This window comes from Diprion similis, chromosome 10, assembly GCF_021155765.1.
Source record: "Diprion similis isolate iyDipSimi1 chromosome 10, iyDipSimi1.1, whole genome shotgun sequence".
NCBI lineage: Eukaryota > Metazoa > Arthropoda > Insecta > Hymenoptera > Diprionidae > Diprion > Diprion similis.
This window is the reverse complement of record NC_060114.1, coordinates 13,284,876-13,428,639: the sequence shown is the minus strand read 5'-3', so window position 1 is coordinate 13,428,639 and position 143,764 is coordinate 13,284,876. Positions and strand designations below refer to the sequence as shown.

General features: G+C 36.5%; 11 protein-coding genes and 1 non-coding gene across 18 annotated transcripts; 7 read left to right on the top strand and 5 right to left on the bottom strand.

Annotated features, from left to right (window-relative positions):
* Positions 1-2,180: 2,180 nt before the first annotated feature.
* On the top strand, positions 2,181-2,262 carry Trnal-aag. The gene has a single exon. It is a non-coding gene; the product is annotated as a tRNA-Leu (tRNA).
* Positions 2,263-4,883: 2,621 nt separating this feature from the next.
* On the top strand, positions 4,884-7,670 carry LOC124411511 (epoxide hydrolase 4-like). Its single transcript, XM_046890662.1, has 6 exons — positions 4,884-5,438; positions 6,159-6,283; positions 6,367-6,642; positions 6,752-6,909; positions 7,042-7,296; positions 7,392-7,670. The coding sequence occupies exons 1-6, from the start codon at positions 5,229-5,231 to the stop codon at positions 7,568-7,570; spliced, it is 1,203 nt and encodes a 400-aa protein (XP_046746618.1). The 5' UTR covers positions 4,884-5,228; the 3' UTR covers positions 7,571-7,670.
* A 1,830-nt stretch (positions 7,671-9,500) lies between these two features.
* On the bottom strand, positions 9,501-14,482 carry LOC124411506 (organic cation transporter protein-like). Of its 2 annotated transcripts, none has more exons than XM_046890652.1 (9): positions 14,306-14,482; positions 13,746-14,020; positions 12,876-12,979; positions 12,612-12,766; positions 11,720-11,888; positions 10,972-11,297; positions 10,009-10,313; positions 9,713-9,849; positions 9,501-9,606 (listed from the first exon to the last, which is right to left on the bottom strand). In XM_046890652.1, exons 1-9 carry the CDS (start codon positions 14,328-14,330, stop codon positions 9,534-9,536), a joined length of 1,569 nt encoding a protein of 522 aa, XP_046746608.1. In that variant the 5' UTR covers positions 14,331-14,482; the 3' UTR covers positions 9,501-9,533. The 2 variants fall into 2 exon arrangements, with proteins under 2 accessions (XP_046746608.1, XP_046746609.1); XM_046890653.1 differs by having other exon boundaries at positions 9,501-9,595.
* Positions 14,483-69,303: 54,821 nt separating this feature from the next.
* LOC124411516 (cAMP-dependent protein kinase catalytic subunit 1) lies at positions 69,304-70,654 on the bottom strand. The gene has a single exon (XM_046890666.1). The coding sequence runs from the start codon at positions 70,462-70,464 to the stop codon at positions 69,403-69,405; it is 1,062 nt and encodes a 353-aa protein (XP_046746622.1). The 5' UTR covers positions 70,465-70,654; the 3' UTR covers positions 69,304-69,402.
* Positions 70,655-86,663: 16,009 nt separating this feature from the next.
* On the top strand, positions 86,664-94,529 carry LOC124411522. Its single transcript, XM_046890673.1, has 3 exons — positions 86,664-86,859; positions 90,732-90,928; positions 91,259-94,529. The coding sequence occupies exons 1-3, from the start codon at positions 86,831-86,833 to the stop codon at positions 91,420-91,422; spliced, it is 390 nt and encodes a 129-aa protein (XP_046746629.1). The 5' UTR covers positions 86,664-86,830; the 3' UTR covers positions 91,423-94,529.
* An 822-nt stretch (positions 94,530-95,351) lies between these two features.
* LOC124411512 (cathepsin D-like) lies at positions 95,352-98,461 on the top strand. The gene is made up of 9 exons (XM_046890663.1): positions 95,352-95,495; positions 95,610-95,736; positions 96,057-96,180; positions 96,411-96,529; positions 96,686-96,885; positions 97,068-97,196; positions 97,491-97,665; positions 97,810-97,902; positions 98,159-98,461. The coding sequence occupies exons 1-9, from the start codon at positions 95,422-95,424 to the stop codon at positions 98,306-98,308; spliced, it is 1,191 nt and encodes a 396-aa protein (XP_046746619.1). The 5' UTR covers positions 95,352-95,421; the 3' UTR covers positions 98,309-98,461.
* Positions 98,462-99,003: 542 nt separating this feature from the next.
* On the top strand, positions 99,004-103,455 carry LOC124411513 (lysosomal aspartic protease-like). Its single transcript, XM_046890664.1, has 8 exons — positions 99,004-99,230; positions 100,344-100,588; positions 100,947-101,065; positions 101,202-101,401; positions 101,567-101,689; positions 102,334-102,481; positions 102,661-102,753; positions 103,044-103,455. Exons 1-8 carry the CDS (start codon positions 99,169-99,171, stop codon positions 103,203-103,205), a joined length of 1,152 nt encoding a protein of 383 aa, XP_046746620.1. The 5' UTR covers positions 99,004-99,168; the 3' UTR covers positions 103,206-103,455.
* Positions 103,456-104,945: 1,490 nt separating this feature from the next.
* Positions 104,946-131,204, bottom strand: LOC124411499 (serine/arginine repetitive matrix protein 2). 4 transcript variants are annotated; one of them, XM_046890639.1, is made up of 14 exons: positions 130,762-131,204; positions 129,918-130,075; positions 129,696-129,813; positions 129,310-129,519; positions 129,048-129,213; positions 127,850-128,958; positions 127,643-127,676; positions 114,663-114,899; positions 107,879-113,567; positions 106,913-107,357; positions 106,636-106,733; positions 106,324-106,452; positions 106,075-106,214; positions 104,946-105,949 (listed from the first exon to the last, which is right to left on the bottom strand). In XM_046890639.1, exons 1-14 carry the CDS (start codon positions 130,835-130,837, stop codon positions 105,931-105,933), a joined length of 8,628 nt encoding a protein of 2,875 aa, XP_046746595.1. In that variant the 5' UTR covers positions 130,838-131,204; the 3' UTR covers positions 104,946-105,930. The 4 variants fall into 4 exon arrangements, with proteins under 4 accessions (XP_046746595.1, XP_046746596.1, XP_046746597.1 ...); XM_046890640.1 differs by having other exon boundaries at positions 106,648-106,733; XM_046890641.1 differs by lacking the exons at positions 127,643-127,676; positions 127,850-128,958; positions 129,048-129,213; ... (2 more) ...; positions 129,918-130,075; positions 130,762-131,204 and adding exons at positions 117,024-117,626; positions 118,052-118,285; positions 118,517-118,917; ... (2 more) ...; positions 119,479-119,668; positions 120,335-120,470 and having other exon boundaries at positions 114,663-114,910.
* Positions 121,175-123,085, top strand: LOC124411521 (40S ribosomal protein S13). Its single transcript, XM_046890672.1, has 3 exons — positions 121,175-121,289; positions 121,799-121,926; positions 122,770-123,085. Exons 1-3 carry the CDS (start codon positions 121,267-121,269, stop codon positions 123,072-123,074), a joined length of 456 nt encoding a protein of 151 aa, XP_046746628.1. The 5' UTR covers positions 121,175-121,266; the 3' UTR covers positions 123,075-123,085.
* On the bottom strand, positions 124,044-126,957 carry LOC124411515 (RNA-binding protein 42-like). The gene is made up of 6 exons (XM_046890665.1): positions 126,127-126,957; positions 125,839-125,984; positions 125,411-125,659; positions 124,938-125,299; positions 124,440-124,799; positions 124,044-124,327 (listed from the first exon to the last, which is right to left on the bottom strand). The coding sequence occupies exons 2-6, from the start codon at positions 125,891-125,893 to the stop codon at positions 124,235-124,237; spliced, it is 1,119 nt and encodes a 372-aa protein (XP_046746621.1). The 5' UTR covers positions 125,894-125,984; positions 126,127-126,957; the 3' UTR covers positions 124,044-124,234.
* A 1,326-nt stretch (positions 131,205-132,530) lies between the features above and the next one.
* On the top strand, positions 132,531-135,987 carry LOC124411500 (conserved oligomeric Golgi complex subunit 3). Its single transcript, XM_046890643.1, has 2 exons — positions 132,531-133,728; positions 134,071-135,987. The coding sequence occupies exons 1-2, from the start codon at positions 132,737-132,739 to the stop codon at positions 135,605-135,607; spliced, it is 2,529 nt and encodes an 842-aa protein (XP_046746599.1). The 5' UTR covers positions 132,531-132,736; the 3' UTR covers positions 135,608-135,987.
* A 469-nt stretch (positions 135,988-136,456) lies between these two features.
* On the bottom strand, positions 136,457-139,909 carry LOC124411504 (crossover junction endonuclease MUS81). 3 transcript variants are annotated; one of them, XM_046890649.1, is made up of 9 exons: positions 139,861-139,909; positions 138,925-139,461; positions 138,668-138,776; positions 138,336-138,489; positions 137,760-138,206; positions 137,461-137,674; positions 137,175-137,387; positions 136,978-137,091; positions 136,458-136,776 (listed from the first exon to the last, which is right to left on the bottom strand). In XM_046890649.1, exons 2-9 carry the CDS (start codon positions 139,378-139,380, stop codon positions 136,534-136,536), a joined length of 1,950 nt encoding a protein of 649 aa, XP_046746605.1. In that variant the 5' UTR covers positions 139,381-139,461; positions 139,861-139,909; the 3' UTR covers positions 136,458-136,533. The 3 variants fall into 3 exon arrangements, with proteins under 3 accessions (XP_046746606.1, XP_046746605.1, XP_046746604.1); XM_046890648.1 differs by lacking the exon at positions 139,861-139,909 and having other exon boundaries at positions 138,925-139,616; XM_046890650.1 differs by lacking the exons at positions 137,175-137,387; positions 139,861-139,909 and having other exon boundaries at positions 136,457-136,776; positions 138,925-139,618.
* Between the last annotated feature and the right edge of the window lie 3,855 nt (positions 139,910-143,764).

Genomic DNA, 143,764 nt, shown 5'->3' with positions numbered 1-143,764 from the left:
AAATAAATACGAGTTTCGTGAGTTAAATTATTAATAGAGAATCAATAATAGGTGAAAATAAAATACATACCTATTGAAAAAAAATACTTTTGATGCGTGTAAGTGTTTTCAGTTTAACGTACGAAACAAGACTATTTTTACAATAATATTAGTTGACGCGGGAACCTTATTCAGTTTATGACATATACCGAAGAAGTTTTATGCATGACTTTTATCTGCATGATGACGACTAGATCATTTGAAAGGGAGTTAAAACTGGTGATTTCACCCTTGGTAACAATACATATAGTGCCTATATACGGTACCTGTCTACGTACTACACATACATACCACACTACATAGGTATATATATATATGTATGTATATAGACATTTAACGGAACAGCCGAATACGTGACGAGAATCGAAATTCCATGTTTCGATATACACGTGTAATGTGAGGGATTCTCCACAAAACCGGCCACTTTTTTTTCGACCATCTCAGATCTTTTCCATAATTGGGTATATGAAAGTACTACTGAAAGGCACTCTGCGTGATTTTTTTCAGATTTTTAAATTCATTATTTTGGAAAATGCCGTTTTTTTCAAATTAATATATCTCGGAAACTTGAAGTAACTGAAAAAAAATGTCTCAACATAAAAGTTGTATTTTTGTGTAAGCTTTCGAGCAGACGACTTGAAATAATTATCACGTTCCGGTAACGCTGATTTTTTACGAAAAAAATTGGAAATTATTTTTTTATTCAAAAAATTTATATCACGAAAAAATCGCCAGAGTGGCACCGCCAGAGGTTCCGGTATAAAAAAATTAATTTGTGTGGTTTTCGGATCGAGGTTCTAGGGTAAAAAAATGAAACCACACAAATTAATTTTTTTATACAGAAACCTCTGGCGGTGCCACTCTGGCGATTTTTTCGTGATATCGTCAGACATACTGAAAGACCCTGTAATTTTTTTCAGCAAAAAAAAGTGGCCTTTTTTTGAATAAAAAAATAATTTCCAATTTTTTTCGTAAAAAATCAGCGTTACCGGAACGTGAAAATTATTTCAAGTCATCTGCTCGAAAGCTTACACAAAAATACAACTTTTATGTACAGACATTTTTTTTCAGTTACTTCAAGTTTCCGAGATATATTAATTTAAAAAAAAAATGGCATTTTCCAAAATAATGAATTTAAAAATCTGAAAAAAATCACGCAGAGTGACTTTCAGTAGTACTTTCATATACCCAATTATGGGAAAGATCTGAGATGGTCGAAAAAAAAGTGGCCGGTTTCGTGGAGAATCCCTCATATATATGTATAGGTATAAGTATAACGTATAATGTTGCAGTTCATACATACCTGTAGACATGCGCGTAACTTCAGGGCACCATCGGGGAATACGAAATTTTAAGGATCCGCCCGTTTCCTGTAAACATATATAAATATGTATCTATAGGTATATAGGTATTGTTTTATTCCTCGTTCACCGATGCTTATTTACCTATGTACTATACCTATGTATACATGAACATACATCCATTCATCATTATAATCATGTACAATGTATACACACAGATACGTAATAATAAATGCAGATAAATATTTTTTGCAGGTTATGTAACGTTGTTGAGGAAATCGAATATTTTAATATGGAATTGAAAGAGTGGAAATGCCTACTTTTTTTCTTCTTTTTATTAAATAATAAGATGATACTATGATCGTGTGATATGTTGTGTACGGACAGAATAATCTTATGCATTGGAATCTGAATATCTTTTCGTTTCACATCAACGTCTGTTATCGTAGTTATTATCGAGAGAATTTATTTTCTTTAAATCATAAAATTCGAATAACATACGCAGTTTGATACGATACTTGCCAAATCGCAAATTATTATTTTACCTGTAATGGATTGTTCTTCTTGTTTTCTTTTCAGTAAACAAATAAAGATCACTTATCGTTTAAGGGGTAGAAAAAAAAAAAAAAAAAAAAAAAAAAGAAAGATCAAAAAAATCTCGTCTGAAATTGTACTTGAAATTTTTTCTCTCATATCACGTTTTTTCCAATCCGTGTATATGATAATCATTTATAAACGAAAAAACGTGTTTAATTGTGGAAAATACAGCAACCGTTTTCCGATTTTCCACCATTCTATGCCTGAAAAATTATAATGCTCTTTTTTGTTGTTTTAGCATGAGGTAGCGTGGCCGAGCGGTCTAAGGCGCTGGTTTAAGGCACCAGTCTCTTCGGAGGCGTGGGTTCGAATCCCACCGCTGCCATTTTTTTTCCCCTTTTCCGTCTCATTTTAGAAATTCGACGTTCGAGATTCGAATCGAAACGCGCTGTTTTAAACGGTAGAAAAATGATGAACTGAAAAATATTGGATAAACAAATAGAAATCAATATTTACGTTTCCCGATGCACCGTGAACGCGTTGCAAGCTTTCGGTGGCGCTACCTGCTTGACAAACTGCGTCGGTAATGCAACAAATTTTAGTGCCGCATCTCGCCGTCGAGAAAGAAGAAACCATTTTATCCAATTGGCAGTAAATAGTGAAAAAATTTACTACATCATACGCGATAATATATTAATATAATGGTTTAATACTTATTCCAACCATGAATACGATATTCTATTTCAAAGTTAGTATTTTCAATTGTAGAACAAAGTGATTTGCCTCGAAAAACCTGCCAGGTAAAAAAAAATCAGCTTTAAATAAATAATCAAATCATATGTTTTATCACTATTCGTGGTTTATTAATTATAAGGATATGGTTTTAAAGATAGGTGAAAAAAAATTTATCAAATAATTAAGAATGTTGATAAAAGATTCGAGATGATCCAAAAGAAAAAAGTAATGGACGATAAAAACGTGGCTTATATATTTGTCATTCTTTTTGCAGTTTCAAAAAGGCGATAGGCGACTACTTGAGCTGCGACCGGAGACGACGAGAAGAAAAAGAAACGAATAAAATATGCCTGCTACGTTGCAGTATAGAAAACTCACAATATAAGTGTACATATTCGTGTTTCTATATATTTCAAGCGAGTAGAAGACTGAATGATATTTTAGTAGCCCCGGGCAATGGACGCAGGAAATGCGTAAACCAGTTCAAAAGATAAGAAAGTATAAATTGCATACACCGTATTTTTTCCATGCTAATGAGGGAACGAATGCGAAATGAAATTGTAATCACATCACAAACGACGTGTGTATGCGAGTAGACGCTTAACGGCAAAACAAATAACGAAAACCCATTTGTCATTTCTCTCTGAAGTTTTCTCGTTGTAATGTAGAAATGTAGCTGAGTTTCGTGATGTTTTTTTTTTTTTTTTTCTACAGTTAAAATACGCTAATTGAACTGATTTTTTATGTCCAATCTAAGCGCTCACGAAGAACAGAAAACAAATTCTTAAACGATTTTTCTTTTTTTTTTTTTGTTTTTTTTTTAAATCTATTTTATAAGGTTGACAATAACTTCGAAAGAAAAGAGTCCCCGCAATGTAATATATTATGTATTATATCAGATAAATATTATCTGAAACAAAATCGAAACTGACAAAATGGCGGCAGTTTGAAAATAAAAGTATCGATTTTAGCCTATTTTTTGGACAGTTCTTCGTTAAAAAAATATGAAGATTACGAAAAAAAAGGTTCCATAGCAAAATAAAGAATGGCGTAAAAAATGTTTTTCCTTTAAGGGTGTCCACCGTTTTGAAAAACCACGTTTCGAGAAAACCGTTACAAAAAAAAAAAAAGGTTCGGAATTTATATTCTGTTCTTCGTGATCGCTTTGATTTGGCATTAAAAAAATTAGACTGATTAACGTATTTTAACCATCGAAAAAAAAACGCGAAAATCAGTTATTTTTCGACCCGTTACACTAGGATGATCCCTTAAGCACCGACAGTTGCTACCCAATCATTTCTTACAGATTCTGATTTTTTTGTTGTAATGACTTATTCGGTGATCGGGTATTAATAATAATTAATTAAAAGAAGATCAGAGAGACGTTGGATCCTCGTTACTGATCAAAACGTGCAAAACGACTTCTCTCTTAATGCGAACGTCATGGATTGGACAAAAAAGCGAACGACCATGATCCCTCTGATTAATCAAGTGTACAAAGTAAAAAGAATCTATATAAAAGAGAGAGAATCCGTTTCCTCCAATTATTCCACGGAATATCGATTCGTAGATTAATTGATCAACGTGATTGTTTGTACGGTGAAAAAACGGACGGAAGATAACAAAAATCCAACGAACTATGTTTCACGGTTTCAGATAACAGATCTGCGATAAGAAACAGTCACTTGCACACGTGTCTGAGGTATGAATACACGAAATTTGGGCGTGTAATTCAATCGATGTTACACCTGGAATGCGATAGTGTCATTCAGGCCAGCAGAGACGTGGTTAGAGTACGTGAGTGACGTGATTATTGCAAAAAGACTGGAAAAGAGAGAAAGATAAAACCGACAATGAAAAAACAAAGTCATGTTCAAGGAACTATGGATAAAAACTGAAATTACTCAGCAAATGTAGATGTGCAGAATAAAATATTGAAGCAAAACAGCTTAGTTGTTTCTGATTAAATAGCGGGGCACTCTGACCTTTGATCATCGTCATACCACAAGCAATCATGTATGTACATGCATCGCATACCGCAAAATAACTATCGTGTGTTCCCATTCTCAGTTTGCTCGAATCAGTTGAAAGAGTGAATGTTATTCTCTCGGTCGTGTGAAAGTGAAAACAAGACTCGCCATTACGGTGATTAAATCGCGCGCTGATTCAAACAAAAAGTGCCCAATTGAATTACGAACCAGTTTCGAAAATAATCCCTGCAGTGTGTTCACTGGATCACCGTAAAAGCTACCCCAGCTTAGCTCGGTCGGTAAGAACTTACGACTAGACGAAGAGTGTTGATCCTTTCGGTCTAGGACTGTAGGGTTCCTAGAAAGAGAGTGCGTCACCAGACGGTACGTACGAGTTCTGCGTACCATTCCCATTCTCAGATGGAATCTGTTCGTTAAACTGGGTTCGAAGTGTGGATAGAATCGCTAGATGGACTGTTGTCACAATTGGTTAGGTTCGTAAGGATAGGTTAAGTCGCCGATGGAGTTGGCGAAGATTCAAGGATCCAGCAGGTTTTTGGTCTCCTTTTTCTAGAGGAAAGTTTGTTTTACTTAAAATTTTTTATCATCAATTGAAGCGTCATAGTTTGGAAAAAATTCTTCAGCCATGGAGGATCTGAAAATAGTGAACATATCCGTGTGGGAAACAACGAAGCTACATTTTCTGACTTTCGTTTTCGGTGTTTACTTAATAGCAAAGAGGTTCATCAAGTGGGCATGGAACCCAAATCAATTCTTTGTGCTACAAGAACGAGACAATCCGCCGTTATGTTTGGTTGATAACAGCTTGGGTAAACACTCCTACGTTAAGCTTAAGGTTAGTCGAATTTCATGCCTATACGTACATTTTTTATTCGTTTCACGCTGAGGCTGCGATTCCGTACCTGCAATAATCTGCATGTTGCCTGATGTCATGGTGTATCATTAGCATTAACGAGTCGACGTTGAACGATTGTGGTTCAATAATAGCGAGAAAACGGGATCGAATGATAGGTACGAATATTGCCTGACCTTTGATAAGATATCGCAAGAGAATGCAGTGTTGTTATCCGCATATTTATAATGTAAATGAATTTAACAACAACATGCAGAGCCGCTCGTTACGCGGTATCGTACATCGATATTCCAAACATTACCGCGAAACAGTTTTCAGACATCACCACCCCAAATGATTATAATCGTATATCCGTGTAGACTGCACGGTTTCAAATACACGACGAACGACAACACTTTCATTTATTTTCTCTTAAAGGTACTCAATCGCAGCCACATTGCAGCAGACGTCAAGCCGAGTCAAACGAGCCTACGTTGGATCATTTCGGACGTACCGTTTGCGAAATATCGCGGTTTTAAGTCAACGAATAGCGCGAGTCGCCCGAGCAGCGTTGCAGCGAATCGCGGCGATTCGCAAGGAGCGCGGGATTCGAAGGGCGATAACTCGAGAACGGTTCGGCCGAATTTCATGAACGTGGGCTCGTTGTACTCGTGCCGATGAGAGCCGAAATATGAATGAAAAATTAAACCAACTGAATTCCAGGGCATCAAACTACACTACGTCGAAGCTGGTGACCGGGACAAACCGCTTTTGCTTCTTCTTCACGGATTTCCCGACTGCTGGTTGTCCTGGAGAGAACAAATTCCAGCGCTCGCCGAACACCACAGGTAAAGTAACGCGAATTTTCATTTTGCTTTAACATTATACAAGTTAAAAAAAAAAAATAATTGTGATTTTATGTACTCTTTAGAGTCGTGGCTTTGGATCTGAAGGGTTTTGGCGACAGCGATAAACCATCCAACAGAAAAGCCTACAGAATCGAAACCTTACTGGATGAACTAAAGCAACTAATTATAGCCCTAGGAGTAAAAAATTGCAGCATAATTGGCCACGACTTAGGAGGACTTCTAGGATGGTACATGGCAGCTCTCCACGAGGAATTAGTGTACAAATTCGTCGCAATCTCGAGTCCTCATCCAAATTTTTATTGGCAGGGTTTTACCGGCGAGAGTATCTTCAACGATAAGTGAGTGAATTTTTTATTATTCACGAGTACGTAATTCGTGGCAATGACAGAAAAAAAATTTCAGTTACATTACGCGTTTCGTAATTGAAAAATCCTTTCTTTCTTTCAGATGGATTCACTTTAGTCAGCTACCATTTTTACCGGAGATAGACGCTCTGAAAGAGGATCTCTCGATAATAACCGATACTTACAAGCATCTACAGATCAACCAGAAAGACAACGAGAAGAATTACGTCGAGGCGTACAAATATTCGTTTAGCAGGAAAGGTAAGCTTGCGAAGAATGCCGTGAATTTCGTACCATTTGTCAAAATCGAAACCCACATTTCTACCTGGCCAGCTACTGAAAACAGAGAAAGTCGAAAGAAATCATGTATCACGTGACTTGAATGATTTTCAGAGGATTGGACAGGAGCGATAAATTATTATCGCAGCTTGCCGTTCGCTCGTATAAATCCAAATTCCTCGGAACAAATCCTGACCCGAACGCTGCTCATAATAGGAAATCAGGATCCGAAAGTCTCGTTAGAAAACGTAATAAAAAGCTCGGAGCACTGCGAGAAATTTAGCCTGAAAGTGATCTGCGATGCGCAACATTTTCCTCACCAAGAAAAACCGGAGATCGTGAATCAAACGATTCTGAAATTCTTGATAGGTAAACTGCTCACGTCGTAGCCGATGTATTATGAAAATTTATAGCTACTCGAAATTTCAATCGCGTGATTCACCGTATAATTTGTCATTTTTAAGGCACACCGTCCAGCGTGGAGAAAACGCCACCTAAAAACATCGTCTCATCGTGGCTCGGCTCCATTAGCAGCACAGTAAAGTACGGAAACCAGATGATCGATGCTGTTCATAAAAAAACAAACGGTATGGTGAATGGTTTGCCAGGTAAAATACGATACATGGGACAAACGCCGTCTTGATCAAACTCGCCTTCCGCTTGATGATCGACAATCTTCTATACCGGATGGTTCGTATGGTTGTAGTAGCAAAAGGGGACCAGAAAAGTGTCCGTATTTTATACGAATACGAATACGAATAGCAAGGAATAAAATTGGGAATCCAATAAGTCTTAAAAATTTCTGCAACGGTGATGTCGTGCCTACGATAAATGTAGAAATTTCTATTATTCGACTTATCGAGAGTTTCGAAACTTCGGAAAAACAAATTACATTTCATTTTTGAATTTGAATTATTTCGAGAATTTCGAAAACTCTCAATCGATTCAAAAATACTCGATACGTAATGAAACAAGTTTCAGGATTAGATAATATAGAAACGAGATCTAGTCTCTGAACTTTCGAGTTTACTATTAAAAAGTAGAAGAAAAATAGAGAGATCGGAGTGAGTGAACGCTTTGGCAAAAAAGTCCTCAGGATATATCGTCCAATTATATTTAGCTATAGTTATTGTAAATATATAATTGTTATACATTTTTGCAGATCACTTGCAGCTGTGTATACATACATACTCGATATGAGTGTTATTTTTCGTTTCTAAGTGTTGTATATTTTTCTATTTGTTTTTCCAATGTACGTCTAAAAAATGTAGGTCATTCCATTACGTTAAGTGTAAGCTTTACGCTTTCTAAGAAGCCCTCACGATATAGTCCGCGGCTGAAATTCTCAATAGACAAAATATTCTCCTAACCCGTAACCGTGACGTAACAGTGACCCAAAAATCTACTTTTGTCGGTTCGTTTAAACGTTTCTCGTCTTCATTTTCTCACCAATTTCAACAAACTCCCTAATCTTTCGAATTCCTTCAACGCTTTCGCGGTCAAAAGAACTTTTCATACTTTTACCTCTATAGGTTAGGGCTTTGTTAATTCGAGAATTCCAAATTACGATGAAATAACGATTCGAATGACTCGCAGATACTTTACTCGCGTCGAAGTAACCACATTTCGTAATAAAAGACGAATTCCGATGATCTGTTCGTATTTTCTGTTTATTTTTTATCCAAACATTATTGGCTGGTATTTTTTTTTTTTGCTTTTCTTTTTTTTCTACAAAAAATACCCAAATTTACGTTAGATATATTATTATACAATTATCATCAGATTTGTCCCAATAATTGTTATTGTTATGAAACATTTACACGGTCGTAGTTTAGTTTTCATACCTTTAGTACTTTTTTCCTTCCATAGTTGAAACATGTTTAATTATTTATTTAAATAAGTTTGATAAAAATTTGTCCCTTGTAGTGTTGTATGTATACCCTAAAAATTAAACTTTAACGCGTGTCCGCGTTATGTAATCTTATTGTTACATTTCCAACTTGGACTAATTTTAATGTTAAATTTTTTTTTTCCTCCCGCCATATCATCATACTCATTTCTCAACGCGTACGCGTACCAGAGAATCACATGACGCTCAGTAAATATTGCTCAACTTATACGCGTATAAGTATTAGATATATATATATATATATATATATATATACATACATATAACAGATCGAAGTGAGATAAAGAAAAAAAATTGGAAAAAAAAAAAAAATTAATTGTAATTACATAAATGTGATGCAATATATCGGTAACCGTAAATTACGCATAACATACATGGTATATATTATACTGCATGTACATGATTGTATTTATAAAATTTATATTTCAACAATGTTTCTGTATATATTTATACATACATACACATATATATATATATATAACGCATGATGTAAAATGCAAAATACACGAACACACTGATTAAACTATTAAGGATATTCTTTTCAAATAATCTTGTTGTTATTATAACTAACTATACTGTTATTATTAACGAATTTTTATGTATACATATATAGTAATGAATGAAAATCGATTGGTAGAATGAGACAATCGAGAGAAGGGACGGAAAAATGGAAAAACAAGAGAAATTCTTCACTATCTCACGAGGTGTAACTCCGAATCGACTGCTTGCGTATTTCTCGACACAGAGAATCTTTCCTTCCTGAAAAACGTCTTAGAAATATAAAATATCGATTGAAATCACGCGGCAAAGTTTCGATACGGTATTAAAAAAAAAAAAAAAAAAAAAAAAATGCTAGTCGAACACGCCTGTACATACTTGCCAAATTTTTCACCGTCCTCGATAGTTTCCGGCAATTCGCAACCCATAGTTTCCGGCAAAAATAAGCACAATACTGCCGCGATCAACGGCCCTATGCCGAATAACAAGGGAGGCAACCAGGGCTGAACGGTATCCTGTATATTCATGCGAAATAATTATTTGAAAGTAAATTGTGTTTAAAAAGAATAAAAAAATAAAAGAGAATATCGATCTCAAAATTTTTCCATTATTCTTTATTCAAATGAATAAATTTTTTTTTATCATTATTATTACTGTTGGATTATTTGATTTACCATAGTCGCGATGAATGGAGCAACCATGCTGCCTATCCTAGAGGAAACGCTGGCCAAACCGAGTCCCACGTTTCTAACGACAGTCGGAAATACTTCGGTGCTGTAAAGGTAAACGGTGGGAAAGCTAATTGACATCCCGACGAGTCCAATCGTCGCTAGAGTAACCCGAGCCGTTGAGTTTGATATGAAAACGAGAAGGAGCAGACTGAGGCCTGACAAAAGGTTACCACCTATCATCACCTTCAGGCGAGAAACCCTCGAGATGAGAAACAGGACCAAAACCGTTCCCGGCAGCTGCATCGAGGCTGACAAAGTTAAGGGGGAAGAAAAAAATAAGTATACAAAATATAAGATCAAGGTATAAAAATACAGAAACAAAAAACAAAGTCTTCGAACTCGAAATAAAAAAACAAAACTTTGGTTATCGCATTTAAGAGTATGAATAATTTTCTTTCCATGAAACGGACGAAAATTTCATCAATTTAATAGTTACTAGATGAAATATGTTTCTTTCTTGGTGAAAATTTCTCGTTCACAACAGCTGCATCGCGTGTCGAAACGAATCAAATGCAAAGCTGTTATATACAAGTTGAAACTTGAATAAATTATGTAATGAGAGGAGAAAAGAAAAAGAAAAAAGAAAAAACCTACGATAAAAAGCTAAATCACTCGACATACGAATATTAAATGATCTCGCAATAATTAATTAGATAAAGTAATCACTGCCGAAGTTCAAATTCTCACCATTTCTGACCAACTTAAATGACCCGCGTGTCTAACGATGTACATACGCTTGAACTCTGCGTTACATATATAAAAATTGACGGAAGAAAAGCGGAAATTAATGATAAAATAGAGATTTAAAAAGGAAAAACAGATGTTGCTGATTTCTGACGCTGTATATATATATATATATATATACAACACACGATTACGACCGTAAACGATTTGAAAAATCCTCACCAGCAGCGGCAACGTTGACAAATATATCGCCGCTGAGTGTGCCGACGTATTGAGTAAGTCCAAAGAAGCAGATACCGCAGGAAAGCCAATTGGCGCATACGCAAAGTGTTTTAACTCGAAGATTGGGCGTTTTGAATAGATGAAGGATGCTGTACTTCTCCGTGACAGCCTGGGCATCCCTCGAATTCGACTCGCTGTACGACTCGATAGCGATTTTAACATTTTCGAAAGGTATTTTGTTCCTTTTCGCTGCTTTCGTGAGTATTATCTGAGCCTCGTCGACCCTACCGACCGCCAACAACCATCTAGGAGACTCGGGAATAACCCTGAAAATTATAACGAGTTTCAAATATGTCGCCCAGTTCGTCAAATGCTCGTACTCGATTAAAAGAAATCAAAATGAAAGGAAAAAATACGAGAATCGTAGCAATAATATAATTACTTGCGAAATCTGAGACTTGATTTGAAATCTTTACTTGAAATTTAAATCAGATTTCACGTCAGAGAATCAATAACGAAACGAAGTTACAGGAAATAATTTGAAATTAATGAAAAAAACTGCATTTCGAATCGCGTGATAAGAGCTTCAGTCTCAAGTGTATAGACGTATATTAATATTAACTTGTTACACGCGTCGATTTTTATCATTGTCGATAAATTTTCGATTGTCAAACATCAGCGATAACCTATGATGATCCCGTAAATGTACGCCGTGACACTGACTATTCGAGGAATTTAACGCACTCACCAGTAATAGGACAGCAGCAATATAGGGGGTACCGATATTGCGATTTGAAAACCATACCAGGTCCGAGTGGCGTACGATATCAGGACGTTTATCAAGTTTCCAGTGATAAACGGAAGGTGGAACAAAACCGACCACATCGGCCTCCACTCGACGCCGACGATTTCCATGACTGTGGAATAATTTTAGAAAATGAAAAAGGACAGAAACCGAAGCTGATTACATTGTTCCGCAACGAAATCCTCCTTGGAACAAAAATATGATAGAAATGAAGGTATTGAATTACGGAATCTAGATTACCTTTCCATTTTTTTTTTTTTTTTTTTTTTTTGTTCAAGACTTAAAATTTGTCATTTTTAAGAGATTTTTGGTTTTCTTTTTTTTTTTTTAAGAAAATGAAAACGTTTTCAGCAATTCGAGTTTGAGGGTTTTATTATTCATAGTTTCAGAAACATTTTCAAAAATTTTCATTGAAATTGATAACAAAATGGCGGCATAACGCATACAAGTAGGGGAAACGATATACGCCATACCATCATTTTGTTATTAATTTCGATGAAAAAAATTCTAAAATGTTCTTGAAACTATGAACAATAAATCCCTCAACCTAAAATTGCTCGAAGTGTTTTCATTTTCTTGAAAAGAGAAAAAAAAAAAAAAAAATTTTTTGAAACTTTTTTAAGGGCATTACTTGAAAAGTACACGCGGTACATACTTTTTTCTAACTATATTTTGATTCAGGAGCATCAAGTCTATATGACAGTGATACATAATAATAAAAAGGAGAAGGAAATCGTTTTTTTTTTTTCTTCTTTCTTGCATAACAGTGTTATTCTCGGTTCTTTTCCTCAATTTGTTAACAGATTTTGTAATTCAATTTACAGTTGATACTTACTTATTACAAAGCTTATCAGCATCGAACCACCGGTCGCCAGTGCAGCGAGAAATTTCAACACCAAAAACAGTTCGTAATAGGGAGCAAAAGCGCTGGCCAATCCTGTCAGAGACAGAAGCAGCACCGCGATCACCAGCGGAATTTTCCTGCCTATCCTGATGATAATAAAACCCGGTTAAATAGATTCTTACGTAAATTTCTTTATTTTTTCCTCCAACTTGCCTCAATGGAGTGTGCGAAGAATTCGATCAGCTATACCATTACCTGTCAGCTAGCATCCCGAATGCCATGTTTCCAATCAGCACCGCAAACATGGTGACCGTCTGAACAACGTTCGCCAATGGTTGTCTATCGCAAACCAAATCCCACTGTAAAGGGTAAAAAAAAATTGAATTTATGTGTAAAGTTATTTGTTTTCTAATCCCGATTTAATCGTTGTTCCGTATCCAACAGGATGACCGATTTACGAAAAACTCTGATTCAGATATAATTTTTTAAATTATAATAGTATCAAGTTCAGAATTCATTTTAGCAAGCTCAATGACACAGTGCGTAAAATTGAGTTGTTCGAAAGTGCGCATGCGCCATAGAAAGACGTAAAAGTAAGCATTTCAGCTCTGCGCATGCGCCAACGATGTTTCAACGTACTGTACGAAACTGGGGCACGTCACGCACGCTGACAGGCTTCGAAATTCAATCAAGCCGCAAGCAGTGGTTGGAAAAAAGACTTTAACAAAAATTTCCGTACCCACCTGAAGTAATCAGAAGCAATTAATATTATCCGAAATTATCACGAAGTTAAATTTAGAAAAAAAAAACAACAACAACAACAAAAACTATGTTGTATGTACAAGATTGACTATTAGGTGGCCGATTTTCTTTGAAACCCAATAAATCAGATTAAGCACTTCGTCTCTCTCTCTCTCTCCTCTCTGTCTTGGACAAAGGTCAGACACCCATTATTAAATAAGCGACCCTGTGTACACATTTCTCGCCGTGTGAATGACAATGTTAAGATAAAAACCCCGAATAGTTATTTCTGAAAACTAATCAGAACCTTGTTGAAAAGAATTATCTAAACGTCAAATAGCTGCTTATTCTCCATTCTGTTCTTTCTCCAGCTGTGAAATTTACCTGCGTTATGATAGTTTCCTCGAATATGGATTTGTCGTATTTGAACGCAGTACATTTCTCCGTTACGTTATTGGCAACGGTAACTTCGCAACGCATTGTCGTATTATCGAGGCTCTCTGGTGATATGCAGTTGAAAATTGGCGGAGGTGCTAAAAAAACGATGGTGAGCTGATGCCAGGCGACTGGGAATGTAACGAGGGACAGCGAAACAGCTATAATGATGTGCCACGGTCCGTAGTGCCCCATGGCCTCCTGCACCGTGTCGGTCGAAGCATCTGTGCAGAAAGTATTTGAAAAGAAACGCGTGAGTGAATAATTTTCAGACAATATAGGTCGAACCTTTACTCGGAATTTGGAATTGGTGGAATATGTTGTTTCTTTTTTTTAAATAATAATCACAGTATCGAGTATCGCCCGCCGCGTGTCCCATTTGCTGATGCAATTCGAGACGCGAAACCGGGGTTTGAAATATATAAGATCAAGTATATGACAAACGTGTGCACCTTGCGGTAAAACTTAGCAAAAAAAATACGTCCAAGTAAAAGCTTGCAGATATTTACCTTTTCTCTTTATTTTCTCAGCCATTTGATGGTTTAACAATTATCCTTATCTGGTTAATTTTTCACTTAGCTATGATTTGTACGAGGAAGTAAAAAAAATTTAATACTCTCCACGCGTTCAGCTATACTAAAACCACGCGCTGTGTCCCCGCCACACTTCTGCAACTGACTGAGGCCGTGCATTTATTTTAGGAACAGACAGAAATTATTGTCCGTTCCCCGAACTACCGACGTTTTGAATAGGGTGTGAAATGCGTGGAGATTTCTGCAGCATGTCGATTATCGGTAAGAGGAAAAACTGCCGGTAAATGACCGACGGAAGGTAAGAAAGAGTGATTGTAGATCGTTGCTTACAGTCGGTAAAGAGAGTAATTGTAGATCATTGTTTACAGTCGATCATTGTTTACAGTCGATAAGACAGTTGTAAATTTTTACTATCTCTCGCACCTCCGGATGAGGATAACGTTATTAACAATGTTCGATCTTCAACCGGTAACTAAATGATTGAGTAAATATTATAAGAGAGTTTTATAATTGGTGTGAGGGTCGAGACCGCGAGGTGGAGTTCAAAGACCTTGATTCTGATCTATGCTCTTAACGATCGGTGAGAGCTACATTTACTGTTTATTTAACAGTGAAAACTACAAAATGATATATTTTTCACATATTCGGAGGAAAATTGGAGAACTCGTTGCTCGCTCGATAACAATTCACGGAGCGTAAGATATTGGAAAGAAAAAAAAAGGCCAACAGCTGTAATTCGCTCTCGTTGAACGTTTCAAAAATCTTTCACCCAATCTGTACTCTCATCGTTAGTTAAGCAAGACGGTAGCAATGATGAGGCTCTTCTGTATACGAGCCAAGTATAAATTAGTTAAAAATAAATAAACTTCAAGGGTATAAAAAGAATGTAAACCTACAGTTTTTTTTTTTTTTTTTTTCTCTCTCTCCTCGGCGACGAAAAAAGAAAGGGAAAGCAGAGGAACCGCGTGATATTACCAGCGCATCGTACAGATGTGTAAAGTCTATACACAATGGTGTTGCACCTCGTTATCATGATTTTACAAGGGGGAAATTTGGTCAAAGTGTATGGTATAATATTCACTGTGATTAAATCCTGCATCATTTAGTTGCAAGCATAATCCGACCCCACCGAGTCTCCCATTCTTAATTTAACCAAGAGCCAAGTATCTCACGCCTTAAGTAAGTTATATATAAAAAAAAAAAAAAAAAAAAAAAATCGATGGATGAAATCGATCGAGTCATATCTCGACTTGATGTATAATGCGTGAGAATCGTGTAACGTACACGAAACGATCGTCTAAAATAAAACTACACACGCACGTAATATTTCAGACTCTCGAGTACTCTCGACGTCTGATATCGCAGGGCGTTATACAATGTATATTTATATTTCAATAACGAGCCAACACATATTATTGGTAAACATTTACGAACTCGTGAAGGCGAAAGGAAAAATAAACAAAACGAAAAATTTCAGATCGAGCTGTAACTGAAATCGTTAGGTTTAAATTGAATTTTTGTCTTCTTTTTCTTACTGAACTTCGCAGGCCTGATAGATCGATCTTGAAAAGGTCTATAAGCGGGTTAAAACAAAAAAAAAAAAAAAATACATAAATGAAGAGGCGTCTAAAAAAATTCTGACGATAAATCCAGTTTTCTCTTCCATATTTTTCGCTAAAACTAAAGTCGAAACGTTCACCGTTTCGTTAAAAAAATAAATAAAAATAAAAACCGTGCGCAGCGAACGGCTCAATATATTATATTTCAAGATCCCGTTGGAATTTTTTTATTTTAGATCAACCGACTGTCAAAACTCCTGAGCACCGCAAACCCTGTCAGTTATACGAAACATGTTTTTTACGCCGGGACCATCGTAACAAAGCCGCGAGTGGATAAATTTTCTATGAAAAAATTACCGGAATATACTTTAATGTATAAACTTTGGAATAAAAAAAAAAAGTGACAAAAAAAAATCGGATGGAACGGAGTAAACAGTTTTTTTTAGACAAATATTCTCAAAATTCTCAAAAATTTTTGAAAATGTCAAAAATCGTCTAAAAATTAAATTATATTTTCGGTATTTTGTTTGATTTTTAATTCATGTCGTGGTGTATTGTTATCGATTCCTTCTCACTAAATTGAAGAAAAAAAATTTATGAAATTTTAATATGAATATTAAAAGGTCACTCGAAAAGATCTAAAGAAATGCATCAAAAAATTGAAAAAAAATTATGAGCGACCCTTCAAAATTCAAATTTTTAACTGAAACTTTCGGAAACTTATTTTTTTTTTTTTTGTCTATAAAATTATACCGTAACGAAAAAAAAAATTAGAAAAAAAAGATCGATTTTTGATGATTTCTGACGTTTTAAAAAATGTGGAACGACCTTTTAAAAAAAAAATTTTTCAACTGTCCTTCAGTGTCCTTGGCTCTTAAAACATCAAAAACTAACATTTTGTCACACGAGACTCAAAAAAAAAAAAAAAAAATAGTCGGTTTTTTTGCGCCACCCTAATATATATATGTATATATAACATATCCGCGTGACGTTAAATGCGTACCTACACACATTGAAGCAGCCCAAAGCCAGCCTGGCGGTGTTCAACAAATTGGCTCATCACTTCCCTGTGCGTGTGTTGCTTATGCGTCTCTACGTCTCTTTGTTCGCTTGACGATGTGCCGGTTGCCATTCGGTGGCGTACCTGTTAGTATACCTCGGCATACACGCATACATGTATGTATCAGGCGTATAAGTGTGTATAATAGTATTAAAATTTCCTGGCACGTTGAAGATAGTATTATTTATACGTATACGTATATATATGTATATATGTATAATACATACTGAAAAGCCCCCAACCGTTAAAATGGGACGACAAGCAATCGCTGCACGGCTAAATTCGACCTGCTTTGAAAACGATTCGAAGTTCTTCATTTTTTGTTCCATTTTTATTTTGACGATTGTTTGTTTGTTCGTTTGTTTCTTTTTTTTTTTTTTTAATTCTTTTTTCTTAATCTTCAAATATTATTTCGAATTTCTTCTCTTTTTTTTTTTTTACTCTCTCTCGTTTTACTCAACGCTCGAATCGTTACAATGTTAATACATATACCGAGGACCAGGCACGCTGTAATATTCGAGAATGGTGACGTCGTCGACTGGGATATCGGGAAGCGTGCAGTGCCTGTGCTTTTTTTCTTCTTATTATTATTATTTATTTATTTATTTATTTTTTTTTATTTTTTTTTTTTTTGCGAGGAAAAATAAAATCCCGAAGAGTCGAAAAATTGGTGAGTATGCGATATAATCTTAGAGCGAACAGGGAATAAAATTAAACTGCAGAGTTGCAGCTGTTCTTGCACTTGTTAGAGGTTAGAAATGGTTGGATTCGATCGTATCAAGACTGCAGTGTGATGTTTGCTTTGATTCGAGATTTACTCACATAATAATCGTATAATTTATTGCCAAGGTTTTTAGGTGTTTATAGAATCTATTTATGCATACATATAATATGATGATATACGGTTATGATGTTACTATTTTTAAACGTTATTATTGCAATGAGATGGGTGTAATAAATTTTTTTTTAAATAGAACGAAAGCGTTGACTGAACGCCTCCAATTTTAGATGTATGTAATTATTGGAGTGTCGGAAATTGAATGAATTTCAAATTTCAATTTGTGTCTGACGTTATTGAAGCATTTCAAACAGTCACTCGTATGTGCATAATTTTCTATGGTATTATAATTTATCTAATAGATAGGGCAAGTAATTGAAACTTTCGGTGTAACTGAGACGGCAATTTTTCATGCCCATCATTTGAATGTAAAGTCATATAAATTTAGATTTTTTTCCACCATATCGTTTTCGAGAACGTCGCGAGGGTTTTTTAAAAATTGAAATTTGGATTTTTTTTCAATGGAAGCATATCTTGGAAAAATTCGAAATGGCCATTCTTCAAGTCCGTCCGTCATTTGATTGTAAGATTCTGTAAATTTCAGATTTTATCATCGCACGAATGCCGAGATGATCGCGAAAGTTTTTCGGAACACAGACAAAAAAAGACCAAAATATTTCTGAAAGCCTGTTTTTCGGACGCTATTGAAACTGTAAAAAGTAACTATACATCGAAACCAATGCTCTTGGCAAATCACCGTTACAAGTGATGAAAAGAAAAAAACTTGACCTGTAAAAAATTTCTGCACCTCATTTCACGTCGATCAAACCTTCACGATACTAAGACGGTTTATATTTCTACGACTCCGTTACGTTGGCATCGCGTTATAAAATCAGACCGCAGCGCCACCGCCGGCCGGCGAGGAAACATAACCTAAAAATACAAACAAGAGACAGTTGACTTTCAGCAAAACAGAGTCTGTTTACCGACCGACTGATAATGGCGCTTACTGCCTGATTCTGCATTACCGACGTAACCGATGGTCGAAAAAAATTACTCGCCTCGGAATCACTACGGTCAAGTGTACATACGTCGAACAATACAGATCCTCCACATACGGCCTATAATAGGTATAATATAACACGGCTCGAGGTGGGTAGGTACTCCATACATGGACGGCTAACGTTTGGCACAAAGTGCTGTCAACCTGCAACGGCAAGCCGGAGATAGGTTGAATCTCTCGTCAAATAATTAGCGACAATTACCGAACGAATCCACTTAGTGGAGTAGGTACTAGAGGCAAGCTCAGACGAGAGGAGGAAGGGTAACGCTCGCAAGCCGCATTATACCTGATGTATGTATACACACGCGCACACATACACACACGAACACGTGATTAAGTAGATCGATTTTCTGTCCGCTAGCGCCTGTGGAATCGAGCGAATTTTCATCAGAGAAATACGAGAAGCCCATTCATTCAGTGTTAAGAGTATGCTATGGTAAGTCTTTACCGACCGAGTTTAATGTTGTTTATTATTACTATTTTCAAAGGTTACGTACGACTGGTGTGAAAATATTTTTAGTGAGTTTTGTTACTGCTTATTCAGTGCTGCATGGATCAGTGATAATAGTTAAAATAACTGGCGTTAACTCGGTCGGTAAAAACTGACTGTAGCATCCTCTTAATTCAATGACAAATTTAACGGTTGGAAATAAAATCGTTGGTGTAAAATTAGTGTTCGAAGTTCATTTCGAGAAGAAGACAAATAACATCGTCATTTTCGAACTGCATGTATATACAGGTTTATCAAAAATTCGGTAAATCGTAATGAGGCAAGATATGAGACTCGTATTTTGAAAATTCAATTTCATCGAAGGCTTTTCAAAATTACAAAGTAATAATTTTTTTTGTTTCGATGTTTCGGGTTACTCTAATCCTTATTAACTTAACATCAGACCCCAGGAATAACTATATATAGTCTCTACATGTGATCAGAACTTTTTATACATTATATATAAAATATATATGCACGACATGTTTGAACTTTTTACAAGGATTAAAGCTCATCGAATCTCGACGGTCTGGAGGTAAAATGACCGAGGAAAATAAATCAATCGAGTTAATTACTGAAATCATCGGTCATCATTTCGAATCATGTAGAAATCGTACGATTCGCTGAAGACTCCAATTGCGACCAATATCAATTCATCGATATTCTACCGATTTTTCTTTTTCGTTACAGCGTGTTTTCGTCGAATTCCAGTTCACCGAGTGATTGCGAGCGACTTCCGACGATTTCCCCCAACATTCTAGGCAATTTCCAATGACTTGTTGTGATTTCCTGAAGTTCTATCCAATCCGGAGATCACTGAAAATAGCCTAGCATATTCGGAAATCGTAGGAAATCACTTGGTATACAAGTAAATACGTTGGATACGAGAAAAAATCAGGAAATAACAGCAAAATCGTAAGAAAATCAATGTTTAAAAACAGAAAAAATTCTTCAGCTTTCCAAGTGAAATCAGGTTAAAATCAAAAAAAGTAACAAAGCTAAAACACGCACCTTTTTTTTCTCCCAAAAATAATTCGTTTCCCGCTTTAACTGAACAGCGGTAAAAATTTGGACTCGCACTTAAAAATTTTTCTCGAAATTTCGACTAATTTTGAAAAACATTTAAACACTCTGTGCATGTAGCTGGATACGAATATACGAATGCAAAGTGCGATACGATGTAACCCGGGCGTTATATAATCCGTGTAACGAAGGTAATGCAATAGTGGTCCAGGCGAGTTAGTTGGCCTCCGTCAGCGGACAGGCAGGTATATATCCGAGGACGTTTTACAGCGGTGGATCGATAAGGTGGAAGACAGACGGAGTTGAAAGGACGCCGGTGGTTCAGGTTCCTGACGGGATTGAGAGTAGAGGAGAAGGTCTTGCCTACGGGAATCAAAGGAATTACGAAATAGCATGAGAGGGTGTTTTTTGAAATTTTTTGGAACAAAATTGGATCACATTTCCATTTTTTTCTCAGGACGTAAAAAAAATCTGTTTTTCCCTGAAATTTTCACAGTTCTAGTAAGTTTACTAAAACCAAAATCGTTCAGTTTACTAACTTTATATTCGGTTAAGATTCGATTCGAATTGAGGAAAAATGTAAGGTAAAAAAAAAAGTCTGTTTGAGGTAATTTGTTTTCTAGACGAAAGAAAGTAAAGTTATAACCTCAAAAAAATTCTTTTTAATTCCCGTGATAGAAAAGTGAGATTTTCGATTTTTTCCGTGAACCAAATTAAAAATCCCATGACAATTCCAGGCTTTTCATGAACTCTTTCAAATTCCCTGACATTTTCAGGTTTTTCAGATTTTCCAGATGTGTGGCCACCCTGAATGATGAAAAGATTAGCGCAGTTACACGGATGCACGTTTAACCTTCTTATTTTTTAAAAGTTGTTAAAAAACTGATATTTTTTCTTATCAATTTAATTGTACGATCGATAGCTGGACGTTGAGTATTTATCGAATTATAATCAAACTCGGAAGCCTCGAAAAACTGTTTGAAAATTACAGAAATAAAAAGAGTACGAGAATGATAAACAAAAACTTAAATATCGATGCTGAGTTCCAAATTGCTTCGAATCTCTAAAAAGTCTGGTAGGTTTTTTTTTCTATTTCAAAACACGATTGCATATTTCATTACTCCAAAGACGTTTTTCCAAAAATTCACCAAACAGATTTCCTTTTGTTTCTTGTAGTCAATTTTGTAGTCAATACCTGTGCGATGTTGTAAAATCAAACCTCGAACAATACCAACATGATAAATAAAACTGTTTCAGAGTATTTCTATAAAATAATCTTCTCATTGTTAGTTAAATAATCCAAAAATCCCCTAGATTTTCAAGAATACAAAAGCGATTTGAATTAAAACACCAACGTCTAACAATCAGTTCTTGTTTATTGTTCCAGTATAAAAAAAAAAAAAAAAAATAAAAAATATATCTCTACAGCGTAAGAGTATAACAACTTGATGAGTACTCAATGTGCGACTATTTCGTAATAAAATTGATAAAGTGAATCGATTTTCGTCCAACCAGCCTCCTCAACAAACAATAATTCATTCCACGAAGCTATAAGAATTAAAACTGTATCACTTATTGTATAACGTATAACAGTCGAAAATCGATTTCAAATCAATTATGTATCTATAAGTACGCAATCGCCTGCAGTATATATACGATATTACACAAAATAAGTTATTGTACAAGAGAGTAGTTAAAAATTCATTATACTAACGATAAATGAATTTATTTCATGAGATTATATATTAAATGTTTAAACATTATACACAGATATTACATATATATTATATATATATTTATCAATTGGAAAGTTTTATTTAATCAATGATCGAGCCGATGCGTTACATAATTGCGTCAGCCATGATGTATACGTATATGTATAGTTCGACTTATTGAACGCGCGAGCTGACAGAAAAAGGTTGGAAAAAGCATATAAAAAAGAAAAAAACAAATAAATAAATAAACGAAACCTTATCGGATCGTTAGTGAATTTTTTTACGTTCACAATTTTGCAACGCCCACGTGTTTCGCGTGACTATTAATAACAAACGATACGCTGGAGGTATTTTTACCAAAAAAAAAAAACAAAAAAAAAAAAAACAAATTTGTTGATTCAACAGCTATACTTTGGATTAATTCGATTGCAATGATTCGCAGTATCGTTGAAATTTGTGCAAAAATGAAATAACAATGGTAACGCAAGTTTTTCTACATTCCCAATGATTAATAATAATAAACATTGAAAAAGTATTTTCCGTCAATTTTTCTACGAATATGACAAGGACGAAGATGATGATTATTATTATTATCATGTAACCAAAAGTAAAGTAAAGATATAAAAATTGAGGAAACATTGAAAAAGCATCAGATCGATGCAAAGTAGCAACGCGGTTTGTTCAACAGCTTCGAGTCGCATGGCTGCTGCAGAAGTAATTTAAATTCCACATCGATGTTCCGCATTGCCGTTTCCCGCCCCCGCGGCCCCTTAAAATCTCTCCGCTTTCCTTCTCTGTGTTTTATACTTTAACACAGCTTCATTCTCCAATATATTTGAAGAAAAAAGAAGAAGAAGAAGAAGAAGAAGAAGAAGAAGAGGACTGAAACGTTTTTTTTTTTTTTGTTTTTTTTTTACACAAACTACATACCTATATCTGCGATAATTGATACGGTGGGTGTATTTCAATTTCGTTTTTGGCATTCCGCTCGTTTCACCCACGCACCTGTCGCCAAATTTGGATTAATACCGTATGTCGTGTATAACGAAGGCGAGTCAGACCCCCGAACCCCGCCTCGGGGCTGTTGAAGTCTGGAGTTGAAATCAAAGTCGGATCAGGTACAAAGCGACGATCGTGTAATATACAATGCGGCAATATAACGGGGGGGGGAGGAGGAGGAGGAGGAATGTAGGTCACTGCTGACGGAAGGAATGAGAAGAAAAAATTAAAGACGGAGAGAAAATCGTCGGTATAAGGGTGGATGGGATGAGAATATCAAATCGCAATTGCTTTGACTGCTTCCGAATTGCCTTACGAATTACGTTGAACGTAGGTATCTCAGAAAATTGTCTATTCGATTCTATATGTAACGAAATAAAGCCTAGAATCTGACGAGACGTGATTGCATTTCGATAGTTCCGGAGTTATGAGCAAATAGAATTTTATAGTTATATATATATACACATATATGGGGTATTCAACGCCAACTCGACCAGTGTTAAGCCCCGACTATTTCAAAATCATTTCATGGTTTTTTCTAATATTCTACTCGGTAAAAAACGTGACTTGAATTTTTTCAATTTTTTTTTCTACTAAACCGTTTATTTTTTTATAAATGCTTCAAGTCGATTGCGAATGACGCAAAACACTCCCCCGTTAAGGAAAAACGTGGGCCGAATTTTTTTTCTGTTTTTCTTTTTTTTTTTTTTTTTTTTCACATCACATAATTCGGTATTTAAAATATTTTTAAACCCAAAATTAACACAGGATCAAATCGTGACTGTCTTACTTTCGAGTTTCATAGTTTATACATTGAAATCTAATTGAAAAATAAAATATTGTTTCACGATTAGGATTATCCTTTTTACAATACGATCATCATTATATATTGTAACAAAACATTTATTTTCTTTGAATCAAATATACGATTATTTTTGATTTTACAATTTTTTTTTTTTTTTCACTTTAAATTCACAATAATTCTCAAAATGTGAAAAATTTTGTATAAAATAAAATGTCTGGAGAACTTTTTTTTTGCACTAAATATTGTCTACAGCAAAAAGAAAAAAAAAATTAAAAAAAAAAAAAAAAACAGGTTTCTTCATATTTTTCACTTCCGTCTATATTTCCGGGCGAAATCGATGGTAACTAAATTGGGTAAACGTTTTTTTCACGTGTTCTTTAAATCTTATCCAATCGAGCTCAAATATTCATGTAATTATTTTTTCATCTTAAAAAACAATTTTACGAAGAATCTGCACTGCGAAAGGAAAAAAAGAAATTATTTCTCTTTTCGGCGAACCACTCTGGCATACCTACACGATATGCTAATGTGCCTACATAAATACATGTATATCTATATGTACCTATATAATATATATATATATATATATATATCTATATATATATATCTTGTGATGAATAATTCTCCGATGATGTGAGCGAATCTGCATGATCGGGTTACACAATCATTCAAAACGCGAAGAATATATCATGTTTCTTATATACATATATATATATATATATATATATATATATGTGTAACCAAAACACTTGGCATCGATTTCGGTTATTCGAATATTGTGTATATGTAATATTATGCGTGTAAATGCATGTTTATGTGAATCGAAAGACGAAGGGGAAAACGTCACACACAGAAGAGCATTGAGAGATAAAAATCGAAAGAGAGGGGAAGAGGATTTTTGAAAAGAAGAAAAATGATAATAATAACCACATATTTGAACGTTGAAGTGATAGATGAGGAGGCGGAAGAGGGAAAGGACGGTATCTTGTTTCAAAAGAAAAATATTTGTTCGCCTCAAATAATTCAGTATGACCATTAGCGGCGGAGCAGGATATTACTATATAGCTATACATATATGGACTAATGCTTCATATATATATATATATATATATATATATATATATATATATATATATATATATGTATACGTATATATATATAGGTATATGTCTCTACCGCTGCCCCTCACGGTCCCTTTTTTTTTTTTTTTTTTTTTTCTTACATCAACGTGCAGTCTTCCCGTTTCATACTATATAAAATATTATTCTTTCTTTCTTTCCATTTCTTTTTTTCATTCTTTCGTGGATAAACATCTTCCTTTCACTCTTCGAAGTCATCTTGTTTTTATCACCACCACCATTTTTTTTTTTTTTTTTTTTTTTCTTTAATACAATAGAAGAATCTTAGCTCATTGATTTTCCTTTCTCTCTCTCTCCCTCTTTATACTTGTTGGAGAAGATTACTAATCAAAATGCGTGCTATAACGCACGCGTGACATACTTTTTTTTCTCTCACAATTACATACCTTTGCGAAATTTTATTAAGATTTTCTTACTAAACGGTACTATTTTCTTTGTTTTTTTTTGTTTTCTTTCAACCGTAAAACATTTCTTGAATAAAATGTACGATCCGCGATTAAGATAAAAAACAAAAAAAAGAAATGAAGAGAAATATGAGGAGACGATAAAGAAAATGGAAACGAAGATAAAAAAAAAAAAAAAAAAAAGAAAAAACCTTGGCAAAAATTTTGGATTCGACGATTTTTCCGTCACCTGGCCCGAAGTTCCGTGATTTTTCTTCGGCTCTCTCCTGTAAATTTTTCGAGTGCTGTAAGAGTGAGATAAAAAGAATAAAAATAAAAAATAAAAATAAAAAAATAAAAACACCCAACTGTCAAGGTTTTAATTTGTGCAATTCATTCCGTAAGGTATCACGTGACGATATCGCTATGTATGTACTCGACATAACAATTTAGATACACAGTTGAAGCGTGCATTAACGTCTTTAAAAGGCAGCGCAATAATAACCAAGATGCCTCAAGTTTAATTCAATGATTATTCCGACAGTTAACACACGATATCTACATATATATATATATATATATATATACATACACACACACCCGTCACACATATGTACATACATACACACGCGTCTGAATAGTATGAGAAATCCAGATTTAGGCGGATATAAATTTGCTTTTGTACGAAACAACCGCGACTTGCGTTTGAAATTGCGTTAGAAAGCGAACAAGTAAGTCGCTTTAATAATTGATGATGAAAAAAAAAAAAAAAAAATAACAAACAATAATAATATAATAAAATAAAATAACAAACGTGTGTAAAGTGAACCGCAATTTTTATTCATTGCGTATAACGATAAATAATCACGATGTGCTATGCAAGCAAATAATAATCACAAGCACGTGCCAAATTCGCGAGTTCTATATATTTTTATATATATATATATATATGTATATGTATATATAACCCTAAAACTTGTCAATGTTTGTCGAACGAATTTGAATCATGTGTCTTAGAGGAATTAACGGTATAAAACTTGAGCCAAGATCGTGCAGAGGACGAAGATCCGGCTTCGGAAATTTCCTACAACAATTTGCAACTCCATTCGCACGTGATTTTTCCAATTTGCGAAAAATTTGTCCGATTTTTACGACTACGTGTTTGCAAATTATCGTATCGTTTGTTTCTAATTTCAATCGACACGTCGATACATACACACGCAAAGAAGTTGAAAAAAATACTAGACATATTTCTATACTGTATCAATTCGGACTTGAAATTTGTTTCATATTTAATCACCGTTTATCTGCCCGTCAATTTTTTTTAATCATAATTTTGCTCAATCCGTTTGAGAAAAACAAAAAAAAAAAAAGTACCAACGAAACAACGGAATGAAACGTTTCGCGGTTTTCCAAATGAGGTTGAAAAAAAGAAAAAAATTTCAATAAAAAAGATCAAGGAATGCATTTCCAAAAATTTATTTCAATACTCTATTACAAAGTTGCTTCAAAAATCCACAGAATTGTTTGAATATTGTCTGATTATAAAAACTGTAATCAAGATAAAAAAAATTTCTTGAATTCTTGGTTATTATAACCGTCGATATCCTCTTAATATTACCATAAAACGGCTCGAACTGAACAAATTCCATAAGCTAGTAGCACGAAAAAAAAACAACATTCTTCTAACAGATGGATAAGAGAGAAAACAAGCGACTTCGGAATGGCCATGAGTCAGCCTCGAACTTCCCGTTTTCACACTGCATGTTTCAGGTTCGTGAAGAAAAAAATAATAAGATCCAATTCGAATTCGTAAACTCCAAATTCAGATTCGTGATTAAAGATTTTAAAGCCCTTGGATACCATGTTAAGTGAAAAAATGACGATTTTTATTTTTTATTTTTTATTTTTTGGACCGTTTTAATGGATCCGCCATTAGAAATTTTGGAAATCTGACCTTGGATTCGTTATCGGTTACCCAAAAAACTTGCGCCTACAAATTCCTATCAAAATCGTAATAATTTTAGATTTTTTTCCACCATATTGGATGGCCATTTTGGATTTTGCAATCTGACTTCAGATTCGTGATCAGCGAGTACCAACAAACCATCGAGTACCAATTTTCATAAAAATTCAAATGTTGTAAAGTTTTTTTTTTCCAGCTTATCGAATACGGAAAATTCGAATTTTGCCAATTAGATTTTAGATTCGAGATTAGCGACCCAAATAACCTGACAATACCAATTTTCATTGAAATCCGTTGATCCGTTTTCAAAATATCATCATTTTTATTTCCTTTTTTGAAATTTTGGTATTTAAATAATTGAAAAGCTGTCAATCCGACCAAAGCCAAAATCTGATCAGTTTTAAGTTTATCAAAGCCGCGTCGATTGAGTCGAAAATAATCAAAATCTGCATTTCCAAAACATGAACATCAACTAAAAACTTAACTTTTCATTTTCTCGCTCATCGCGCAAACTTTCCTCCTTTTTTCCATTTGAAAACAGAGAAACGGGAAATTGAAAAATTGAAAAAAAAAAAAAAAAAAAAAAAAAAGAATCATTAGATCGTGAAATTTGAACTTGGTGGTGAGGGGTAAAAAAATAAGGAGACAGAGACGGAGATAGAATGAAAGGTCGTTTGGGCTCGTAGAACGCGTTATACCACAAGACCTTGGCAACGACCTCGCGTGGGCAAAGCCATAGAGTTGCTTGCAGCTGAATGAATCTAGCATCACGCCGTGGGAGGGATGTGACTGACTGACTGCCTGGATTTCCTTAATTTATTGGTTAAACGATTTCTTCAAAAACTACAGCTAATTGTTACTAAACGCTTAATAATTACTTTATTTTCATAATATTTTTCTCGACTTACGTTTTTATTTTCAACATTTAAAGTAAATAATTTATTGTTACTTTGTAGAAAATTTTCTTTTTTCACTCTATATTGATTGCAATTTTTTTTTTTTGTTTTTTTGTTTTTCTTCACGTTTTCAAAATTTTCTTTCTCGTTTTCGAATCTAACTTTTTGCCTTGAAAATCTTCAACACTTTCTGTCGTCCGGAAATACATGCGGCTACTCGTTTGTTTCGTGTGCAAAAAAAAAACAGAATTCCGATTTCAAGGTAGATTCTCAAAAATTGTGGAGAAAAAAAAAAAAAAATCTAAAGAAAACACGTTTTTCGACATTTTGAATTCTGCGTAAAATACGAAAAGGACGACAACGAATTGCTTTCCTTTTTCGTGTGAAAAAGTCGACGTTTCGATATGTGTGTTCTGAATTTTCAAAAGTGGGATGAAAACCGGCGCGTAATTAAATCCGTATGAATATTCCAAGGATCTCAGAATCAAGGATTCAAGAAAAAGGACAGAAAGAAAATTTGAACAATCTGTTTTCATCACTTTATTTGCATACGCGAGACTGAAAATGTAAAAAATGAAAGAAAAAAAAATGTATTTTCAACACGTTTTCCAATGATCTACCATGAAATAAACTTCATGTTCGAAAAGTCGAGAATTAATTTTCTTCAATTTGAAAAACACGTCGAGTAATATTTTATTCACGACGACAGGAAGTGCATGATAATTAATTCAAAGGAAAACTTTAATTAAAACTTAACCTGCAAGCCTGAAACTCGTCCAGCTTGATTTCAGATTTTTTAAAATTCACTTTATTCAAATATTTTACTTATATATATATATATATATATAGTCGTTGAGAGAGAAAGAAAAAGGGAAAAAATTTAATGACAAACAATCTCCATGTTTCATTGACATTGCTTACTCATATACTCAATTCCTTTCCTTCTATTTCTCAATCTTCTTCTGACTCTCCAATTTTGGAAATCTCATTAACATTTTTATTCGTCATGCAAAGTTTGATCTTGGTTGATCTTCGAGGTCTTATTTGCGCTATAATTTGTCGATAATCATTAGGATATATTCCTTTTTCTATATACAAGGTACAAAAAATTTCGATTATTCGATATTATATTTTTTATAAACGAAATTAGTACAAAAAAAAAAAAGAAGTAAAAACCGAATTCTTAAATCTCGTTTCTCTTATTATTATTATTACTATTATTATCTCAATGTATCTGAGAATCGTAGAAAAAAAACTTGAATGGGGTACAAAAAAAAAAAAGACAAAAAAAAAGAAAAAAAAATTCAAAATTCACATAGAAAGAAAAAAGTTCCACACGTAATCCATCGTTGCATAATCACTATTCGCGATTAATTTCTACACACAATATCTCATGTCGCGTACATGATCCTGAATGATCAGAATTGATCGATTATATACACGCGATAATTGATACATAATTAAAAAAAAAATAAAAATTTATTTTTAAACAAGCACCGAAATGAATTAAACACAAACGGAAAGGCGTCGCTTCGGAAAGTTTTATAGACGTTACGTAAACGCGACGCAAAATCAACTAAGCCCGCACTAATTGGGGAATTGACTATAGGTGTATGTATCTATTGTACATGCACGTAATATACTTCTATGAAGGTATGTACCGTGCAAGTATAAAGTCGCTGATGTCGGGACGCCAAACCAGAAATACATACGTGTCTCAGTATATAGGGCATTCCGTGCCAACTGAGTATGTGAGCGATTGACCATGAGATTTTTTATTCACGTCAAGGATTTTCCCCATATTTTTAAGCCTTGCAAGAAATGACAAAAAAAAAAAAATATCTTGAAATTTTTTTTTTTATACCACTCTTCTTTACCCTACGAATAATATTAAACGTTTATCGAAAAAACACTCAAATTTATGTTTATGAAGTAAAAGAAGAAGAAGAAGAAGAAGAAGAAGAAGAAGAAGAAGAAGAAAAGAAACATACGTTTATGAAAATAAAACATTTAAAGTGGAAACATAGGATGAAAATCCTTGATGAAATAATACAAATGCCGTGGTTAACCTTTTACTGAGTTGACGTGGAATGCCCTATATACAAAAACGATGCCGGACGAAGTGCAGATAAAAGTGTGTGTAAATTTAGTTTAGGTAGTTATGTAGGTATACGTATGTACACACATATATATATATATATATATATATTCACGTGTGTTACACGTTGCACCTGCCCAAGTTTTTCAGCAACGATCGAGTTCGTCTATTCACCGCCAACTGGACCAACGTCTGTGACCCTGACCATCTCGGATTAAATCCAAACCCCATTTTCACCTCCGGTGTTAAACTTTGAAACAGATTGAAATTTATTTTTCTTTTTTAGCAATTTTCGTCGTTTTTGTTACCGCCAAACGGTTAATAATTCGTGAATTTTAATCGTAGATTTGAAAAAAAAAAAAAAAAAAAAAAAATTACCTAGGAACTTGAAACCGCCAGTAGCAGCAGCAGCAGCAATAGCAATAGCAATAGCAATAGCAATAGCAGCAACAGCGGAGTAAAGTATAAAAATAAACAGCTCGGTCCCGTAGAGTGATAAATAAAAATAAGTAATGTTGATAAATCATGATGGGATGGAGAAAGAGAGAGAGAAGGAGAGAGAGAGAGAGAAAAAGAGACAGAGAAGAGAAACACAGAGAGGCGTAAAGTGTTGTTTCTTTTATATCGTTTATTTATTTTCACTTCTCGTACCGATTAACACCGCGAACGTGTTATTCGACGCTTTTTATTCAATTTTTTTTTTCCCTCCACTTTGTATTAGTTTATTTCACCTATCATAGTCTTGACATATTCCTGCAGTCGATGTATACTCGATGAATAATTACTTTGTTCCCGACTATTATTTCTTTTTTTTTTCTCACTCTCTCTCTCTCTCTCTTTTATCTACAAATTTTTCTTCTCTTTCTCTTTTCATCACTCATTTTCCGATATTACGACTGAAGTGACACTAACCTTACCGTATTGCATAGAAAAAAAAAAAAAAAAAATCGATTTAAAATATATCAGATTTAGATAAAGAAAAAAATATTTCCCGCGTGTCGCGTACTTTATTTATTATATTCTAATTATAATACGTATATATGTATACACGTATGATTCTACGATATTTTACATCAATAAATGTTTATACTTAACGGATGAATCGATATTCTATAACTCCTCTAACCAAGTCGGAAGCAGAGGTTAGAAAAAAAAAAAAAAATAAATAAATAAATAAACAGTCTAAAAATAATCCGATATTTGAACGACCGAGTTATATCCATCAAACTATACGTGACGTGTGCGAAAACTCAAAGCTACAATTATAAATGAATTTAGCCGATTGAACTTTACCTATTGAACTTTTAACCCCGTTCTAAGTAGGTATACCTAGTATATATCGTTTACCTGTATGCATGGATACACGAACACGCATCGAAAGGTTTATATTAAAAATACAAGTTATACATTATAAACGCGATACCTACTCGCAATTACGTGTCAAGAGGCTTGCCTCGATCCTGTAGACAAGAAGAGAACATCTCGCAGATCCGTTGATACAATAATAGATCTTCAAATATATGTTTATATACAGTCTGATAGGTATATATATATATATAGGTAAATGAATTATAGAGGACGTGAGAATATATGGAGCAGCAGCAGCAGCAGCAGTCGCGTCTAGGCATCACCAGCACATCTGTCAAGTGGGTAGATCGGGATGATGCCAGAAATAGGTTATAATACGCTATGTCTATACGTTATATACATGCATCTATAGGTATGTCTATGCATATATATTGTATTATATATATATATATATATATATATACGCGTATCCTCGAGACGACTTGGCTTGAAAAATTTTTCAAACCTTCAAATCTTGAAATCCTACGAGAAGATTGCGAAATTTGTAGTTGTGTAAAATGTATAGACATTTAATTCTATTCCAATGCTATTTTGTTTGTTAATTTTTTCGACAGTTTTTTTTTCAATCCGACGTTGCATAAGCGATTGAATTTTTAGGTTATAATTTTAACGCCAATTTTCACAAAAATTCTTGGTAATAACCGATCCTCTAAACGATTGTGACAAGATTCATAATGAATTTGTGGAAAATCGGTATAAATCGAAAATTAAAAATTAACTATTTTGTCGATTTTCTTTGAAGATACTCTAAATTTTGTACCCTTTTTTCACGTTATCGTACCACTCTTTGGATTACCGCTCGTTATATTTCCGTTCGTTATAATACCGCTCGTGATATTGCAGCTCAATTTGTGTTCACAGACTTGAATTTACCTGAGAATTCAGAGTAGAAGTGATAATGGAAGTAAAATTTCTTACAATCCGTTTCCCCTACAGTCCCTTAACCTGTCTTATAACGAGAACCACGTAAAATTAGCGTGAAAAGTTTGAAACAAACTTTGACAAGTGCACAAAAATTAAGAGAAAATAACAAAAAATATTGATTTTGAAAAAAAAAAAACTGGAAATACAATTACACAGTGAACTTGTGAAGTAAGAGGAAACTTCAAACGATGTATTAACGATCTTTCTATGGGAATACTCGTACATTAAAAAACTCATAATTGTAGATTCGTTCACATGCGAGAAGTACATAATTCCGTGACTAACGTATCGAGACGAAGGTATAAAGAAATAAATAAAACTCTCTTCCACTTTCCTGTTACTTTCCTCTTCGCCTTGATATTATTTCTGGCCGGGTGACTAATTCTCGTCTATAAGGGCAAGGACCCCGTCCTCCACAGAGTCGTGTATAAGGTACATTAGTTATCTCTAAGGGTCACGCGATCGACGGCCTTGAAACGATCCCCCTCGTTTCCATTTCCAGTCGTAGGTAGGTATATGGATAAGAAGAAGGTATACATAGGCGTGTATGTATATTAGGGTGGCGCAAAAAAACCGACTACTTTTTTTTTTCTCAGTCTCGTGTGACAAAATGTTAGTTTTAGATGTTTCAAGAGCCCACTCCAAAGGACAGTTGAAAAAAAAAATTTTAAGAGGTCGCTTCAAATTTTTTTAAATGTCAGAAATCGTTAAAAAATTAAATTAAAAAAATTATATTTTCAGTATTTTGTTTGATTTTTAATTCATTTCGTGGTGTATTGTTATCGATTCTTTCTTACTAAATTGAAGAAAAAAAAATTTATGAAATTTTAATATGAATATTAAAAAGTCGCTCGAAAAGATCTAAATAAATGCACCAAAAAATTGAAAAAAAAAAATATGACCGACCTTTCAAAATTCAAATTTTGAACTGAAACTTTCGGAAACTTATTCCTTTTTTGTCTATAAAATTATACCGTAACGAGAAAAAAAATTGAAAGAAAAAAAATCGATTTTTGACGATTTCTGACGTTTTAAAAAATGTGAAGCGACCATTTAAAATTTTTTTTTTTCAACTGTCCTTTGGAGTGGGCTCTTAAAACATCAAAAACTAACATTTTGTCACACGAGACTCGAAAAAAAAAAAAAAATAGTCGGTCTTTTTGCGCCACCCTAATGTATACGTATACACACGTATATAATGTGCAAACGCTGACTGGCTGGCTTCGCCTTTAACGCGCTGACGTCACGAGCCTACCAAAAGAACAATCCTCCAGAATCTGACCTTAATACGTCTATATATGTAGGTATTCGCCTGCCTTAAACCGGCGTTTACACCCACACACAGTGTGAAACGAGAGAAGAGAATCAGCCACACAATCGAACGATAAGAGTTCGCAGCCCAAAATTCGATTAAGGATTCACGTGAGACACTCAGGGGCAAAAATGTCTAAAATGGTGAAACTTAAGGCGAAACGCATAAAGATCAACACGATAAGAAGCATTAAAATGGGAAAAATAAAAAAGGACAAAATCGTCGCCTGAGAAAATCTATATATTACGTTATATATAGTAACTTGGTATTAAAAATATACAAATGACGTAGTAGCCAAAAAACCAACCTGACGTAATGCCCGAATATGTATATGTATTTTAATTTTTGTCCGAAGTGAGAAAAGAAAGTGAACGAAAAATTGAAGCCTGATTGTGAACGAGTATGGTGAACTCTGGGTAACTTCCTGCGACACGGAGCTGATGTGAGAGTAGGAAACGAAATTTCGAAAAAACAAAAAAGTTGTAATATCGAATTTTCCAAAAAAGGTGGAAATCCATTTTATTGGATTTTTTCAACTCGGAATTAGTAAAAATGAAGAAATATCAAAATAACATGGAAGATAAAAATTATATTTCGCTTCTCTACATTTTCCAATTCTCAGTAACAGATCTATCGCATCTTCAAAAATCCTACAAAGTTCTCTAACTAATTAAAACCTTACACCGTGATTCCCAAAGAATTCCAAATCATTTTCATAATATTCCAGGTGCATTAAAAAATTGTTCGACTTGAAAAAGAATTCCCTAAAAAACCAAAATATTCCCTGAATTATCCACTTTTTCCCCAAATACATATAGTAGAAACCCTTTTCGACATTCTGACTCTTTTATTTTCCAATCGTTCTACATTTTCACCTCCACCCCTCGTCAAGTTCGCACTTGCACATGTTCTTCTTCGCAAGTTTCACTCTAGATTCCAACAAATCCCCCCCCCCCCCCCCCGCCCCCCCGCCCCGCGACAACTGAGTCCCGCAGGCAGGAAGTTACGCAGAGTTAGCAGTACTCGCGATACGAAACGAGCGATGATCAGTCTTTGTTCGTCAGACCGTCATCGTTGTTATAGGTATGTAGTGTAGGTAGGTAGACCTGCACAGACGAATAGGGGTAGAACAAACAGAGAGAGAGAGAAAAGAGGGAGGGGGATGAAGGGATGGAGGGATGAAGAGAGGAACGAGAGTGGGAGTGGAAGGAAGGAAGGAAGGGTGGGAGGGAGGGAGGGAGGGAGGGAGGCGGAGATGCTTTCGCAGGTATTGATTTTACAGCCCGGGACTTTGCGCCACTTCGAACGCAAACGTCTGACAGAGATACCCTCCACCCCCCACCCCGCATCGACACATACATACATACAGTCACACATAGAGGGTATTCCATGTCAACTCTACAGAACTCGGTGTAAAGGATCGATCGTGACAATTTTATTATTTTTATCAATCATTTTATCCCCTGAAAATGTCTACACCCACCCACCCCCCCACCCCCCTCTCCCCCCTCCTCCCACTGGCCGATTTTTGGTCGGTGAATTGTTATTGACAACTATTCCAAAAAAAAATGAGCCGATTGATGTTCGGTTTTCGGTTTGAAAAACCGATCGGAGATGCGTTTTTTTTTTTTTTTTTGTTTTTTTTTAGGGGCGGGGGGGGGGGGGGGTTCGACATTTTATCGGGAAATTAAATAAGCGAGTTGGAAATGTTATTTCTAAACTACACGTTCAGTCACCTGCCGCAAGGCAGCAGAAACGGTCGAAAGTGAAACACCCGGTAGCTCGTGACATCAGCTATCTAAATGGGATATGATATTACTATCGCTAATTCTAAGCTGTCTGAATGGTGAAGAAAAAATAAAATCACACGCCGACGTATACCGTACGTGAGATTTTTGTAAAAAAAATTTGAAACTATAAAAAACAAAACCCAAAATTTCCATTTTTGGTCTATGAAAATCGATTGGATCGTGTTTTTCTTTTTTCTTTTTTTTTTTTTCAGAACAGATCTGAAAATTCATACAGGGGAGGGAAGGGGCAAAACGGGTTACTTTCGAGAATTCAAATACGCTCAGGCTTTTTTTTACTATTTCTAACCAAAGAAAATAATTATGATTTTCAGATGTAGGGGGGGGGGGGGGGGGGGGTTCAAAATTTTTCAAAATTCAAAACAATGCTCAATAATGTTTATAAAAGTCATTATTGACCGTTTAAAAAACATTTTGAGAGACAAAACTTTTTTATAAAATTTTAAGGGTACCCCATTTTACCCTCCTCCCCCCGTTTTGCTCGCCCCTCCCCTGCTAAAAACAGGAAAGTAAAAGATGAAAAGAAAAAACAAAAGCTTTACGATATATAATTTTCAGGAGTCATATACCTACTACCGCAGGATAATAACTTGTTGGTAAAAGTAAAAAACGTCCGAGTCGACATTGAATTTTCCATCATGTATACTATATACCTATAATATATAAACTATTCTTCATTCCAACCCTCCGATTTTCCCGATATAACTTAGTTGCCTGGTCACACTTGTGTGCATACATGGGTCATTCCGTGGCAACTCTACGATCAGCACTAAACGCTGATAAATTTTTTCTTCCTTTTCTTTTTGTTCCAAATAAAACGTCGCATTCGTAGATAAGATTCAAATTTTTAAAAAAATTTTAAACCAATAGGTCGACTAGGATGAATTAAATTTTATATCGTTGATCAAAAATTACGATCAAAAATTATATCCTCACAGAGAGTAAGGCTTGAATATTGCTCGAATTAATTTCGAAAAAATATTTTATATCTATGAATAAATATAAATTTCATTAATTATTATAGTTGACGGTATACCAATATTATCGATACTACGAACTGTATCATTATTCTCGGTTCGTTTGTGTAAAAAAAAAAAATAAGAAGACCTAATTAACATCGCTTCGTCGTTGTATGAACAATAGAGTTATGATATCGCAACAGCTGATCGAAAATGTAGTCAAGTACACAGGTTATTTATACAATCAAAAATGTTGATAACACACGCTAGATCTACCGATTGAAGCTAAAAAACTTATTTTCATTCTCTCCGTATAAACCTGGAATAAAATTACTTTTCGCTCGGGTGATAAAAAAAAAAAACAGAAAGAAAAAATAAAATAAAATAAGTAAGAAAGAAAGAAAAAGAAAAAAAAACTAACGAAAGTAGATAATAATGCAGTTTTAATGTCAAAGTTATATCGCGGCGCGGTAAACGTAACTGGAAACATGTTTCGCTATCTGTTAGACAAGTTTTATTATAAATTTTGAAAAATACTATGACGAGTAAGAAAAGGAACAAAAAGTTAAATAAAATTCCAAGCCCTCGGAGTAAAGTATTCTGCATATATAGAAAGAGGGAGATAAAACGAAGGAAAAACGAGATAAGAGGTTGAAAAAAACTTGGCGAGGATGAGGGAGGAAGGGTGGAACGAATTTAAAAAAATCGGCTCTCAAGTTAAAGCCATTGATAAACCAACCCCCCCCCCCCCCCCCCCCGCCCCCCCTCATCGGCCTCGCAAATCCTCCGTCGAACCGAATCACCTCAAAGCTCCCTCGCAGCTGATACGTCTCTTTGTTCGTTATTCACCCCTCCCTGAAATTTTCACCTTTTCATATTCCGTATTCCAAGCGGGCGGTTATTTTAAGCTTAAAAAGCCTGTAGAAATCGAACCGCACTTTTCCATTCGCATCATCGTGTTCCGTTTCTCGTTAATTTTCATCACGTGGCTAAGATCGATGCGAAGAAAATTAACGATCAAGGATAGAATTGACTGTAGTTAATTATTCAACCCTTCTTGTGTACTTACACTTTCAGTCTTCAAAGGCACAGTTGAAATTTCAAATTCAAATTTCACGTTTTAAAATTTCAATTTTTATTAACAACGGTTTCAAGCGACTGACTTTGTCAATTTCTGGTTCGTATAGTAGACACTTGGAGAAGTAATATTACAAGATTTTTTGGAGATCTTTTGAAACCCTAAAAAACTTTGAAAACCCGCCTGTTCCCGAAAAGTTTCCTAAAAAAAAAGGTGTACACACAGCTTCTTAAAAAATATAGTGTACAAGCGAAGAATTAATGAGAAGAAGAAGGAGAAGAAGAAGAATCAAATTTGTAACCTTTTCATTTTCCAAAATTAATATCATCTATGAATGAGAGTTGAAGAATAACGATTTAATTTCATATCTTTGTCCGAGTCTCTCGAAGTATCCGAAAAAAAAAGAAAACACAATTACAGAAATTTTTTTTGAGAATTTAAATTAAAAAAAAAAGTTTCTTTTCAAAATCACTCTCAATATTTAAAAATAATTAACCATTTGAATTGAGAAATCTGAATAAATTCAGAGTTGGAACAACAAACACAAAAATGGTGAGGATCAGACGTTGCATAAACGTGTGATGATTACTAAATAAAAGAATGAATATAAATAACTTTATAATTATAATACGCAAGACGATTTCGTAATTTGAACAAAGTTTTAGTTTATATCTACGTCCATATTTTATTTAGGTTAATTATAACAATTAAAGTATAATTACACGACACTCGCATCAGGTCGTTGTAATTATTCGTTTTAGTTTATTACCATTAACTAGAGAGGAGGAAGGAGGTTAGGGGGGTGAGGATGAGGGTGAGGGTGAGGGTAGTAGACGTATAAATCGTAGTGCGGAAGCAGCGCGACCTCCAGTGCCGGAAGGAACAGCTAATATCATTAGTCAGTGGTTAAACTCCTTGTTAATCAGTCAGCAGTGCACCACCACCGCCAGGGGATCTCATTAGCAAGACTGAATCAACCCCCGATTTTTATCCGCACCCTATTGTCGTAGTGAATTTTATTTTCCTTCCTCCATTTGACGACTCAGCTGTATTAAATTTGCCGCAAAATTTCTTTAAATATTTCCATATTTCGATATCTCTAATTAGTTTAGTCTCTTGAATTGACCATTTGTCAAATTATTGGATTCGCAGACTACTGATGTCTATTTGAAAATAGAGAAATAGAAAATATGGGAGAATGTTTAAAAAAAAATTTTTTTATGAATATCGATTCATAATTTCAAATCGCTTTTGAGAATTCATTTTACTCGAAAGACGACTATTTAAAACTGACTTCTGAAAATTCACTGAAACATATTTTTTTTCAGCATTATATGTAATTAATATTGTTAAATATTTAATTTTACAACACAGCACTGCACCGATATCAATATTACGATCACTTAATAGAAACATATTGACTGTACTGCAAAAAAAAAAAATAACCTCGGTTTCAGATACAGCAGGGTTGCCAATTATTTGTGAAAACGTAATTCCCTGAGAATTCCATGTTTTCCAGACAATAAGAATCATTATTTATTCGAGTTGTTCTCAGGTACACGATAAATAAAAAATACAATAATCATACGAACAAGAATATTTTAAATTTGCCTAAAGCCCAGATCATCGTGAGAAAAATTTGTAAGATAATAATTCGCTAGTCTGAAAGTCGAAGGGAAAATTTTTCCTCTCTCACCAAATGACTAAATTTTTATGAACCTAGGATGAAAATTAGTATAAATATACGTATTCCAGATAGAACATAAAAATCCCTAGAATTTTTCGAGGAAATATCAAATTCCCTGAGAATTTCCTGATTCCATAATTTCCATGAACACTAAACACCCTGAGTATGAATTATTTGTCAAAAAAATAGTCTTTTGAATAAAACGAGCGATCACGTCGAATGAAATCAAACCATTCTACACCTGTATATAAGATTGTCAAAAATTTTCAAGCGACAACAGTGAAACAGAGCATCGACATCTAATCTTTCCAAATAATTTCAATATTTTCGATTTTCAAATTTTTTCCGCGAGTTCATCCTAGCTCGTAGAATAAAATATATTCCCCGAATACTAAACCTGTATACTCGTATAAAATATTATCTTGTAATAAAATTGAAGAGAGAGAAAAAAAAATGTATCGATTTTTTACCAAATCAAACTGAAACAGCTTTAATAAACGTTGGGAGAAAAATTCTGTCGTGACGTAACGTCGCGCGTGGAAAAAGGGTAAAAATAAAAATTGTAAAAAAAAAAAAAAAAAAAAGAAAAAGAAACGTATACATATATAGAAGGAAAAAGAGAAAAAAAAATGAAAAAAACACCACCACCACCACCACTACCACTACCACGCACGTACCATCTGCGAATAGGAAAAATATAGCCTGCAGAACCGCGTCGCTGCTTGTCAACGAGAGACAGAGGGACGTTGGTTGAAAATAGATTATTATTCTTAACCTGAAAACGTTCCGAGCCACGAGTCACAGGTTTCAAGCGTGTATAGAAGAGTTTTGCAAAAACAAATAGCGGTTCGATCAACGGCGGCAGGAGTGAAAAAGAACGGGACGAGATTATGGGAGGAGAGAAAAAAAAAAAAAAAGAAAAACAAGAAGAAGAAAAAGAAAAGGAAAGGAAAGAAAAAAAAAAAACCAACTAGAAAGAGGAAGTCGAAGTATATCCGCATAAATCACAACCAGTCTTGTACACAATACTGTAAACAATTCCCTGGACGGTTGATCGTTGCCTGATGGCGTCTGCGGGAACGTATTTTGCTTTTTTTTTTTTTTTTTTTTTTTTTTTACACTGTTCTTTGCCTAGCTAAATCAGATAATCCTGGGGTATTAGATCTTCGATTTTAAACCGTAAATTGAACTTCGTTCATTCATTGACGAAGTGATTCCACCCGCATTTTCACCGTATTTTTTCATTCGTTTGATTGAAATTTTTTTTTTCTTTTTTTTTTTCTACTTTTATCCGCCCGATACGTAATTTCGTATCGTACCGACCGACGCGCTATAATGCATGCCGGAAAAGAAAAGAAAATTATTTAAAAGTTCACTTACATTATGGCCGGTACTGCAGCAGAACGTCCGATCCTCTTCTGCGATGCGATGTATAAGACGAGTACTCGAAACTGTCGGACTGCTTCAATAGAGAAAGAAAATAAATAATCTGATTAAAAGAAAAAAAAAAAAAAAAACAAGGAATATTTATTCAACGGAAGAGTAAAAATAAGATATTCTAATATATATAAATACTATGAGACAGCGGTCATCGATCCTCCATATACCTACGTATAGTGAATTCCTAACAACTGCATCGTCCGTTATTTGCTAAAAATTTACATTTTGAAGTATCCCCCCCCCCCCCCCCCCCCCCCCTCTCCCATCCCCAATCCCACACTTGTTAGAAATCGATATTGAAATTGGCTATTTTTGCGACGAAAAGCAAGAGAAAAGGAAAAAAAAAAAAAAAAGAAAACCAACCAACTTGTATGTATGTACATACCTATAGTATCGGCACCCTTGTCATCATCTGTATAAATATTTTACGTAGGTAAACGCATGTACGTGAGTGTGTGTGTGTGTATTTGCCACACATGAACGGTGCGCGCGTTCAGTTTCGTTTATAAACACGGAGGGACGAGCGCGCGGTGATTCGCGTCAGCCAAGTTCGCCAAAGGCTTTCGCCTACGTCAAAGTTTGGCTGGTAGGTTGGTGCTTCTCCCATATTACCTACAATATACCCACCCAGGTATACAACAGGCTCGTCTTATTTTTATACCACCGCATATACAGCCGTTGCAACCCTTTCGGTTTTGGACCAGAATTCCTCTCGTTTCTTTTTGTCGGTATTTAAGAAGTGGAAAAAAAAAAACAACAACAAAAAAAAAAAATTACTACATATTACATTTTTATTTCAGTTTCTAATTTTCGTGTGAATTTGATGCTCGACTTTTTTCCAATTAAATATCACCCTGATCGGATTCTCAGTAAAAATTTGTATTTCTTGAGAGAGGGGGGGGGGGGGGGGGGGGGGGGGGGGGGTCGACCGTCGAGTACACTGATACGTATAAATAATCAACAAGTAGTGTAATAAATTAAATGTAACGACGTTAAAAAATTAGATCTATTTACTGACCAATCAGTCCGAATCAATTTTGGTCCATATTTGTTTCTAAAACCAAACTAGCAGCAAGAATTTATTTCAATTTTTTTTTTTTTTTTTTGTTCTCCTCTTTTAGAAAATGGTGTTGAGCCCCCGATTCGTGAATCGTATTGGAGACTCGAGAATGTGTTTGTTAAAAAAAATTTCATATGGATATGTATGAGTTACAATAATGAAAGAAAGAAACGTGTCAAATCAAAATTTGGTATTTTCTGAAGATTTTTTTAATCTTCCAAACTTTGTTACGTGATAACAGAGTCTTCGATCAAGCTTGACTGATCGAAATTTTAGGCCTTTCCAACACTGAGATGACAATAATTTTTCGACATTCTCGAACGGGTCATCATCGATCCAAACGATCATAAATTTCTATATATAAAAAATAATATTATCGCTTTGCAGACTTGGAGCGTTGTTAAAAGTTCCGAATTTGAAAAGTTCGTAAAACGCCAAATTCCGAGTTATTCGATGCGGAAACTTGAAATATAAAGAAATCAAACTTTTACGAAACAACGATATTCCGAATGATTGAAAACGGTTCAAAGTACCGAAATGCAAGATTTCAAAGATTCAACTTACGTTAGATCCAAGTTTCCAAAAATAAATTTTCGATAGAGTAAAATTCTAGAAATTAAATTATACTCGCCTCAACGAGAGAGTGTGAAAAATCAGAAAAACCGAAAATCAGTACGACCACGATTCCGACGTTAAAAATATCGAAAATCCAAAACAAAAAAAAAAGACCAAACAGGCGAAATGTCACAATCAAGTAAAAAATTCACAAAACTAAAAATCTACGATCATTCGGAATTTCGATGTTTCGGATTATCAAATTACCTCATTTTCGCACTTTCGGAATTCTAACGATTCCTAAAAGTTTCGTTCCATTACTTAAACTTTTGCCGTCAAATAACCAAAAATAAGTCATAAACAAAATATACACATAGTATAATATTCTCGCGTTGCAAACTTGCGCAAAATGTACAATAAATAATAAAAATAGATTCAACCGACTGCTGTCCGTGACTGCTGTTGCAGCAGGTAGATTACACGCGTACGTACTATATATATATATATATATACACATATATAGCTATGTGATATAGATATAATAGAGTTTCGATGACGGGAGAAGAGAGAGGAGGAGGAGGAGGAGGGGGAAGTCAGTGTAGCGAAATTAACAACATTAGGCACTTCGCTGGCTGTAAAACCAACGGTTGAGTGAGCCGAATGACGTCACAGACACTATGTATACACACGACTACGTCACGCCACCGCGATAAAACAAGAGACAAGACACATTCCCACAGCCATAGCCATAGCCACAGCCACAGCCACAGCCACAGCCACAGCCACAGCCCACCTTCTCGATTCACTGACGATTACATATTGACCCCTTATTATGTATCGGTAAAAAGAAGCATAATTTACCGACCGAGGGGGTTTGAAACTCCATCGTAAAGATAACTGGACGTTGCAGAACTTCCGTTTTTGTTCTTAAATTATAGCCATTTTCAACGAATCGAAGAAAAATTTTATTTTACCCGGTTTACTGTTTATACAATTTTTAACCGTGAGTTCATTATTCACTAATACGTACGAAGAATTTCTAATCCCATGGGAATAATGAGGTAATGTAAAAATTAGTTAGTTCGCTATAACTAGAAAATGTTGCTATATATAATATTCTTTTTTTTTACTCATGCCAAATTTTCTAGTAACTGTTGCAATGATTTGATTTCGTTAAAACGATAAATAATCTTTATCGCTTTATTTGTTATTTTGAGAAAAATTTTATTTGTTCCTAGTGTTTAAAAAAATTTACTACAATAATAATAGAAAAGTGACTATTTAGCGCAATTTCGTAGTTCGCGATGCTACAATTTGTGGTAATTGAAACGCAAAATCACTTTGTTTCATTTGCTGTACCTTTTCATACGAACAAGACCTTGACATCGACTCACTCTTACGTCACATAAAATTTTCACAAAATTTGCAAGTAAATGTAATAATAATGATTATAATAAAAAAGAATAATAACGTATAAATAATACTATATTTTCTAGGTGTAGTTATGAAGCTAGTTTTCATATTTTCCAATTTTTATATAAAATAAAAATAGCCAAGAACTGAAAATTTCCATCCAACCGGAAAAATTTACCATCAATTTCATCGATTTACAAAAACTCAATTTTTACTAATATCAAAAATTTTTAGACGATAAATTGCATTCTATCGATTATCATGTAGACGTGCAGTAGCAGAATGACAGCAACGAGAAGCCGGATAAAAACGAAACACGTCGTACGCGTCACATTTGTGTTATTTGTAGTATTAACCTTGCAGCATTTGTTCGGATTCAAAGTTGAATTTTATTATTATACGTGTAACGTGTACGTACAGTTTCAAGTAAATTTTCTCTTGCACATCTTCTCTCATCCTTCCCTCAACATTCTTCAACTTTCCACACTTTCGCAAAATAGCATCAATTGTATATTGTTTATTTCATTCTGTACACCCTTCTACATTAAATTATATATATATACATATAATTTCAGAATAAAATTTGTAACGCATACCTTTCGAATATATTATTCGCAATAAAATGACTTCTTGATGTGTATATTTCAACCAATTTTACGATCGTAATATTTCCTTTTACTGGTATAAGAAAAAAAGAAAGCAAGAAAGGAATGCTGCGTTATTATACATAGTTTAAAAATTACGATGCAGAGTCAAGGAAGAGATGTTTTGTATATATGTAAATACAAGCTTCTGATGTTGGAAGAAAGAAAAAACGCCGTTGTTGAGAAGAAAAAGAGAGAAAAAAAAAAAAACTGCTACGCGTACCTGAAATGTTTTACGTAAAATAATCTTTTGATAGATTTCAACGGTGGAATATACATACACACATATATAGGTATACAAATGTTTTTCTTCAGATTTCTAAATAGTATATGTATTGTGTAACATAAGTAACACTCGCCTTCGGCTCGTATTGCAAACTTTAGCTCGGTCTGAAAAGACCGTTGCCTCCTCCTTGTTGCGCGCGATTCTTTGTATAACACAAGAATGTTACGCGTCGTTTCGCGAAGCACGAAATTGAGGTTAGGGTCGCGTGATGTCAGATTTGTCCGCTACAGCGCATGCGCGCAGTGCCGAAAAGACGAATTTTCTCTCCTAGGATTTAAAAGTGAAGAAGAAGTGAAAGAAAAATTTTCAAAAATCCTGAAAATGTTCTAAAAATTTTTTTTAAGAATTATTCACAATTTTGAAAAGATGAATATTTTTTTTCTAAATCTTTGAATTCGTCTTCCAAACTCTCCATCAGCCAGTCATAGTTCAAATATGTGTATGATATGGATAAAACCTAGTATATATATATAGGGTATTCCACGCCAATTCGACCCGGGTTTTACCCTTAACCTCTCAGTTTTGGCGTGCAATTTTTTCTACGATTGTTCTCACTTTTTTTTTTCAACTCGATTAGAATTTTCCACAATTTTGATAAACGATTTTACCAACGACCTAAAATTAGAAAATTCGAAAAAAATCTGAAAAATCCTGCGTCAAATATCAATATTTTTAAGCTTCGACTCAGAGTGGATCGATTTTCCCTGCTTATTGTTTTCAAGCCTTTTCCCGAGAAAACAACATTCATTTTACTACGTATGGTTGCTGAAACATTTTTATACGTCACATTGGAATTTTGAAATTGTTTTCAAATTTTTCGGAACAATCTCACGATTTGCAATTTTTTTTTATCACCAAAATTAAGAGGAAAAAAAAATGTCTTGCGTTAATATATATATATATATATATATGCGTATTGCGTATGCAATATGCATAAATGATTCTTTCGGCATACAAGACATAACATTTGTATATACAAGGCGTAAGATTTTTCCGACATTGACGCGATTCGCGTTCGACGCCGATCGGACAGACGCCAAGAGCGAATTGTCTCGTGAGAATAACAGAGCAGAAAATAGAACCGATATTTTGGCCCTCTGCGCAAAGTCGCGACTCGCAGCAGATACATGCACCTTCGTTTCAATTCCTGCGTATTATAAGCTTCCAAAGATTTTCTTACCATACCAATATATATGGGGCATTCCACGCCAAATCAGCCACTGTCTAAACTATTGTTTAAATTTGCTATTTTTTTTTTTTTCTCGTTTTCAGCTCGTGAAAGAACTCGCGTGATTTTTATGGATGAAAATTAAAAAAAAAAAAAAAAGGTGAATCCTTGCCAAAAAAAAAAAAAAAAAAAAAAAAAAAATCGCCAGACACATAAGTATAACAAAAACGACAAAAAAAAAAAACCCCGAATCGAACAATACAAACAATTTTCCCGCCACAAATGTGTGTGTGTGTGTGTGTGTGTGTAACATGTAAATTATACCCATACGTATATGTATGTACTACATACGTGTAGGTCAGTATACCGTGTAATATTAATCGATGCACGCGTGTACACCGTACGTACGTAGTTCCGTATAAATATCACATATTGGCCAACGTCGCTATTTTAATTCAAACTTGTACACGACCGGAAGTGGCTTAACGAAGGAATTAACTCGCTCGCGTAGGAGTTGTGGGTAGATTCATACAACGACCACTTGTCGCAGATTTGCATCTGTGTGCGTATATGAATTCGCAATATTCGTACAGGTGACTTTAACTATTATAAATATTATTATCGTTATTATTATTATCGTTATTATTATTATTGTTTTTCTTGTTGTTGTTGTTTTTATTATTATTCTTATTATTATTATTATTATTATAGGTAGATGAGCATAATAAAGTCATTCAAAGTGTATACACACATATATACACGATCTAAGATGGACGTGATAAAATTGCATTAATAAGTTACTTCCACGTTTTTCCCCCCGTCGTCGTTTCCAATTTTCAATTACACCCACATACTGCATACGGGTGATTCGAGGTCAACGTTATGAACATAAAAATAATCGTTAAAATTAAATCTTTAATAATGCGATTGTTTCAAAAAAAAAAAAAAAATCGTATAATAATAGACGAGTATAAACTACTCAGTAATTTTATTCATAATTATACGCAATGTATAATAAATTTTTAGATTTTTGTTTTTTTTTTCTTTACATTTTTTTTTCTTCTTTCTTTCCTTTTTTTTCATTCTTCTATTTTACTTAATTTTTTTTATTATTTTCATTTCCCTCTTTCGTCATAATAAAATTATCATACACGGCATATTACGTGTGTGTGTGTGTGTGTGTGTGCGTGTCTGCCTCTGTTTGTTTGTGTGTATTTATAATTAATGTATGTACGTATGTATGCGTATATATATATATATATATATGTATATGTATATAGTCAATGTGTTATTAAATATTATTAAATACAAATAGCTTAAAACACATCACATTGTTTTGTAATGTTATAATATTATGCATGTGTGTTTATGTATACGTGAGTGAGTGTGTGAGTGTTTGTGTGTATACGTATATATGTATATAATATAATATAATATAATATAATAATATATTCACAGACAAATTAACTTATATACATATACATATATATATATTATATATATATATATATATATATATATATATATATATATATATATATATATATATATATAGCATTTTAAAGTCAGTTTCATAATTATAATTATAATATTCATGACTAAAATATACATTGTATAATATATTATATATGTATTATTATTATTAATTTTGTATCTTCTAAATTTAATTATTATTATTATTATTATTATTATTATTATTATTATTATTATTATTATTATTATATAATGACCCGTGTTTTCTCAAATTAATTTTACATCATGTTTACCGCATATAGAATACGTTTATATCTATTATTATTATTGTTGTTGTTCTTGTTGTTGTTGTTTTTGTTTCTATTTGTTATCATTATCATTATTATTACACGGATCAACCTATGGACAAATAAATATAATCTTTATTATCAGTACTACTACTACTTCTACTACTACTACTACTACTACTAATACTAGTACTACTAGTACTACTACTGCTATTCTCATCGTTAAATATCGATATCATCACTCTATTACTATACATATGTTAACAGCAATGATCTGAACTATTACGTAATACGTGTATGTATAGCTATTTAATTCGTGCGAAGGATCGATAAATCGAATTGATTTTTTTTATTCTTTATTTGCGTCCCATAAGTTGATTCGTTTATTAATTATTTGATAAGTTAAACACACGCAGCATCTTGCGTGCATCTATACATACATATTATTATACCTACGTATTATTTGCTCTTCTGTGCCTTTTTTTTGTTCTCTTTCTTTCCATCCAAAATTCATTAAATCTATGCCCTACAACCTACCTACCTGCACAATGATGATTATTATTATTATTATTATTATTATTCATTCATTCATATTACAACTTATCGATCTATGTACTATGCATGATAACAATGTACAAGCTTGGAGTCAAAAAGTCCGGAGAAATTCGCGTTATATACCTGTTATAATGAATATAAATTCTCGGTCGGTTACAAATTCATTCCAGGTACCTACTTACGTGGTATGATTAGAAATTATATGTTTTATTTCTGCACGGTTAGAAAAAAAATCTCCCAACAGGTCTACTAAATAAGTTTTGAATTTATTTAACCATAAAATTACAAATTAAATATCGATATGAGAACTTAAATGTTAAAATGATAAAAAAAATTAGTGTTACATTCACTAAAAGAAATGTAACGAATAACACAAATATAAAGTGGATTTGCTGGGACTTTATTTTTAGTTAAATTTTTCCAACGGTGAAGAGAAAACGAAGAAGTTGCGATAAAAAAGAAAAAGAAAAAGAAAGAAAACACCGGACGAAGATATAATCAGACGATCGGGATGAATTATGCCGACAACGAGATAAACCGCGTTCCTTTCAACGTATATACTGTAATAATATGTCTATATCGCGCGGAGATTATCTCTCCGCAAGCATATGCCGCAGCCCGCAAGAATTTTTGAATAAATTCTTCAAATCCAGCCACTGCGGTCCATGGCGTTGACTCACGCGCGGTTAACCCTTTGACGATGAGTCATGTAAGTGGGAAGTATCCTCGCCACTTATTTTACATCCACTTTTTGTGTATATTTGAAGAAGTTTTTCAACATATTTCTTTGCCGTTTTTTCCGATTTCTGACGATATACGAATAGTATTTACATACTTGGGAGTAATTATTGCGATACAATGTGAATTACTGATTACGAACGTGAAATCAGATTTTGAAAATTCAGTATGGCGAGTCCAATCAGCGACCCCAAAAATCACTGAATCAAATTTTGTGTCCAGGTTTGATTAAATTTGAAATTTTCGTCCACCAAATCAGATTCGCCATCTTGAATTTTTCAATATTTGTGTTCACATTTGTAATCAGCGACCCCAAAAACCATTGAATAAAGTTTTTTGACCAGATTTGATTGAATTTGAAATTTTCGTCCACCATATTGGATCCGCCATCTTGAATTTTTTTAAATTAGTATTCCCGAGCCCACGCCGCTGCACACATGTGTCTTAACATTAACATTGAGTGCAGGTATAGGAACTTATCCAACGCAAATTTGAAGAGAGGCTTCTCAACAGGCTGCATTGTGCATTGATGCAAATGTTTATACAGCTGCAGAAGAAGAGAGTAATTTATCCTTTCAAACACATGTTTCTAAAGTCGAAGATTTTATTCCGAAGAGTATGCAGCGCGCGTAAAGTGAATGACGAATTTCCGAACGCGGTGCGATAAAACGATCGTTGGCGCATGCGCACAACGCAAGTGCTCGCCTTTGCACACCGACGCATGCGCACATTCAAGCAGCTCAACTTTGCGCACTTCGTCATTCGACGTGAGTTATCTAACCCCTGTTACACGCGCTGTAAATCATCACGTCACTTCGTCACGTCTCGAATAAAACTGGCCTACACAGGTGTTGGAAAAAAACAGCGTGTGTCACACGTGCGGATGAGCAAAACATGACTCGTGTAATCACAGAGCTCACCTGTGCGGTTCTTCACGTTCATCGTAAATCGCCCACTTTCCGCAATATTTTTTATTTTGTTTATTATCATTTATTTCTGTTTTTACTCTCCTTACTTTTATAGTCACAATCGAACATTGAATTATTGAAAATCCGCGAGCCTAAAAATCTCACATACGTTCGTGTAATAATAATGATAATAATAACAATATGTATATGCGAGGTGTTATACATGGGAGACTTTATATTACCGTATATACTATTTTAAGCCTATGTATACAGAGAGTGTAATAGGTAGGTACAGATAGACATATAGCGTGTATACGTGATGTGTGTCTGTGTATATATGTATATATGTATTTGTAGAGTAGTTTAATCCGTGATTTATTCATTCGGTGATTCGTTTCTTTTATGATCTAAACACGCGATCTCGCGCACGCGTAATCAAATACAGAGTTGCAGTTATATTATAGATGTACAAGTATAACACACACATATATGTATTATGTATAGTCGAGATCGTGTGTACACCGTAAATTGAATTAATTTCTGTTCGATCGGGCGATACGCTTCCCTGTTATTTCTTCTATTTTTATTTTATATATATATATGTATATGTTTTTTCTCTTACACACACACATGCGAGGATTTCAAATATTATACATTATATTAAACGTGTTCAAGTTAATCCGCATAAAATACACTAACAATAAATAAGTTAATGACGAATGTCGGGAAAATTGGAAGATTTATCATTTTGTCAATTGTTAAAAATTTCAATGCAAGCTTAAAAATAAAAAGCATCGATAAAAACGATAGATGTGTCGATTTTTTTTTTTTTTTTGTTTTTCTTTGTTTTGTTCATTCTTCTCCTCACTAAATTCCTGACGTCTTTGAATATATATTACACGCGTATCACATTGCTTGTATATAATTTTTTTTTTCTTTTCAATTTGTTTTTTTTTTTTTTTTTTTGCGTATAATTATCTTACAACTTCAAAGCCTGCAGCAGGAATCAATTATTGCGTTACTAAAATCGTTATATATACCTACCTATATGTAACGATCACGGTAATTATTATTATTATTACAATTAGAATTATCTCCTAAACACGAAAAAACAGCGTTTTAATAAAAGCGACGACGTATTATATTGTAAGTAGGTATATTATCTACATTATACGTGCTTATACACAATATACATATGTATTAATAAATTTTACACTAAGCAATGACGTGCTTACGGATTGTAATATGTGATAACAATAATAACAATAATAATCTAATTCCCAATGCGAAACCGGCTGCGCGCGACGAAAATACCGAAAAATACCCTAATTGCCGGAATAAAAGAACAAAAAAAAAAAAGAGACTCGAATATTGTCTATGTTGTTTTTTTTTTTTTTCGTTTTTTTTTTCTCTCTCTAATTTAGAATCGTCATCCGGAAGCTACCGATTCGTTTTATTCCGCAGAGCAAGAAAACTAGAGACCGGGAGACCGAACTTCTGTCCGAGCACGTGGTTTGAGGTGGGCCAATAAATCGCAGCCGCTTGGCGGCGCTGCTAAGCGTAGAATAATTGCGCAAACCGATACTGCGCATCTCGACGTTCGTCTGTTTCAATGTAGGAGGAGAGACTCGACTTGTTTTGAAAAGATTGATTGCGCAGTAACGCATTGCGCAATTATTCCACGCTTGGCAGCGCCGCCAAACGGCTGCCATTTACATGACATTTACATGCTGCCATGGCGTTATCTGTGACGAGAAAGGCGCGTGATTCAAAGCTGAGGAAATAAAAAGAAATATTGTTCCTTAATTGCCTATTCGATAATTCGTCGCTGTGCAAACATTACTTTTTTTTTTTATTATTTTTGTTTCTCTTTTATCAGCGTAGCTTGTATTCGTTATCAGTTATGTGTTCAAGCCTGTTTATAGGTATGTGTTAATATATATGTATATATGTATGTATATTGTATATGTATAAGGGTGGACCAAAAAAAATTACTATTTTTTTTTTTTTTTATTCTCGTTAGTTACCGTGAAAATATCGTTCAAGATGACGATAAAAAAAAAAAGTCTTCACAAGTTTGAGGTCTTGATATTAATATTCAGATGTACCTGTTTGCGATTTTTCATTTCTTGTTTATGTAACAAAGGAAATTCTTCTTTTTTTTTTCTTTTTTTTTGGGTTTGCATTACTCAACAACGGATCGGCGTATCGTAAAGAGCAATACATATTTTTGTAAGATATTGAACGATCTACAAAAAAAAAAAAAAAAACAGGTCTCGTTGCACCTCTTGATATTAATATTAAAATCTCAAACTTTTACCACTTTTTTTTTTTTTTTCGTCATCTTGAACGATATTTTCATGGTGACTAACGAAAAAAAAAAAAAAAAAAACCTCATTTTTTTGTCTCACCCTAGCATATATACAATATATATTTATACGTATGTTTATATACTTCGTATAACGTATTGCTGATTCAATGGTCCATGCTTGTCTAATTCTATCGTAAAAACATGGCAAAATACAATACCTATTATATCCGTAAGATAATATGTATTATACATGTATGATATATGGTATATATATATATATTTAAATTGCAAGGACGGGAAGCGAATCGCCGATTGCAGAGATAATAATGATAATACTTGGTGTTTAATTCAGTGTTCGCGAAACGTATCGAAATTTCGCGATTTCAAAATGAACCAATGTAGGTATTAAAAATACTGATTATTATCAATTAACGTAGTACATGAATATTTTACCAAGTCCGTTGCGCGCGCTTGAAAAATCATTGTTATATTTATAATCGTTCGATATAATTTCTATTCCAACGATAATTTAATTACTCTTTCGATCTGCCCAGAGAAGACCGGAAATAACTACAACAAAAATAATAACAACACAAAGTGCTCGCGAAAAATTTAGAAACCCGTGTATACATATAATGTAGTTCTATGATCAAAGAAACGAATTTTAACAAAACTTTCCAATTTAATCAAGTTTCAAATTATCTATTCGTTAATCAAGTTTTATTCTCAGTATATCTACACAGGTTTGCTTATCCCACTTTTTGACTTTCGCTATTATTAAATAATAATAACAATAACAATAATAATAATGCTAACAATGCGAATGATAATGAATAGTTGAACGTAGATTGAATATTGTTTTTAAAACTTTTTTTTTGTCTTGTTTTTTTTTGTATTAATACAAATACCCCGAAAATATTCTTTCAAATCATACACACGTACATATTTCTAATAATGAATATACAATTATACAGATTTAATAAATATATATATATATCTATATATATATTACATTATACGTAACGTATAGGTATTCAATTATTTATAGACGTGCAATGATATTATATATATATGAATCACTTGTTACGCGATTATTTAAAACTTTGAAACTGTAATTATAATACGTGATAATATTAACAATAATAGTAATAATAACAATATGATTGCGTCATATTATTATTATTATTATATAATTATTATACCCATACGTAGGCGTACATTATCGTCTCTGCGTATGTCCGTGTGTGTCCTGTACGCAATTTATTGTTTACAATATCTAGTATCTAGTAAATAATTTTAAGAATATAATTAAATATCTCCTAAGTAATTAAGTATAAATTAACAATACACAATTTATCGATTGATTAATTTAACCATATAATATAGTCTTGTAATTTGTTATTTTATATTCTTCTTTATTTTTTCATTTCATCATTTTCTTTTCTCTTCTCCTCTCTTCTCTTCTCTTCAACTATTATCATATAATATAATCGAGTTCTATTATAGAAAGTAAGATATGGATAAGTTATACGCGTATAGCCGTATTATCAATGAAAAAACTTTCAACTTTCTAAGCAATAAATAATTGATTAATAATAATAAATATAATTATTATCATTAGTACAAAATGTATGCCACCTTAATATATGATATGCGTATCTATAACGCGTTCTCACGATAAAGGATACCGCAAATTTTCTTCACTTACTTCTTATTGTTGTTACACTGGGTTTTTTTTTTTTTTTTTCTTCTTTTTTTTTCAATGTGTTGCTGTTTTTCACCCTCTTTATTGCAGAACCGTCGAAACAAATCAATTTTCACGTCATCTACCATATTTCGCTAGGATTTTGTTGTTGTTGTTGTTGTTATTATTATTATTATTATTATTATTATTAATACTACTACTACGATAATATGCAGAATGCATTACGTTGTTGTTATGATTATACGTATACACCGTATTTTTAGCAATTGGACATGATATAGGTAGGTAGGTACACGCTATAACGTCTACTTGAAAGCTGAACACGTTTTCTTTCGTTTGTTTTTTTGTTGTTTTTATTTGTTTTTTTTTTTTTTTTTTTTTGTTTTTTTTAACGTTTTTTAATTATTTTTCACTTTCCTACTCCGCTCTATATAAAATTCACATCGGGATTTGCTATTTACAATGTTTGATTGATATAATATATATATATTGTATATATATATGTGTATATATATATATATATATATATATATATACACATACTATGATATTACCACGCGCAATTGAAATTATTCCATGGACGATATATGTATATTGTAATAACACGTCAGGTTACTGAACTGTATCAGTATAATCCGCATCCGTTTTTACACACGTTTTCTCGTTTTTTTTTTTTTTTTTTTTAACCACTGTGGTGGTGGTATTATTATTATTATTATTGTTGTTTGTTTTTTTTTCTCTTTCTTCTACCGACGGAGCACATTATTCTACACGGTCTGATTATTCTAGCCACGTGAAAATGACTGTATCGGTTAATCACGGCTAACATATGTATATATATAGAGAGAGAGAGAGATTTAGTTAAAGAAAAAAATTGTCATCGTCATTTAAATCGAGGATCGGAAAAATTTCAAACAAGTATGAGTCATTATATTATAATATTATATTCGAATGAATGATGTACGCGACTTTGTATTTGAGTATTTGAAATCTTTCGATCATTCCTCTCGTCTAGGTAATTATTTATTCGTGATGTATATATTGTGTTTCGTATATACAATTATACACCTTACAACTACGTCTGTCCTTCCTTGCTTATAATGCGTATTGTACGATGATCACATGCGAATAATGATAATAATAAAGATATCATGTGTGCACAACACGGGTGTAAAACGATACAATTCATGTACACACACAGGCTCATATATGTTTGTATATATATATATGTATGATAAAAAAAAAAAAATTCCGTTCACGGTACGTATGAGAAAACATAACTAATTAGATTGTGTTTTAACGTTTTTTCGACTAAGCGAATATAAATTAATTAAAGCAAATATGTACGGCAGATTGAAATAATTAGAACAACACGACGCCACCCGGGCCGTGACGAGGTCGTTTTACGTAGATAAAAAGAATGAAAAAGAAAAAGAAGAAGAAAAAAATTGGATTGGATTGGATTGTTTTCTCGTGCGAAGATCCAATTTAAGAATAAAAATATTCAGTTGATTGAATTTTTTACATATATATATATATATATATACTAGTCGATTAAATGTCTCATTAAAAATTAACACAAATTCCGGTTATTAATTTTGAGCGAAAAATCAAACTCCCATATTAATCCGAAGCGAGATTTTTGAAATTGCTGCTAAAAAAAACAAAAAAAAAAAAAAAAAAACCGTTCACAACCGAAGTGATTTTTTTCTTTAAATCGTTGTTGGAAGAACTTGGATGTTTTATTTTATTTCAAAGAGAAACTTTTTTTTTTTTTTTTTTTTTTATCGATCTCGCGATTTTTTTTTAAATCAGACGAACGTCTAATTTGCGACATCATCGTGTGAAATCGATTTTGAAAAAAAAACACCCGCAGCGCAGTGCTTATGAAAACTTGAGTAATAGCTAGCAATAAAAAGAAAGAGAAAAAGCTAGCAGCAATTGCAACATCGTGACATCGCAAAAGCGCGACGCGTGTAATTTTTTGTAAAATTCAAAAACCATTTGTAAACGATACTGACAATGATGAATAAAAAGAATGCAACGAAAATCCAAAACCTAGGAAACCGTGAGACGTTCAAGGATCGCAGGATTCTAAACGACCTCATCGTTAGTCGCCTCACGTATACAAACAACCACACACAGAGGTATAAAATGCAATCGACTTGAAACGAGAATAAAGCAAATCAATAATCTATTATTATAGACACCGAGTTAACAATTCCAACTTGATAAAGGCTGTAATTGAATTTAACGGATTTATTGCGATAATTGAAGTGATGCCCGCAGTTCAGAATCCAAATTTAAAATTTTAATAATAGATATAATATTAAATATATATATATATATATTAGACTGAGCTAAATAAAATGAATATTTGTATTAAATAACAGAGGAAATTCCTTTGTTTTTTGTCTTTTTTGGGGGGGGGGGGGGGGGGGGGGATTTAATAACTCAACAACGTTGAGTTTTACGATTTTTTACGTAAGTCTATTGGTTCAAAAGTGATTAAAGATTAAAAATTATTTTCACGACAAATTTCACGATTTTTTTCATTTCCACTATGAAATAATGGTTGAAAAATGAATGAAATATAATATTTCTTAAGGTTCATTTTATCTTCTTTAACGAAACGTCGAAAATTTTCTCAAAATTTTCCGACCCTCCGAATTATTGATGTTGTTCTAAAATTTTTATGCAATTGTCCGAACTCAAAAACGGTGCTCTGATTTTTTTATTTTTTTTTTTTTGTCTAATGTCTAATAATAATTTGCTGCGAAGACTTTGACGAAATGATGATAATAATAATAATAATAATAAAAATAAAAAAAAAATTAATAATTTTTTTTTTTTTTTTTTTAACATGAAAATTGTTTTCTTTCAGAAAGCGAAATTTTTCGTACGTTTTTTTTAATCCAACCCCAGGTAATCACACGCTTACATATTAATATTTAATTTATATTCACAAGCTACGCGGTTTGTATTATTATTATTATTGTTGTTGTTGTTGTTGTTATTGTTTTACCTGCAAAGCTCGACATGGAATAATCAAGCTAATTCGGCTCGGCCATGATGCTCGTAATTCCTCTGTTTACGGAACATTAAATGAAGCGTGAGAGAAAAAAAAAAAAAAAAGAGCGAGAGAGAGAGAGAGAGAGAGAGAGAGAAATATATTGTTTTTATCGATTCAAGGACCGTCGTTCGTAATTACACTACGGCCAACGACTTGTTATGATTTTCGAAACAATATTATACTAAACGACTCAGAAAATCCCGTGAAACCGATCACATTATAAATATACTCATTACTCGAGCATTGCGGAGAATCTCTTGGGTATCTTAATTTTTCGAGTGTGCAAAGTTTTGTTGGCGGGCTGTTACGTAACGTAGTTTTACCTTCCAAAAATTTTTTTCCAAATTTTGTCACCGTCGAAAAAAAATCGTTCAAAAAAAAAAATTCGCAGCGTCGATTCGATATATAATTATTAGTTTCGAAACAAACAAACAATCGAAACAAATTCAGAAGAAGAAGAAGAAGAAGAAGAAGAGGGGGAAGAAGAAAAAAAACCTCCCCTCATTACTATAACATAATATATATATATATATATATATATATATATATATATATATATATATATATACCCATCATTATTGCAAAACTTACGTAGTACATACCTTGTATGGTTATTTTTTTTTACACATCGAATTACAATTCAATACGTCGCCTTGCATGCTTTTCTTTGCTTTCCCTTTTTCATCAAATTAACACACTGATCGATCGCTTTCGCGCGAACGAATTTCTCCTTTATAGGTATCGAGCGCAGCAAAATTGCAACAGAAAAAAAAAAGAAAGAAAATAATGTAAAACTTTGAATCTTTCCTCAATTTTATACGTATTATAGAAAATCCAAAGAAGTTTTCACCCCCAATGCGTCAATAGGTATATATAGGTATATACAAGGGGGTTGAAAAATTTTCACAAGCCAATTCCTTTTTACCGTCCCGAATTGCATTCCTCCTTGTACCAAAGTAGAAAGATGAAATGAAATAAGATTCTCGAAGGACGCGGGTCGAGCAAAATTGTAATTTCGTATCTGTATTAATAATTTTATATATACGAGTACGTGCGCCTACATGTTTGTTATGGGGCATTCCAAGTGAAATCGAGGAGTCTTTTCCCTCGGGTCATCGGATCCTTGCATAAATTTTTTAGATAGATATAGATTTATTCAGTGCTTTATACCGTTTTTTTCTTCGTCAAAACTTTTATTCATCGTATATAAAAAAAATACGTTTTCTCTTCCTCGCGACGATAATTCGGTTCAATTTTTTTTCACTCTATTTCTCATCTCACTTTTCTCTGATATTGTATAATTTTCATCGAAATAAATAACGAAAACTGCGTTCTCTCGACTAGCAAATGTATGTAAAAAGCAAAGCCATACATACATACATATATGTACATATATAACGTGTATCTGCATATATATAGGTGTACATACTGTGTGTAGATAACATCTTGCTTTATATATATATATATATATATATTATATAAAGCGGGGTATATAAATTTCTCGACGTGATAATTATGTATCACAAACATGACGAATCCGTGCAGCGATAAGGTATTGCAAGAGAGAAAAACACCATTTGAGTATGTATATATACACGCAGGTAAATAAATGGAGAAGAGAGTGAAAAAAAATAAATAAATAAAAAATAATCCAACGCTCCAGATTCATAGTCGACATATGTAACCTACAAAAGATAATATAACAATTGTATAAATATCTCTGAGTGACGGCAAATGAAAATCGATTGTGTAAGAGATGGAGGATATAATAAAAGGGAGGGAGGGGGGGGGGGGGGGGGGGAAGCAGCGAAATCAATGCCATTGACAATAACACCGATCTCTCTCTATAACTAACTGAATAACTGAATAACTGACTTCCATGCTTCCAGCACACCGCAGCTTTTGAAAATTGAAAGCGAAAAAAACCGACACTAGCGCTACGATACCTGAAGTCAAACTAACGGGTCACGTGAGTAACGACGGCCTATCGGAAACGAATTTTAGTCACATGGTACAGCGTGGGTACAAGTATTAACGCATGCGCACGATGAAAATACTTACAATGCGTGAGAAAAATATCGTAAAATTTGTGTACGAAAACGGTAAACGGACTTGGATAGTCCTATAAAAACTAGATATAAAAGAGAAAAAAAAAAGACATCGGATTGAAAAGAAAGAACAGAAGCTCGTTCAAGAGCAAGAAGTTTGCTTGCTTGATGACGGTTCTGTCGCTTCAACGCCGTGAAATACGCAGTGAGTCACGTGATTCGTTAGTTCGATTTAAGCCGTTGAAACGCTGGTTCCAATTTCGTCTGTTTATACATAATCGACTCGGGCCAAGGAAGCTAGTCAGTCATCAAATTAGTACAGAGATCAGTGTGTAATAACCATTAAATAAATCAAAGAATGACATGAAATTGATTACAAATTCCTAGAAATCAAAGATAAAAACAAAAACATTGCTGATAAAGTTTTTTGCTACAGGAATAATTATCATTCAATCTTTCCGTAATGAAATAAAATATATATATAAATTAATTAATTAATTAATTATAATAAAAAAGTAGGAATATTTTCAATTGTCGCAAGGCAAATTAATCTTGGGAGCAAATTTTTTTTTTTTTTTTTTTTTTTTTTTATTCCAATTCTTCACATTGAGTGACATGCGTTGTTGATTAGAAAGATAAGAGACGGAAATCGAGTTTAAGATAAAAATAAAACTACGTGATAGAATCGTCACTGCGTGAATAACATAATTGTATATATACATATATATATATATATATATATATATATGAATAAGAACCGATCAGATCATAAACCATAGCTATGATTGTATACATTTAATGTCTATGATGGGGAAATAATACAATTTTTTACGTACTATATTGTTATTATTGTTAATGTTATTATTATTGTTATTATTATTATTATTATTATTATTATTATACCGACAAATATCTGCCTATTGCGTAACGACAGGGGATCAGCTATAATATTCGACTATAACTGCGGTATATTACATGTATGTATAGCCTATGTATTTCTATGCGTATGTATGTATAATAACATAATATAGTTATGTAAATTGAAGTAATGAGACAAGAAAACTATAATTTTAAACATCTCTCTCTCGCTTTTTCACTCACTCTAGTGCTCGATCTCCGTACTACAATGGAATCTCTGCAAGGTCGATAATAATTAATTATCCTGCAAGTATATTATTTTCCTCGTGTCCGTGTATGTGTTTGCACTGTTTCATCAGATATCGATATAAAAACAATAAGTTACGCGCAGTGATAATTAGAATCGGTCTCCGTGACTTGTGTATATATATATATATATATATATAGGAGAAGAATAAAAGAATGAGGATAAAAAAAACAATATCACTTATACAATATACCTACCTACCCGCAAAACCCGATTATATCATAGATATTGTATAAATTAATATTGCATATTGTATAAATGTATAAATAATAATTATATTACAACTGATAAGTGACATTTTAAATTTCATAATTAATTACACAAATTATACACCTAATTACAATCATAGTTACGTACACTAGGGTGTCTCTTATTTAGGGTGTTGACGAATTTTTGCCGCCCCACCCCTTAAATCAATTTCAAATAATTAGAAAACAATTACCTAATTTTTTTTAGATCTTTACTTCAACTCTAAGATAGTCCGCTTTGTGGTCGAAGTTTCTTCCGGAAATAACATGGGAAAAACTTTTTTTCTCAGTATATATTTCATTGTAAAAGTAATAATTGTAAAAAAAATTTGTAACCGTGAGGTTTCACTCGGCATTAGTGCTACTGTCTGGAAAAAAAAATTCACATAATCATCTAACGCAATATCGACGAATTGCAAACCCTCGAAATCTGACCTTTCTTTTTTTTTTTTTTTTTTGTTTAGAGGAAATGCAATTTGTCTAGATTTGCTGGTATCGTGATGTGAATTTTTTTTCTCTACAAATAGTAACACTAATGCCCACTAAAACCTCGCAGTTACAGATTTTTTTTTCAACAATATTATTACTCTTGCAAGAAAATATATACCAAGGAAACAAGTTTTTCCCATACTATTTCCATAAGAAACTTCGACCACAAAGCTGACTATCCCAAAGTTGAGTTAGAAATCTAAAAAAATCATGCAATTGTTTTCGAATTATTTGAAGTTGATTCTGGGATTGGGGGGGGGGGGGGGGGGGGGGGGGAGCAAAAATTTGTCAACACCCTAAAAAAGGAACACCCTAGTATACACATGTATGTGTATTAGATATACATATATACATACCTGCATCGAAATAAATTCTAATTAATGAACAATTAATTGTTTCGTTTTTTTTTTTTTTTTTTTTATTTACAATTTCTTTGAAAAATTAAATCCCGTACGTGTACTTCGTTTGACTCGTGCTTCGCATATACATGTAAACGTATACCTCTACCTATATACGACGCATGTAAAAATTTTCAATTACTTTCCTTGCTAAAAACTCGACGTTTTCCGCACTTGTGTGTAAAACGTGTCTGTATTTCTTCACGTATACTTGTGTAAGGTATAAGCAGTCGGATAAAAAAGTGTGCAGATTTGTAAACCATTGTTGTACAATAATCCCCGACACGTAACGACAAGCTTTTTTCACTCTCTCTCTCTCTCTTTTCTCTCTCTTTATTATCCCCTCGCGATGATGAATTAATTCCCTTTCGCCCTCTGGTGATGAAATAATGTCGACAGAGTGAGCAACGCTTCGATTTTTATCTCGTTACTTTTGACTTCAACCCCTTGTATTTTGTTTTTTTGTTTCTTCTTTTGTTTGGTTGTTGTTGGTTGTCGTTTTTTTTTTCATCTTTCTTCTATTCTTTACAACCGTACCGACAGACAGAGATACATATACATATATACAAAATATAACAAATAAACGATGATTGTAGAAATCCTATGTCCTGAATATTTTTTATTATTACAAAATATTGTTTTATCCTGCGTAGCGGAATTTGAAAATTGGCAAATCGTAGGAATGAAGTGAAAAAAAAGAAAAAAAAAAAATATATATATATATATACATATATTCAAAAATTTATCGATGTAAAAACCGAGTGATGTTGTAAAAATAATAACATATATGAATGCAGGTTGATTACATGATCGTAAAGTATCGGTAACAGTTTGAGAAACTTTAAAAATCTGCCAACTCAACCGAAGTTTTCAACAAACGACTAACAAACGAAAACACAACGACGCGACGTGTCAAATCATCGATATCTGCACCGTACGATTAATCTGCAATTTCAGAGTTATGTACATACATGTAATAGGTGTTAAAATTCAAAGAGAAAAAAAAAAATAAAATTAACAAAACAACCACCAACCACACGTAGAATAAAATTTTCTATCTCACTTATCGCGTCCTTTTTTCATTTCAGCAAAAAAAAAAAATACATACACACATATATATATATATATATATATGCAACGTACAGTTTTGAATTCAGAAACGAAAGAATGAAAAAAAAAAAAAAAAAAGAAAAGAAAATTGTGTACCCGCGACAGAGATGAAGAACCAGAGTTAATTTTTACACGTAACAATAATCTTTTTCACGTATAACGTGAATAATGCATGAATTATGCACGCGTGCATAGTTCGACGAGATTGGAAAAAAGCACAGAGTTAGAGGGAGGTGGTGGGGGAAAAAAAAACCCTTGAAAAAGAAAAAGAAGAAAAGAAAGGAAAAGAAAAAAAAACACAACAACAACGACAACAACCGACAAGAAAAGACATAAATTCGTTTTTACAGCAATTACGGTTGGTACAAGAAACGCGTTCAGTTCAGCCGACGACAGGTGGCATTTTGTATCACATGTTAAATATTTATGCCAAGTGTGTCTCTATCAGTCTGCTACTGCCGTGTGTGGGTGTGTGTGTGTGTGTGCGTGTGTGTGCGTGAATGTAGGTATCGTCTACGCACGTATGAATCGGATACGTTTGTGTTAGAGAGACAGAAACGCACACGCGCGTATCATTCTGTACTTATTTTTTGCTTTTCTCTCTCTCTCTCTCTCTCTCTCTCTCTCTCTCTCTGAGTGTTATTTTTAGTGCACGTTAATTAGCACCTTTCGATACCAATGACGTATTCACAGGCCGCCTTGTAAGCCATACGCATATATTATTATATACCAAGAGACAATATCTCAAACAAAGTGAAACGAGTATTTACGGTTATACGTAAGCATATAGGTATGAAGGTGTACGTATGTATATATATTGTATATATATATATACATATATACACGTAAGTGAGCTCGTTATTCGAGTCTCGGGTCAGAAGTAAAAAAAGAAAGAAGCCAAAAATGAAAAGAAAAATTTCTTTCTACAAGCTTACCGCGTGTGACAATTTTTCGAGGAGTAAATGATGAAAAGAAAAATAAAAAAGAAAAAAAAAAAATTGGCGAAAAAGTTAAGACTGAAACAATTGTACAAGTGGTACGGAATTGAATTTGATGGCAAAGATAAAAAAGTAAATATTAATATATCTAGATACATGAGAACGAAGTCGGTAAAACGTTGCTGTAAGCGATGCGCGTTGTTGACGACAACAAAAAAAAAAAAAAAAAAAAAAAAAAGTCGTCGCATCGCATCTTCAGGAATGTCCGAGATTTCGTCAACTATTTACTGCGCGTTGTCCGCGGTAATGATGAATTTTTTTTTTTTTTTCTTTCTTTCTCTTTCTTTGTAACACGAGATTTCCGTTACGTTAACGTCGCTAACTTCGGCCTGGTGGAAAAAAAAAAAAAAGAAAAGAAAAGAAGAAGAGAGAAAAAAAAAAAAATTGGAACGACGAAAGTATTTGAATTAATGAAAAATAAACATACCTACACATAATTCTGTCGTTATATTCGATTGATGATAATGAATCGTAATGTATTATTGTATATATATATATATATATATATATGTGTGTGTGTATAAGAGTTTGATGAATAACGACGATGATTTCTTTCTCAAAAACACAATTTTCCGATCACTATCGAAGAATACCTGTCGAAAGAATAACAAGTTGTGATAAATAAAGAAGTTCACAAAAGTAAGGGAAACCGACCGACCGATGATAAAAAAAAAAAAAAAAAAAAAAAAAAAGGAAAAGGTATATGAGAAGAAAAAAAAAAAGAACATTAAACGATTATATATTATTTGTAATAAATATTATGTTACGTCATACAGAATTCTATCCCGTGCGACACGATTGTTTTGATGCACGTTGAAAAAAAAAAAACAAAAACAAAATACAAATCTTAACAATGCGATGCTTCCTTATTTTACGCGAGATGTGAAGCATCGAAATATTAATAATAATTAATTACGACGAAAGTAATAATAATAATAGTAGTAATAATAATAATAACAATAATAATAGCCACAACAACAACAACAACAACAACAACAACAACAACAGTAATTGATCGACGTATCGAATACGGTCTGAAATTTGGAGAAACGAAAGGAGGATAAAATGAAGAAATAATCGATAGAAAAAAGAACAAAAAGAAACTTTTGCATTTATATTGCGAAACGAGAAGGTATAGTTATAAAATCACTATTGTACATACATAGCACATTTGTGTACGTTATACTGCATCTATGTATGCGTAAAAGTTATTTTCTTTTCATTCTTTCTTTTTTTATTTTCATTTTTTTCCCATTCATTCTCTTTCTGGTCATTTTTATTTGCGTTTTATTCATACATACGTACATGCATGCATACATACATACATGCACACACGCACACACACACACACACACATATGTATATATAAGTATATATTATATTTTTTCTCTTCCTTTAAATGAATTTTCATTTCCTCAAATTACACGAGATGACAATCATAGTGTAGGTACACGCGGTACGTGATACACGAGATTAGCGAACGCTCGTCTCGTCACGCGCTGTGCGAAATAATACTTATTTGCCTGATTACTAGCCGATGAGAGAGAAGAAGGAAAAAACGAGGAGAAAAAAAAAAAAAAGGAGAAAAAAAATTGTCACAGACACAAAAGCACAGATACGATACAATATTAAATAAACAAAATCAAACGAACGATTGTTAAATATTTATTTCCCTGCACTCACTCTTCGTATCTCTTTTACTTTATTAATTTCTCTCGTGAAATACGTGACAAGGTTTTGGTTTTTTCTTGTTTGTTTTGTTTTGTTTTTTTCACAAAAACTCCCAACTACCGAGATCGGGTCAAACGCGTTTCTTTCTTTTCGTTGCTGTTGCTGTTGCTGTTGTTGATGTTGTCGGTTTTTTTTTTTTTTTTTTTTTTTTTTTTTTATTTTTTTTTATTATTGTTCCTGTTTTTCACCTCTTCGCGAATTTCACTTAGTTTCTACAAAACACATCGAGATTACTAACATTATAATACTATGGCAAAATAATAATAAACGTCGTCATAATAATAATAATAATAATAATAATGATGATAATAATTATAACAATAATCGTAATAAACGTAAAGCGTTTCAAAAATTCCGTTCTCATCCGATAGAATAATAATAATTATTATTATTTTTATAATTATAATAACAACAACAATAATAATAGTAATAAGATGTATCATATTGTTATATTATACAATAAGTGTAATAAATATTTAAATCTATACAAATTGATATTATGCAATGTTATGTACTATAATATAATATAATATAATATAATATAATATAATATAATATAATGTAATATAATGTAATGTAATATAATGTAATGTAATATAATGTAATACGGATTCATAAGCAGCGCAATGTGTTACCCTCGAAAAATCTCGCGTCTTTTTCTTTTCTCTTATGTAATGATAATTAATTTTGTTGCTTAGCTTCTCCCTCCTTTTCCCTCTCTTCTCTTTGTTTGTCGCAGTGATACATTGAAGATGACAGAAAAAAAAAAAGTAGGTACTACAATAATAAACTACATCGTACATACGTGTAGCGATTAATAATAAAATTACGGTTACACGTCAGGCGAAAAGTATCCTTTTCAACGTTTGCAAACCGCGTGATTCGCGTTTTATTTGTATTTTCTAATTTCATTTTTTTTTTTTTTTTTTTTTTTTTTCTAATCTCATTTTCGAAATTCCCGACAAAGTCTCGTCACCCTCGGCGTCTCGATAAGTTATTGAAACATGAAAAAAGAAAAAAAAAAAAAAAAATGATAAACGAACGATAAACAACTACGACGACGACGACGTCGCCGAGGCAAAATAACGGTAAACATTCTATAATTTCATTCTACTTTCTTAATCTTTTTTTCACTCGTATATTTCGTTTGAAAAAAATTTTACACCACAGCAGAAAATTCGCTCAAATTTTATAACAACACAATGTACAAAGATACTATAAATAATTTTCATAATAAGAATAATAAAGAAACACGCACAACGTAGTAAAACAATTCAAAAATTTATGGTAAGGCGGTGATGAAAGGGGGGTGAGGGGGGGGGGGGGGGGTGAGGGGTGGTGGAATTGGCGGTAGATTATTGTTGTTGCTATTATTATTATTATTATTATTATTAATATTATTATTATTATTATTATTATTATTACACGACACGGCGGCAGGTGTCGTTGATTTGGCAGACGGAGAGAAAGAACCGGGTCATTGCGGAATATTCCAATGAAGTTTCAAAGGTCCCTGATACCTACGCAAGACCGAGACGCGACGATGTTACGCGATCCTCCGCCACATAAGACGCCTTGTACGAAAACCGCTTTTACTATTAATGCCCCCCTGGCTAGAAACGAGAGCCCGAGGTATCCTTCGCCTCGAGATCCGAGACGACGACGCGACGACTGGTTAGAATCACGCCGTTTCAATGTTCCTACACTTTGCATGCGTGCGGAAAACGCACGAGTGACGAACCTCGTTTTCTGTTTCTATTATATGAACGTGAAAAATAGTTCGCATCAGCGTATCGCGAGACATCAGTGGGACAAAAGTACGGATGAGGTTTGGTATGAGGTTGAAACTGGTGGTCATAATTAGCAGCTTAAAGGTTTTAATAATGTTCGTTCGAATTAGGTTGTTGAGTTCGAAAATGAAAACTTTGCGACTTACTTTGAACCCGAAATGTTTGAATAGAATTATGAGGTAGAAAGTGAACTGAATTTTTAGATTTGTAAAAAGTTTGACACGTATGGCTGCTAACTTCAGTTTCGTGAGGTTTATGTGTAGATGATAGATTTTGAAAAACCATGAGAGCAGTTACGTTGACTACATGCGCGAGGAACGAATAACGGTAAATTCACTTAAAATTTCACTGAGCGATCCACACACTTGTTACCACAGTCGAATAACGATGACGATGACGATGACAAGAGTCATGACAACGAAGAATCGGCGACTCGCGTTCAAAATTAAATATCTTAAACTTTTCTCAACGTTTATTTCTCATCTGACAACGAATATCAAAATTTAACCTTCGTCTCTAAGAATCTCTTCCAATATTTTACGATTAGCACATGCAAAATACAATTTACGAAATTTTTTACACAAAATTTTCAAAACTCACATTCAAAAATCAGATCCGAACTTATGATCGCAGTGATATAATTTCGACGCATGGAAATATACTCGGTCGCGTGAACAACTTCTCGGTTAATTTCCTCAACGAAATCACGTTTCCCAAAGTTTAGTTTATCCTCCTCGATACGGTTTTCCGCGTACACAAAAACAATAATAAAGATAATCAACAGTCTAGTGCGAGTCGTTTGTACATTCGAAAAATCATTGTTTTTCTTTTCACGTGGCGTATAAATATATACACATATATACATATATTAACAATAATAACAATAATAACAACAATCAGAACGGGGCCAAGAATACCAACGAAACAAGAAAAAAAAAAGGAAAAAAAAAAAAAAAAGATGAACGCGAAGAATACATAATAAGAATTGAGGGTGTTTCAACGGCGTCGTCGACGCGTTTACATTAGATAAAGATCTTCCTGCGGTGTGACAATAAAAGTTGACGACAAACACACGAAGTCGAAGAAGAGGATGAAGGAAGAGGAGAAGAATGACGACTACGACTACGACAATGATAATGATGATGATGATGATGATGAAGGTGATGAAGATGATTATTATCATTCCTCGCCCGCAGCGACAACGCCGCTGGGAGAGTATAATATAGAAATGATCGTAAAAACTCATATAAGGATGTTTACTCGTATTAACTGAGTGCCGCGTAGTAATACCGTATAGGTAGAGTGGCTAGATGAATCGAGACCGGTCTACGATCTATCCGATCTTGTCTCATTACATCCTCCGCATATCATCAACCGATAACCGCGAAAATCCTCTTCGATTAATGACAACGTATTATTAAATGACTTTAAAAGTGTATGTTATTAAATTACGCGCGATTCGATTATCCCCCCTTTTTCATTCTCCGTCCTTCTTTCCAAAACTCTTTTAAAACACATTTTTCTTAATTTTACACTACATAACGGAAGGACAGACAGATCATCATGTTTCTTTGAGATTACGTATCCCCAATTCGTTCATCCACACTCTTTCTATATATAACACATCCTAAACAGGAAACAGAATCCTGTTCTTCTCTCTACATCTGCATTTCTACACACACACACACACACACACACACATTCACACGGCACACACAAAAATTATATCTCGGGTCGTTCATCCCGCGACGTTTTTTCCAAGTTTTTTTTTTTTTCTTCTTTCTCCCGTTTTGCCAATACTCTTCATTATTATTCATCTTTTTCTTCCTCCTCTTCTTCTCCTTCTTCTTCTTCTTTCAATCGAGGACAAATTACAAGGATTACACGTGATACCGAACGACCGCGACGAGACGACGCATCACACGGAACACGTATATTACAGACACGGGGTATACGGATTATACGCTCGTGTATGATATAATCCTGCATCGGTATTAGGACATGGTACAACGGCGTTGGAAACGTAGCATTGGTACCAATTATTTTTCATCCTAAATTTGAGCCCTTCCCCCGTAACCGTGTAGCCGTAGCTGAAGTACGCGTTTCAAGAGTGCGTCGATAAAAGTCATCATCATCATCATCATCATCATCATCATCATCATCATTATCATCGTCATCGGCGATGATTGTCCGATTGTTTACCGAACGCGACGATGACATGCGTTGTTGATGTTGTTTTAATTTTTTTTTTTCCTTTTTCTGTTGTTGCTGTTGTCGTCGATCCAGTTGTTGTCGATCGCGCAATATATTGTGACGACGTAATAGCCACGACTGGATGATCGTCAAACGTTTCAGATGATCCTCTTGAGCTCAAAACTCGGCGAATTCCTTGGCGCATTTCTCCGTCGACGAGATCCTGAGCGCCTCCTCCTCGTAGTCGTCGAAATTGCTCGTGTCACCGGGTCCCTTGCACCTCGGTATGAACGGTGCCTCGATCCTCTTTTGAAAAACAGCGATCCAATCGGTGCTCGAGAACCACTTGTGACCCTTGATGTCGTTGACCCCAGCCTTCAGGTTGCCGTACCGTTTCGTGAGATCGACCTGAAGCAGATTCCTCAGAAGGTCCTTAAGGTCGCTACCAAAGTGCGACGGGAACCTGACCTTGCCGCTGACTATCTTCTCGTATATCTGTATCGGCTGGTCGGCAAAGAACGGCGGATAACCGGCGGCCATTTCGTATACCAGAACACCTAATGCCCACCAGTCAACCGCCTTGTTGTAGCCCTTGCTAAGTATGATCTCGGGTGCTAGGTACTCCGGCGTTCCGCAAAGGGTCCACGTCCTGCCCTTGACCCTCTTGGCGAATCCGAAGTCGGTGACCTTGAGGTAACCCTGGGAATCGATGAGGAGATTCTCGGGCTTCAGGTCCCTGTATATCAGGTCCAGGTAGTGGAGGTATTCGAAGGCGAGAACGATCTGGGCGGCGTAGAACCGCGAGTGGGGCTCAGAGAACCTGCCGACCTTGCGTAGGTGACTGAACATCTCTCCGCCGGGTACGTACTCGAGTACCATGTAGAGGTTCGAGTTGTCCTTGAAGTGGAAGCGCAATGAGACTAGGAACGGGAAGCTGATGGCCTGAAGGATGCGTTTCTCGTTCAGGGTGTGCTCGACCTGTTTGAGCTTGACCACCTTTTGCTTGTCGAGTATCTTCATCGCGTAGTACTCCTTGGTCGGTTTATGCTGGACGATCATGACCCGTCCGAAGGACCCAGTCCCGAGTGTTTTTATCCGTTCGAAATCATCGAGCCCAGCAGTGTTCGTTGGATTCTTCTTCCACTTCTCCTCAAAGTCCTCCTTGGCCTGATCGAGGAACTCCTTAACGCTCTCGGCGGCGTCCACCTTCTTGTTTGCCGTTGCGGCGTTGTTACCCATCTTCGAAGAGCCGCCCGACCCAGCCAGGGCTCCACGTATGTCAAATTTTTTCAAAATTTTGCAAGCTTTTATTTAGCCGGTACGACGGATAAATTTATCAAGCCAAACGACTGAGGCTTGAGATATCAACGCTGCGCTACCGAATCCTCGCGCTGTTGCAAGTTAACCGAGTACGAAAACCTCCGATCAATGTCTCTCCTCTCTCTCTCTCTCTCTCTCTCTCTACCGTCCCAGGCCCTTCCTTTTCCCCTGACGATAATATTCTGACTCAGTTCTTATCCTTTATCGGTACTTATTCTAATCCACAGTGTATTCAATGTATATTTAATTATATTGTTCTCCCTCCTTCTTCTTTATAAATTCACCTTTAAATATAATTTTTCTATCAATTAATCTGTCTGTCTTCCGTTTTCTCTCCTCGCACTTAATTAACACCCACTGTTCACACCACCATCGATGCTCGATTTACGAAATGGGTCAACACTCCTCGTCCGTGGCTCGCGCCATCTTTCACCCCGCCGTCACCTTTCCACCACCACCACCGGCACCACCAACAGAACCAGCAGTACTGCTGCTGCCACTACCACCACTACTGCCGCCGCTACTGCTGCAGACAACTGCTACAACACCACCACCACCACCACCACCACCAACACCACTACTACCACCACCACCACCACCACCACCCACCTCCACCACTACTGGTCACCACCCACCACAACTACCGCTGCAGGGGCGACGGTGAGTGAGGAGCGTTTATTGAACAAAACACTGTTCCTGACTCGATGATCCTCTCCTCGGTGGCGTTGCGCAGTGTCACAGTAACAACTTTTCGATAACCGATATTTATTTCCTTCGACTCTCGGCTTGTACTTTATTCTCATATGTATATATCATCAACACAAGTTTTTCCAAGCGTCACCAATTCTTCGTCGCGTGTATCATTCGGTGTGTTCTCAAAATCTTTTATTACGTATAATCGATTCGTTAACACTTGTTTTGTATATATAAATATACATATATATATATATTTCACCGCAGATTCGTTGACCGGTTATAATATATTTCACTATTTCGTTACTCCCGCCGTGCAGATATCATCACAAGAGCGTATAACGTTCTGCTAATCCACCGCTGCCGGAGAACTTCGGACTAAAGGTCGTGTTGTTCGTGGTGTGTACAAAAGATGAAAGAGGCAAAAGTCTGTCCGTATATACGCGTGATTGTGTAAGTTTGTGTGTTAGAAGAGAGGGAAAGAGAGACAGAATGAACAAGTTGTTTCGACTAGCGGTGGTGGGGAAGAAGGGGAAGAGAGAGCGAGAGCGAGAGAGAGAAAGAGAGAGAGAGAGAGAGACAGAGCAACAGACAGAAATAATATTTCGGTCTACAGTTCTTCTTTTTCCGTCGTCGAACCAACTCCGCTTCTCTGACTTTGTCAGTATATTTCTCTCTCGTCTCACGATCCAGACGCCACTGCAGTAGTAAGTAGCATTACGGCCGTCAGTCCGTTCACTCGTTCGACTCGTTCTCGATACCCCTGAACGAAATTGTCGATCGCCAACGCGAACCCAGGGTACAACGACGAATGTACAAAATATCTCTTTGTATTATTTTTTTATCTCTTTCAACCTTAGGCGTTTAAATATTTCTGTCCGTTTCACCAGTTACATTCGTCCCTATGGTTTAAATCGTAGAATTATATTCAATAGCTATGCAATTGTACATGTTTTGTTGTATGTGGAATAAAATATATCCGCCAAAACAACTGCACGACGAATCCCCCCTCTCCCTCCTCAGGAGAATTATCAAAATCGTTTTCCTCCTCGGCAATCTCCTTCTCGCCGGTTTTTTTTTTTTTTTTTTTTTTTTTAAACCCTCCTGTATTGTTTTTGTTTTTGTTTTTCCTCTTTCTGTATATTTTTCCTGTTATTATCCCCCTTATTTAAGATGGCGTCCCCGTCTCCGTATAACGTGCGGTTACGCGATAGTCCACCGACGATATTCCATCCTTTCACGGGTATTTTGCACGAACGCGAAAATGGTGGATTTAGAGGAGGCGGAGGAGGAGGAGGTCGAGAGAGAGCGGGCGAGCTGGTCCGCGCTGCGCCGTGTAAACCCGTGTAGACCGTGAACACAAACTAGAGAAATACGGTTGTCGCGTTACGTCGTCCTCGTCCCCGACGCCGCCGCTCTCGCCATCCTTGTCGTTGCCTCCACCGCCGCCTCAGGGATGGCCGGAGGTTCACCGAACGACGTTGAGAGTTCGAGTTACCTCCGACGGCCGCAAGATGGCGGCTTGAAACTCGGCGTCAGCGGGCCGAGCGATCGGCTTGTGCCGCCACCTGCCGACGGCGTCGGTGAACCAAATCCCCCCCTCCCAGCGCTATTTCCATCGCGAGACCGGCGCGGACGGCGTCTTTCCTTGCTTTACTTATTATCATTATTTTCTCCTCCTCCTCCTCCTCCCCCTCCACCTCGTCGTCTTTTCTATTTTTTTTTATCTTCCTTCTTCCTCTTTTTCTCTCCGTTTACACCTGCCGCCGTCACAGTGTATGAATAAAAAGAGGTAGAGAAGTGTTTTGGGTATGTATGTGTGTGTGTGTGTGTGTGTGTGTGTGCTACGCGTACGTCTATGCGCGTATGGTTGCTGGTGTGTGCAATATGCCCGAGAAACTGGTCGTCCGATCGGACGGTGTGTGATAATAACAATAATGATAAAAGCATAATCAAGAAAAGCAAGATAAATTGGATAGATATATTGAGAAAAAAAGAAAGAGCGGTGGGCAGAGAAAAATTTTAAGAAATATTCACCTCCCGCGGTTTCTCGTTTAGAAACGTGTAATAATACTCGAAATATATAAATATATGTACATATGTGTATACAATATGTATGAAACTTTGCATGCAACAACACGAAAAATGTATTTTAAAAACTTTCACTACTTACAACCTCGTTGCATGCTCAATAATAATGAAATCAATAATAATGAAACTGTTATTCCTTATCCGTAATACGTGCCAATGTAACACTGTCAAACGAGAGATAAAAAAAAAACTTATCACTGTTTTTTCCGGACGAATAGTGGGCATGAGGCTATGTCTATAACGACTTAATTGTAAGGAAAGTAAAGAGTTCAATTCAAAATATTTGTGAAAATGAAATTTACGCGAATGAAGTCGGTAACGTTATCGTAACGAAACGTCAGAGAAAGCAATCACTATCGTGCAATTTCTAAATGACTTTCAAAGAGTTAACTTTTCGAAATGTTATATGACTATAAATGTGCGAAAGTAACGCGATTTTTCTTAAACATGCATCGTTATCGTAACGTGACCAACTTGATCCTTGAAAAAAAAATTTTTAGTACCGTAATTATCGTTGAGAAGAAATATTACCTCGATTTTTACCGCCCATTTTACACCCCGATACGTATTTTCATGTTTACTACTTTGTTGAACTTCTGACTCGGTTCTCGATCAACGGAACATGTGCAATGCATTTGTACATCGTTATTATTAAATGTGCGGTTAATATTATTCAAGACTTTCACTTTCAAAATAACCCGCATGTATTCCTAATTATACCATCATGTTTTTCATATCGTAAATTATCGTCTATTTTTAAGTAAGTCTAACAAACGTTTTATTTACAAAACAACAACACCATCGCGTAACATCACGATGGAAATTTTCAATTCCAAACATACCGTCGCTAACAACTCCTTGTTTTTTCAAATATATACAATATAATTCCTTCGTAAAATACATACAGTGTCGCGTATCCTGTCTTAAATTTACGGTGAATAAAACGAGGGAAAAAATATACACGCAACTAGATATATGCTTCATCTTTCATCTTCCGAATCATAAAACGTAAATAAACTCCGGTTAAATATCTTTCGTCCATCTCCAGCTGCGGTTATGACACAACCGTATCTAAATTTGATCCACATTTGATAATTTTCAATTCATCAAATTAGCAATAACGATTGAACTTGCCTACCATCGCTTTCTCTCTGCATGCTATTATTCAATCAATCTGCACCAAACTTTCCCTTTAGATGAAAAATTGTGTCTACATCTCCAAATTTCACGCATCATAATGATAATAAAAAAAAAAAAAACACATTTGCATCAAATACATGATTGTCCAAATTTTCTCCATCTTCTTCAAGAATTAAAATATATCCCCATACGATTATGATAAATCCATTATCCATGAATCACAGCAAGTACGTAACGAGTTTTGCTCCCTAATTTTCGACACACGGCCAAACGAGGTCGCGAGTCAATTTTCCAACAGACGTTTAACGAGACGACAAGATGAGTAGAAACAAAAAAAGAAGAAAAAAAAATAACCTCGCATACACACATACGCAAATAAAGAAGCATGGTGTTACATCACGGTTGGGGTTGAGGGATAGCGGTATATGTCGTGTTACGGCACGTTTATATTTAGCCGTTTCTTGTTTATTTTTCCTCTTTACCTTTGCTTTCGATGAATATACCCCACTACCACCACCATCACGGCCATCAGCAGCAGCAGCAGCAGCAGCAGCAGCAGCAGGAGCAACGGCAACACTTGACTTATACATACGTTGTATGTGTATATACGTAGCGACACTATATGTTTGCATATAACAAGTCTACGCATAATATCGCATAAAGACAGTACCGTCTACATATTCATGTGTACATAATATGCATAAAACTAATTCTTTTACTCCCGTCTCGTTTCTTCATTTTTACGTAACGCAACATCTATCCTCAATTTCTATCTTCTTCTTCTTCTTTTTCTTATTGCCTTGTTTTCTTTTTCTATCCGTTCTAGTTTCGTTTTACAACGAACGTCACCCTTGAGAAGATATGAAAAAAAAAAAAAAAAAAAAAAAATGCAAAAAAAGCGAGATAAAAAATATGCCCATGACGTCGCTTCCTGCACCCTGAACCGTAGTAAATGAAGTAGTCAGTGAGCAGAGATATATGTGTGTATATGCGTGAATGTGTGTGAGTGAGACAGGAGTGCAACACCTACACCGTGTTCGTGAATACGGAAGAATGAGCACAAGCGATTAAACCACACGTATGTACTATAAATGCATACATAAGCTATATACATAAACCGTGTATCGGGTTTAAAGTGTGACGGTCAGTTGGGTTATGGGTAGCTACGGTGTATATTCACTCGTTCGTTATAATCCTTTGTCGATTAGCAAGCTTGACGCTCTTTGTACAGGCGCCGGCGTGCATCCGATGCGATACGATGCGATGCGCGGGGTTCTCAAAAACAGAGATAAAACTCCAATCGAGCAAGATCCGTCAGGTTAAGGGTGGCAGTGAGAGAGGCGGAGGGGGGGGGGGGGGGGGGGGCAAAAATTAAACAGAGAACTTTCTGCCTGACGGCGCACCGCGTCGGTTTTCGTTCCTCATTCACACATCCTCAAGTATTCTACATGCTTTCACGCGGGCGCTCGTGTGTGAGCAAAGGTTACAGAGAAAAGAGAGAGAGAGAGAGAGAGAGAGAGAAACGTCGAGTTTGCTTGGTCGGTTGACGTTCTCTCTCAACGCCGCCCTCTTCCATGTATTCCTCCCGGTCCCTCCGCGGAGGTTTATTTCGACCCCCTTCCGCATCCTTTCTTTCGTTTTTCCTTTTTCCTTTTTCCTTTTTCTCCTCTTCCCTGTTTCAGTCTATGACGATAGAGGGAACTGGAACGCGGATGCGCGCGCACCGAGCTGCGTTGCTTTCGTTTCGATCTTTTTCCGCTCCTCGGCGCGCAGCCAGAATCGCATCGACGCGGCTTTCGGTCTATCGATTCCAAGGGGTCGAAGGGCCACGGGGGATGATGGTTGGGTGCAGTGACAGCTGTGCCGCCGATTTGTCAAAGGATTTCTTACTTTTTCTTTTATTTCCACGTGTTCTCATCATTGTTAATATTATTATTACTTTTTTGTTTTTCACTTCCGTTTTATCCCCCTTCCCACGTAATACGTTATACCGTGGACTGCGCATTTTCACGGGATTTGAGAAGGATTAGAAAAACAAAAACAGCAACACTCACGTTAAGTGAGTCACACAAAAAAAAAAGGAAAGTAGTCGCTACTCGCAAAATTCCAGAGTATTTCCGGCAGGAAAATGATTGGACGGCTAATTTGAATGTTGTTTTTTTTTTCTCTCTTTTCAATGCAAGAAAAAAAAAAGGTTGTTTCTTATATTATTAAAAATTAGATTATTATTTACTATTCAATTACTTACACAGTCAATCACAGGTTATAAATATTTATCAGATTATTAAATATATTCAATTTTCAAGTCAACGAATCTACCTCTCTTTACTATTCATGTACCTATATATACGTGTCTGAATTTAGACCGTTTCTAATTTATTCAAGAATCAAGTCTGAAACAGACAGAAGAAAACGAAAACACGAACGTAGAAGAAAAATGAACGGCAACGGTAGACAAAAGCAAATTAAACGGTCATAATTTTTTCTCGTTGTAAAAATTGAAAAAAAAAAAAAACAACAACAACAACAACAAGATTAATCCACGCGCATGTGTACATGTAGTATCTAAATATGATGCATAACTAGATGGTATCCGGGAAGTTAGAAGAGGCTCTTGTTGTAAGATTGACGATATAACTTGATCGATTGTACACTTACAATTAATTATAGCGCGCGATAAATCTCGAGTGTGCGCTTAGATCGGTGTGTTTGCCTATATTGACGTTACACGTTTAGCATTTTTATAAGCAATCCGCAGAAGTCGCTGTTATTTACAATATATAAGATGAATAAAAAAATATTTTGAATAACGGCGATACGTGAATAAAAAATGAGCAGACGATTCACGGCTTATATAGGTGTGAAAAATTCAAAAATTATACGTTGCTACATATTTAGTGGAGCGTTGATAATTATCGCGCACGTCGCGTGTAAAATGTAAGCGTTTCTACTACTTAATAATTACGTTTTGCGGTCGTCTTACGATTGTTTGATGATTTAAATAAGTTATTACGTTATACATACAAGAATTTGATTAGTTTTAACAACGATAATTGTGGTTTCCGCGCGATTGCATGTGTGGAATAAAAAATTCATAAAACTGAAATTAACTGAGGCTTGTTTACTTCTATCTTATACGTCTACTCCCACGCTGCAGTAATTGCATTGCATTGCTGCATTAATTGGCAGAGAAACCGAGTTATCATCTGTGAGTTGGCTTAATTTCGTCTAATCGAGTGTACGGAGGTTTGTTGCAGTCACGTTACAATTGTTTGAGATGAGAATAATAATTGAATTCAATGCAAACTGACGAAACTCCGTTTCATTATCGACGACGATTATGGTCATCAATCGATTACGATTGAATAGAAATTTATAATTTCTAGCAAAACGATTCGGTCTTTATTACATACGTTCTAAATTCAAATATTGGTCTCGTTCGATTTTCAAAATCTATATAAATATCTAAAAGAAAACGCCTCTGTTGTATGAATAGAATAAAATACGAGTTTGAAGTTAATAAACGTTATCGTAACGAAGCATTGAAAAAAACATTTTTTTTTTTTTATTTTTATAATGATTTTGTAGAAACTAGAATTGCAAAACACGATTATGTTTTGTTTCATCACGGTTTACCAAATTTCAAACAGTTTCAAAATCGCAAAATAACGGTTTTTCCTCAGCATGAATTGTTACGGTAACGTGGCCAACTTTAACATGATTATAAAATTCACCCAACGATCCAATTATTTTGCTGATATTATTACGTTACGTAATATATGTTTCAATTTACGTATCAGATTTGCGGATTCAAACGATCGAGCAAACTCACGGAACAGAAATAAAATAAATGTACATAAAAGACGGTTTGGGGTGAAAACTTGGAAGGGTTGATATATCGAAATTTTTAACATGCGCAAATAAAATAACGAAAGATGAATTGTTCGAAATTTTGAGTGACTTTCAAAAATCAGAAAATCAAAATCATTCAGAACAATTTGTCTTTCGTTATTTTATTTTCGCATGTTTGAAATTTCGATATATCGACCATTCGAAATATTGAACCTTCCAAGTTTTGACTCCCACCGTAAAAAATCAGAGAATAACGGAGAAAATTTAATTACAAAGTTGCCGATATGATATAGATATATGTGAAAGAGAAGCGAACAAATGCTGGATATGCAGTTGCGGTAACGCACAGCTGATAGAAAGAGATATACGTATTATATCCCAGATGAATGGGACGGATCAGAGTAAAGGGTTGTGGCAAGAAGGTGAAACGTGATTCAATTTAGCTTTGCGTCGTTCGGCGTTCACCGCATCAAGTAAAAGGACTTTATAAATCCTTAAGGGGGGACTATAGTAAAATTTTGATAATATCGAGTTTTTGATTTTCGAAACGACTAAAACTATCTGATTATAAATTCCTCCCAATAAAATTTAGATTATGGTAAGAATTTTTGATCACATCTTTTTTATTGATTTGAAAAAACAAAAAACTCGACATTACCGAAATTACATCGAAGTCCCCCCATAAATAGGATTTTTCAGAAAACCTTACGTGCGCAAAATAAGCAAATAGCCGAAAATTACAATAATAAAAATTCGCAATTTTTTTGCTAAGATACTTTCATTTGGGACTATTTTCTTTCCAACGATTCGTTCAACTTATCTTCTTTCTCCACGCTTCGCAATGTAGATGTATAAAATTCTTCAATTCTTTCCCTCCCAGATTATCAGAAAGTTTTAGCTGCACCAGCGTCTTCGACACGGGCTCGTATTTACGCCAAGACGTAAGGATTTTTCCTACTTAATTATTTTCATTTTATGTTTACTAACAAAGTGGCTCTTCGGTTTTGTTTTTTCTTCCATAAGTTTTCTTGGATTATAAGAGCAAGAACCTTCCCCTATTTTTTAAAACTTTCTTGTCACCCCATTCCAGACTTCTCAGAAGTAAAAATTTAGTTGTTTACGAAATTATTTTTTTTTTTTTTTGTCACTTTGGCACAGTTCCCGTTTTTTCGATTATCATATTTTTTGATAATTATATTAATAATTCACAGATTTTTAACAAAAAATCGAATTTTCATTTCATGTATTCTGATGAACGAAAAATTGTGCCCTCAAAATAAGGAGATTTTCAATCAATCGATATTTATAATCACACATAGAATTAACCCCCCCCCCCCCCCCCCCCCCCCCCCCCGCCGCTATAGGGCTGCAAATTTTTCGGAGCCTAGAGTCGCCAACATTAAAAATTTGGCCCTGCAGTTGAACACATGCACATAAACGCGCTATAGAGGATCGTAATATCGATATATAATAGTTCGTAATATCCTTATATAATATAATATACTAATGAGTAGGAAATGTGTAGAAAACAAGTGTTCTTACCTTCTCGTTGCTCGTTCAGATTCCCGATTCACGGTCCTGATGATCGCCAAAGTTGCACTGCACACCCGGCACTCGACTCGGCGTCGTTTCACTATTATTTTTCACTTCTAACCACGATGCTAGTAAAAAACCAATGGACAAAACTAACGATAGATGGAAGGAAAAAATCGAGCGGAGAATATTAAGGACGAAAAAAAAAACACCGTAAAAACATAAATCTAGCAAAAACTTTCCTCTGATTCGTGTATTTCTATTCGTTGCACCGACGGAAAGCAGACTCGACACGTCTTCGTTAAAACACAATCGTGAAAACGAGAAGTATGATCAACAGTTTTCACTTGCGAAATCATACAATGTTTCACTGCCCCGAGTAAAGACAAGACGAAAACGAGACGACGCTCCCGGGATAAACACAAACGTCTCGACTGCGTGAATTTCGAGGAAACGTCGAGCGACGACGAGTCTTAACCGATAAACAATGCCGGGCGTTTGTTTTCCGGAATCGAGAACTCACGGACTTGAAATTACGTCCTGCCTTGACCTGCGGGAACACGAGAATCGAACCCGGTCGAATCGAAGCGTGATTAGGCGGTTGAAAATGCGTTCGTGAAGTAACTTCCGCGGTCAACTTCACACAAATGAACCCACGGCGTCAGACCGAGACTTTGTACGTATGAAGACGCGCTTCTTCTTTTCTCCGTGACTTTAAAAGACGTTTGCAAATCTGTCGCATCCAATCGACTGGCAAAATAATAAATGCGCATTCATAGCGCCGCGACGGGGAGAACTTTCGATACAATGTATGTAGCGGGAAAAAAAAAAAAAAAAAACAACAACAACGAATCAAAGTTACAGGTGATGTTGTTGTTACCGAGATGCGATATTCTCGAGGGGGGTAATCGAAATGCGAAACTTAGCAATGGCACCTACCTCTATCGATGAATATGAATGAATATAAACGATAAGCTTGATCGCACACACAAACAAACACTCGCGTAGCAAACTTCACGCCAGTAACTCCTGCCGGACTGTGAATGTGTGCAGGTATCGAGATGCGCGGATCAGACTACACTCACAAAGGCTGAAATCGCAAACCGTGTGCACATACAAATGTCAGCGCCGCCACACTCGCTAGAGAGAACTAGTGTGTACGCCGCGTCGCATATGCATGTATACGACACCGCATTGTCAACTTCTGTGGTTGTAGCCGTTTTAACTGAATCTCGCCACCTGTACCATCTACGTAATTCTTTGTCATAGATTGTATCGTACATACATACACACTGCGAACTGTTGCACCGAATAATTGCAGGATATTACATTACCTACTCTTTACTCGATCATGTTTACACAGGTCTGATCGACGAGTGGAACGATTGGAGCCGGTGTTTTTTTCTAGATAAAACAAGACAAACACGAAAACTTACGGGGAAATTCGGTTCGGACTGAAACGACGGCTGCTCGTAGGATCTTGGCCGATCAGCGACCGGCTTGTTTTACAATATCGCAGGGGTCGTGTTCAAGGCTCGTCGAAACGCCATTACAGGTACATACAATAGGTGTCGTTGGACGATTAAGTCGCACGCACACGCGCTTCCGCGATCAACTTCACTTCCCAACTCCGAAAGCAACGAATGTGGGTGTCTCAAGACGCGCGGTGTAATCTCTACTATTTAGCTTGGCCGGGTTTTTCGCTTTCAGCCATAGATTGTACAAACTGTTGGACCGAATAAACATGTTCGTGACATTCACTTGTCAAATTCCTTTTAAATGGCGCTTTATGCGCGCAGTGTTGCAGCATTTTTACTTTATGACTTGAATTTGGTAATCTAGACGGCTTGAATTTCCTTCGCCGTACATTTTTGCCCTACTTTGATTTTTTATTATAGCCTGTCGACGGCGCATATTTATATTACACGTATTACGTATACGCATAGCGGCTTTGTGCCTGAAAGTTTTCACTTCTTTTAAGCATTACGGATTAATTAATACACGTTATGAAGCATTCCTGAAATAATATTGCGCACTATATCAACTCCAGGATCGGTTTGGGCGTTGAAAATTTCAAAGTAGTCTCGAACAAGAACCGGATACTGAAAATATAGGCGAGTAACGAGCCAATTAAATCGCAGTAGCACCTGACGTTAAAAATTAATTACGCTTGAAGAATGCGGTTTAGGTGATAAATATTATGCTACCTTACAATGTATTTTTCTTGTAATATTATACGTTACATCCAGAGTAATATTATGTTAATTGTTTACTTTTCACATTACTGCTTCACTAAATAAAATGCGGGTGATTTTGTCCCTTTCATATTAATCAGAAAAATATGGCTTTCCACGTATAATGCACAAATAGATCGACGAAGGCTTAACTATCGAGAGATCAATAATTTACGCATAATAGCATTCCTAATCGGAAGTTACGCTGCTTGAGGCATTCAGTCCCTCCAGGTGAAGGGTCCGCAGCCATATACGGCATTGCTATACAGTTATACAAAATGACCGTATCATTATTGCCGGTATATCTCCTTTTGCGCGCTGTTACGGAATATTTCCAGTCGTACGTACATACATGCGTACATACGTGATATACCATAAGAGCAAAGGTGCGGGGCCAAGGAACTCGCTGCGTCACCGAAGCGCGGAGAGGGTTTTTCCTTCCGTCGAAAACTACGGCGACGACGACGAGGATGACGGCCCTCCGAGTGAATTACGCTATCCGCAATCATATACGTATCAACGCTTTTCACATCGGCCCAAATTATAATCTAGGTAACCGCGTCTCCGCTGCAAACCAAGAATAGCTCACATCCGTGCACCGGGGCACGTGTGCTAATGTGTGAATATAGCATGTGCATGTTTATACGCGCACGGTGCCAGCTTCTGTTACTATTAAAATTACGCATTCAACGAGCGAGGAATAAAATTTCAGTAAGCCTGCAACACACCGTGCATTTTACAAGTTTGTAGAAAGAATATTTAGGAGTTAGGAATTTCAAGTTCTAGGCATGAAAATAATCTCGATATTTCTTTGTCAATTGGAATTTTCATTTATTCCAAACATTTCATAAATTTTATAAAATGGTCAGTCTTGCTGAATGCTGATACGTGGCGCCACCTCGCGTCGCATCCGAACTATTCTTATGTTTTTTGAGTCGTGATATTCACCCGGCGTTCCTAATCTCCTTACCTCTGTGCTTTCGCAATTTCTTCAACGTTTTGCAGCGAGCATTTCTCACTGGTTGTAAAAGGGTTTGACATATTGACGTTCAAAAGGTTACCAAGAGTATAAGCTCAGGCTTTTTCATTTTTATTTCTTCGTTCCACTAAACTTACAAATGTTGAATAAATATTTTTTTCGTCCGATCATAAATACATATAGACCGAACGAGTCGAAGGATGACTGGTACAAGAACAGGAAGACAAGAATCTTAAGAAGAACGGCCATCTGCAGCTTGGCCCAAGTCGTCACCTGCAACGCCGATGTCCCAACGCAGCTGCAGCACTCAAGTTGTACTTAGCTAAAATATCTCACTCACGTAGGTTCTCAAGTATTATATACGTACGCATATGCGTGTAGGTTATGTACGTATGTGTATATATATGTATACGTATCCCTACACACGTGTATATGTGTGATAACGTGTTGACTGGTAGCACGTGCTTAAGATCCTCAAAAAACAATGAAACAAAAAAGGAAGGACGATCCACACGTGCTAAGGGGACGTAATGTAACTTTTTATGCATACGTATAAATATAGTTTAAAATTCGTTGTCATTATTATAATATTTTTGCATATTGAAATTCATCTATTTGACCCAAGTCGAATTACTCCAAAGCATGTTATTGATTAATTTAATATCTAAAATAGGTGCAACAACAAAATCTTACAGTAACTAATATATATATTCGCAAATCCAGTACAACGGTGAAAATTGGGCTGTCAGGGAATTCGAATAGATTAAAAAAAAAAAAAAAAAAAAAAAAACACGAAAAAGGACTGACGCGATTTACTTGTGCAATTCGAAATGTTGATACAGCAGAAATTGAGATTTGTGTTGACCGGTCGCCGACACTCATTCTCGTAATGACTCAGCGGCGTATTTCAGAATATGAGACAATCTATGCGGCGCAATCTCGAAAATAAACCGTACCGACTACTCGTGAGCATACCTTATAGCTCTACTCTACTCCGGTTTATGGAATCAAGACGGACAGCGCGGGCCGCAACCCGCGACGGCGCTCGGCAAGTCCAGTCGAATTCCCACAGCTCGTTGTCGGGCGTAAGCAGGTAAGTTTAATGTTGGTACTGCATGCGGCATACGCGATGATGCCGAGTCGGCCGGATCGGCGCCGGTTAGCTTCGAATATGGCGTCGCGCCGAAACTGCAACGGAGAAAGACGAAGGTATCCGAGAGTTGCGCAATTGTGTTCGTGTGCACGGACTTGATTCTCACACGGGTAAGAAGCGGGTGAAGAATCCACGAGCCGCAGGAAAATTTATTATTGGAGACTGTTGGAGCAATCGTGGGCGTTAATTTAACTTAAAAAAAAAATAAACTGGAACACTAACGGGTCCTCGTTATCGGTTGGAAAATTTTTTATTTTCAATTCAGCTTTAAGGTCATCTTTAGATTGCCCGACCTGTACGGTAAGCGAGGGGGGCAGGGGGGGGGTATTCGACGGGAATCATAAAAGTAATGAATCAGTATATTGATATATTAGACAGATAGATAAATGAATACAATGTTAGTGTTTGACGATAAGAATGGAAATTCCAATGCGGGCTGTGAAGGTGCAACAATGAGGTAACACCCGAGCTTTTTTATACCGCTGAACTGGTTTTCATTTCTTTATTTCCAGCTAAGATACGAACGAGCGATACGTGAATATTACACCCGTGTGCTGTATTATGCCGGATAAGCAAATAAAGATTAGATAAACTTTGGAGCGCGGCGGTTGGTTAGCTCAACTGGTCACATAGTATGAAAAGGAGAGGAGTAACGAGAAAGTAGGAATATGTTCTGTAATTAAACGAATATGAATGTTGCAGCGTCAATGGTTATCGCAGAAGTTTCTTGTAGCTGTTGCGAGAATTTGAATTTTTTTCGATGCGCAGGTACGGTACAGTACGCATACGCAGCTGCGTCTATAAATATACAAATAATATATAAAAAAAAAAAAGAATCGGATTATTTGAAGAGAAAGCGAGAGCGGAATACGAAGGAGCAGAAGCTAAGGATCTGAGTTCGCGGGACTTATTTTACAAAATTTTTACACCGGCTGTTACTGAATTGCTTTATATTGGTATTTTGCGGTGCGATGACGTCGTTGCACGCGATTCGTACATGGCAACGGTATTCGAATTGTGACAAATTTGAATTAACGAGCAATTCGTGGTGAAATTCGGTGGCCGATTCGGTCGTAACTTCGAATAAAATAACACATAAGAAGAAAAAAAGCATAGAAAAAACCGCAGTTGCGTTATAGATTGACTCAGGTAGGAACGACGATTCGAAACTCCTTTCAAATTCGCCAAATTTATATTAGTCACCTTCAATTCTTGCGTTTGGTGCTTGTAAGTAATTGACGTATGCATCACCACATAACCCCCCCTCCAGCCATACCATTTATTCGAGAACCGGCAGCAACACGTAGCATTGGTTTTAACGCTCATTACGTACTCTTTCCGTTAAAATAACCTAATGGTATCGATCTATATCCGGCCGAATTCGCGCGTGCGCCTCACGCACGCATATCTATATAGTGACTTACGTACGTTACGCAGCTTGAATTTTCCACACGTTTCACGTCGATATCACGTTATACGTATGCCGTATATGTATAATGCGTCTGTTGACCCTTGCATCGAGTTTGAAAGAGCGCGGAAGATTTGAGCTGAAATTTTGAATTTGAAACGGTCCTGGGATTCGATATTTTAAATGATCGTCAGCAGTCTGGATGGTTGTAAAATTGTTATAGAAACAGTGTTTCAACGCCTGGGTGACTACGTTCTCCGAGAATCCAGTCAGATTCACGGTCCACGTAAACTCAAGCCACGTAAATTTCGCGGTGAATGATACCACGCTCCTCGGTACGACGATGATGATGATAATAATAATAATAACGACAAGCTCTCATCGGCGTTGTACACGTAGTGCATTAGATACATAAAAGATCAGCATTCCGTGACAAAGAGTTACGAGAATCGCATTATAGGGAGGAGCGAAGCCTGGGTGGAAGCCGTCGACCTCGCGGTGCCTTACACCTTGGCTTGGCACGGCATAGGATGGCACGCACAGCGTGGCACGTCTGGTTTTAGTCCGTAGCATACCTACCTACCTACCAATCAACGAATGAACGAACGAACGAACGAACGAACGAACGAACCAACGAACGAATGGACGAACCAAGCAACCGACCGGAAGAAGCGGCAGCGCGGTGCGCGAAACTTCTAGAACTCTCCGAAATTCCCCACCCCGTTTCCGCCGAGCGATTGCAATTGGCGAACGAGCGACGCGGTGGAAAAATCGGCCTCTGATAAATTCGTAATAAAATAACCGGCTGATACTCTATTCCGGGGGTGTAATATCGCCGGTATTAGTTGTTCAAACGATTCGCGGCCCTGTGCAACCGGAAAAGTACAAAATTTTTATCCCTCGATAGCGGCTCGCCCATTGGTCGAACCGCAGCGCCGTGGGGGGAGAAGCGTGGACCGAGGCGCCATCTGGAATCGAGCGGGAAAGGAAGCCGTTTGAAGGCCGCCCGGCCGGGGGACGCGACCGTGTCTCTCTCTGCCATTTGCGCGTCAGTACGCGGCAGCGGAGTGACCGGGATTCTAGTGTGTCAAGCAAGCGGAGCTCACTCAGTGTCTTCAACGCGTTTGTGACCTAGCAACACTTTTATTTAACCTATCGACGATTTGTGTTAATTGAAAGTACATTTCAAAGGAAAACTCATCATGGCCGATACCGCCGCTGTTGATACCAAGTTAGTATATTGTGCACATTGCTAGATATATCCAAATCCATGGACACGGCGAGTTGCCTGTACGTGTTTATGTGTGTGTGTGTGTTTTTTTTCCAACTTTTCTGTCGTACAAATATAAGACCCCGTACAAAACATAGCCGCTTATGCTTCCCGTACTTTCGTTATATATTCCTTCGTCCCTCCCGTCAATTTCGACATCTAATTCGTTATTTTCCCTCCGTTATTTTCCACCCTCTCTCACCGGCGGCGGCCGTTAAGCGGCGGGGAGGGAAGAGAGAGCTTGCAGGTAGTCGGCGGAGTGAAGCGCGGGGAAATATCCACGCCGCCCTTGCGCGGTAACGCCGAAGCGAGGAACTCGGATCGAATTGAATTCTTATTCTTCACTTCTACACCTCTTTCGGGGAAGATTATCTCGCTATAAATTCACGTACAATCATCCTTTCCCACGTGTTAATGGCGGCGCGTTCGTCCGCGTATCCATCTTCGCTAGTTTGTCTTTCTCCCGCCTTTCGGGTAACCATGCTTTCGCAATAACGCCGTGGAGGTGAGCGGTTAAAAAAACTATTCCATGACGAATAAGTCACTTTTTGCGTGATCCGGCTGATCGCGTCGTTCGCGCCTCTCCAGCGAACATTTCATACGTCGATGTTTATTTATTTATAAACACCGACATCTCTCAGTGCAGTCGGTGCGGCCTGCGTAAGCGGACCAACCGTCTTTTCGCCACCGACTGTACTGCCCTAGACTCTACTTACATCCACTACACTATACGCCATGGTACAGTGTCGTGAAGCGTGCCTGCGGTAGGATGTACCCATGCCGACACTGTATATGACAAATACATGCACACACCGCGGCAATGAACGCGACGCTCTCCGTTCTATCGATCGTTGTTTCTTCTCTATGTGTCGGCTGTCGCTTTCAAAAGCGTTTCGTGCGTATTGTGTAGGTGTAGACGACGCTACATCCATACCTGCAAAGAATCGCCGATCGTACGGCAGCGACGCTGCTGGCGATAAATTGTCCTTAAACGTTGAATAGGTGTTCGAATAATCATAACGACATTGTCAATAACCGTCACTTTCTTTCCAGAATATGTATACCGGCTCGTGATACAAGAATACAATTCTGTACATCCAACCGATACAAACTGTTTACAAATAACCGCCCCACGTGTAACCTTATATGTATATTCTCTTTCCTAAATTCTATTTCTCCGCTGTTCTCCCTCATTTCCGTTTATTGTTTATTCTCCACGCAACAACGCGGCCGAACGATGAAGACGGAATCGAACCGTGCGCACGTCGGTTTACATGTTCTATGCTTTGTTGTGTGCCGGCAGGCTACAAGGTATCTCTGTGTGAGTGCCGTGAACTTCTCTATCGTTTGCCGCGTTCCGCCGGTCGGCACGGGTCGGCCGGGGGCAGCGCCAGGAACAGCCATGGGTAGGGGAATGAGGCTAGAAGGGGCGGGCGGAGTCGAGTTCTACTGATCGCCGCAACTGACGCTTAGCGGCGTGGCGCTGCCGTCGGGAGTTCCCCGTCCTTTTCCGATCCTCTCGGGATCTTTCCCACGCGTTCGACTACCGTAATTCGCGTTCTTCGCCGAACGACTTGAATCGCGTTACACACACAGCCGTGTGCGTATGAACGCAGGCGCAAGTGTGCGATGTACTGCACGCAATAAATCAACCAAACGAATGAATGAATCGGATGTTTGTATGTATGTCGGCTATTGCTGGACTTACGCCGCTCGCCGGGTTCACGTGAGCCCGGTAAATTGAAAAAGGTCGAACCTCCGACCCACGACCGATTCTGATTTATCGAATTATCGAAAGCCGATTTCGGTGATTGCGGGTTGGACGGAGAATTCTAAATCCGTTTTCGCAGACTGCCGGCATACCGCTTCATTTCAACGAGTTATTCGCTTTTGAGGAAAATTTGCTGGATTGAGGATTGATGAACGGGGATATTTAGGTTTTAAATTATCTGCAGGCGTAAACGAGTATCATGTCGTGATCGTAGATTCGAAAACTTGAGTACTCGATACCGCTGAGTCACATCTCTCTGAATAAACCAACCCATCAATTATGTTGAACACGAGAGATCCAATTCATCCGTACATAGGTACAAATAATGCAATTCATTCGACGGAGTTTGGATGGCTTAAAAAATATTTACCTTTTTTTTTTACCCATTTCTATAGTTTTAGATCTTGCGCAATCAAGTTATCGAGTTAAAAAGAAACACGAGATGAAACCGAGATTGTGTTAGATTAACATTTTGAAGTTCGCGCAGTGCAACGGCCATGATCGCGTGGCGAGCCGCGCGGCAATGTTTAATATTAACGTTCACGTCTTTCATAGTATGCGAATGTACGTACACATAAACGTTGCGTATCCCTGTATTGGCGATGGCTATTTCTTCGGTCTTAATAGAATCTGTGAGAAGTTTACCGACTGCCTGTAGCGTAATTCTCTACTGCGCAAGCGTGGCGTACGAAATAGGTAAAAGGGTAGGTAAAATTGCCGGCAGGTAAAGACTCCGCCAAAAGTATCGGAAAACACTTGGTTTCCGAGTTTTTTTCGTCGCCTTGAATATAGTTACGATTTTAACAGTCGTGCCAACTACATACCGACAAGGTATAAAAAAAATTCTTCCCCACTTCCCTACACACAGCCGCGAGTTATTTTATTTACTTTGCCCCGTGAGGCTGGATATATTTATTTCAATCCAGTAAAAACTCTCGGTATACGAAAAAAGAACTGAACGAGTGTTAAAATTCGTCGTCCATGCGTGTAAAACTGCTTTGCAAATTGAACAACGGTCTCGTATTTTATCCGACTGTCGTTGTCCAAAATAGACTGAAAAACGAGTAAAAACATCTGCATTTTTTCTTTTCATTATACGTTGCATTGCCGCATAATTGACCATGAAAGTATCTGGATAAGCGTGTCAAAGTATCTTAAGTAAGGCATTATCGTGGGTGTAATTATTCATGTAGTTGCACTCGTTTTTTTTATCTCAGTCTTTTCCCCTTCGAACTTTTGCAATCTCTTTCCGATTAGCGCGAACGCGTATGAATTTAAATTCGAAATCCACGATGCAAGGGGAACTGACGAAGAACCGGCACGGAAAGCGAAGTTTTAGGTTCTGAAACGATGTGAATATACTTCCTTATAATAATAACGATCATAATAATATAAGTCCGGTCATTATTTTACCGACAACGGTATGTGTGCATGGTTCTGTGTTCGAACGAACGCATACGTGTTGCATATTTACGTCGCTAGGCAGTCGGTGTCGGCGGAGCAGAGGTTCTCACTAATTCTTACGTTTAATCCGGGCATTTTACATATCTCGCAATATTAACCGTTATACACGACCGTGGTTGTCAATCCTCTCCATAAAAACAACAATTATCGAATTCATCTATCGATTATCTTGTCCTATGTATGTACATATATGTATATATGTATATATATTTAACTTTAACTTTGTCCCTTCTCAACAAAGCTTCGTGACAAATAACTTCTCTCCTCTAGACTCACTTGTATTATTCCTTGACCACATATCCATTCCTCCTGGTATTCTCCTCAGGAGATGAGGGAATGCCGAGACTCCTGAAGAAGAAGAAGAATAAGAAACAAACCAAAGCATTCCATACCCTTGAATTCCAATCATTATAATTTTTCTTTTATTCTGAACATGATTTTTGGCTCAGAGATGATAATATAATGACCAAATGAACTATTTAATGTTCGCCGAAACCCTCTACATAGCTCTTAATATGCACGTTAAATCATTTCTGCCATACTGATCCGTATTTCTTTTTGTCCCCTTTTTTTCCTTTTTTTTTCGCGGTATCCGAAGGGAAACGAAGACTGTCGCCACTCCTGAGAAGAAGGTTGTGGAGGAGGAGAAGAAGGTCGTAGAGGACGTCGACGAGGACTCGAAAGCATCTGAAAACGGTGACGCCAAGGAGGCAAAAGAAAATGGGTCAAACGAGGAGAAAGAAGAGGCAGAGGACAGCAAGGAGCCCGAGTCAACGGAGAACGGTGATTCCACAGGTGATTATTTAATACAATTCGTTGTCAAGTATTTCAATTTTAAACTGAACGATATTTATTTATAACTAACTCGTACCACAATGATGGATGTAGGGGGAAGATCGAAAAAGAAACATTTCAGTTCAGCTGTTCAAACAGTTAATGTATACATATATGTTTTTCACCCATGGCATTATACGGGAAAAAAATTATCGAAGAAATATTGAGGAATATGTTCTGAGGGTATCTATATTTATAACGAGAGATGAGCAAATGAATTTATTTTTTGTACGATATTGAGCACCGTTTTTTTTATACACCAATAATGAAATTACGTTCAATTATTTTCAGATGCGCCCGTGGACGCCTGTTGCATAAAGAGGAAATCGACGGTGTCCGCAGACGCGGTCGACGGATCACCGGCGGAAGGTGCGAGCCCTGAGAAGAAAGCAAAACTGGAGGATAAGAGTCCGGAGGCGGAAAACAACGGCGGAGAAGCGGAGGCGGCTGCTTAATTTTAATCCTCATCCTCCTCCCGATATAAACTTACAAAAGAAAAACAAGGAGAAAAACAAAACCAACCCTTTAAACTAAAAGTAAAATAATAATAATAATACCCAGCCAACAGTTCACTCGACAGGACAAGAAGAAGGAAAACAAGCAACAGAAAGAAAAATATATATATATATATATGTTTAACAAAAACGTACACAAATAACAAAAAAGAATGAACATAATGAAAAAGAATTAAGTAAATTAAGTAAAATAAGGTTATTAAAATGAACCACTAAAGGAAAGATAGGAGAGTAAATGTGTACCTCTACCACTTGTTTTACCATTAATCGTGTCGTAAAACTTGAAGATGGAAAAAAAAACAACGAAAAACTCGTTCTGATTTAAATGAATGATATACATGTACTACATTATTATTATTATTATTATTACTACTACTACTACTACTACTACCTTTATTATTATGATTATAATTATTTTAAATTGCGTTATATTATATATTCGTGCCGAGTGACATGATGAGCGTGTGTATGTGCATTATAACGTGACGACTTTATGACAAGAGAGGGAGAAAGAGCGGAGAAATTGACGGTTTTCTGTGTATGGCTTACACTCACTTTCATTATACATATACATTATCAGATACTCAACTATTCCTGACCTACGTCGTTTCTACCACGACTTCCTTGCCACTCTTTCGTTTTCTTTTATGCAACCTGTTTCATCCTGGTATTAGATTGTAAATTACCGACGAACGACGTAAAGAGTATCACTTTGCGAAGGAAAAGTTCCGTTAGCTGACGCTTGAATGCTTGCGTTTTCTTCCCGAGATTTTTCTCTCTTCTATTTCATATTATTTAATTATCTCAGAGAATTGAAAACTGGAAAGTCGGTCAACGGTCAGAGAAAATTTGGAGTGAACAAGTTATCTAAGTTGAAATACGTGTATAGGTTATTTTGTGTCTAGTAAAAATCGTGGTTTGTGGAAGAAAAAATATGACGTTCTAAACCCGAGTCGGTCTGAAAAATGATTTTCAAATTATGTCGTTTTGAAAATCGTATTCCAAGACTCGTACGATGTTCTATGGTATACGTTTTTTAAATTTGCGACTGTCTAAGAATCATTTCCGAAACGCAACGCGTTGCTCGAAAATTGAACTTTTCGACACGCGTATGTCGCGCTTTCGAAGACATTTTTCAGAAGCATTTCTAACTACGATTTTTTGTGTTGCAAAACAATCTGTAGACATCTCTTTCTCTTTAATTAATAAACTTTTACACGAGAATTTCTTTTATTCTTCGAGGTGAATACCATCCTTACTCCGTATTATTACACACGTCCATATCGCATAATGCTAATCTCTTTGCGAGAAGAGAATTAGTTCTATTTTCGTTTGCAAAATTAAGCAAATTCCTACGATGATAAATTAGATTCAACAAATCATGCTGTACGCTGAAAATCACAATCTCCAGTCCATGCTTTGGAATATTCTCTTCCCTTTTTCTCCTTCTTCATCAAAGTCACGTTTAAAATCCAACCATCGCGTTAATTTTGTGTTTTTTCTTTCTCTGTACATCTACCATCGTAAAAATTTTGTCTGGTTTTTTTTCTTTTCTTTTTCTTTTACCATTGAACTAGGTGCCAGTGTGCCGTGCAAATTCAATCAAATATGTGTAGGCATAAAAGAATGGAAATATTTCAAAAATTTCAGCTACACATTGAAGGCTAAAAATGACACATTGGGTTGTTTTCTTGCTCGAGCATCGGTCGCTCGTTTTACTATATCAGTAACAAAATTTTTATAGTAACAAATTCATTTATGGGCCATCGTTTCGGGTCAGTCTAACATAGCTTTCTTGATATGGCCGCGAAACTATAAACAAAAGATGCATCATAATCTCAGTATTTGGTAGTTTAATATGAAGGTAAATTACATTATTATAATTATTACTAATTTTATCATTATGTTTGTTATTCTCATCATATTGTACACGAAGAAAGAGCTAGAGCAAAATTATTAGATATCAATCTATCTTAACAACGATAATAATAATGTATGTATATTTAATACAAAAAAAGAATGACCCTTAACGAACTCTTAACAATGCGCGGGTCGAAGTTGTTTCTTTTTTCTTCTATTTTGCCGAAATCAGCGTTCATTAAATTTCATACTGCAAGCTACTCGACAAGTTGTAACATTTATATTTCGGCTTGTAAAAAATTACATTCATACCGGTTGCATTTAAAAAATGAGAGGTAAAAAAAAATATTGCATAAAAAACATTGCATAAATAACTACCGCATTACACCTGTATGACATTTAAGTCCCAAAAGGTGCGATGGCTGCATTTATATTATTTTAAACGTATTATATTGAATAATATTTTAACGGTAGTTAATAGACGAATAATATTACGTTTTGCAGACAGCAGTTGCTGCGCAAACAATTAATATATTATAAATTTAATTTCTAAAGTAGTAGAACGTGTCTATCTGTGTCGACTTAGAAAATTTTCGTTGTTTTGAAACGCTAGTTAAACGTGAAAAAAAAGAACAAAAAAAAAACAAGCAAATCACAAGGCGATATACCCATGTTAACACGACATTTGCCGAACCCTCTCCCCTCCAAACCTTGCAAATTTATATCACTACACGGGGACCTGTAAAGAATTAAAAAAAAATATTGCCACAATTTTTTGACAATATGCAAGAGTAAAGTGCGAAAATAAATCTAATAAACAAGGTAATAATAATAATGATAATAATCGCATCAAACCTGTAAACAACCCAACTGCTTACCTCTAGACTTTTTTCCTTCCAGTGACGTCTCGCTAGAAGTTTTCGAGCCGGCAAAAAGACTAGACAATTATCGTACAAAAAGAAAGAAAGAAGCCAAAATAAAAACAAAAGGAAAACGAGGAAATGCATGATACAAAAAATATGAAAAAGGAATAAAAAAAATATATATATATATTGAAACAGGTGGATTTTATAAAATAAATACAGTATGTAGAATCAAACGACGATATGATCTAATAATTCTAATATATCTTAACTAACGTTTAGAAGATAACAATAATAATAATAAAGATATTATTGACCTAACAAGCGGAAAAAAAAACAAAAAAGATGTACATGTACAGGATAATATTATTATTATTATTATTATTACTACTATAAATATATATATTATATATATATTTGTGTAATTCAATATGTGTTCAACTATATATTGCAGATAAAACTAAACTGGTTCTCTAGTATGGCAATAAAAAAATGTTCGTTTTAATTTGAGCCATCTATACTTTCAAACCCCTTTAGAATTCGGTTGAATATACGCGGCCATTCGGAATATAACGTATCGAAATACGGCACCTGCTAACAGGGTAGCAGAGAATATGCAGCTCCAGAATTGGATTACTTAAAAGATTCGTAGCTTATTGTGTTGATTTTCAATCTTTATCCGCAGTTTGATGCAAAAAATGAAAACCCTAATTCCGGTTGAACGATGTTTTTGAACCTAAGCAAATTTTCGTGATCATTACTCGGCGGGTAAGTGGATATGGATGGGTCTGGCGCTTATAAGACGCGTTAGCAATCATTAGCAATCCGGTACCTCTTTATCGGCGGAAGCTGTTAAACACGCAATTCCATAGGGTACACAAAAAACCTGTCAGGGTAACAGTCTTTCAACAGTCTACAGCCAATGACATAAGGAATGGTCTAAAGTGGGAGTTCCCTAGGAAGATGAAAAAGAAGAAAATCGCATCCCCTGGGATTCCCCGCATTGTGACTTGATTGACTGGGTATTAACGGTCATCATTCTACAATGCTCATCTTAGTTGGATACAGTTGGATCTGAAATTCCGATCAGGTCAGATCTGCCGGTAGTTGGTGTAAATACGGATCATTCTTTATGTGAATTTTAAGATAATTTGCTTAATCGCTATTAATTGCAAAGTGAAGAGCTCGAATTTTGACATTCGAATCTAAGCGAAGAATGGCTAGAAACATTTGTTTCTGCGCCGCGATTGCCGCAGTATTAATCAGTCTGTGCATTGCTGGGTCCCTTGAGTAAGTTAAAATATATACTATTGTCTAATATCATCATTCGTGTTAATTTTTTTGATTCAATTCTTTCTGCAACATGTCGAATTAAAACTAGTTACAACGAATAAATTGTTGCAGCATACCAATATACAGGCAACGTTTAGTCGTCGGCGATGAAGCAGGCGGAAAAAATACCAAAGCAAGTGAAACTAAGCCAAATCCAATATGGCACAACGATACGATCCCTCTGCAAAAATTTATGGATGTAAGTGTACCCATTGAAAATTACACTTCGGCCAATCCAGTGATTAGAACAAAAATTCATATATATTCTGTCTTCGTATTTCGTATCCAACTTATGATTGTGAATGTAAATTTACACAATATGTATTTTATTGTTTGGCGACTTTTAAACATCTCAGATAAGTTTCAATACTTGTTATGTCAAGAGTGAAAGCAATGCAGTAAACAGACTAACTTACATCACTTGTATTTTTATTTCACTTGTAAACGATTCTACAAACGTACACTGCTTTCAGGCATCGAGTTTCTCTTTGTTCCTATTTTGATTACATGATATTACAGGCAGAGTATTTTGGAATAGTTCGAATCGGAAGTCCGGCCAAAAATTTCAAAGTGGTATTCAACACTATGTGGGGAGACACCTGGATACCCTCTGCGCATTGTGGATTGTTTGAAATAGCCTGCAGTAAGAATTGAATATGGTTCTACCAAGAATAATTTCATTTAAATATTCCTTCATCACCCTGTACAAAACCCTGATAAGTTACAAATCAGTTTTGAATTGTATTTATAACGATTTGATTAACGCGTTGCACAAAAAATATTCCAACTATGTGTTTTACATGAATGACTCCTATTACATATGTAAGTGAATTCAAGACCTTTCTCCACCAATTTACGTTTGGTTTAACATAGTGACTCACACGAGATATGACAGCAGTAGATCCTCATCTTATCAAGAAGATGGAAGTCCCTTTTCAACTGGAAACACAACAAACGATCTTCAAGGTTTTGTATCCCAGGATAGATTCAGAGTAAGAAGTGTCTTATGTTATTCCTTTTCGTGTAAATTTTGTGCGATGTAAGTAATAATTCCTTATATCACGTCAACCAGAGCAATTCGCACTTGTCCCCATGCAATGAATTGATTAATCGTTTTAACTCAGTGTTTTTTTTGTTTAAATTAATAGCTTGATCATTTGACGATAGAGAATCAGAGTTTCATCGAGATGACTCACATCCCTTGGATTCCTTATGGACTTAGCAAAGCTGATGGAATCGTGGGTCTCGGTTTTCCGGATTTGAAACGCATCAAAGCTCCACCTTTTTTCACAAACCTGCTGAAACAGCAGCTTATCGATGAGCCAATGTTTTCATTCTACTTCAACAGGTGAATTTTACATACACGACTATTAATTTTGATGTGCTTCTATGTACGGACAATAATGAACTTTTGTCCCACTCTTGCAAATAATTTTATCGATATGCGATGGCGAATTTTTTGTTTCAAAAATACTCCACAATAACCATCATTGTACTAGTAATACAAAAACAATGTATACAAAACTCCAGGGATCCGACTACAGAAAGAGCCGGTCGTCTAGTACTGGGAGCACCTGACAGAAAGCATGTTAATGAATCAACACTCATCACAGTTCCCGTGATAGGGAAAAAAGTGTACTGGAAGATCAAAATGGACAGGTGAATTAAGTGCACAGCAAATCTTTCCATATTAATTCATCTATTCATAACTTACTTTTCATTTTCCGCCTGAGCGGTAACAATTTTCTTCTTGCTAATTTTGAGCATATTCATGGATGGTCTGAAAAATATCCGACCTTAACATGTGTTGACTTACAAGGATATTATGTAGAAAAATAAAAATAAATTTAAAACAAAAATGTCCTGTATCTTTGGTAGGTCGAACACTTTTCAGACCTCCCTCCTTTAATATAAACGGTCAACGGATAATAAGGATTGTTTTGATTCTTTCAGAATGGTTGTAGACGTTAGGAATAAGTCTCATCCATTTTGCAAGAATGGCTGTGAAACCCATTTGGATAGTAGCACAAACGAAATAACTGGGCCGAGGGAGGAAATTGAGCACATAAACGAGCTACTGGGTGCTAGATCATTCGTGCCAGCGATATTCAAAATGGACAGATACATGGTAATATGGTGTAGATATTATTTTAACCGAACCGTACGGCAGTAATTTCTTGACTCCTATAAATAACGCCTAGGATTGTGTCATAAACATCAAATCAACATGTATTCCTTTTTTTGCATGCTGTATTACTCTCCACTGCATCAGGTGAACTGCAGGGAATTTGCAAAATTACCACCGATCGACATCGTAATAGCTGGAACGAATTTCACTATCAATTCAAAGTACTATGTTCAACACGTGAGTATACCCTACAACTTTATGAATGTTTCATTTGATTTTCAAACCTATGACGGTTCGCAAGCACTTAAAAAACATAAGAAATCTAACGAAAAATTATTATTTAAGTTTAATTTGTATATAGTATCTGGAAAAAAAAGTCTGTGAAGTTGAAAGATTAATTTTTGTACCATTACTTATTTCACTGTGAGAAATACCAAATGAAGTTCTTCAATCGAACCATCTTGTATTAATCATTATAATTGTGACTTTCCAGCTAACATACGAAAGTTTGGAAGTATGTCTATCACCATTTGTACCGAGTGATGACACGGTTTGGCAACTAGGCGGAGCATTTTTAATGGAATTTTATACAGAGTACCATTTCGACCACGCTCAAGTGACAATCGGAAAAACCAGGTTTTAAATACGTAATGTGTATAGGTGACTGAAGATTTTTAAAGAATGTCTCCCTCATGCAGTTGTATGTTGTATGGGATTGCGTGTTAACGGCTCCGACCAGCAAAGAAGATACCAAATCGCTAACAGGGCTTTTTTCTTATGGCCCCAGGCCCACTTACCAGCTGAGTACTAGTCACAAAAATTTTCCATGCGGTAACAGTCTTTATATTCTTCCGTCAACGTACGTTTATATAAATACAATCGCACATAAGTTCCATATTATAAATTTATTTTATACAAATTTCTAATTTTTCTTAAATAATGCATGTTTTTCTACACTCATGAAAAATAATAAAATATACATTTATGAAATATCTGAATTTCGTTGTGTCACATATCAAAAGGTGCATCCCGATACTAGCCCTTAGTGCTGTCAACGATCTTTTATTTCTTTTGCACTACCGAGTTCGTGAGTGATCTGTCTTCGTCCTAGATTGTTTTTAGCGCTGCCAGATAATTTCGGAACGCACCCGAAGCGAAGATCAGCAATTCAAATTTTCAATTCCCCGCCAAAGCTGCGACTAGCGACTCGCTCGTGTCGAACGATGCGCATGATCAAGTGGCGTCGAAGAGCATCGAGCGAGAGTCGAGACGGTGAAATCTCGATAGTCGGTAGAATTGCGATATCGACGTCAGAAAGTGGGGGGTGAAACAGCCGATCTTCCAATATTATTTGTCATCGTTTTGACGCCGACGTCTGCCGTTCGTCCAACATTGACGCAGGTATTAAACCGAGGTTTTGTCTCTCGCGTAGGCGAATTGATCCGCTGTTCAACAAGTCAGCGGTGAACTCGAATCAACGTTTTCAACATCAACGGCGCCGATATGTGGCGAATTATTTTATGGATTGCTGCGGCATTTGCCCTTGTCAGCGGGGATCTAGTCAGGTAAATCAACAACAGAATAATACCATTAGAAATAAATATCGGGAGTAATCTATGGCCGCCTGAAAGATATTCGAGGTCAATTTCACCTTTATTTCATATCCTGCTATATCTGTATTTTCGTAGTATAATATTTCTAGTCATCATCTCGGCCATTGTTAACGGGATTTCATCTGCCATAGCGAGGCACCTGACTTTAGATTTTTGACACAGCCTGGCGGATATATATCCGAACTACAACACTGATAGGAAACTGGGAAACACACCGATAAAACTCACGTGCAACTGACGCGTCATAAAATATGAATAATACAAATGCACACATTTTGAGGATTATCGATTTCTAATGGAAACTTGTTGCTTTTATGTAACTCGGGAATCAGAATTGAACGCGTCCTGTTCTTTGATGCAGAGAGAAAAGAGAAGAAAAAACCTCCCAACCAAATGATTCATTTCTAAACCGCAATTTTCCATTGAAAAATTACCCTTCATTTTATTGTAGGTATAGGCTCGAAGACGACTGAAGTAAATATAACGTGAATCTATCCATGAGTTTTCTGTTCCCCATTAGGTATCGAACTTGCCTATCATGGCTTACAAATTGATGCATTCCATTTAATACAAGTATTGACGCAGCCAGATTTTTAAATCAGCTGTCAATGTTTGAGTAGATGAAATGATCCTCTGGAATTTTGTTTGCCCGATATTATCAGCCATTATATGTATATATAGAATGTGTACTTTATTTAGATTGACCTCTAGAGGTTGCGCCCGTTCTCTCTCCCCTGTTATCTATTACTCATGTTTTATTTTGTAATTGTGTGGAAACTGTATTGTATAAGTCAGATAATTATAGACCTCTCTAAGCAGAAACGATACTTCACAATGGTCATATTTATTTATAAACGACGTTGTTTATTGCATTTTTTACTCTACACCAAATCAAAATAACAAAATAAAAGCACTATAATTTCCATAAACTTTTTTGACCTTAATATTCGAATAATTTTTAACCATAATACGTTGTACTGAATTCTTTTTCGTGAAGCCGAAATTTGTTCGAAAATCAATTTTGAATTGTAATTTTCATTTCTATAATTTTTGTTTGTTCGACAGGGTTCCTTTATACAAAGCAGAAAGTGCTAGAAGGAAGCTTCAATCTGTTGGTACTGAAGTGCAGCAAATCCGTTTACGGTACGGCGGTCCAACTCCTGAACCTTTGTCAAATTACTTGGACGCGCAATATTACGGCTATATAACGATTGGCAACCCACCCCAACAGTTTAGTGTCGTATTTGACACTGGCTCATCCAACCTCTGGGTGCCCTCCAAAAAATGCCACTACACAAACATAGCTTGCTGTAAGTATGTGTACGCTATTAATTTGCACGTTGTAAACAAACGAGAAACAAAAACAATGTTGCAAAACTAAAGTTGAAAGTATTTGCGTATATTTATACACATCATAGTTATTTACTTGAGCATCTGCCAATTAAACAGAACTAATTTTAGTTGTTACAAGTCGTCGCCGATAAGTTTAATCTTGAAATCTGGTCGCACGATCTGATCAGATTTACGCCAACAACCTTATTTGGAAATCAAATCTATGCAATACCAATGATATTGACAAGTTTATAAAAAAAAAATGGCTGATATAATTTCTGATGATTGAAAAACGAACTTTCGTTATTACTTGTTTGTTTACTTGCCGAATTACAGTGCTTCACAACAAGTACGATAGCAAGAAATCAAGTACCTACCAGGCAAATGGTACCAAGTTTGAAATTCGCTATGGATCAGGGAGTCTCTCCGGATTTTTATCCACTGATGTTGTATCCGTGAGTATTCAACACGCATTATCTATTATTATTCTCCTTTACTTCCTTTTCCATACACTGTTCTGTTCCTATGTTGCATTGCTGCATCTTAACCCCAAGAATTAATTTTTCTCGTGAATCTATCAATATGTTTCAGTTCGGAAATGTCAACGTTCAGAAGCAAACGTTTGCCGAAGCCATGAGTGAGCCTGGGCTCGCATTTGTGGCGGCCAAATTTGACGGAATTTTAGGAATGGCATATCCAAGAATTTCAGTCGACGGAGTGACGCCTGTTTTCAACAACATGCTGAATCAGGGTCTCATTTCTCAGCCGGTTTTCAGCTTCTATTTGAACAGGTATGTCTACGTCTACAATCAGGTAGATTTTTTTAACTTATCCATCCAAAAATGTCTTATTTCATGTTTTTCCCCCCAAATTTGAATGACCCGATCCATGAAACGTCATATTATTACCTTGTTTGCTCTTTAATCTATTTGTTAATTCCATGGTTTATACCACAGGGATCCTTCACAGAAGCTTGGTGGCGAACTGATTCTCGGCGGTTCTGATCCCGAACATTATACTGGTGATTTCACGTACGTTCCAGTCGACCGTAAAGCCTACTGGCAATTCAAAATGGACAAGTACGTATTAATAGAAAACCACGCACGATTGTACAATGTTCTTTCCGGGGTATATTTTCAGCGTTGACTAACGATCGGAATGCAAGCACTGCAAGGTTTACGCAGGTCCGATTAGATCTGGAGGTACTTTTAGAGTCCTGAATTACTGACGTTCTCTTATGGGATATTATTATAAATTAATTTTTAATCACAGAATAACAATTTTCTTGCCCCTCAGTTACGTGCCTTCAGTCAACGCTTTCAGAATTGTTCCGGATTATCTACGTTAGAAATAAGCTGGACTTCACAGAGTATTCAAATGAAAAATTGTTTGTTGTCGCGATAAATTACCCAAACTCGTTGCGAAAAATCTAGTTTAACCGATGATATTGCAATAAAATGAAGACGAGACAAAGTAATATCAATATTTCTGATCCTTTGATATTGCTTTCGTATCTGGGTGAAATATCTATAATAATCTTCGTGAATACGACATGGAAAATTCACTGATTTTTTAGCAGATTGAAAAGCTTCCTAATTTTTCCTCATATTTTGATTTTGCAACGACCGCGATCAATTTGTTTATTGTGTACTAAAGTGAATCGTTTGCCTTATTATTTTTTTTTTTTTTTTTATCAATCCACCCCACGATAATATGTTTCCAGAGTCAAAGTAGGAGACAAAGTATTCTGCGAAAACGGGTGTGAGGCGATCGCGGATACGGGAACTTCCTTGATCGCTGGACCTGTTCAAGAGGTTGAAGCTATAAACAAGGCTATTGGAGCAACTCCACTCGTAGCTGGGGAAGCTATGGTATTCTATTTCTCTATTCTTTACAAAAAAAATTGGGCAATCATAACGAATAACCTAACTGAATTCATTTTCATGGAAGAACAAATCGTTTCATGATATCACAAATATTCTTTTTCTTCAGCCTATGGTAATCGAATAAACATACTTTTTATTTCAATGCCGAATTCTCGTGTGTTCAGGTCGATTGTAAGCTGATATCGAGTCTCCCAACAATTGGTTTTGTCCTGGGACAAAAAACTTTCACCCTGAAGGGTGAAGACTACATTCTGAAGGTAATTTTGTTTCCCATAAAATATCAAGTTTTAGAATCCACGTTTCGTTTCTTCTTTATTTAATACAAAACTTTGTGTATAGCTTTGCGAAAAGTGTGAAAACTGACATCTGCTCACCCTTTTCTTTCTTCATTGCGAATATCACATTATAATGAATAATACACTATCGAGAGTTTAAATAAGAAAAGTTTTTCGACGTGGTATATTCGCTTGCTACGAGAGAAAATAATTAATCTCTTTATAGTTCGATCAATTGATTAATATTATTACAACTTTTGTTATTTTTCTAGGTGAGTCAATTCGGTAAAACTATTTGCCTTAGCGGATTTATGGGTATTGATATTCCACCGCCTAACGGGCCGCTATGGATATTGGGAGACGTTTTCATCGGACGTTATTACACAGAGTTCGATATGGGAAATAACCGCGTTGGTTTCGCTATCACCAAATAAACAAGCAAACTATCAAATAAATGAAAAAAATAAGATTAAACATAATATCCTACACTGACAGTAATATCGTGACTGCAGTGATACGCCCCACGCGTTTATTTTATACATAATGAACTTGTTGTATACGAGTAGTGAACTTTGATATTATCTGAATATGCAGAGGAGCTGTGGCAACAGCTGCCGACGCCGTAAATATGATCAATGCATCGTAATACCTGTGTATTAATAATTAAATGATATCAATATTAAAGTCTTCTTCTGTTGAATAGTTGCGCAATATAATCTATTATGTATACAATACTTACCTAAAATACATATTACACAGATTTTTAGTTTTGATTTTTATGTTTAAAGTTGAACAGGTAGTTGAAATTTAGTGACAGTAAAAAAATGAAGAAAAGATTGTATAAAAATCTAGGACTTTAGATAAAGCCTCAAGGAAAATCTTTAATGAATTTAGTTTTCAAAACTCGACAAAGTGCATTAATCTCACGCGTGAAGTATATTTTTAATGACTTCACTGTCATTGTCATTGCAAATAAGCTGGTTTTGTAATAACAAATCAAGTAAGTAAACAAATAATTGTGATGTATAGGCGTTTGAGTAGCTACTCCCGCATACTTTATAAATAAATAACACCTGCTTTAAGCGTTGAATTTTTTTTTTTCACTTACCGGTCACACCTTGGCTAGTAGACTGAATTGGGGGGGATAAATGCATTGGCACGCAACATTCTCAATTAATAATAACAGAAATAATAAAATAACTATCGAAGACGACCATCAAATCTTTCATTTGCAAAACCACGGTAAAATTTTCGTTGAGCTGTCTCTTTTTATTCTTATTATTAGTGATGCTTTGCGTAGACTTCTTCATTTTGTTAAAAAATTTCCAATATTTTCGAATACTTTTACACTTGAAACATTTTTCATATTCCTTACATAACAACATATAATTGGACAAAGAAAAAAATAAATAATCAAAAAAGTCAATCAAAGTAAAACTAAAAATACTATAATGTGAAGTCTAAATTTTTAAACAAACGTTAGTCGATTTTAATTGCAAATCTTTTTTTTTTTTTTTTTTACTGAACTTATAATCGTGGAATTGTTACTAACGAATTACACGTAATTGTAACCATAGCAAACCTTTGAATTTGTAGTTGAAGTAGTAATGAGTTACGGTCATAGTAGCAGTAACGAAACATTCTAAAATTTTCAATTATAATTATTCCTTCTGTATTCTCTATACAAAACAATCAGTGTAACTGATTATCACTCTTTATCTACAATAATAATAATAATAATAATAATAATAATAATAATAATAATTTGTTAAATAATAATACTAGACTCTAGGCGATACATAATTTCTTTTTCATAATAAAAATAATAATCATAATAATGATCATAATATTCATTGTATTGAAAGTATCTAAATTTTCATTATCAAACTCATCGACGAATTATCGGACAGCAGGTGTACACACCATAAATATGGTTCAGTGCTATACATCATCTATAAGTCTGAACAAACTCGTACAAATCTTTGTACATCTTAAAGTGGCGTCATTATCTACCTATATTTATATGTATACATATATTTTTTTTCTGTGTGTAACCTTCTCCATTCGGCCTACCTCATCCTGTGCTATCTCGTAAAAATTCATTCAAAACGAAACGCTGTAGATACGATTATAATCGTTATCATCTCTCAATCTATATTGAAAAAGTCGTACCCAAGTTTGACAACTTTTATTATTAAGTCTATACAGTAAGGAATTAAAAAATGAAATCAGAAACAATATTCGCGCACATTTAGTCTTGACAACTAAGTTAAAATGCAATTAGGAGAGAAACATTAAATATTTAATCCAATTCCGTAGGAGTTGAATCAGTTATGTCCAGAAGAATTGCACGATGATTATTTACATATTTATTTATTTATCAATAACGGGAATTGAGTTTTTCAATGATTGCTTTCCCTCTCTTTAATTTCATTTTCTGCAAAAGTATGTGGAGAAAAACTTTATAACAAAATTGCTATTTAGCAGGAGAGCCTCAATTCTCTCTAGGCTAGTGCGGAGTCAATTTGTCAGGTTAAATGTTTAAAATTGATCATCGATAATGAACATAAAACACAATAAGAAAACACAGGATCCCAATATAAAGTTTACGATGTGATTTACCAACAAATCAACTAACGAGTCAAATTAGTCAATGAATGGACTGCCATTTACTAACAGCTGAGATAAAACCCGTCATCATCATCGTTGTGGCTGTGATCACGATCGTAATTTGACCAATTCATAATAATGCTGTGATGTGATAAACAAAGTTTAATAGCAGAGAACGAAAGAAAACCGATAAACAGAAAATAAACAAAAATACATACATGGGGGGGTGGGGGGTGGGGGGGGGGGGTGCAAATGGGTAATAGATAGACGCTATTAGTATAAGTATTTACACACACAATACACATTGTTCGGTGTTGATTTATAGCAGATTATACTGCTCTGATTTCCTTACAGTTAGAATTAACGATGTGGAGTAGAATTCATGTTCATATTCGTGTTCACATCCATAATCTTGTTCATTTTTAAAATCATATTCATTCCAGGCTATTGTGTATTTTCACTTACCACCAGAATCGATTCTCGGGAATACGGAATTTTATCGACGAGGGTAGATTATATTTTAATACTAGAACCAATATTGGCTCATGATCAACTCCAGAGGTTTTTCCTAAAATGATAAAACGAAAATGGTAATCAGTTTCATTATGGAATGACATTCCCTCTTCGTACTTCAATCAATGTATTGGAATGGCTTTATTTCTCGAATGTACGGAAGAAATAGGATATACTTACGCAGCTTTAGATGCCTTTGGTTGATTCAATGTAGCACCCCCAAAACTCTTTTTTTTATTCATTCGGCATTTTTTCACGTAAGCTTCAACCAGCTGGCCGATTTTTTTTGGATTTATTTCCCCCGTTTTATTGTGACAAATCTGAAATTTACGTACAAACACTTAGCATATTACACAGAAACACGCTTCACTGAATTTTTTGGTATAATATTATTGTAAAATAAAGGATGTAGATGCAATTTGAACCCACCTTCGGCACAGCTTTTCTCATAATGTCTTTATATTCCTCTTTCGTTACGTGCTTCTTTGTGTAATGTGGTTTCAAAACTAGTTTCACCTCTTCTACGACTCTTTCTTGTCTGTTTAATTTTTTTAGAAACTGAAAATTGGAAAGAGAAATCAAGTAATAATGATGAAAAATTACGCATTAATATTGTTATAATTAATATCGTTGTTTAGTTTTATCAATGTGGATATATTTTTTAATTTCGAAACATAAGTGGTTCACTTAAAAAAATTTATATGTTAAAAATTGAAAAAAAAATCATTTAAAAAACCGAACCTTGTCTTTCACCTGCATTTCGACGGCCGAACTTGGAAGATCGTCCAAAATCTGAAGCTGGTTTTCGTCCATTCGAACACCGACTTTGGGATTTGTTGCTAAAAATGTTATAAGAGAATTTTATTACGTAAAACGTGCTAAGTAAGTAATACTGATGTACTTGGAATCGCGAAAGATTCCTAAATTCAAGACTTTAATTTTACTACTTTTTTCATTTTCCAGCTCAGCAAATCAGTACGTTAAATAGAACAAAAGGATATTAGAAGTTGGTACCTACATTTCTTTCTCTTATCCTTCTCAAGAACTTTTCTCGCCCTCGTTTTTCCGAGACCTTTAACAGCTGGTGACGAGCCAAAGAGTACGTCAAAAGCGTCTTTTTTCTCAGCTGGTTTGTTGGCAGTTTTCGATGGTGTATTTTTGTTTGTATTACTAGGAGGCAATTGTTGAGGACTGTGACCTCCTGGACTGGGAGGATCAAAAATCCCATCGCTAAGACTTGAACCGGGTGAATATGGTGATGACATGTCAAGAGTATCATTTGTGGTCTCAAGTGTAGCGTCGCTTCCATTTTGTCCCATTGTTGAAGCATTTTTGCTCTGTAAGGATGTCGACTTGTTGCCACGTGATGGTGCCGGCTTTGCCGGATTAGCAAATGAATTTGGCAGCTGTGGCCTCTCATTTGATCTCTGTTTGTTCTGATTTATCGGCGAGATTCGGTTTGGCTGTGGTCATTATAATCCGTCATTGTACATTCTCATGTGAAAAAGTTTCTCGCATTTCAAGATTTCTTTCCGATTTTTTTTCAAGATTGCTTACTACCATCTCAACTTAGAGATGCGAGAGTTACTTGTACTAGGAACACAACATAAGGTGCATATTCACCCTCAGCAATCTTAAAAACCGAGAAACCTTTCGTCTAAAACTAGAGACTTTGAGGTTTTTTCTTGTCAAGCAAGTTGAGTGTTCAATAATGAAGAACTTTATTACAGAGATTCGAAACTCTTTGATTCCCAGAATGAAAGAGTGTCAACTCACCAAATGATAAGGATGTTATGTTTATGAAAGACGCGGAGCTTATAATCTAGACCACTAGATATCGAACCTGACATCTTTCTGTTTCAAAGGTGGGAATATAGGATGTGGTTCATTACTACAAGGTCTGTTGGACTGAATTGAAAATACATTGAAAATACCTCAAGGTACTAGTTACTGAAGTACTTTATGAAAAAACAAATTTACCCACCTGTATTAAACTTCTTTGAGTGCTGATGGGTGTACTGGTGTTAAACAAAGTGCTACGTTGAACGGCTGCAGTGACAGTAGCAAGTACCGGATTGATGTTTGTAAAGTTAGCCGGATTCTGTTGGTTCTGTTGACTCTGTTGAGCTTTAGCAGGGCTTTCGTTCGGCTGTGCTATTTCAGTCTGCCCATCGCCAACAGGCGGTGAATCTCTCTTAGGTGAGGCTTTCCTTATGGTAACCATAGATATGATCTTAGGTTTATCCATCTGTTTGTTAACATCCTGACTCTGTTGCTCCTGGATCTGTTTGTCCGTCTCACTAGGAGTGCAGGAGAGAGTATCAGTTGCGTCATGATTTCTTGGTGAACTACACTGATTTCTGTCCCTCTCGTCTGTTGGTGTGGCTTCCTGACTAGCCACTGGCGTCGGAGACCTTGACTTTGTGGGGTCGAAAGGATCGTACGCGTCCGGTGACGTTGGCGGTGACGTGGGTGGTTCGGGTGGGGTATTGGGCCCGATTTTAAGACGCAGTTCGAGCTCCTCCTGAGCTCTCATTTCCAGCTCTTCGTCAGCTCTTTCGTCTATTTCCTCCTCCTCTTCCTCGTGAAGAGGGTTTATCATGGACGCCCTGAGGTTACTCTGCTGCTTATTTATAGAAAATTTAATTTGTGGCTCCGGCGGAGTCTTCGGACCCTGAGAAATGAACTGCTCATGCTGAGGAGTAGCCTGAGCAGAAACATGCTGCTCAGGGGTGGCTATTTCCTGGGTTTGCTTGTGTTCCTCGTCGTCACTAAGTACTATAACGTCACGCGGAGAAGGTGTTTGTTCCCTGAATGGAGATTGGTCGAGGTCTATTACTGCCACAGGTTTTTTTGTTGCCGCTATTTCAGCAGCCTTTGATTTTTTCTTCTTCTCTTTCTTGTTCTTCGGAGACTTGGGTGGTCTTTTCTCTTTAACCTTCTCCTTCTTAGACCTTTTGGGCACAGGCTCAGTAGTTTGCGCAGTTTCTCGACGCCTGCGTTTTACCGTCGGAGTTACAAGTGGCATAACTTCAGGCAGGGGGGGTAACTCGGCCTGGTTTACTTCATTTTCCTTATTGAAGCAGACGCTAACAAGTATGTTGTCTCCGCTGGCGAAAACTTCTTTAGAAGGTGGTGGAGTCCTGTTACGCTTGTTCTTCTTTCGCTTTTCAATCTCCTTCACCTTCTTGGGGTCTTTTTTCTTCTCCTTCTTCTTTTTCTTTATGGCCTCCTTGTTTGTTAGTATGACGGTCAAGTTTTTAGGAGGGACTGGAACAGTATCTAATACAGGAGATGACCAGCCGGTATGAGAAGCCACTTCTTCGTGTCTGGTTGGCGATGGTTCTCTGGACCGTGACCTGGACCAAGACGGAGTCCATTGAGCACTCCAGGATCTTCTGTCTCTCGACACCGGGCGTCTTTCTCTCTCAATGATCTTTTCGTTAATCGATTCCCAGTTTTTGTTGCGTTCTCTTTGATCCCTGGATCGCGATCTTTCCCTTGATCTATCCCTAGAACGGGAGGCATTCTTTCTCTTTGTGTGTTTCTTGTCTCTGGATTTGGAGGATATTCTCTTGGGTGTTTTTGATCGCGATCTCTTTCTGTTTCTTGAGCGGCTTCTAGACTTGTGCTTTTTTGACTTGTCCTTCTTTTTATCCCGGGATCGGCTCCTTGACCGACGACTTTTGGACAGAGATCTACCTCTGGATCGCCTTCTCGGTGAAAGAGAGGATCTGCGTTTTCTCGATAGAGATCTAGATCGTCTTTTGGACAACGATCTCTTCCTCGATACCGATCTTCTTCGTGATATCTTGCGCTTTGAACGAGACAAGGATCTTCTTCTAGATACCGATCGATCTCCTTTAGAATAAGATTGACGAGTTCTGGACCAAGATCTTCGCATTCGGGATCTAGATCTACTTCTCGATCGATTTCTTTCATGGGATCTGCTTCTTCGGTCTCTGGAAAAACTTCTTCTACGCGATAAACTCCTGCTTCTTGATCTGCTTCTAGTCTCGTCCCTGATATCTCTACCATACTCATCTTTTCTGGGCCTCGATGGTTTGTCAGCTACAATCTTTCTCACATCGTATCTCTCGAGCTCCTTGCGCTTTTCCTTCTTTCTTGCCACTTCCTTTCCCTTCTTTTTCGACTTATCTTTGTCCTTGTCTCGGTCTCTATCTCTATCCTTTTCTTTGTCTCTCTCCTTTTCTTTCTCCTTGGACTTTGACCTCCTGTCCTTATCACGGTACTGCCTTTCCTTGGTATTCTTGGATATTTTCTTCCACGATACTTGGTTCTGTGATGCAATATTCTCCTTGTTTTTATCCGATTCCTTTCCCTTCTCCTTCTTATCTTTTTTCTTCTTTCTCTTACCCTCGTCTTCCTTTTCCTTGCTAGGCTTCTCGCTTGTCTTACGGCTCATTCTGCCATCATCCATTATTTCTCCATCTTCCATCTCCTTTTCCTTTCTTAGATGCAGCAGTGCTAACTCATCTTCAAAATTCATGGCTTCGTCGGTTTCAGAAATCGCTTCTGTTCCCAGACCCGCGTATCCTGCGGGAGTTCTGCACCCATCCAAATCGTCATTTGATCTATCCTTAGTCGGGGTTATCGGCTCCAGTCCACTTTCGAAAGGCGAGGGGGAACTTCCTTCGTTATCCTTGTATTTTACAGGCAGCTCGTCTTTGCAAGGAGTATAAGCTCCGTCAGATTCCCAGCTCTGTTGATGCAAGTTGGAATGCACAATACTTTCGAATATCTCACTAGGATCTTTTTCCAAGGGAAAATTCTCTGTTTCGGGAAGAAAATCCATCTTTTCACTGGAGCCTGCCTCCTCCAAATTATCCTCATTCTCAATGAGTTCCGAATCATCTTTCTCTTCACATTCTGTAGTCTTATTCAGTTTTTTCCCCTGGATTTTATCTTCATCCTTGTCGTCATCGTCATTATCATCATGCTTTTCAGGTTTCCTTGAAATGAATTCCTCGTCTATCTGATCATAAAGAACATTACTCTCTTCAACTAATTCCTTGACTGGATTCTCAATGTTTATTTGGACATTGTCTACTCTTGTCCAACCTCCGGTAGTAACGGGTTCTTTTTTGCTTGTTGCTTCTTGGCTCTTCCGCTTATTTTCAAGACTATCCTTGAGGCTGAGCTCCAGATCGTCTTCGGCTGTGACCTTTGGCGATGACGATTGAATGGTGTCAGTAATGGAGATTATTGTATCAGAGCTTTTCTCAGTCAAGTCAACCATTGACGGAGTCTCTTCTTTCTCCTTCCCACAGTTGAGTTCATTCTTCTTGGACGAATCGTCTGACTGATTCAAGTCATTAGGAGCAGGATCATCCTCGCCCTTATCTGTAGTACCTTGTTCATCTGTCTCTTTGTCATCGATCTCAGTTAATACTTTTTCACCTTTTTGCTTTTTCTCCAGCTCTTCTTGCTGCTCCATTTCTCTTAGCTTCTGTTCCTTTTCTTTGAGCTCTTTCTCGAGTTCCTCTAATTTCTCTTCCTCGTCGTCATCAGACTTTTCCTCAGCATCTGTATCCTTGGTCTTATCCTGTTTCTCCGTCGTGTCATCTTCGGTCTCTGTGGCAGCTTTAGCCTCCTTGTTAATAGGCTTTTCTTCACTAGCTTTCGTCTTTTCAATCTCAGCATTCTTCTTTTCAATCTCAGCATTCTTCTTTTCTTCCACTTCTTTTTCCTGCTGGATCGAGGTTTCTATAGTCTCATCCATTTCGTCGTACAGATTACTGAGCTTGTTGCTAAGCTTAAATTTATTGCCAATTTTAAACGTGATTTTCCCTCTACTGTCGTTTGATATTTTCTTAGGTGGTATCTTGCTGAGCGTCTGTCTTTCCTTCTGCAACGATTCAACATAGGGATCAGACGGTTCAGGTATATCAGACAAATCACAGGCCTGAACATCACCCACTATGATATCATCGTCGTCAGGAATATCGGGTGGTAGAGGCGGCGGTTCAAGCGGTCCTATTTGCTGGGAAAGCTCCTGTTCACTGTTCCTAGCTACATCCATTGTCTGGGATGAGTAAATTGAAAAGTTTGGACAATCAGCTTGCGAGTCGTCTTCGTCGTCGTCATCATAAGCAGTCAGTCGAATTCCAGGCTTATCTATGATAGCCTGCTGATTAGAAAAACTAGTTGCAAAAGAGTGAGTGGCAGGTTGTAAAATCCCCCGCTGTCCATGGCTCTCACCGTGTTCGGCGTTGCTATCACTGTCATCAGCGAAGGGATCATACTTATCGTCACTCTTATGCTCCCTATTATCCTCCTTGGGATTGTCGTCAATGACAAGTTCCTGATCGCTGTCATTGCAGTCCCTGTCGCTCTTTGACTCCTCAAAGTCGAGAAGACCGGAAGGTGGCTCAGGCGGAGGAGGCAAGAGCACGCTTCCAACTCCCTCGTCGTTATTCGAAGCATCGACTACCGGAGAGCCATTATCGCATGAATTTTTATTATCAGGTTGTTCTATATCCGAGTAAAGGTCGCACTCTTCCTCATCTGGCGCCTGATTCCTGGGGCCAAATGTGGGCTCAGTATTGCTCAAACTAGCTTGCGGAAAGAGCGAGTGATCTTGGACGTCGTCATGCAAATTAAAACCAGACCCTTCATCTTGGAAGCTTTGTCCTAAATTACCCTGCATAAAGCTTGGAGGCCTGATCGGTGGAAGTCTGGGTCCAGGCAGTGGCGTAGACATTAGCGGATGAATCTGGGGTCTAAATCTGTGGAAGGAGTTCGGGTGAGGAAAACCAGGAGGAGGTGGTCTCTCGCCGTTACCATCTTGATGGCCGAACGGCGTTGGTTGTTGTTGTTGCTGGTGTTGGAGTTGCGGCTGCTGACGATCGTTGCGATCCGTCATTAGCGGAGGTGGAAACCTCGGTCTTTCATTACGAAAGTTCTGTTGCTGAGGGTTGCGATTCCTAAACGGAGGATGAAGATTTCCTGCAAATCCGGGATGAGGACCGCGCATCTCAAACCCTGGATTGTAATTACCTGGGGGTCTGAAGTCACGGCCACTGTTGTAACCGTCCCTTGCTCCCCCTGGCCCGCCATAGCTGTGCCGTCCACCTCCTCCGCCTCCACCTCCCCCATAAGAATCTCTGCCCCCGCCGTAACCCTGCCCACCGTAACTATGCCGGTTGTTTTCGCAGTTATAGTTACCGCTGCCCCTGAAGTTTCCACGATTTCCTCCACCTCTTGGACTGTTGTACATCGGATTTTGTACCATGTCATTTTGATTGACCTTTGTCAAGTCCAGACGTGTTTCTTTTGCCGTAATATTCTCCTCGTCGTTTGTCAAGATTTTTTTCTTTATCGGACTCTCGTTGTTGTTTATGCTATGCTTGTTGTCTTCATTGTTGTTGTTGTTATTGGTGTTATTTTTTATCAGAAACGTACCATCTGCCTTCAGGGTCAGATCAGTGTTTTTCTTAGAGTGCCAGAACTCTTGGCTGTCCAATATGCTACCAATCAGATCGGCAGGGGTCACCAAATCAGGATTTACTTCGTCACGTGGTATTAGAGGATTTGAAATCGTTTTCAAAGCTGTGTGACGACGTGTCGATGCAGTCGCATTTCTGGGACGACTACTTACTAGCAATCCATTACCGCCAACTGTACAACTGTCGGATTCTTCCGAGTCGGACCTATTTAGGGAAACAAATAAATTTTCACACCATTTAGGTGGATGATGCATCTAAATGGTTTGCTGCATCTGTACGTATACGAAGAGAATCTCTCAAAGTGGGCCTTCCGAGCTATCAATCGAGGCAAACTTACAGCATGTGACGAAAGGCATGTATTGTAATCACCTCGACTGGCTACGGGCCTACTTCGAGAGACTCTCGCAGTATGTATCCAGTAATTTAATGCATTCGCAGGCAATAATGTGTATCAATACTGAGCTTGGATTTTACCGAGATTATGAGTTTTATAGATAAAGTTTTTCTCCGTGATTGCCAAATATGTACTAGAAGAGAAAACTATGCTGAAATCTGGTGGGTAAAAAGAACTTTTCTCAATGGTTTGGAAATAATTCTTAATGATAATTACTCTTCTGTCATAAAATAATTATTGCCTTCAAATGCTTCGTATATTATGGTTTGCCTAGACACTAAACATTTAAACAACATTTAAGAATATAATAGTATTAGAATCAACGTTTGTATATAAAACCAGAACAATGTGTATTGTGCGCATCCCTGTATATCCAGGTAAAAATCGATTCATATATATACACCCAGAAAAATATCCTACTCTCTTATGGTCGTGAGGATTCACTGATTTTAGAGCCTGACAGTAACTAGGCAGTACTAAATAAATATTAATCATAATCATAATCGTAGTAATAACAACAGTAATAACAGTAATAGAGATCAAATTCTTATCGTCGTATAGGAATATAGTTTAAATGTACGTAAAACTGTAGTGTACCGAGCCTGAAATCAAATTCATTCGCAAGATCTTCGCAAGGACCTGAGTGTTAATAACTGGAGGGTAAGTACATCAAATTCTTTGTAGTCGATGATTGCTAAATTGCAATGCAATGCGAATAAAAGGTATGCGTATACCCAGTCAATACCGTAACTTGCCACAAATGTTGTTAATAGTCAAGACAAAGCAACGAAAGGAATTTCAAAATTAATAATAGTAAAACAGGTGTCAAACAATAAGTGACAAAACGAGTAAATAAATGATACAATGATTGGTGAAATATAGGTATTGAAAAATTTTTCACTCACCCAGTCGGGCTGTAGTTGAGGTCTCGTGAATTCCCGAAGAGGCTGACTTGAGATATACCCGCGGTGTATCTTGAATTTGTGAGCAGTGCGCGATCGCTTATATTTTGACGATTTTTAACCGTTGGAACGAGGAGAGGAACGTTACGGATTGGTTTGCTCATTCCCAGCGCCACTGCCAACCGTTTTTTGACAGTCTGAGCTTTGGCTACAGAACGTACAGTACGGGCACGACGCTTTCTACCCCGTTTCTGAAATCGATAAAAAATGACTGTTAAATTTCGTATGTAAATAAGAAATATTGCCTATTTTCTTCTCCTTTTACATTTAATATTCGGAAGAAGCTGCATTTTCTATTGCCATTATCGAAGCAAAATAGTCTTGAGTACATACTGAGATTAAAGGATCTCAATGTCATAAAAATTTTCGGCTTGTAAAAAATGGTTTGAGAACTATAGAGTCCTGCGAGTTTAGTAAGTGGAGATTTGCTACTGATTCGTTTTTTGTATTACTCGATTTTGAATAACTTTAAGCTCAGGAAACTGTAAAATCGTAAATCGCTACTAATGTAATTTTGTATGAAATAAATTATTTGGCAATCGACAAAATCAAAGTAGCTTTTTTATTTAAATTTGGCAAATTTAAAATTTATACCGAGACTGTCTTAAATCTTTGATTTTTACTTAGAACTATTTTCAATTTACATTTCTCCCTTACGTTTTCCAAAAGAAAAAAGTAAACTTTGGATGATTAACTTGCTACAATTTTATTTTTATTTTTTGATGCTCTACTTTCGTTTTTTGCATTGTCGCTCTCAATATGGATAATGAAAGAGTGCATTTGTGATAAGAGAGAAGAAAAAATGTAAGAGAGAAACACGAAAAGAAAAGAAAACTCAAAAGATTCCACTGACAAAAAATTTTTATTCACATGAATCAAGGATTAAGGGTGGATACAGATGAGTGAAAAAAAAAAAATAAGAACAATCATGTGGTCGTTAATTGAGAAATTACGCGATACATGACATGGTTAGTACACATATGTATAATTATGCTTTTTGACCTCTAGTGATAGTGATGTCTAGAGAGAAAATTTGGACGAGAGAAGTGAGAAGACAAGATGCAATTTTACTTTTGTCTCTCTGCAAAAAATAGAGATTCGCTCAAACTCCTAACATTAAGTAGTTCTTTTGTTTTCAATACAGATATTGAGTAATATCAAATGTTGTGAAGTGAAAATGATAGCAGATATATTTCCCTAATTTCCAAGCCACTGAATTCAATATCCCATTTTAACAATTCGCGTGGAATCAGTGGGATTTTTTGAATTAAAATCGTTCAAATCAATGGAAGATTTTTTATAAATTGCAATTTTTTTTATTAGTGTCATTTCTGTAGGTTCTGCATTATTTATAATTATGATATATTTGAAGTAGAAATGGTTGTACTTTGTTACTATTCTTATTGTAGTTAGTACTGAATATAAAAAGAGTGCAAAAATAGTCAGAAAAATATCAAATATTGCAGAATGGCACTGCTCGTTTCACTGTTACCACAGTTTCATTCACCGGTTTGCAATTCAGAGACTAGAGGACATGCGTAGCTCTCGTGTTTGATTTTATCACGTTGAAAATAAATAAAAATTTCGTACTTGAGATACTGAGTATGATAAAATAAGTTAATAATTATAAGCTGTTTGAAGAAATAAGTAAATTAACTTGCAAAATATGAGTAAGACTAGGGTAAAATATCATTTCAAGGATTCCCGTTGACGTTTATTAAACATTATCAAAATTCCACAGAATCCAGATAGTGTAGTTATTTTGAATCACAGCTGGTTCATGAGCAAGCTTTACAATGATCAGAGAATTTAGATTTATATAAATCCCTCAAGCAAAGTTGAGACGAGATCGAATTGTGAATCACTCACAAATTTCTTAATCCAAACCCAGTTTGCAAGTTTAAAAATATTATGGAAATAATATGAATAGATTCAATTTAAATTCTAGCAAAATTGTGTTAGTGCAGATTCTTTTTCCAAATTATCTTGTAGACAGCGAAAATCTATGAAACTCATTTCGAAAATTAATTAGAACACGAATGCAAGTCCATGTAAGCTTATATAAAAAAAAAAGAGAAAAAGAAACAAAGAAATTTATAAATTCTGGTCTAAACGCTAGCGATGGATTCAATCAAAACTTTTACAACTGATTGAATTTTCTGTATGCAAAATGTAGTTATGTTTCATGCAAATATCACATGAGAAATGGATCATGTCCTAATGTTGTTACGCATATTTATCTAGGTGTACACAGTTGGATTAGTCAATTGCAGATATCATCTGGGATATTTATTGGTATTGTACCTTTCGCGTGCTCTTCGATTTCTTCTTGTATTTACGTGTTGTCGACGATCCAGCATTGGTATCGGACGACTTGACCTTAACGTACGTGATGATTTCCTCCTCCTCGCCGTCATCGTTAATCTCAGTTATCCTCACTTTTCGCAGCTTGGTAGTCGCCCCCCTGCTGCTGGTTTTGCGAACTTTTTTCTTTTTCCGTTTACGTTTTACCGGACTAGACTTAGACGCGGACTTGGAAGTCGACTTTTTCGATCCCGTGACGCCGCGGACGCGACGTCCTCGCGCCGCTTCCGCAGCTCGAGCGCGGGACGTTGATCCTGCAACCGAATCGAGGCCCGACGACGACGTCGAGGGCTGGTCAGGATCGAAGAAGACAACCGCGTCTCGCGACTCCGCCGCGTCTCTTGTTTCTCGCGATAACGACGCTGCCCGGTTACGATCGGCACGTATATTTGCCCGCACGCGTTCCGTTTGACGGGTACGAGGAATTACGCGCGGACCTACCGACGATTCACGGTCACGACCGGTTCGCGTTCGCCCGTACGATTCGCCCAGTCTACGAGCCTCTTCCATCAAATCTGGAACCTCGTCAAGGTCGATTTCCACCTAAAATGTCACAGTTTTTATTCTTAGTCTTTCATTCATTTTTTGAACTTATTTCAGAATATTAGGTAATCAAGAGAAACATGGTGGGTAGAGTTTTCGAAATGGAGTAGTAAGGATTCTGTCGCGTTATAAATAATTGCTCATTTTTTTTCAGCCCAACTTAGAACTGAAAAAAACAAAGTTGATCAAACTCAGCATTTGCTTCTAGATGAGGGAAAAAATGTGTTGATAATCTTTTTTCATCGTCTCATCCAGCTGTTCAGGTCATACAATAAAAAGTGCTTTTCGCGAGTTCTTCATGGTAATCACCCAGAAAAATATCATAAGCAAGTGCGGGACTACTCTGAGATCTTTTCGTTTATGGTTTTTAAACCACTCCCTAATTTGTACTCTACTATTTACTCTTGTACAAGTTTATTTGTTACCACTTCAGCATCATTTTGACTATTTTGGGCGCATTCGGGACAAAACCACTCGTCCATAGGAACTTCGTTCATAGGTGGAGTGAGGCACTCTAGGTGATAACCCAGATCGCATCCGTCGCACAGCAACATTCGATCTTCCCTGTCGCACTGTTGACAAATCTCGCAATACGTAGCATCCTCTTGGATGTGTTCCTCAACCGGAGGTTTGATAGTGACTGGAAGCTGCTTTACAACCTGAAGAAATCATGAAAATGCTTTCTAGTGTTTTCTTTCTGGTACTTGCTTAAAATATATCAAATTACAAAGAGTGTGGCTAAGTCGTAACAAACATTCCAACGTCAACACATGTGCTGACTTATGAGGGGGAATTTACGATATATTAAATTTTCCAAAACTGAAATAAAAACTAAAACTAGTTTTTAATATTATTTTCTTATTGTTTGACAATTTCTCATTTAAAAGTACCTTTCCACCAAGATTCTTCCTGACCAATATCAAGGTGAAAGTTTGTCTGTCGACGGGACAAGTGTTGATATTTTTGCTCCATTCGACGAGGCAATCAAGGCAAAAAGAATGGTCGCAAGATTCTGGTGTAGCGATTTCCTGTTTCTTGAAGGACAGCAAACAAATTGGGCATTTTTCTGTCTGTAAATTACTGCTATCACTGTCGCTGTCACTTCCATTTGCAGTAGTTCCATTAACACCCCCGACTTCTTCTGTTTCTCCTTTGAGTTTTGATTTTTTTTGGCCTTTTGACGATTTAGGTTTCCGCCCGGTACCTGCGCCAGCTTCTCCATCCAACTCTGATGCCAAACCATCTATACTCCGCCAGTCCGACTGCGAGGTTGAACTATCACTATCGATGACTGTGGATGAAAAAATTTGGGATAAGATCCCAAGGCAGAAAGGATGAAACATAAAGTTCATGATTCACGTAAATTAACACACCAAACAAGTTCGTACTAACCTAGATCATTTGATCCATCAGCATCCGTATCACTGCTCTCGTAACTTGAGTTATCGTCACTGACGACTCTCTGCAATTTAACATAACAAAAGATGATTAGTCGGTCAGCTAATTGACATGTTCCAAAACTGATTAATGTTCTCATTGTCCTTTCCCACAATGGGGGAAAACAGAGAGTTTGGATAGCTATGCAAAATATGCTTACGTAAGTTTTTCTGTTTTTTACAGGCTTTGGAACATCGCTATCATCTGAGCTGCTTTCACAGTCACTTGTGACCCTCTGAAACACGAAAATAACAAATTGAATTTCATCTCTATCGTCAATAGAGAACTCAAAATACCGAAGAGTTTGGTTTACATACATTTTCAAAAGTTAAATTCATTAAAAAGGGGCAATGTTGAAAATATAACTCTACCTTTTTCTATCTCATCCAACCATCTGTTCAACATGTTTACTTACATATACTCTCCTCCTTCTTTGCGTCCCTATTACTGATTCATCGCTACTGTCACTATCAGACACGATAATTCGTCTCCGTTTAGAAGGCTTTGGTGAATGCTCGCTGTCTTCGCTATCGCTAGACATCTTCATTCACTGTGGTCAAAACATGCGCATGTGTGTTCCAACCTTGCTTCGCACACCAACTCACCTGAATAACAGACAACATCGATATGACAAGTTTTTATTATGATTATCCTTAAGTTACCTTATACATCTATAACAGAGAACAACATGTCCCGACTAACACTTGCTCTCAAGTGTGCAATAGATTGGCTTAATGTAATATCGACATTGACCGATGGCTAAGTTATTTGGAACGAACAGTCCCTGGACATAGTGATGGAGGTGGGACAAATATCACAAGCCTTCAAAACTAAAAATGATTTTAGCTATATGCAAATTAAACAAACACACATATATGGAAAGGGAGACAGTAAAATGGGAAGAGCGGAGGGTGAATAAAAAAAGTGGAAGGGTCGAATACTTAAAAAAAAATTCTCCAAAGGGAACTGAATAAAGACGTCTGACTTCAGAGTAGCTTGTAAGATCTCGCACGAAGATTTGAGGGATATAAGTAGTGAAAATATTCGAAACTTATTCAAGGTTCGTTGCATCTATCGTTAGTTTTTCTTCTTCACACGCACGTTAGTATCGTTGGCTAGTTCCCCGTTCTGTTACCAATTTGCGTCCCAAACATGACGGTCGTTGGTAAATATTTGCAAAATTTAACATGCTTGGGTATAAGTGACGCATGAAATATTATTTCGATATTATTAGGAGATATCTATGTAAGAATATGACTTACTCCATATACCTATACGGTTTTAAAAATATTTTATCCCGTGATGACAAACTTTGGTGATAATGACAGCCAGAGGTACGCTTGGTCGTAGAAAACCGCGGCCATTTTCCTTTTACCAATTCTCGCTAGGCTAGTCGCTTGTACGATCCAGCCGACTTTCCGACGTTGCCGATTCTCGGATCTTCATCACCGATTACCAGCCATCTGACAGAGTTTGTTGGAACTATGTTAAAGTTTTTCAAGGGGCATTTTTACTGATTTTTACTTTCAAAATTCTCGTAGCTTTTATACACATGTTAAAAACCTATTTGGGTGTTTTTTTTTACAAATTTGAAAATTCAAACTTTGATAAATCTTCTCGATATTCGTATAATCTGCTGGAAGATTTTCTAAACATTAGTTCTGTTCTATTTGACACATTTAGAAAACGTAAGAACTGAAAGACTCGTCTGATAAGTCTGCATTGAAATGTCAGTTAATCAGCAGATTTGTCCAAAACTTTCGTTTCCGAAGGTTGCAAATCAAAATACCCCCATTTCCGTCAAATGAATATTGCAGGGTGACTGATGAGTGCAGCCGGCATTCAATCAGCTCAACGTGCTCTGCAATTCATACGAATCGGTTAACGGTCTAATCATGGGCGCTTTTCTTTTACGTCAATTTTCAGATACATCACAATCATGAGTGACTTCATTGGTCTGTTTCGTTAGATCCGACTAATGAAATTACTTCGTGTCATGTTATGTCAGAAAATTGATGTAAAAGGAAAGCGTTCCATTTCTGCTAGGGAGTGGGTAAGAGTCTTGTGATCGCTGCAACGTTGTGTAAAAGCCACACGTCACTCGGCCGACAGTCTGAGTATTTTATGACCAATGACTTAGGTGGTTGTGTTGTCCGCCGAAGAGGCGCTAGTGCAGTTCTTTCGGTAAGAAAAATCTGGCATCATGGGTCGTATGCACGCTCCCGGGTAAGAAATTATCGCCTTAAATATCAAAAGTTTGGAATATAGACCTTTCTTTTCTGTAAATTTTACAAATCCCGTAAAATACTGTTCAATTTAGGAGCAAAAACCCTGTTGCTAAGCGGTGCATGGACACTGATATAGGCGTGAATAAACCTACTCGCGGGATGTCGTCGCCATGTGTTCATCCCGCGGTGTGATATTTCCGCAATGGCGTTTCCTTCACGAATATTTGCCGTCAATCATTTCTAGCCAGCTTCAGATTTTACAATAATGTTTGCGCAGCACGGGTTACGAATAACTTTGAAAAATGAAACCAAAAAATATGCCGTAGCTTGTCTGATGGTTATAACCACTGATGCAAGCGTCATATCGGTCAAATGATGCACTTTCACATTTCCAACACGTGGTTCACGTTACTGAACAGTACTAAATCATATCTGTTTTAACGTTGAATAATCAATTGCACTTATGAAATAAAAAATACTAAAAATCATTTGTTTATCTCTTTGTAGAAAGGGTATTTCCCAGTCAGCGCTGCCCTATAGGCGCAGCGTTCCGACGTGGCTGAAACTCACCCCAGAGGACTGTAAAGAACACATTTATAAACTGGCCAAGAAGGGTCTGACTCCGTCTCAAATTGGTATGCATCTTTGATAAAACCATGTATAACAACCTGTTTCGTGAAAAAGAAGGCACAGATTGCATAAACGTGTTATATACCTGGTGACCCAGTACCCGAGGACCACCGGGCACTGACGGATTCTTTGCAAAGAAATAAGACTAAAATTTCTCTCGACAATTTTTTTTTTTTAAAGCAACGTTTTTTGAGTTACAGCCGTTTCAAGTCTACCAATCACGGCGCAGATCGGACCGAGCATGCGAGCCAAGTGCGAGGCTAGTGTAGTTGAGCCCAATGCAGCGTACGCTACCCTGGCCCTGGGCTTGTGCGCCTGGCCCTATCTGCGCACCGTTATTGGTGTATTTCAAGCGGCGCTAACTCAAGAAGCGTTACTCTAAAAAAAAATTGTCAAGAGTAATTTTAGTCTTATTTCTTTGCAAGGAATCCGTCAATGCCCGGTAGTCCGTGGGTACTGGGTCACCCAGTATACACGCGCACAGCGAGTAACGCTAGCTATTTGTTCTGTCATTTAGATACTTTGTTGGCTTACTTATTTTTTAAATTATGCAAGCTACCAGCTGAGGTTCGACTGAATCTAGTCTTATCCCTTCCTAGACGCTTGCTATATTAATTTTATTTCTGGCTTTTGAGGTGATTTTGGGTACCTTATCTCAACTTCATTATAGGTAGCCACTTACAATTCTTCCATAAGCTTTGATTTTGAGTTGACATACTTAGAGATATAGTTTTACTATATTATTCAAATCAATTGGTCAATGTAGAAACATAAGACTGATTCAAATGAATTATTAATAGCACTGACAGAAGTTGAATAAGTCTGCAATCAATCTTTAAACTACTTAGGTGTGATTCTTCGTGATTCTCATGGAGTTGCCCAGGTCCGGTTTTTGACCGGTAACAAGATCCTGCGTATCCAGAAGGCAATGGGACTGGCGCCTGACCTACCAGAAGATTTGTACTATCTAATCAAGAAGGCAGTAGCTATCCGTAAGCACTTGGAGCGCAATCGCAAGGACAAGGACAGCAAGTTCCGTCTGATTCTAGTAGAATCGAGAATCCACAGGCTCGCTCGTTACTACAAAACCAAAAGTACCCTTCCTCCCAACTGGAAGTACGAAAGCTCCACAGCTAGCGCCCTCGTCGCTTAAATGATAATCTGTACACTAAAATTTTATTATATCAATAAATTCCTCTTATTGATTTAATCCTTAACAATTTTATTTTTCACATGACTTTGTTAGAAACATGAACTCCTTTTTCTCTGTCTCCGATCTCGTGTTTCAGTCAGCTGCCGGTGCAAGAAGGGCGAGAAATATTTTCCGAAACTTTAAATCTACGTTTAAAATGTAGAGTTTTTATAGAATTTCGATAGTATTTCTGAGAAACAGTTTTCAAACACGGTTCTTTTTTTTTGTGATTTTGTTCGACAAAAAAAGTGAGAACGTTTATGTGTACCGCGAAACACATTTACTTTTTATGTTCCGATACTTATTAGCACTCTTCAGTTTTCAGTTTCTGAGATTATCCTCTGTTATCGATTCCGTGATTCGAGTATATAAGGGAGCTCTCCTCTGGATTGTTCAGTTGTTGATCAGCTTTCAGCAAACTACTACGAACCGACGTTCAGCTATATATCGCTTATCTTGTAAACTCAGGGCTTTGAATCAGCAATCTCTCATTGATACACTGCCTTTTTTCAATTGAATCATTGTCTTGTCTTGAGTACAGTACATAAGGTAACATCGTTTTTTATTCAATGATCATCACTAATCGAATACTATCCCTTTGCTGTGCTTTTAGGCCAAAAACTCATCTTTACTAAGTCCTGGCCGATCCCCCGCTTGCTGGCTATCTTTTAGTTTCTCTCAGCCTCAAGGCCTACTCTTTCAAGTATCCATAGGCTTTTCGACTATGGTCTTATCCCTCTGACTAGTTACCTGCCACTGCACGGAAGGGTAATTTTACTAAGAATTACTCATTCTCTTAATACATTGCATTCAACAAACTTACTTCTCAAGAGATTCTACAACCAACCCTGACTTCAATCACTAAACCAGATGTTTGTGGTATTTTAAACACTTCTGAGACTCGGGGTTTTGGTTAATGAAATTTCGAAATTTAATTAAAAAATGTTTAATTGTCTTAAAAATTAATTCTGCAAAGTATAATACATGTTATATTCTTATCGTTTACTGTTCTATTCCAATTCCACTTATTCTGCCCTTATATTATAACATTTTATTCTCACTGTATGTTGATCAGGTAATTTGAATCATATAAACTTGTGAATTCATCGCTGTAACTTGTTCTATTCGCTGTCGCCAAAGTCCTGCTGAGCTCTCTGCCACTTTGCTACCATGGTAGACATTTCTTTCTGCTTTTTTCCAATACCTATTTTTGACTACAAATAAATGAACAAATCGATCATTAAAAGTAAATCAGTAAAGCAGAATAGGTAGCTAATTGTTAAAGAGAACCTCAGGAAATTAAAACTGATAATGAAATTGATATACCTTTTTCTTTTTTTTCTCTTTCCCCGTAACGTCTATAGACGCGTTAGGCTGTTCAATTTCTGTATGCGAAGCTGACGTAATTACTGTATTAGGCAATGTTGCGGGTGGAGGAGTAGCAGCTTCCCTCCGGGGTATTTCAATTTCTTGTTGAATCATAGATTCTTGCCCTGAGTTTGTTTTTTCGATAGATGCGATATCGCTGTAAAATGAATCAAGGGCTGAGCCCAGCGATTCAGTTTGCGATTTGACGGGTGGCTTGGCAATCACCTGTGTGTTGGCATAAACTTGAGCATAATCTGTTAGTACAAATTGTACAGCTTCCGGGCCCGTCAGACTTCCTGCTGCCGCGATCATTGCTTGCTGGAGGAAAAAAATACAAATTTCAAGTAATTCAATTGCTTCAACGTAAAAAAGAAAATTATTCAATTATTTTATTGTTCCCTGGATTGTTTTTCTTAACTTTCTCTACTTCAGCAATGATTAATTAGATCATCTTACATTGTGCAAATGCTGATACGTTGGGTAGTGCATTAGTTGTCCTTGGATGATCGTCGAGCGGTGATCTATGATTGGAACAGCTATCCCTCGATCACCGATCGTCGCTGCATAAATCGGATTTGTCTGCTGCGTTGGCCCAGGATAGACAACGCTCTGCTCTATCGCAGTTACAGCTGGCAGAGGATAAGGCATATCTTTAGGGTCGACACCTGGAGGTAAGGGCTCACTGCTAGGTGCGTTTGGAACAACTGCAGGATGAGGAGGAGTCGGGGGGAGTGGAGGCTGAGAAGGGTTCTTGGGGGGCGACGAGGGCAGCGGAGGATCTACGCTGACGTTTCCATTGGTCGAAGAACCTGCCGTCTCTGTAAAAAAAACTATGACATTAGGAACATGTATAATTATTAAGCAATTTATTAACATTCATCCGTTAAAAATTTTCAGCCCTATTTTTTAAAGATATCATATTTATTTACCTGTTTTTTCTTTTTTTGAGTCCAAACTCCGCTCATTGGTACTTCCCCGTCGTTTTTTACCTTTCTTCAAGTCGGCTGCAAATATTCGCGGCGGTGGCGGAGGACTTGGACTGGAAATCTGAGGTGGAGGTGGAGCCTCTAAACTTTTATACTCGTCCTTTGTTACCTGGATGATTTTGTTATCGCCAGTAATAATTAATGGCATTGAATCCAATTTAGGTTTCTGCTCAGTTTCATTTGACACCTCTTCTGTAACAAGATCCATGAATAAGATATAGAAGCCAGTGATTACAGACGCTTTTTCGATCTTGAAATCAGCTTATTTTTGATTTTGTCATACAAAATTTTCAAAATCATTCTGTGGATTGTGTAAGGATTATTTTTTTTCCTCTATTTGTGATTTCAATAACTAAAAATATGATATGTACCTATTAGCTGAAGATTTTCGTCGTCTGGGGGAGGAGGTGTGGTGCACAAGTCCATTTCTTCTGTACCGCCAACAACGTCAGGTTCTGGATATGTCCATTGGGCCTCCCCAGTGACAGAGTTGCGATAGTAGTATCGTTTATGCGATCTAAAAACATCCCCCCGAGAAGGAAAATCATGTGTGAGAATATTGGGTAGATTTTAATCGTTTATTTACTGTCTGCACGTCTTGTGCAACGTTTTTCTTTTTCTTTTTTAACAGTAGTAACATAATCCATTGATACCCCTACCTGCGTTGCGGTTCGCCAAGAAGGAACCTTCCTTCTTATTTATTTATTTATTTTTTTTCATGTGTTAAATTCCTAATTACATTTATCAGAGGTATAACATGAAAAAATTAATATTGAAATCACAGAAAAGAGTTTTTAAATATCGCAAGAGTATCTTGAAGCGCGCAAAAAGAGAAAATTAAAAACCTTTTTGAAAATGTAGGTCAAATTTCTTTTGCTTTTTCATATTGGGTAAAGAAAAAGAAATTTGCATTTAAAGAAACCAGGATATTCGCCTTTTGCTATCTAGGAATTATTTAAAATTGATAAATTTGATTTGGCTCTGCTAGTAAGCGAAGCACTAATTCATTTATTTTAGTTTTTATGGCCTAAAACATTGTAAAATATCCCGCACTCTGGCAATCCGATGTCTTCCACTGAAATCATGATCGCTTCCCGATCCTGATGACCTATAACAGCAAGACAAAGCATAAATCACGAAGATAATTATTTCGTTTGGATATCTGAAAAATCGTTGCTCAATGTCGTATTTACAATTGGTCAAAAAGTATCATTGAAGTTTTAGTTATTCGATCAAAAAGTTATGTGAAATTATTTTCTCTGGCGGTCATCCGGAGTCTTTTCCCAAAAACTCGTGACGATTGTTCTTCCATCTTCTTGCAGTTCACAGACGATGAAATCATTAGGAATAGTGAGAAAGACATAAAATGATCACCCAAAATTGAGATTTAAGTAGAATCTTGTCTGCCAATCTGTACTTTTGACCAGCTCTGTAGCCGCAAAAACTTGCAGCAAGTGAATATCACGTGTATTAACGGTGTGTGTGAGATACTCTACCTATCCCAGTGGCAATCCCATCCTGGAGGCGCAGCTGCCTGCTCTAATCTGCCCAACTCAAGTCCCGTACCCTTCAACCATTCATGCAAGTAGCCTTCCTTCAAGTCCCCTGACTCCCAAGCGCCAACCAAGGTCTGTTGAATTTGACATTTTTATTGAAAGTGTTTCTTTAGACTTCAAAATTGATTCATCTGGATAACCAAACATACGATTCCAAGCGGAAATTAAAACTGTTCTACCAAGAAGGTATAGGAATCTCACTTGGAGTTGTATCACCATTATTTGAATGGCTGAAAGATTCTGGCTTCCTTCAGAGAGAAATTTAATTTTTTCCATAACAATCTCAGTCATTTCTTTCAACTGTTTATTGTTAATGATTGGTTTATCTACTTCAGACTTGACATTTTCCTCTGTACAGATAGAGCTCTCAGTTGTTTCTCCTTTCACAAAGCTTATGCATTTGTTCGATTGACTAGTATCTTTATCCGCCTTCTGCTTGTTGCCGGTAATTCTATCTCTAGAAATTTCTCCGCAGGAATCTTCAGTTTCAGTGTCTGGTTGCGCCTTTGATTCTTTATGAAATCCAAAACCGTGACGTTCAGAATCATCCAGAGATGTTCCAGTTGTCGAAAAGGTCAAACATGAAAGTTCAGTTCTCGGAGGCTGATTTGTCGCAGACTCCGACTGTGGTCTGCTTATTTTGTTTGGCACAACTGTAAAAAATGTATGAACTTTACTGCGGCTAGTAAAAAAACAGATAGAAACTTTGAAATGATTCACGTCGATTGTTATGTTGAAGTGTAATATAACGCAGATGCTCTCTGAATTATTTCTCATAAGAAGTAAACGAAGAATCAAGCAGAATATGAAGTTGTAAAATATGTACCATCAAAAGCAATTCGTTTTTTTCGTTGAAATCCCTTAGCTGGCATTTCCAAGTTCTCCAAAAACGAATGTTGCCGGCTTGATTCAGCGTCTAATCTGGCTGTCTTAGTTTCACCAGATTCTAAGCTCTCTTGTCCATTGATAGCTGACTGACTCGTATTATCAGTCGTCCCTCTTGAATCGCCGTCTGCATTGTCAGCCTCTTCTGTACTGCTGTTCGATAATTTACCAGCATTGACAAAATCCCATTGCTTTTGTTCTGCGCCTTTTATTCCTGCATCAGCCACAGAAGCATTGAAATCGCCGGAAACTTTTAGCGTACAGTGCAGAGAGTCATCAGAATTTGCTTTGCCAGCATAGTTGGACATTATCGGAAATAGCGGTTGAGCGTTCCCAATTTTCTTGGGTGAAGTTTCCTCCTCAAAGTCAGAGTCGTCGCTGTACCCAGCAACAAGTGAGATTTTAATATCCTTGTTTTTTTTGGTCTCTTGTAGTCTGGTTGATTCGCTATTCAAAGCCTTCACCGTTTCTAATTTTATTTTACTAACAGAACTAAAATTTCTCGCGTGATCGACAGGCATCTCTTTCTCTATCTGCGAAATTATGTCATCTTGTTCCAGATTTTTTGCCCCATCGTTTACTTCGTCCTTTATCAAAGTTTCAACAGACTCTGGAACTTCACCTCCCAAAGACTGTAGCAGCTTCGCCTGGTTCTTGAGTCTCATTAATATATTCTGTTCTTCACCATCGTCAGACTTAGCAGTCACCTTTTGACTCGCTAAAGGATTCTCAGTTTTTCTGATCGAATATACATTTTCATCCCTTCCTTCGGCTTTGGCAAGACTTTCTACATCATTATCTACAAAACTATTACCATTTTCGCCAACGTTCTCAGGTCCATGTATCATGGGAATGATTCCTGGTGGAAGAAAAGGACCAATAGAAGGACTGTCCTCGACTTCAGATGGAGAATTCTTACAAACTTCTTTCAGTTTGTGAATTTTTTGGGCAGAGACTTTGTCAGATGATGAATTTTTTAGTGCAGAGTCACTGTCACTTCCGTCAGACTCACTCTCATCGTCGCCAAATGACGTTATCATTTCAATTTTTCTACAAAAAAACATAATCTTTATAAAGCGGAGAATCTCACGCAAATGGGGGTAAAAAAATAAAATAGCAAAAATTTCGAAACATCTTACTCATCGTCAGAATCATCATCCTTTGGCCCAGATTTTTTTGGAGCTTCTGTAGCAAGTTCAGTACTTGGTTGATTCCCTCTAGAAATACCAACTTGTCTGTTCCTATTCCTAGCAACAACTTCTTTAGGTATCATTCCTTCTGGAATGTTGGTTTGCAATTCTGGATCTAATACAGGTTTAATAATGAAAAAAGGAATGAATAGTCTTTTCACAGAAGTTACAGTTAATGCTACAGTGTGTGAAATATTAATCAATCGCTTACATGTGTTTGGGAGAAAATTTGCCCATTGTACTTGGGTGTGAGCAGGAAGAGTTTGATGCTGTGTTGGGACCTGATTTTGATTCTGGTTAATTTGAGACGATTTTTCCCGGTGTAATCTCATTTCACTTGGCATTTCCCAAGTCACTTCGTTTGTTTCAATGTGCCAGTAGTACGGATAGCCTGTTGTCTCATCGAAACACTCTTGCCAGGCTATAAATACAATACAACAAAACGTTGTGAATCGTACGAAATTTTTTTAAAGCCTAATATTAATGCTTCAGAGAAGTATGGAAAAAATATGTGTTATCTTAGTGTTTTAAATATCATTTGATTTCTCAACATCTGAATGATCTCTGTAGTGGATTTCAAGTTTATTGAGTAATTACGGCAGCTTGAGGTTTCATTTTGCACAGGCTGACTGTTCCGCTGCGATGAAATCGTTGAATCGGTCGTTTTCTTAGTATTGTTAGATTCGACAGTGTCCGGGGTGATCATTTGAATCTCCTGCGAAACATTTTATAAATTTTTCTATTCATACAAACAACAACGATGATAAAGTTTCAGAATACTCAAGTCCTTAGAAGGTAGATTTAGTAATCAAGAATGACCTTCAAAAAGTCGTTGACTTTATCATTGAGTTGATTGGATTCTTGTTTCACGTCTTCGGTATCACTGTCTGAGTTGTACTGGCCAAGTAAACTGGCCAGAGGATTATTTGGGTTTCCATTTTGTTCAGGATGATCAACAGCGATCTGTTGATATTTGTCTATAATTTTACAAAAAAGAAAAATGATTACTACTGCTCAAGTTTTTTATTACCTACAGATACCTGAATAAAGCCGTAATAAAATTGGACATCATCTCGGTTTCTTACTTAACACTGTAGTCGAACAATCTAAGCTATATATTTGATGTTTAGAAATAAATAAAGTGAAACTGATCAATAAACAATAAAATTGGATTGATTAGAGAATTTCTCTGTGTTGTTCGATATTGTAATAATTTTTGATAAATTCATGAAATATAAAATACTTATGAGTGCTATTGATTTTAAAAAATTGAGACAACTAGAATTAAAGAGTGAGCAGAAGTAAAATGAAAGTTTAAAATCTTGAAAAAAATGACAAGTTAGGGCATGAGGTCAGATAAAAAAAACCTGTCAAGAATCACGTGAAAATGAAAAAAATATACATGGACTAAAGAATGTGACAAAATTACAGGAATACCATATGGATTACTAAAGTTTTATACAAGTTTATTGACATAGCGAAACATGTAATGACTTTAGTTAGTTTTACAAATGGAAATTCATTTAAGGTAATATTTTATTGTAGGCTCTGTTCAGAGCTAAAGTAAATTGTGATGGAATGTTCACCGGAATTTGATAATCTATGATACAGTTAGCGACAAAAAAAAATAGCATTTTAACAATCCAATGGAAATTGTAATTACTTTGCCATCGTCCCCGAGGAGATTCTGATTGTTCGCTATTGATATCCAAAACGGGCCTCCGCTGTCGTCTCTTCATTTGTACGTGACAGTATCTCAGATATATAATTTACAGCATACAGTACAATATTTCTCTCGATACTCGTCCGTTCATCTACAAAATTGTGCGGAATAGGATGTGCAGGTAGGTATGCCTTTCTTCCACCATTAACGTTACAGTCTGTATTATTATTTTTCTCTTATCATCCGCATATCTTTTTTTCTACATAGTTCTGTTGTAACTCAGAGATGAGAAACATTCAACCTCGACAGCGCCGCAAATAATAAATAAATAAATACCAACTAAACGCAATCCTTTCTCACACCCTCAGATTTACCAGGGACTTACATAACCTTAAAAGTCAAAACAACATCAAAATCACGAAGGATCAGAGAGCTTATAGACACGGAGGCACTGAAATATAGTGATACGCGCACCGTGCATGGATGTATGTACAACAATGACAAAAGATGTGTCGCCAGTCTATCCCCTCCAGTGTGGATAGAAGTGTGCTAAGGTTAAACAAGAATGCAAATATTTTCTCCATTAGCGAAAGAGAGATGGCGTACTACGTACTCTATCTCATTCGTACCCAATAAAATACGAGTATCTGAGAAAGACAGAAGCCTGGATCCAATTTTCTATCTTTCTCGGCGACACTCTCGGGGAACGTCGCGTTACGGTGAGCGTTCCAGTATTATTTCAGTGCGCGAAGGGCCTTGGTTGCTCCGGTTTGTCTGTGGTTCCGCCGGCAGAAAAGCCACCTGGACAGTATCATTCATAATTTACTTATTGCAGTGATAGTCAGTGGTATGGGCAGTGGTAGTGTAGTGCGGAAATTTGGAAATACAAATCCATGCAAGCGTTCACAATCGATTAGTGTAGTGGTAAACCTCTTATTGTGAACGCTCGCATGATATTCGTACTTCCAAATTCCTGCAAAGCACTACCACTGCATTAAGTCGATTATGAATGATACTTTACCTGCCCAGTTCTGGTCACGAAAATTGTCCCAAGTGTAACCGTCTTTGAATTGTGAAGATGAGCGCACGGTGCGGTTGATTGTGTACGGTTATTTATTTTTTTAAAGTGAAATCCTACTTAACGAAAATGCAGTGAAGTGAAGAAAAAGCGCATGTCGGATTAACTGGACGTCAGATTCCAGACAGTCTGCAGTTGGCGTAAGAAAACTCTTTGAGACGGTAAGCTTTGAATCGGATTTATTTTACTATCATAGTTCCATAATTTTTCTCTCTGCAAGACGCTGTTAATGGTATGGGAATGTGAATTTTCAAGTCTAAACCTTGTCTAAACAAATTGAGTGCATTAGACCAAAGATTAGAGTAGGGTTCGAATAAGGTTTATAGATTTCGGTGCAACAGGAAACATTTTTTGAAAAAATCTCAAATACCGAGTTATCAACCTTGTTTTTACCGTTTTCATAATTCAAACCTCTCTGTTCAGATTTGAAATTTCTAATCCAATTCCAACTCGACTTTAACCCAATTCTAACCTGACTCTGATTCTCAGTGTGAACGCGCTCAGCGTATAAATTGAAAACCTTGTTACTGAGATTATGTTTATGACAATAATCCATGATTATACCGACAAATATCAACTCTATAAACATCGCACCTTTTACGCGTGGACCTAATACTCCATGATTCTGACAGCGCGTTGCGCGATTGATGATTTTTCGCGTAACGAGCGCACTCTTAGATGTCGATATAGTCCGTGGAAATAATATCGAGTATGTGGCATCCGAGTAAGTGGTCTGTTTATTGCCAAAATGCATTGGAAAAAATGAGTAATTAAGGTACGGAGGCAACGGTACGTGCTATAAAACAGTTTACGGCCGACTGAAAGTTTTCAGAAGCGAAAAGGAACTTTTCAACACGTTGACATTCAATATATCGACGCAAATGCACGGGGAAGAAAATGTCAAGAACAAAAAGCGCACCGTATAACCTAACGCGATGGGACAACCCGGAGGATCCACTCGCTCCTCTGACACAGAGTCAAAAAAAGTGTCTATCCTTATTACAGGATGAAATTCTACCAGCGGATCGTCCGAGCAGCGTCACAGCACCTCATATGAAGATAAAGGGTGATGACGAAGAAATAGAAGAAGAGAAGGAGATGGGCTATTCGGAGAAGATCGAGACGTACCAAGAGTTGCTCCAAAATTACACCGCCTTGGAGAAGCGGTTCATGTCTGTTGCGGACCTGAAATACACAGCTTACTTAGAACAGCTGAAATCGCGTCGAAATGAGTGTCACCAACTGTGCGTAGAGATAGAAAATGCGCTGCAAGACTTTGCCACTTTGTCCAAGCAGTATACAGCTGTATCGTCGAGGACAACTTTGCTACACGAGGCCAGTGAGCAGTTGATATCGGACCAACAAAAGTTGAACTCATTCAATGATGAGATAGTGCGCCACTTGAAATACTTCAAAGAGGTCGATCGGATTCTGGAAAAGCTCGAGGCTCCAACTCTCTCCGTGAACAGCGAAATCTTCTTCGATCTACTCGACAAGATCGATTCCAATATGGACTTTGTTCAGAATAACGACAGCTTTAAAGAAAGCAGGACCTACCTCGTTAAATACAGGCACTGCCAGTCCAAGGCTATCACTCTGATACAACACTATGTTTTTAACCAGTTTGCCAATGCCACTGACAGCATTCTAAGCCCTAAAGAAACCGATAACGAACCCAAGAACTCAGACGCTGCTTTAGCTCTATTTTATGGCAGGTTTCAGTCTGTCCTACCCAAGATAAAATGCGTTCTGGAACAGATTGAGTCCAAGTCTTCGAAAAGACAAGAGTATGAGACACTATTGACGGAGTGCCATCAGTCTTACTTGAGCCATAGAGGAACGGTTTTAGGCCCTGGTGTCACTCAGGCTCTCAATTCCGTTAAGGAAAGGTAAGCAAACTTATTTTGTTCTCGTGTATGATGAACTATTATAGTTGTTAAGTATTTTCACACACCACAAGTTTCTTTGATGTTATTTGTCATCATTCGGTTCGTTATCGTTACTAGAATCTCAGGATTTGATTCAAGTGTCTTGGACAACGTTGATCAAGGTTTATTTTCTGTGTATTCTGATACCGTGGAAGTTTTTTGTAATGGCTAAGAATATCGTAGTCTCTCTATTGCTCTACAAATTTTAAACAAAGTCTCGTTGAAACCTTCTGTTTTTCACAACTTTCCCGAAGTTGAAATCTTTTTTCCAATCTTAGTATATGTGAAATACGATCATTGCAGGTATAACGGGGACCATTGCAGTCTGGTGCGTCATTCGTGTGCGCTGTTGTTGCATGCGTCAATAGATGAGCACCGTCTGTTCTATCAGTTCTTCAGCAAGACATCAGCATCGTTGAACGTCTACTTAGAAGGTCTTTGCACATCTCTGTATGACGCGCTCCGACCTTTTATCATTCACATCAATCATCTCGAAACACTTGCCGAGATCTGCTGCATCCTCAGAATAGAGATGCTCGACGAACATGTGCAGAACAACTCTGAGCCTCTTCAAGGCTTTGGCAGTATCTGCCTCCAGCTCCTTCACGACGTTCAGGAACGTCTGGTCTTCCGAGCACATCTGTACTTACAGTCCGACGTTCTTAATTACAATCCTTCAGCTGGGGACCTTGCATATCCGGAGAAACTCAAGATGATGGAGGACATTGCAGAGTCAATACGTGAGGAAACTAACCAGCTCAGAATGAAACGAATTTCTCTATCGTCGAATGATAGCGGAACGCCTGAGGCAATTTCTCGGAATCATTTGATGATGGATCCGCTTCATTATCAGAAGTCTAGCGCTGCGAACTCTCCAGCTGATTTGCATGGAATGTGGTATCCGACAGTGAGACGCACCCTTGTTTGTCTCTCTAGGCTTTACAGGTGCGTCGATAGGCCAGTCTTTCAATCCCTGAGTCAGGAAGCCATATCGCTTTGCGTTCAGAGTATAGAGACTGCTCGACAGAAGATAAACCTGAGGTCTACGCCACTGGATGCGGAACTCTTCCAAGTTAAGCATTTACTGATACTGCGCGAGCAGATCGCCCCTTTTCAAGTGGATTTCACCATAAAGGAATATAGCCTGGACTTTTCCAAAGTTAAGACAGCAGCTTTTGGACTTCTTGAAAAAAGGTCCAGACTTTTTACGCTCTCAAATAACGCTTTGTTGGAGTTTCTGCTAGAAGGCGCTCCACAGATGAAAGAGCAGCTCATTGATTCACGTAAACATGTAGACGCTAAGCTCAAATCGACCTGTCAACGTCTGATACAGCATGCTACCCACTTGCTGATTGAGCCAGTGATAAAGTTGCTGGAGACAGCAAAAATGTATGTCAATTCCGATGGATCAAATAGAATAAGGCAGCAGCCCTTTGGCTCAGCCCAAGAAATAGCTAAAGCTGTTGGGGATACTCAGAGACTTATTAAATTCAAGTTACCAAATATTCAGCAGTCGATGCAGCTGTACTTGGCCAACAGAGAAACTGAATGCATACTTTTTAGGCCTATTAAGAACAACATCGTTGCTGCTTTTACACAGTTGCTGCAATTGCTGAGCAATAATTATACCGCCGAGGAACTCCTCCTCATTGCTTGTCCCTTGCCTGATCAGATTTCAGTTACTCTAAGCTCAACCAGCCTTGCACACGGAAAGTTGGCCCAACTCGAAGCACAGCGATTAGAGACAGAAGTAAAACCGGTAGAAGAAATAGGAGATGGCGGAGTCAAGGGTAATACGGAAACTTCCGTTAGTACTGGTCAAACTTCGTTTACAGATTGAAAAATTTAGGAGAGCCAGAGTCAAATTAGGGAGAATAATATTAACAATAATATGTGAGCAGCAATAGTTGCATCTCCGTAATGATTTTCAGTATCAATGTTTGAAGATAGGCAATTCAATTAGGTATTATGCAATAATAAACTTTGAAAATGTGAATTATTTATGTACGCAAAATAAAATTCGACGTAGAGAGTTAAAATTATTTGCCGTGATGATTGTTATAGGTATTTAGGATCGAATATTTTTATAAATAGTAATATATGATACAGAATGTATAGGATATTATATATTATAAATAATGTATATACATTTACACCTGCTTAAGATAGTAATCATGTACATAAACAACGTTAATAAACCTACATTAAGTTTAATGAGAATAGATATCTTTAATTTGTATTAGACTGATTGTCTATTGAATAGATGTATTAGATTGATTAAATGAAATCAAGTATCATACAAGACAGTCTTCCTCTTTTGCACTAGATAAAAGTAATCAATAAACAATATAAGCAAAACAGATTGTTCGGCGATCCATTCATAACTGTGGGTAAACTGTGATCCAGACTGGGTCAAATAATAAATGAAAACAAAGACAGTGTAATTTGACAATTTTGAGAAAAAAAAAATGTAAGATTGATTATTCTTACTATTAAGTTGCGTTGTATCAGGGGAACAAAATTAAAGAAATAATTCGAAAATAAAAATTTGATGGAATTTTAATTTTCTGTCGGTAAAACAAATAAAGAATGAGGAAAATCCTTTAATTCTCATAGTCAATATTAGAGACATAGTTCTGTCACGATAAAATTGTTTTTTAGTACGAATGCTAAAGTGAAATTATTATCGAAAATTAGTCTTGAAATATCTTTCTTCTTCTGTCAAAATTTTCACAAGAAATCCACAGCTCTTATATTCCAAGTCTTTCAAAAAGTTTTTTTCGTGTAAAATTGGTGCAAAGTTCTACTTAGCATAGGTCCCAACTGGCGTTGGGTTCTTCCAAACTGTATCGTAGCTAGTAAGTTTTCTCCGCTAGAACCTGCGTCATTGTAGGCTTTCTTTAGCAAGCATGGCGTCGGATAAAACTCAACAATCGCCATAGCTTTCTCAACAGACATACCTCTCAGTTGAACCAATTGTCGGATGAACATCTCTTTCAATTTGAAATTCTGGTAAGCAATGTTACAAAAGGATTACTGATTGAAATTAAATATGAATGCAGGTAATTTGTGAAGATTTGACAGTTGTTTTAAAAATTCGTAAATAAAGGTTTCCATATTCCATAATGTTTTGGAACGCTTGACGATCAGTGATTGTTTAATTAAATTTTTCCTGCCTTTTGTATCTCTCATAATGTGTATATTACTCACTTTTACTTTGGCGACTGCTTTGTTAAAATCTTTAAAGAACATAAGTCGTGTTTCGTTTGTGAGAATATTGAAAGATGTTAGATCGTCCTTCTTACACCCGATAAGAGTTTTTTTCTGAAAGCAGGAATAACTATATAATTTTACTATCTCGGTTGTCAAATAACATTTCTTTCACGAGCAGGTATATTTTCTAGTACCTGATAAATTTTATTGAGCATCAGTGTCAGCGAGGCCAAGTAAAACATTGAATCTCTGTGACTACTGGTGTACTTCACGGCAAACCCATCCTGAATCAATGTGTTAGTCGCTGCTTGAAACAGAGTTTGCAAAGGTAGTACGGAGTGTTGATTATTGCCATGATTCTCTACTAGGTAAATTATATTATCAACACCAGATCTCTTCAATCTAAACTGAAAAAAGGGAAAAAATTATTTTTTGAATTTAATATCAATCATTTCCGTACAGGTTCTCCACTCAGCTGACCTTTTGCTCTTGGTATCTCCCATCCCTAATGCTGCTACTAAAATCATCCATCCTTTTTCTCTCTACTATATGGGGCAAGATCAGCTCTTCGCCGGAGCTTTTGCATCTTGCTATCCAAGCAAAATCACCAAGCTTTAAATTGCGAACTTCAAATTTGACTTCTGATCTCGTTAACTCTGCGAGTGTCATGTCGTCCTTGGGTCTCACCTTACCACTGGAACAAAATAAAAATTGAAACAATAAAAATAAGTGAATACTCTAAAAAATGCAATAACGTTTCGTCATCAATTGTGATTTACCCAGCTGTTTCGCGGTCGTCAACTAATAAAATCACATCAAAAGTATTCGGTGCAAGAATGACTGTTTCAAAGCTTGAGCTCACACTTCCCTGACTACTTTTTTCTGCATTGTCTAGTAAATTAGTTGGTTCCTTTATCTGTCCCGCAGAATAAACGTCCAAGTCCTCAGCCAAGGTTACAGCTTTGCTGCACACAACTTCGTTTTCTCGATTTTCGATTTCAATTGGAGAATTTGAGCGAGAGTTTATCTCATAAACCGGCTCGTTTGTTTTTGGACTGTACTCTTCTGAGTTAGCAGAGCTACAACTTTTCACGGGTGACGAGATCTCAACATTGCCACTTCTTTCAGCACTTGAACCTTGAAATGGGTTGTTGAAAGCAGGATGGTCTTCATCAATTTCGGACAGCTGAACTGCTACTGCGTATCCTGCATCTGTTAGACGGTATCTGCGATATATGTCGTTATTGAAACTGTTGAAATATACACTTGAACACTAATTGAAAGTATTTTTTCTTGTCATTTTTATAGTATTATGAGCAGTACAGATTTTTGTCAGTTTACTATTTTCAGCTCACTTTGCAGGGTTGCTGTTTTTAACGACGAGTCCTTTTTGTATTAAAGTAGACATAGAGGACCATGCGGAATAGCGACTATCAGGTTCTGGTTTACTTAAGGAATGATCACAATGACGTTGAGCATCGGTTTGAAGATCAGCCTTGCTTATATATCCTGCAATGTTTAAATGAGCAAAATTAATGAATGAATAAAGAAATACGGTCCGTTGTTCCGAAATAAAAACTTATGTTCACACTAATTATAATTAGTGAATGAAGAGGAATTATGATTTCATTTAAAAAATATTGAATGTTTTCGTCCTACAGTGAGCATATTGTTTCTTATCTATCACCTATGAAATCTGGATTCTGCATCTTTTCATAAATCGTTAACAATATTGCATAGCCTCCAGATCTCCACGCAGGTATGTAGGCATTGTTCTTAGAATTAGTTTTTACTCCCTGAAACAAGCGCGATAGTGTTGACAGATGAATGTTTGTAGCAAATCAGAATATAAGCTGTTTAGAAAAAGAAACTGTACAGAAAAAATTTGAAAAATAAGAAAATTGTATGAAACATTTTTCTACCACAACTGATGATCGTGCTTACATTGTCTCTAGCCAGTGCCGTGCCATCATTGTCCTTTGGGTTTCTTACTTTTTTTGCTGGTTGTGGTTCACGGCCATTCAGATTTTTTGCTCTCTTATTCGCAGTTTGACGTGATCTATGTCCCAAATAATCCTCAATATTATTCACATTACAATCATTTGAATTTTGCAACTTGTTAGCCTGGTTCACGGTATTAGCAGCTGTGCCTAAGCTGTTGATTTGGTATTCAGACAATTTCTTGTCCAACATAGTGCACAGTTTGTCACCAAAATACTGTAGTATTTTACAATCTCTGCCTGTCTCTAAACGTAGGGGGCATTTTCTTAGAGAAGACAAAGCCTTTGAGAAACAATATTGCATCTCTGAACCTCGTGATTCTGTATCTTCTTTCCACTCTTCGAGCCATTTTTCAAAAAGAGGATTTGGACATTTCGGGTTTGCTTTAATTCTCTTCATTGTTACCAAGTACCCGCTTGTCGTCAATTCATCAAGGGCTATAATTTTCGCATCACATTCAGAATTGCGGACAGTTTTATCCTGAAAAAAAAAAATGGATAGCCTTACTGTTTTGAACTGTTTAGTAGAGATGGTGGAGAGAGTCATTATGGAGCTAAGGGTTCATTCATGATAATATGGAATGATTTTGTCCGACAACAACACTGCCTGTGAGAACCCGAACTTAGGCCTCAGTTATAGAGACGCGAAAACAGATTGCAACTTTTCCTAAAACTGGATAAACAATGATTTCATAATATAATAAACAAGTTTAACTAGGTTAACTAAGAGTATTTGAATTGATCACTGGCAAGATAGTTATCGAGCTAATTTGAAAATAATTGAACTAAGTGGAAGCAGAATATTTGGGATGATTAAAATATGATCGCGGTTTGCGGTATTATGGTTTCTAAACGCAGTTTGAAAGTGCGTTGAAATTACTTTTCTGCCAGCTGTGCGATGTAATTGACATTGAACTCATTGGCGCGTGTTCAGCTTATCTGAATATTAAGCTGCGTATGGTTGAACATTCACGGGCGTCACGTTGACACGACGCCTAATTGACGCAGCAAGCGACACGCTGTCGGCGGGAGTTGAACGCTCTTGCAAATGAGTTGAATACAATGTGTGAACCACATTCCGAAAAACTGGAAATTTTCAGCGTCGTTTCTCTGCCGTTGATCCTACGGTCTTTTTCATGTGTTTTCTGAGTTCCTGGTGGTCCAATTACTCCTGAAAGGGGCATACTAATTGATTCTGGGACAAAAAATTTTTGGCTCCAAAAATGACCAAAAAAGTAAGGCTAACCCCTTTGCGTTTTTGACGAAAATTTCGACGACTTTGAAAAGTGCTGCGATCAATTCTGTATGGCTCTATTCCGACGTAATTTTGCGAGAGAAATCGACTGAGCGCAGTCCCAATACGCTGCGAGCAACGGATCAAAAGTTACAGCCGAAAAACTGGAAATTTTCATCGTCGTTTCTCTGCCGTTGGTCCTACGGTCTTTTTCATGTGTTTTCTGAGTTCCTGGTGGTCCAATTACTCCACAAAGGGTCACACTAATTGATTCTGAGACAAAAAAATTTCGGCTCCAAAAATGACCAAAAAAGTAAGGCTAACCCCTTTGCGTTTTTGACGAAAATTTCGACGACTTTGGAAAGTGCTGCGATCAATTCTGTATGGCTCTATTCCGACGTAATTTTGCGAGAGAAATCGACTGAGCGCAGTCCCAATACGCTGCGAGCAACGGATCAAAAGTTACAGCCGAAAAACTGGAAATTTTCATCGTCGTTTCTCTGCCGTTGGTCCTACGGTCTTTTTCATGTGTTTTCTGAGTTCCTGGTGGTCCAATTACTCCAAAAAGGGTCATACTAATCGATTCTGAGACGAAAAATTTTCGGCTCCGAAAATGACCAAAAAAGTAAGGCTAACCCCTTTGAATTTTTGACGAGAATTTCGACGACTTTGAAAAGTGCTGCGATCAATTCTGTATGGCACTATTCCGACGTAATTTTGCGAGAGAAATCGATTGAGCGCAGTCCCAATACGCTGCCAGCAACGGATCGAAAGTTACAGCCGAAAAACTGGAAATTTTCAGCGTCGTTTCTCTGCCGTTGGTCCTACGGTATTTTTCATGTGTTGTCTGAGTTCCTGGTGGTCCAATTACTCCAGAAAGGGTCATACTAATTGATTCTGAGACGAAAGATTTTCGGCTCCAAAAATGACCAAAAAAGTAAGGCTAACCCCTTTGCGTTTTTGACGAAAATTTCGACGACTTTGAAAAGTGCTGCGATCAATTCTGTATGGCTCTATTCCGACGTAATTTTGCGAGAGAAATCGACTGAGCGCAGTCCCAATACGCTGCGAGCAACGGATCAAAAGTTACAGCCGAAAAACTGGAAATTTTCATCGTCGTTTCTCTGCCGTTGGTCCTACGGTCTTTTTCATGTGTTTTCTGAGTTCCTGGTGGTCCAATTACTCCACAAAGGGTCACACTAATTGATTCTGAGACAAAAAAATTTCGGCTCCAACAATGACCAAAAAAGTAAGGCTAACCCCTTTGCGTTTTTGACGAAAATTTCGACGACTTTGGAAAGTGCTGCGATCAATTCTGTATGGCTCTATTCCGACGTAATTTTGCGAGAGAAATCGACTGAGCGCAGTCCCAATACGCTGCGAGCAACGGATCAAAAGTTACAGCCGAAAAACTGGAAATTTTCAGCGTCGTTTCTCTGCCGTTGGTCCTACGGTCTTTTTCATGTGTTTTCTGAGTTCCTGGTGGTCCGATTACTCCGGTAAGGGTCATACTAATTGATTCTGAGACGAAAAATTTTCGGCTCTAAAAATGACCAAAAAAGTAAGGCTAACCCCTTTGCATTTTTGACGAAAATTTCGACGACTTTGAAAAGTGTTGCGATCAATTCTGTATGGCTCTATTCCGACGTAATTTTGCGAGGGAAATCGACTGAGCGCAGTCCCAATACGCTGCGAGCAACGGATCAAAAGTTACAGCCGAAAAACTGGAAATTTTCATCGTCGTTTCTCTGCCGTTGGTCCTACGGTCTTTTTCATGTGTTTTCTGAGTTCCTGGTGGTCCAATTACTCCAAAAAGGGTCATACTAATTGATTCTGAGACGAAAAATTTTCGGCTCCGAAAATGACCAAAAAAGTAAGGCTAACCCCTTTGCATTTTTGACGAAAATTTCGACGACTTTGAAAAGTGCTGCGATCAATTCTGTATGGCACTATTCCGACGTAATTTTGCGAGAGAAATCGATTGAGCGCAGTCCCAATACGCTGCGAGCAGCGGATCAAAAGTTACAGCCGAAAAACTGGAAATTTTCAGCGTCGTTTCTCTGCCGTTGGTCCTACGGTCTTTTTCATGTGTTTTCTGAGTTCCTGGTGGTCCGATTACTCCGGAAAGGGTCATACTAATTGATTCTGAGACGAAAAATTTTCGGCTCTAAAAATGACCAAAAAAGTAAGGCTAACCCCTTTGCATTTTTGACGAAAATTTCGACGACTTTGAAGAGTGCTGCGATCAATTCTGTATGGCACTATTCCGACGTAATTTTGCGAGAGAAATCGACTGAGCGCAGTCCCAATACGCTGCGAGCAACGGATCAAAAGTTACAGCCGAAAAACTGGAAATTTTCATCGTCGTTTCTCTGCCGTTGGTCCTACGGTCTTTTTCATGTGTTTTCTGAGTTCCTGGTGGTCCAATTACTCCAAAAAGGGTCATACTAATTGATTCTGAGACGAAAAATTTTCGGCTCCGAAAATGACCAAAAAAGTAAGGCTAACCCCTTTGCATTTTTGACGAAAATTTCGACGACTTTGAAAAGTGCTGCGATCAATTCTGTATGGCTCTATTCCGACGTAATTTTGCGAGGGAAATCGACTGAGCGCAGTCCCAATACGCTGCGAGCAACGGATCAAAAGTTACAGCCAAAAAACTGGAAATTTTCATCGTCGTTTCTCTGCCGTTGGTCCTACGGTCTTTTTCATGTGTTTTCTGAGTTCCTGGTGGTCCAATTACTCCAAAAAGGGTCATACTAATCGATTCTGAGACGAAAAATTTTCGGCTCCGAAAATGACCAAAAAAGTAAGGCTAACCCCTTTGAATTTTTGACGAAAATTTCGACGACTTTGAAAAGTGCTGCGATCAATTCTGTATGGCACTATTCCGACGTAATTTTGCGAGAGAAATCGATTGAGCGCAGTCCCAATACGCTGCGAGCAACGGATCAAAAGTTACAGCCGAAAAACTGGAAATTTTCATCGTCGTTTCTCTGCCGTTGGTCCTACGGTCTTTTTCATGTGTTTTCTGAGTTCCTGGTGGTCCAATTACTCCAAAAAGGGTCATACTAATTGATTCTGAGACGAAAAATTTTCGGCTCCAAAAATGACCAAAAAAGTAAGGCTAACCCCTTTGCGTTTTTGACGAAAATTTCGACGACTTTGAAAAGTGCTGCGATCAATTCTGTATGGCACTATTCCGACGTAATTTTGCGAGAGAAATCGATTGAGCGCAGTCCCAATACGCTGCGAGCAGCGGATCAAAAGTTACAGCCGAAAAACTGGAAATTTTCAGCGTCGTTTCTCTGCCGTTGGTCCTACGGTCTTTTTCATGTGTTTTCTGAGTTCCTGGTGGTCCAATTACTCCAAAAAGGGTCATACTAATCGATTCTGAGACGAAAAATTTTCGGCTCCGAAAATGACCAAAAAAGTAAGGCTAACCCCTTTGAATTTTTGACGAAAATTTCGACGACTTTGAAAAGTGCTGCGATCAATTCTGTATGGCACTATTCCGACGTAATTTTGCGAGAGAAATCGATTGAGCGCA

What these genes read in the sequence shown, in the direction of transcription:
- LOC124411499 (XM_046890639.1), bottom strand. Translation starts at nt 130,837, where the DNA reads ATGAAGAGACGACAGCGGAGGCCCGTTTTGGATATCAATAGCGAACAA. An exon ending in AAATTTTCTCCCAAACACAT is followed by an intron (nt 129,214 to 129,309) that starts GTAAGCGATTGA and finishes AACCTGTATTAG; the next exon opens with ATCCAGAATTGCAAACCAAC. An exon ending in CTCAAAGAAGTTTAATACAG is followed by an intron (nt 107,358 to 107,878) that starts GTGGGTAAATTT and finishes TAATGACCACAG; the next exon opens with CCAAACCGAATCTCGCCGAT.
- LOC124411511 (XM_046890662.1), top strand. Translation starts at nt 5,229, where the DNA reads ATGGAGGATCTGAAAATAGTGAACATATCCGTGTGGGAAACAACGAAG. An exon ending in ATATTCGTTTAGCAGGAAAG is followed by an intron (nt 6,910 to 7,041) that starts GTAAGCTTGCGA and finishes AATGATTTTCAG; the next exon opens with AGGATTGGACAGGAGCGATA. An exon ending in GATTCTGAAATTCTTGATAG is followed by an intron (nt 7,297 to 7,391) that starts GTAAACTGCTCA and finishes GTCATTTTTAAG; the next exon opens with GCACACCGTCCAGCGTGGAG.
- LOC124411504 (XM_046890648.1), bottom strand. Translation starts at nt 139,527, where the DNA reads ATGACTCTCTCCACCATCTCTACTAAACAGTTCAAAACAGTAAGGCTA. An exon ending in AAAAACAGCAACCCTGCAAA is followed by an intron (nt 138,207 to 138,335) that starts GTGAGCTGAAAA and finishes CATATATCGCAG; the next exon opens with ATACCGTCTAACAGATGCAG. An exon ending in AAGCAGTCGCCAAAGTAAAA is followed by an intron (nt 136,777 to 136,977) that starts GTGAGTAATATA and finishes ATTGCTTACCAG; the next exon opens with AATTTCAAATTGAAAGAGAT.
- LOC124411522 (XM_046890673.1), top strand. Translation starts at nt 86,831, where the DNA reads ATGGCCGATACCGCCGCTGTTGATACCAA. An exon ending in ACCGCCGCTGTTGATACCAA is followed by an intron (nt 86,860 to 90,731) that starts GTTAGTATATTG and finishes CGGTATCCGAAG; the next exon opens with GGAAACGAAGACTGTCGCCA. An exon ending in GGAGAACGGTGATTCCACAG is followed by an intron (nt 90,929 to 91,258) that starts GTGATTATTTAA and finishes AATTATTTTCAG; the next exon opens with ATGCGCCCGTGGACGCCTGT.
- LOC124411516 (XM_046890666.1), bottom strand. Translation starts at nt 70,464, where the DNA reads ATGGGTAACAACGCCGCAACGGCAAACAAGAAGGTGGACGCCGCCGAG.
- LOC124411513 (XM_046890664.1), top strand. Translation starts at nt 99,169, where the DNA reads ATGTGGCGAATTATTTTATGGATTGCTGCGGCATTTGCCCTTGTCAGC. An exon ending in TGGCAATTCAAAATGGACAA is followed by an intron (nt 101,690 to 102,333) that starts GTACGTATTAAT and finishes ATATGTTTCCAG; the next exon opens with AGTCAAAGTAGGAGACAAAG. An exon ending in GTGAAGACTACATTCTGAAG is followed by an intron (nt 102,754 to 103,043) that starts GTAATTTTGTTT and finishes TTATTTTTCTAG; the next exon opens with GTGAGTCAATTCGGTAAAAC.
- LOC124411506 (XM_046890652.1), bottom strand. Translation starts at nt 14,330, where the DNA reads ATGGCTGAGAAAATAAAGAGAAAAG. An exon ending in TGAGAAAATAAAGAGAAAAG is followed by an intron (nt 14,021 to 14,305) that starts GTAAATATCTGC and finishes CTTTCTGCACAG; the next exon opens with ATGCTTCGACCGACACGGTG. An exon ending in AGGAAACTATCATAACGCAG is followed by an intron (nt 12,980 to 13,745) that starts GTAAATTTCACA and finishes TACCCTTTACAG; the next exon opens with TGGGATTTGGTTTGCGATAG.
- LOC124411512 (XM_046890663.1), top strand. Translation starts at nt 95,422, where the DNA reads ATGGCTAGAAACATTTGTTTCTGCGCCGCGATTGCCGCAGTATTAATC. An exon ending in TGCATTGCTGGGTCCCTTGA is followed by an intron (nt 95,496 to 95,609) that starts GTAAGTTAAAAT and finishes AAATTGTTGCAG; the next exon opens with CATACCAATATACAGGCAAC. An exon ending in TTTTCATTCTACTTCAACAG is followed by an intron (nt 96,886 to 97,067) that starts GTGAATTTTACA and finishes ACAAAACTCCAG; the next exon opens with GGATCCGACTACAGAAAGAG.
- LOC124411515 (XM_046890665.1), bottom strand. Translation starts at nt 125,893, where the DNA reads ATGGACTTGTGCACCACACCTCCTCCCCCAGACGACGAAAATCTTCAG. An exon ending in CTCAAAAAAAGAAAAAACAG is followed by an intron (nt 125,300 to 125,410) that starts GTAAATAAATAT and finishes TTTTTTTTACAG; the next exon opens with AGACGGCAGGTTCTTCGACC. An exon ending in AAGAGAAAAAAAAGAAAAAG is followed by an intron (nt 124,328 to 124,439) that starts GTATATCAATTT and finishes ATTTATTTGTAG; the next exon opens with TCAAAAATAGGTATTGGAAA.
- LOC124411500 (XM_046890643.1), top strand. Translation starts at nt 132,737, where the DNA reads ATGTCAAGAACAAAAAGCGCACCGTATAACCTAACGCGATGGGACAAC. An exon ending in CTCAATTCCGTTAAGGAAAG is followed by an intron (nt 133,729 to 134,070) that starts GTAAGCAAACTT and finishes CGATCATTGCAG; the next exon opens with GTATAACGGGGACCATTGCA.
- LOC124411521 (XM_046890672.1), top strand. Translation starts at nt 121,267, where the DNA reads ATGGGTCGTATGCACGCTCCCGG. An exon ending in GGTCGTATGCACGCTCCCGG is followed by an intron (nt 121,290 to 121,798) that starts GTAAGAAATTAT and finishes ATCTCTTTGTAG; the next exon opens with AAAGGGTATTTCCCAGTCAG. An exon ending in TCTGACTCCGTCTCAAATTG is followed by an intron (nt 121,927 to 122,769) that starts GTATGCATCTTT and finishes TAAACTACTTAG; the next exon opens with GTGTGATTCTTCGTGATTCT.